The 144,179-nt window shown below is 42.2% G+C and overlaps 1 protein-coding gene and 1 long non-coding RNA gene across 10 annotated transcripts; one reads left to right on the top strand and one right to left on the bottom strand.

The window, feature by feature from the left end:
- Positions 1-40,089: 40,089 nt before the first annotated feature.
- LOC140199164 (uncharacterized) lies at positions 40,090-85,144 on the bottom strand. 3 transcript variants are annotated; one of them, XR_011886363.1, is made up of 7 exons: positions 84,976-85,143; positions 81,031-81,178; positions 63,894-64,044; positions 57,768-57,926; positions 57,447-57,603; positions 55,945-56,101; positions 40,092-40,771 (listed from the first exon to the last, which is right to left on the bottom strand). It is a non-coding gene; the product is annotated as an uncharacterized lncRNA (long non-coding RNA). The 3 variants fall into 3 exon arrangements; XR_011886364.1 differs by lacking the exon at positions 81,031-81,178 and having other exon boundaries at positions 40,090-40,771; positions 84,976-85,144; XR_011886365.1 differs by lacking the exons at positions 81,031-81,178; positions 84,976-85,143 and adding an exon at positions 70,497-70,512 and having other exon boundaries at positions 40,090-40,771.
- cdadc1 (cytidine and dCMP deaminase domain containing 1) lies at positions 85,117-138,422 on the top strand. Of its 7 annotated transcripts, none has more exons than XM_072260783.1 (10): positions 99,560-99,603; positions 111,146-111,184; positions 111,543-111,623; positions 111,857-112,031; positions 112,695-113,264; positions 118,448-118,497; positions 120,575-120,747; positions 122,131-122,320; positions 132,077-132,131; positions 135,466-138,422. In XM_072260783.1, exons 3-10 carry the CDS (start codon positions 111,570-111,572, stop codon positions 136,302-136,304), a joined length of 2,106 nt encoding a protein of 701 aa, XP_072116884.1. In that variant the 5' UTR covers positions 99,560-99,603; positions 111,146-111,184; positions 111,543-111,569; the 3' UTR covers positions 136,305-138,422. The 7 variants fall into 7 exon arrangements, with proteins under 7 accessions (XP_072116880.1, XP_072116879.1, XP_072116885.1 ...); XM_072260780.1 differs by having other exon boundaries at positions 111,854-112,031; XM_072260779.1 differs by lacking the exons at positions 111,146-111,184; positions 111,543-111,623 and adding an exon at positions 85,117-85,359 and having other exon boundaries at positions 99,512-99,603.
- The last annotated feature ends 5,757 nt before the right edge of the window (positions 138,423-144,179 follow it).

The raw sequence follows: 144,179 nt of genomic DNA, 5'->3' as shown, positions 1-144,179 counted from the left end.
GTCATTTTCTAATGGTCCTATATCTACCCTCAACTCTCTTTTACCCCTTATATACTTAAAAAAAGCTTTTAGTATCTTCTTTGATATTAGTCGCCAGCTTCCTTTCATAATCCATCTTTTCTTTCCTAATGACCTTCTTAGTTTCCTTCTGCAAATTTTTAAAAGCTTCCCAATCCTCTATCTTGCCACTAGCTTTGGCTTCCTTGTATGCCGTCTTATTTGCTTTTACTTTGACTCTGACTTCACTTGTCAGCCGTGGTGATGTCCTTCTTCCCTTTGAAAATTTCTTCTTATTTGGAATATATCTGTCTTGCATTTCCCTCATTTTTCGCAGAAACTCCGGCCATTGCTGCTCTGCTGTCCTTCCTGCTAGTGTCCCTTTCCAGTCAACCTTGGCCAGTTCCCCTCTCATGCCATTGTAATTTCCTTTATTCCACTGAAATACCGACACATTGGAATTTAGTTTCTTCTTCTCAAATTTCAAAGTGAACAAAATCATATTGCGATCACTGTTCCCTAAGGGTTCCTTAACCCTAAGCCCTCTTACCACCTCCAGATCATTGCACAACACCCAATCCAGCACAGTTGATCCCCTAGTGGGCTCAACAACAAGCTGTTCTAAAAAGCCATCCCTTAGACATTCTACAAATTCTCTCTCTTGAGGTCCATTACTGGCCTGGTTTTCCCAATCCACTTTCATGTTAAAATCCCCAACGATTATCATGACATTGCCCTTCTGACATGCCTTTTCCATCTCCGGCTCTAAATTGTAATTCACATCCTGGCTGCTGTTTGGAGGCCTGTGTACAACTGCCATTAGGGTCCTTTTACCCTTGCCATTTCTTAACTCAACCCATAGAGACTCTACACCTTCTGATCCTATGTCATCCCTTTCTAATGATTTAATATTGTTTCTTACACACAGGTCCACACCACCCTCTCTGCCTACTAACCTATCTTTCCAATACACCGTATATCTTTGGACGTTCAGCTCCCCATGGCAGCCATCCTTTAGCCAATTTTCAGAGATAGCCACAATGTCATACTTGCCAATCTGTAGCTGAATTTCAAGATCATCCATTTTATTTCTTATGCTGTGTGCATTCAGATATAACACTTCCAGTCCAGTATTTGTTGCTTTCGGTTTTAACTGTACCACACCTCTATTGCCTTGTAAATCATGCCACTGGCTGTGATTATGCCTCATCTCCTGCCCATCCTTTCTATCATCTGTGTTGAACGCTATCTTTGATTTATTTCTGTTTTCCCCTTCCTCAGTCCTATCACTCCGGTTCCCATCCCCCGCCAAATTAATTTAAACCCTCCCTAACAGCTCTATTAAACCTGCCTGCTAGGATATTGGACCCTTTTGGGTTCAGGTGTAACCTGTCCTTTTTGTACAGGTCGTACCTCCCCCAGAAGATACCCCAATGATCCAGGAACCAGAAGCCCTGCCCCCTACACCAGTCTCTCAGCCATGTATTAATATGCCAGATCATGCTATTCTTGCACTCACTAGCATATGACACAGGCAGTCCTGAGATTCCTACCCTGGAGGTCCTGCTTTTCAGCTTCCTACCTAACTTCCTGAATTCTCTCTTCAGGACCTCCTCCCTTTTTCTACCTATGTCATTGGTACCAACGTGTACCAAGACTTCTGGCTGTTCACCCTCTCCCTTCAGAATAGTCTGTACCCGATCCGAGACATCCCATACCCTGGCACCTGGGAGACAACACACCATGCGGGTATCTCTATCAGGCTGACAGAACCTCCTGTCTGTTCCCCTCACTATGGAATCCCCTATGACTAATGCATTCCTCACCACCTTCTCTCCCTTCTGCACCATGGAACCAGGCTCAGTGATCCGATTGCTGTGGTTGTCCTCTGTCAGGTCATCTCCCTCAACAGCGCCCAAAACAAGGTAATGATTACTGAGGGGGATGGTCAGAGGGGAGCTCTCTACTATCTGAGCTCTTCCCTTCGCTTCCCTGACAGTCACCCACTTATCTAACTCCTGCAGCCTCGGGGTGACTAACTCCCTGTAGCTCCTCTCTACCTCCTGCTCACTCTCCCTAATAAGCTGTAGGTCATCAAGCCGCAGCTCCAGATCCCTAACATGGTCTCTCAGGAGCTGCATCTCGGTGCACCTGGCGCAGATGTGGCCATCTGGGAGACTGGAAGATTTCCAGGATTCCCATATCTGACACCCAGAGCAAAGTATTAGCCAAACAGACATGCTTTCTATTCCTCCGAAAAAAAAATGCAAGGGGAAAGAAAACTATGTCCACCTACTCACCTCCCTCGCCGAAGCCCTTTTGTAAGAGATTATGCAAATTAGGAATAATAATGAGACCATATAACCATCAGGAGTATAACACAGTAAGACTCAGAACAGCGTAATGTTGAAAGGACCCGGAGTACCATCACCAGAATGGTTAAGGCAGATAGAGTACTGCTTGTAAAGGAGAAACGATTACAGAAGGATGTACAGGTTGTGATAGATGAAGTAGGCAGGAAGGATCTGAAGGCATAAATGTCAACACTGAGTAATTTACCCAATTGGCCTGTTTCTGTACTGTACGTTTCATGCAACGTACACTCAGTGGCCACTTTATTAGGTACAGGAGCTACTCAATAATGCACTGCCCACCCTGGTGGTGGAAGCGGATACAACAGGGTCTTTTAAGAGCCTCTTAGGTAGGTACATGGAGCTTAGAAAAACAGAGGGCTATGCACTAGGGAAATCCTAGGCAGTTTCTAGAGTAGGTTGCATGGTCAGCACAACATTGTGGGCTGAAGGGCCTGTAATGTGCTGTAGATTTCGATGTTCTATATTCTAATAAAGTGGTCACTGAGTGCATGTTTGTGGTCTTCTGCTGCTGTAGCCCATCCACTTCAAGGTTCAACGTGTTGTGTGTTCAGAGATGTTCTTCAGCACACCACTTTTAAAACATAGAAATACTGTCACCTTCCTGTCAGCTTGAACCAATCTGGCCATTCTCCTCTAAACTCTCTCAGTAACAAGGCATTTTCACCCACAGAACTGCCACTTACTGGACTTTTTTCATTTGTTTCTTCCACCATTTTCTGTAAACTTTCCAGACATTTGTGCATGAAAATCCCAGGAGATCTGAGATATTCCAAATAGCCTGTTTGGTACCTATAATCATTCCACAGTGTAAGTTACTCAGATCACATTTCTGCCCCATTCTGATGTTTGGTTTGAACTTCTTGACCATGTCTGTAGGCTTATATGCATTGAATTGTTGCCACATGATTGGCTGAGTAGATATTTACATTAAAGAGCGGGTGCATCGGTGTATATGATGACGAGGTCACTGGGTGCAATATTTTTGAAATCACTCTGCCGTTATTACCTGGTTTCCAATTATATGACAATTAATTATGCCATCTCCTCTGCTAACATCATCTGGATTGGAATAGACTTTGATTCATTGATTTAATAACATGATCAGGAGGGCAACATTATTTAAAGGTTGATTTCAATGCTCCATGTAGGACGTAATGAAATTAGATGTTGTCCTGTAACCTAATTTTACCATAAACATACTACAAAGTAGCTGTAGTCATTTTCAACTGTAATATGATATTGCCTGAAGAAATTAATGAAGCTTGTAGATATTGCAGATTCATTGATTCGGTAAGTGGGACAGAAGACACTAATTGTGTGTAAGCACGTTAACTATTTATTTATAAGATAAACTGTGAAACACTCAACCCAAACAGCTAAGTCAAACAAGTACTTATCTAACCCCGCTACATTACAGGACCATAAAATTAAACATTCAAGCAACACCCATCAAAGTTGCTGGTGAACACAGCAGGCCAAGCAGCACCTCTAGGAAGAGGTACCCCACCTTCCCTTCGTACCCCATCCGTTATTTATTTATATACACACATTCTTTCTCTCTCTCTCCTTTTTCTCCCTCTGTCCCCCTCACTATACCCCTTGCCCATCCTCTGGGTTTCCCCCCTCCCACTTTTCTTTCTCCCTGGGCCTCCTGTCCCATGATCCTCTCGTATCCCTTTTGCCAATCACCTGTCCAGCTCTTGGCTCCATCCCTCCCCCTCCTGTCTTCTCCTATCATTTTGGATCTCCCCCTCCCCCTCCAACTTTTAGATCCCTTACTCACTCTTCCTTCAGTTCATCTCTCATTAAACATTCAATAACCCTTCGAGTTAAACGCAGTTACTGATATTTGTTTAAACTGAGCACCTGAAGGGGGAGGGAAAAACAAGCACTAAACATACACACTGTGGCGAATACTTGGCTAAAATGTGTGCGCGGGCCTTCCCTGCGGCACAACCCCCACTGTCTACCGTTTCCACAACACCTATCCATGGCAACCCGAGAGGAAGAGCCTGCATGGTTGCTGCGCGCTAGATTTAAACCCAACCAGCACCGTGATGTCATCAGCTGCTCAGAAGTTAGTGAGAAGGGCCTCATTTTTCCTTACGCAGGCTCCCATGGAGGAGTGGGTTTCGACGAGCAGGGAAGTTAAGATACTTACTACAACATGCCACAACACCATGACACTCGACCCGCAGACTAGCATAACCTCCACATATACCCCACTATAGTACACACGAAACAAGATCACAGATCATAAGACACGGGAGCAGAATTAGGCAACTCGGCCTGTCGAGTCTGCTCAGCCATTCTATCATGACTGATCCCAGATCCCACTGAACCCCATACACCTGCTTTCTCTCCATATGGTGCCCTGACCGATCAGAAAACTATTAACTTCCGCCTTAAGTATACACATTGACTTAGCCTCCACTGCAGTCTGTAGCAGAGCATTCCACAGATTCACTACCCTCTGGCTAAAAAAATTCCTCCTTATCTCTGTTCTAAGAGGTCGCTCCTCAATTTTGAGGCTGTACCCACTAGTTCTGGATACCTCCATCATAGGAAACATCCTCTCCACATACACCCTGTCTAGTCATTTCTCCATTCGGTAGGTTTCAATGAAATTCCCCCCCGCCCCACAGTATCCTAAGTTCCAGTGAGTACAGGTCCAAAGCTGTCCAACACTCCTCATATGTTAACCCCTTCATTCTCAGAATCATCATCGTGAACCTCCTCTGGACTCTCTCCAATGACAACACATCCTTTCTGAGATACGGGGCCCAAAACTGTTGACAATACTCCAAGTGCGGCCTGACCAATGTCTTATAAAGCCTCAGCATTAACTCCTTGCTTTTATATTCTACTCCCCTTGAAATGAATGCCAACACGGTATTTGCCTTCTTTACCACAGACTGAACCTGTAAGTTAACTTTCTGAGAACCTTACATGAGGATTCTTAAGTCCCTCTGCACCTCTGATGTTTGAATTTTTTCCCCATTTAGATAATAGTCTGCAATTTTATTCCCTTTACTAAAATACATTATCACAAATTTCCCAACACTGTATTCCATCTGACACTTTTTTGCCCATTCTTCCAACTTGTCAAAGTCCTGCTGCAGTCGCATTGCTTCCTCAGCACTACCTACCCCTCCACCTATCTTCATATCATCCGCAAACTTTGCTACAATGCCATCAATTTCATTATTCAAACCATTGACAAACAATGTGAAAAGTAGTGGTCCTAATACTGACCCCTGAGGAACACCACTAGTCACTGGCAGCCAACCAGAAGAGGCCCTTTTATTCCCACTCGCTGCCTCCTGCCTGTCAGCCATTCTGCTACGCATGCCAGTATCTTTCCTGTAACACCATAGGATTTTATCTTGTTAAGCAGCATCTACAAAAAGATCTTCAAAACGCCTGATACCTCTCCTACACCAGTCTTGGAATGTGGAATCCTGCATAGAAGGTTGAAATAAATGATTGTATAGAATAGGACTGGAAAGGGAAAAACTATAAAGGCCATGATATTTTCTAAATTGAGCCCATATTCTCAGAGTATGCCTGATTACAGGATTAGTAATAAATTTTGGCAAGTGGCAAGACTGAAGTACAAATCCAAGTAAAGCTGGAATAGATAATTTCTTATAAGCATTCAATTCCATTGCCACCCATGTTGGACAAATAGACTGATTTTAAAAGTAGAACCAAAAGATAATATTGTGAATATTGGCTGCCCAATAATATGAATGAAAATTAGGCAACACCAAGCCACCTTCTCTTTTAGGCTTTTGAAGATGAGCTTTATTAAGCCTAGTCTGTTTACCCTTCCATAGGTATGACGAGATAACAGAATCTAAAGAATCAAAAAAAAAATTTAGGAATAAATATTCTTGTTCTTGTTCGTCCATCGTCGACGTCGATGAGGACCTCGACACCATTATTGATGGTGTCGAGACTAGCGCGTGATTTGGATTTAAGTGAGGGAGAGTTGCGCAGCATCAGCCTCACTCTCTCTTCCCAATTCCCATCTGGATCCAGTGGCAAGACAGAGTCTAGACGGCTGGAGATGGGACTAGGCGCAGTGGATGACCAGGACGTCTTCTGTGTCTTGTCCTGCTCTACACGTTCCACGACGCTTGCAGATACCGCCTTCTTGACCGTTGGACCTTCCATTGGTCTCGTCCGCTCAATCCGCCGGAGTCTGTCTTCACATGCTGGTATAGACAACTCCCTTTCTCATCGAGGGTTTGAGACCCGTCGGCTACCCTCACCTGGTTTAGCCGGCTTGTCGAAGCCGTTGCCCGGGGTGTGGCCGCTGTCGCATGTAAACAGCTACGGGGAGCCACAGGTGAGAGCTGAGTGCCAGGTGGGGACCAAAGGTGGACTAACTGCCTTGAAAAGGACGCGACATATTACCCCACCAGAGGTGCTACCCCTCCCTGACACCCCATACACCCCAGGAATAAATATAGGGAAAGATTGAAATAAGTATAAAAATTTAGGAAGAATATACATTTTAATTACATTAATTCGCCCAATTAAAGACATATACAGATGTCACCACTGTGTTAGACTCTGTTTTGTAGAATTTAAAAGATTATTGAAATTCTCATCAAAAAGGCAATTGTAATTCCTTGTTACTATAATACCAAGATAAGTAAAACAATTGTTCACTACTTTAAAAGGGAGATTTTGAAATTCTAATGCTTGATTATATCTTTTTATAGACAATCGGTTTGCGACTTTTGAACAGTTGTCTACAAAGTTTAATTTACTGAATACTCATTTTTTTTTAGATATCTTCAAATTAGACATTTCATTAGCCCTTTAATGCCACAATTTCCTGAACAACCTGATAAAAATGTTGTAGATTTGTTTCTTCAAATGGACCCCTTGGGTAAAGGTTTAATTTCTACTATTCGTGTCAAATTTATGAATCTCAGACGAGCCCCTTGTGATAAAATTAAAACTGCTTGGGAGCATGACTTAGGTTTTCTTTGTCCGACAAGGTTTGGGATTCAATTCTTAAGTCAGTCAATTCAATTTCTTTACGTGCTCGTCATTGTCTTTTGCAGTTTAAAGTTGTCCACAGGGCTCATAGGTCTAAAACCAAATTGGTGATGTTTTATCCTGGTGTGATAATTGGTGAAGTTTTAGTCCCTGGTGTGACAAATGCAAAGGAGGTGAGGCTTTCCTTATTCATATGTATTGGGCCTGTCCTACTTTGGAAAAATTTTGGGAAGATTTTTTTTAACTTTATCTTCTATATTAAATTGTCATTTGGAACCCGATCCTTTGATCGCTCTTTTCAGTATTTCTCCAGACTCTGACGAGCATCTGATCCCGGCTAAACGACGAACATTGTCTTTTGCCTCTCTTTTAGCTAGACATGCAGTACTCCTTAAGTGGAGAGATGTAGTTCCCCCTACCCATGCTCAATGGCTTAGGGATATTATGTCTTGTTTAGATCTTGAAAAGATTTACTATTCACTTTTTAATTTGGACATAAAGTTCCATAAGTTGTGGGAACCTTGAATATTTTCATAATTCTCACCTAGATTGATTGGTGTATTTTTTTTCTTCCCTTGATAATCAGATCCTGCATTTCCAGCTTTCTCTGATTCTTTGATTAGGTAGCAGGCTGCTTTTTTAATTATTCTTCATTTCTCTTTTTAACTACAATATATAGTTCTGGGGTGATAAAAGTTTATCTCAAATGTCCTTTCAAATATTTATACTTATAATATAATGGTTCACTTGGAGTTGGATAGTGGGTGGGTAGGGTGCTTTCCTTTCTAATTTGTCATTTTTAATATGGGTGACTTGCTCATTTGTTAAGATATGTATTATAGCTATTTTTGTCTGTATTGCAATGATCCTTCTATTTATACTATTGATTTTTTTCTTCTACGCTGTAGTTTGTAGAAAATCATAAATAAAATATTTTTTTAAAAAGCAGCATCATGCGTGGCACCCTATCAAATGCCTTCTGAAAATCCAAGTAAACTACCTCTCCTTTTTCCACCCTGCTTGTTACTTTCCCAATGAACTCTAACAGATTTGTCTGGCAAGATTTCCTTTGCAGAAACCATGCTGACTTTGGCTTATTTTATTGTTAGTCTCCAAGTACCCCAAAACCTCATCCTCGATAATAGACTCCAACACTTTCCCAACCACTAGAAAGTGGTTATAACATAATAATACCCAGAATTATCAGCCCAGCAGTTACTACCCAGTTTTACAGTAGTCTTCCAGGTTCCCAATGCCACAAGAGACCACCAAGTTCCCCTAGGCTGTAGTAGCCTGCAGCTGATCTTATTTACTGACTTCTGGATATGGTCTGCTAGGGGAGTAATATTCCCAGACATGTAGGTACAGCACTCCTGACCATTCACAGTACAAGTGCCACCTCTCTCTGTGAGCAGCTGGTATCAGTTCCCAAGACAGCCTAGCCGTGCCATACAGGGGAAAGGCTGTCATTCAGAACCTTTATCCCTCGGTGATATGCCTCTTACTGCACCGGCCCACATGGGCAGGGTGGCTTGTTCAGGCTATTCAGGCAGTGTACGTACGGTACCGTGTACCGCGGATAGTAGCAGCCGCACCATCCCACGGGTAGGTCCAGGCGCCACACGTCCAGTGTAGCAGCTTGTATGATGCACCCTCTGGTAATGATGTTCCAAACTGTAGACCATCTGTTATTAGCAACTAGCAAAACATACATTCTTGAAGTGATGAAATTAAGTGTACTAAGTGTAAATTAAGCAGTCAACACAAGATATGACATCTGTCAACCCCCAACTCCAAACTGACCAAAGCAAAGGACTAACACACAACTTGTTCCCTTCGCTTTTACCCCGTCCCCACTCACGTGTCCAGTTACCATAATAAACGTGGAACACAGAATATAGTGTAGATACACATGGCTCCTAAATCCCAGCCCCCCGCCCACTATAATAATTACAACTACATAACTAACAAAACTTAGGAGACACGAAATCTCAACATTCACACAGATGTCCTCTTTCCGGTAAGCTGACTGTTCTGGATTGTGCTCTTCTGCTGTCAAACCAGGTTCATCTTGACTGCATTCAGGAAAATCTGTCTTGAATCGCCGCTGTCAAAGCTTATCCTAGTGCAAAACTGAAATCCTGTTAATGGCAGCTCTGACTGAGCATAGTGTCTTCCACCATCACAGTATCCTGTCCATAGTCCATGAACAGTCCAACCCAGCATCGTTCTGATTGCACAGGGCCCATCACTGACACTGCGAATCACTTGCAACAGCCCCAATGCTTTAGGCACATTCGTCCCTATAAGCTGCTCATTTTCCGAATCAATTTTCAACAAATGGATTTGCTTCAAGTGAGACAATTCCTGATGATCTTTCTGATGAGAAATATTCCCTCTGTGCGCAGGCATACTTTCCTGCGAATAGATGTTAGGCAGCTCACAGTAGTTTAAACTGTCTAGGCCAGTCACTTCCAATCCTGAAATGACATAACCTTCTCTTGATCCATGGTTGGTAAGAGAATGTATGTTCTTTTTCCTGTCAGGTTGACCTTGTTCATAGGCTCACTGCTGTACTTCATAGATCTAGGAAAGCATTGTCTTATTACTCTTCTTAGACTTCACCTGTACTGGAATTATGAGAAGTTTACAATAATACAATGTTGGAAAGTGTATGGTTATGCACTTTGGCAGAAAAAATAAACGGACAGACTATTATTTAAATGGGGAAAGAATTCAAAGTTCTGAGGTGCAACGGGACTTGGGAGTCCTCGTACAGGATTCCCTTAAAGTTAACCTCCAGGTTGAGTCAGTAGTGAAGAAGATAAATGCAATGTTGGCATTCATTTCTAGAGGAATAGAGTATAGGAGCAGGGATGTGATGTTGAGGCTCTATAAGGCGCTGGTGAGACCTCACCTGGAGTACTGTGGGCAGTTTTGGTCTCCTTATTTAAGAAATGATGTGCTGACGTTGGAGAGGGTACAGAGAAGATTCACTAGAATGATTCCAGGAATGAGAGGGTTAACATATGAGGAACGTTTGTCCGCTCTTGGACTGTATTCCTTGGAGTTTAGAAGAATGAGGGGAGACCTCATAGAAACATTTTGAATGTTAAAAGGCATGGACAGAGTGGATGTGGCAAAGTTGTTTCCCATGATGGGGGAGTCTAGTACGAGAGGGCATGACTTCAGGATTGAAGAGCGCCCTTTCAGAACAGAAATGCGAAGAAATTTTTTTAGTCAGAGGGTGGTGAATCTATGGAATTTGTTGCCATGGGCAGCAGTGGAGGCCAAGTCATTGGGTGTATTTAAGGCAGAGATTGATAGGTATCTGCGTAGCTAGGGCATCAAAGGTTATGGTGAGAAGGCGGTGCAGTGGGACTAAATAGGATTAAATGGATCAGCTCATGATAAAATGGCAGAGCAGACTCGATGGGCCGAATGGCCTACTTCTGCTCCTTTGTCTTATGGTCTTATGATCACCAGCCCCGATAAGGCCATTTGATACCAGGGTGCTACTCACTGCTGTGTCTGATTCTTTCACAGCTTATTTCGAATCCAATCCCTTTTCATTGGTTTTGGGTTCAGTTGTAGCTTCACTTTCCACAGAAGCCACAGTTGTGGCAAAGCTGCATCCTTTAGCCTTAGAGAGAATTTGTGACTTCGTTTTGTTCACCTTTTTGCTTACTGCTGGTGATGTAGTGTCTCCATACATCAGGTGTGTAGGAATCCCCACATGTTTTTCAATAAACTCGATAAGGTCAGTGAAAGTAGCCTCACGATTGTGATTATCTGGTAACTCACAGGCACAGCATCTCCATTTATCTCCAAGCATATAAGGCAACTTCTTTACAACAATCAAGTTATTAATAGGCCTGCAGTTCATGTGTATACTGAATGTCTCCCATTGCATTACAACAGCCTCTAAGAAAAAGACTGTAGTCTTGAAGAGCTTTCATATCCTCTGATTTGATGTGTGGCCAAGAGAGAACCTTTTCCATGTAGACCATGGCAAATCTTCTGCTCATCACTAAAATGTTCCTGTAGATTGTCAATATCTTTCCTCCGGATTGGCTTGCTGGCAACTTTTGACAAGCTCTTTAAGGTAACCTCCAGTGAACTGATTGAGAAAATAGAAGCAGTGGCCACAACCATCAGTCTTACCTTCAATGCTATTCTTGAAATTCCTCATAACGAATGATACTGCAATGGATTGCCATTGAACATTTGAAACTTTTAGGCAGAGATGCAATGTGTTATTGTTATACCAATAAGCTTGCTATTTCCTTTCACATCCTTATGGCCTCCAGCACATTACTTAGACTTCAATCATCTGAAACACAAGTGTCACTATACTGAAAATTAATGTCCTCAAGCACTTTGTGCTATTGGATATGGCATTGGTTCAGAGTGGCTCCTTGGTGCAGGCTGAGAGTGAACATCCCCTTGGGGTCCAAGCTTGTGGCTCATAGACATGAGGAACAGATGTATCCACATTGATACCGAGTATGTTGGATTTTCTCTGTTCCATGTCACACCAGAGGACTGCCCTGCTGGAGCACGTTTAGCATCCACAGCATCTGAAGCCCTTGGCACTTTAACTCTGGCCAACTGTGCTGCAATTTCTTCCTGCAGCTTAAGCTGGTGCTTCCTCCTGCGTAACAGCTCCTTTCCTTTCCACAGCTGTTCTTCCAGCTGCTCCTCTTGCTCTTCCAACTCAATATTTATTGCTGTGTGAATAACGCAGTTAAATTAGCCTCCTTTTTAAAGTGTGCAGAGGAGGTATGAGATGCACGGGATGCTCTGCTAGCAGTAGAAGCTGCTGCACACACGTTAGATGCACTGTACATCATCCTGAAAATTGTCAGCTTTATACATAGCCAAAGCATGTTCTGAGGCACTTTCATTTCCTCCAGCAATCTGACCGTTAACATCGCATGATTGTTTCAGCCATTGTTCAGCCTCTGTATTCGTAAGAGTATCAATATTTGCGTGGCTTTTGGTTTGTTTATCTTGCTCTGAGATAGGCATTAAAAACAATAGCAAGTTATGTTGCTTAGCAACATCTTCACAAAGATTTTTTTAAATCGCCCAAATGAGACTGCAGCTTGCTCTTCTGGTACCAGGCAACTTAAAATAGTGTTAAATCTTTAATGTTAACAATTTTATTGTAGCCCTTTCTGAATTTTGTCATTTCTAGTCGCTAAAGCTTGCCCATAAGCTTAATTTCTCTTTTGGACTTGATTTCAGGGTCACTGCTTCCAGCTTGACTCATGTTGTTTTTCAAGTGCGTGAACTAGACAAAACAATGACATTCACTTTAGATGTCGATAATCAAGTATTTTAGCATTTCAGCAGAACCAAGTGCCCAACTTTTAGGCAAACACAATACAGAGCATACAGCTAGCAGTGACTGTTTCAAGCTGTATTCCAACCTCAAGCACACAGCATGAATCAACAAAAGGTCATTACTTACCTTAGGCTTCTTCAGGCTGTGATGCTTCTAATTTCACAGTCACATCCGAATGTTGATGGTTGTTTGGTATAACTGTTAACAGAATGCAGCGGCTATTCTAACTGCTGCTGCTGGCGACCCCCACAGATTGTTATAGACCATAACACCATAAGATATAGGGGCAGAGTTAGGCCATTTGGCCCATCGAGTCTGTTCTGCCATTTCATCATGGCAGAATCATTTCCCTCTCAGTCTCAAAATCCTGCCTTCTCCCTGTATCCTTTTATGCACTGACTAATCAAGAATCTATCGACCTTTCCCTAAATATACTCAATGACGTGGCCTCCACAGCCACCTGCGGCAATGAATTCCACACACTGCCTGTATAAACCCTGGCCAAATTCATTTAGACCCTCCACACAGCCCTAGTAAACCTGCCCACAAGGATATTGGTCCCCCTCTTCTATATTTGTATGGCACATCCTCCAATTACTCCAATAATGATAGTCCAAAAGTCAAAGGACTATATTTGATCCATTATTAGCAATTAGCAAAATGTACAGACTTGAACTGATGAAATTAAGAGTGCTAAGTGTAAATTAAGTGGTCAACAAAAGATATGATATCCATCAGTACCTAGTTCCAAACTGACCAGAACAAAGCGCAAATACATAACTTATTCCCTTTGCTTTTACCCCCCCCCCATTCATGTGACTGGTAACTATAATACGCATCATTAACATGCAACACAGAATACAATGCAGATAGAAAACAGATGCATAGATCCTACATCCGGTATGTACCATTTAGCATCCAGGGAGTGCTCACCTTCTGTGTCAACGCAGTCATCTCAGACTACTGTTCTCGCTCGCACTCACTATGCCCCATTGACTGGTTGTGTAGTGCTACGCTGATGCCACTCACTTAGCCACTCCCAAGTGGGAGAAGTTGACAGACCGTACAAACAGGGTTATCAATAAAGTACAGCTGAGTATCCTGCTGCTGGCGACCTGGTGTGCTCTGCACTCTCCCTCAATAATGAACACAACATTGTGTGAAAAGTGGTTGATTTTCAATGAATGTGGGCGACAGACCCAGCGAGATCCCCAACAAGAAAGAATTTACAATAAGTCTGTTCTTGTTCACATCTGTCTATGAAAAATATCCAGAGACTTATCAACCTAAACTGCCTATGCTACTTTGCGCCGTGAGGTATGAACTGAGAAGGGGCCAGGTCTGCTAGGCAACACCTTCAAGCTGCACCCAAAAGTAGGTACATTGTAATAATCTGTTGGCCACTACTCCGGGGAACTGTACAGAGAACCAGACACAAATGAGAGGCCAGAGAAGTCAGTCAAACTCTTGTGAAGAGAAAAGAAGACTTTTGTTTCCAAATAAATAAAATAATAAATAAACAAACAAACAACCAGGAAAATGGAGAAAGTACCAGCAGTACCTACATCTATTTACTGTCACATGGGGTGCAGGAACGGACCCAAATGCAAAACATAAACACATCTTGTGAGGTTAACTAAATTGAGTTTATTGCTCATTTCAAGGAGAGCAAAGTAGAAGCCGGAATAGTGTAATGGACAAGGACTCAGATTCTGGACTAAGCTGGGACTAAGGGTCTGGGCCAGGACCCGGAACACTGACTTGGATCCAGGACTCGGAATCACGGACCTTGGAGCCAGGACTCGGAATATGGACCTTGGAGCCAGGACTCGGAATCACAGACCTCGGAGTCAGGACTTGATACTTGAAACCCCCAGAGCCGGGACTTGATACTTGAAACCTTGTAGCCAGGGACTCTTCTTATTCACGGGACAGACTCAGACACAGGACATAAAACACTGAGCCGGGAATCCTCCTTAGACACAGGACGCTGTCGGGACTCTTCTTGACACAGGGTCAGGACCCTTTGAGGGTACAGGGCTGGGACCCCTTTTAGACGTAGGACATGGATACGGAGACCACACAATGATGGACAGTACTATAACTGGGCACATGTGCGCTCCAAGCAGCAGTGAGCTCTTGACTCACCCCGGCAGGTTAACTTTGACTGACCCTCTCTGGCAAGGGAAGGCGGCTTGCTGGCACTTGCTTCGGGAAGAGACTAAGCTTGCTCTGGCAAGAAATTTAGTTGGATCCGGCCAAATGACATTGGCTCGCAGTACCTTCGGTGACTTCGTTAACGCTCTTGTGCCGAATGGCTGAAAGCCAGAGGCTTATAAACTGCCAGTTCAGCTGAGAGTAAATTGCCTCTAATCACCAAGCCCGAGGGGCACGGGAAAACTGGGAGTCAATGGTCCGGATCGTAACACAAAGAAAGTAAATTTAAAGGGAACCCGATCCGGACCATGACACATACATAATAAAGCCCTCTGAGACATTTGATTTCTCTAATTCAGGGGACTCTGAGAGATGGCTCAGATGCTTTGAGAGATTTAGGGTTGCAAGCAGTCTCCCTTAGACTTAAGCATCAAATAAGTACACTGATATACTGCATGGGTGTCAAAGCAGATGATATCATGGGTGGATTAGGACTGACAAATGCTCAGAAAAAGGAGTACGAAACAGTGTAAGAAAAGAATGTTTTACGGAAAAGTGAAATATGATTACATGAGAGGACAAAGTTCAACTCCAGAAAACAGGAGTCAGATGAAAGTGTAAATTACTTTATCACAGCATTGTATGCCCTGTAAGACAACTATGCATGTGGAAATCTGAGAGATCAGCTCATTAGAGACAGAATTGTTGTCAGGTTACTAGACGCCAAATTGTCAGAGAGACTTCAGTTGCAGGCATATCTCACACTAGAGAAAGCTATAACTATAGTCAGGCAGAGTGAAAATGTTCATCAGCACCAGGCAAAGCTCAGGCATGAAAACAATGCTGAGGTAAAAGTAGAAGCTGTACAAACAATAGGATACAAACAAGGTGATCAGAAAGAGGTGACAGTAGAGCTCAGCTCACACAAAACAGACAAGCAAAAACAAAGAGCAGGTAAAATGTCCAACTGCAGGAGATGTGGCAAGTCTCCATTCCACGTCAAAGTGTTCTGTCCAGCAAAAGAAGAGAAATGCCACCAATGCAATAGAGTTGGCCATTATAAAAGCCAATGTCACTCAAAACCAGTTCTTCAGGAGTCAAAGAAGACCATAATTCAAGCAAAGAGAGAGGTTTCCTTTGGGCTCTAGATTCAAATAGACAAGGCTGGTGTACTATGGTTCAGTTGCAAAGTGAGGCAGTGACATTCAAAATGGACACAGAGGCAGATGTCACAGTCATCCCGAATGTCTGTTCACAAAACTGGTGAAGAAAGGGAGGGGAGGAGAAGATGGCGGCGTGACGCAGCGCGTGCAGCCGCTCCAAATGATGTCATATTTGTGAAGTAGGATGCCAGACACAATCCTGATTTGATGGAGACAGACGTGAAGAAGCACGGAGGAACACCTGGAGAAACTTCTGAAATGCCTGCTTCACTGCCGCTGTTACTGTGCGATCGAGAATCTCCGGAGGGGAAGGCCCCAAATCCTTGGCTTTGCCTATTGCCTGTTGCCAGGGCCGGGGTTGAAGTGCTCAGCAGAGATGGTGCTTGGTGTCGGAGGGCTGGTTGGAGGCTCGAAGTTTTCAGACGGACTCTGAGTCAGACTGTGGTCGGGGTGCTTCCAGGATGCTGCATCGGCAAGTTTGCAGCACTGGAAGCTCATGGAAGGGAGTTTCTCCCTTCAACCGTCTGCGTGAGATGATGGGACTTCCGAGAGACTTTGAGACTTTTTTTTACATGCCCATGGTCTGTTCTTCATCAAATTACTGTATAGTGTTGCACTGTTGTAACTATATGTTATAATCATCTGGTTTTTGTCAGTTTTTTCAGTCTTGGTTTGTCTTGTGTTTCTGTGATATCATTCTGGAGGAATAAATTGTATCATTTCTTAATGCATGCATTACTAAATGACAATAAAAGAAGACTGCATGTCCTCATAATCTAATCTAATCTAAGAAAACAGACACTATGCTAAACCCAACAAAGAAAATGCTCATGGGATCAGGGAAGCAAGCTCAGTGTGAAAGGAATGTTGACGACTTCCATCCATAAAAATGAGAAACAGTTAAAAGAGGATGCCTATGTTGTTTGGAATCTCTTTTCACCACTATTTGGACAACATATCATTGAGAAGCTGAACCTTATTGCAAGGTTGGATTCACTAAAGAAGGTTCAGTGGCAGGAGAAATACTCGGAGTTGTTCACAGGCCTGGAGGAGAATGAAAGAAGAGTACTATCTAAACGTGGCATGGAGTGAGGCCCTACTCTCTGACCACAGCGAGGCGTGTACCAGTCCCATTGATAAACAAAGTCAAAGCTGAACTTGAGAGAATGGGGGTGGTTGACACTATAACTGGAGTGAATGGACATACTGACTGGTGTGCGGGCATTGTTCCTGTTCCCAAACCAGGTGGCACAATGAGGATTTACGATGATCTAACAAAATTGAATAATGCAGTGAGGCAGGGGAGCAAAGTTCTTCACCAAACTAGATGCAAACTCAGGGTTCTGGCAGATCTGTTTCGGTTTCGAGTGACAGAAGCTCACAACACTAATCACAACATATGGACACTCCGCCTTCAAGAGACTCCCTTTTGCCGTCTCATCAGCCCCTGAACTCTTTCAGATGAGGATGAACCAAATTTGGGAGGGTCTGGAAGGAATAGTCTTCCACATAAATGATATACTCATCTTTGGAGGCTCAAGTGAGGACTACAACAGCAGAGTGGAAGCTGCCACGGAGAAGCTGAAAGAGGCTGGAATCTCCCTAAACAAAAGGAAATGTGAATTTGTAAAGTTGGAGGTGAAGTTCTTAGACCACCAACTGTCCTCAGAGGGAGTGCAACCAGATTCAGACAAACTGGCAGGGGTTCAAGACATGGAACAACCTTCAAATGTATCAGAGATCAGCAGTTTCCTTGGCATGGTAAACCCGTAGGGTAAGTTCATTCCAGATTTGGCGTGGTTCGCCTACTCATACGCCAACCATCGGAAAGTATTGTAGAATCTCACACTGACCACCACCATGGCCACTACTCTAAGCACCTGCCACTTTGACATTCTGTAATGTGGGGGAGACAAAAACTCACTCCCGCCTGCTTTGTCGCTGGGTATTTAGATGTCATTCCCAGTTGACCCCGGTAACGCTGCCTACTATGTATTCCCTGGTCCGTGCGCCAAACTCTCCCCCCACCCTGGTGGTTGCTGCAGCCAAACCTTCCCCTATCCCTCCTCCAACTCCACCTCCTGTAGCTTCGGAGAGTCCGACACTGCTAAGCACTGGGACAGTGGGGTCCCACTTAGATTTGCTGGCCGGGAGTTCAGGTGGTCCACTGCTGCTGCAGCACACCCAACCGCCCCTGGGGAGGGTGTGAGTGGGGGTCAATGACTTAATCTGTTGCTTCTACAATCCATTCATGTGCCTGATCTGCCCCTTCAACTGCAGGTAGTAGGGAATGTGGAACACCCACAGAATCATCTCCCTCCTAAAACAAATTTAATCCATACCTGTACCCTCCTTTCTTCCGGGTATTCGCAAGTAACTGCAAAATTTAGAACAAACAATTCATTTGCACAGTGGAAAACACATTTTCCAAAGAACAAAGGGAAAGAAAACATGACGGGGTGGGTGCCCCCATACACAGCCACTTAAAGGTTCAGCCCTCTTAAAAGACGAGAACTCCTGTAAATTCACTGGCTGATTACATCAAAAAGATAAATGTCTTTGATTGCACAACAGATAACTGAATGATGTATACTGAACAAATTGAGCAGTATCTTGAAGCAAATTAAATAGCTGATGAAAAACAAATGCCAGTGTTGTAAATGGGTGCAAAAGCATACAGTTTGCTTAGAAATTTAATTGATTCAACCAAACCCACTGAAATGAGGTTTGCTGATATTGTGAATGTATTGCAGGAACATTTAGAACCGAAAACATTTTTGATTACAGAATGCTATAGGTTTCATAAGTGAAATCAAAAGGATGGGGAGTCCATTTTAGCTTATGTGGCTGAATTGAAGAAATTGTCTGATATTCTCCATTCAGTGATGGGCTTTATGGTGCACCGAGAGATTGTTCAGTTTGTGGAACCTTACAAGAAAGTATTCAAACACAGCTCCTAATTGAAGCATGACTCAGATTTAAAAGAGCAGTTGAAATCGCTATGTCAATAGAAACAGCAGCCAGAGATACAATTAAGTTGTAGTCAGAAATGAGGGTGAGTATGAACAAAATTACATCGTCTCAGCAGAAACCTGCCTGTCCAAACAAGTTGTGTTACTGTTGTGCCAGGAGCTCACATACACCATATGGATTTAAAGGCTTGCAGAAAATGCAACCAAGTAGGACACATACAAAGAACAAGCAGGACAGATAAAAAATAAGTAAGACCATAAGATAAAGGAGCAGAATTAGGCCATTTGGCCCATCGAGTTTACTCCAGCATTTCATCATGCCAGACGCATTTCTCTCTCAGCCCCAATATCCTGCCTTCTCCCAGCATCCCTTCATATTCTGATTCATCAAGAACCAATAAACCTCTGCCTTATGTATATATCCAATGACTTGGCCCCCACAGCTGCCCTTGTCAGTGAATTCCACAGATTCACTACACCGGCTAAAGAAATTCCTCCTCATCTCTATTCTATTCTTGTGAGACTTATGCTCCCCCACCATAGGAAACATCCTCTCCACATCCACTCTGTCAAGGCCTTCCAACATTTGACAGGTTTCAATGAGATTCCCCACCCCCACCCCCACCCCCATTCTTCTGAATTCCTCATGTTAGGCCCAGAACCAACAAACGTTCCTCACATGATAAACTTTTCAATCCCAGCATCGTTTTCATGATTCTCCATTGAACCCTTTCCAATGTCAGCGCATACTTTCTTAGGTAAAGGGCCCAAAACTGCTCACAATACTTCAAGTGAGGCCTCACCAGTGCCTTATAAAGCCTCAACATTATATCCTTGCTTTTATATTCTAGTCCTCATGAAATGAATGCTAACATTGCATTTGCCTTCCTTACCACTGACTCAACCTGCAAATTAACCTTTAGGGAATCCTGCACAAGGTGCAATCTTTGCACCTCAGATTTTTGAATTTTCTCTCCATTTAGAAAATGGTCTCTGCTTTTATTTCTTCTACCAAAGTCATGACTATACACTTCTCAACACTGTATCCCATCTGCCATTTCTTTGTCCATTCTCCTAATCTATCTAAGCCATTCTGTAGCTCCTCTGCATCCTCAAAACTACCTGCCCCTCCACCTATCTTTGTATTGTCTGCAAACATGGCCACAAAGCTATCAATTCTGTCATTGAAATCATTGACATATAATGTAAAAAAAAAGTGGTCCCAACACAGACCCTTGTGGAACACCTCTAGTCACCAGCAGCCAACCAGAAAAGGTTGACTTTATTCCCATTCTGCCTCCTGCCAATCGGCCACTGCTTTATCCATGCCACTATCTTTCCAGCAATACCATGGGCTCTTAACTTGTTAAGTTGCCTCATGTGTGGCACCTTGTCAAAAGCCTTCTGAAAATTCAAGTGGACAATATGAACCAATTCTCCTTTGTCTATCCTACTTGTTATTTATTCAAAGAATTTCAATGATTTGTCAAGCAAGATTTTCCTTAAAGGAAACCAGGCTGTCTATGGCCTATTTTATCATGTGCCTCCAAGTACCCTGAAACTACATCCTTAACAATCAACTCTAACACTTTTCTAACCACTGAGGTCGGACTAACCGGCCTATAATTTCCTTTCTTCTGTGTCTCTCCCTTCTTGAAGAGTGGAGTGACATTCACAATTTTCCAGTCCTCCAGAATCATGCTAGAATCCATTGATTTTTGAAAGATCATTACTGTCATTACTAAATCCTTCACAACCTCTTCAGCCTCCTTCAATCCCTTCAGCTTCAGAACCCTGAGGTATAAATCACCTGGTCCAGGTGACTTACTTTACTTTCAGACCTTTGACTTTCCCAAGCACTGTCACAACCATGGATTCGGCAGGGCAGTAGATACGGCAATTGCGCTTGTGAATATGCACAGGTCAGCTAATTATTATTTAATCATCATAACTCCATACTTGTCGTTGTAGTGCTTATCGAGACTTGGAAAGAGCACAGCGACGCTTCGCTGCCTGTTTGCTTCGGCCTTGCCTGAGAAATTGGACTGTCGAGACAACTGATTCTGAAGACTAACTGTATTTGTTTAATATTTAGATGTTCTTTTCAGCCACAGTATAGGCTTCGTTTCCTGTTTGAGAGTTTTAGTTAGTGGCCCTGTTTGGCCTAGCGTTTATTGTTTTATTTTCCCTTTAACACTGTTCACATTAAAGTTTTGTGAACTATCGACCACTTCAGTGTCTCTCATTCCGCATTTGGGCCATATCCGAACCCAGGTGACAAGCACCTTCTCCCAAATAATAGCAACTTCACACACTTTTGCCCACTTCCACAGTGAAAATTGATACAAAATACTTATTCATTTTGTCCACCATTTTCTTGTCTCCCCATTACTACCTCTCCACCATAATTTTCCAGCAGTTTGATATCTACTCTCACCTCTCTTTTAACTTTACATATCTGGAGAACCTTTTCGTATCCACTCTAATATTATTGGCTCGCTTAACTTTGTATTCCATCTTTTCCCTCTTTATGACATTTTTAGTTGCCTCCTGTTCGTTTTTAAAAACTTCCCAATCCTCTAATTTCCCATTAATTTTTGCTGTATTATATGTCCTCTCTTTGGCTTTTACATTGGCTTTGACTTCTCTTGTCAGTCACAGTTGCATCATCCTGTCTTTAGAATACTTCTTCTATGGGATGTATCTATCCTGCATCTTCCAAATCATTCCCATAAATTCCACCCTTTGCTGCTAAGCTGTCATCCCTGCTAGTGTCCCGTTCCAATCAACTTTGGCTAGATCCTCTCTCATGCCTCTGTAATTCCATTTACTCCAATGAAATACTGATACATTTGACTTTAGCTTCTCCTTCTCATATTGCAGGGTGAATTTTATCATATTATGATCATTGGCTCCTAAGGGCTCCTTTACCTTAAGCTCTCAAATCAATTCTGGTCAATTGCTCAATGTCCAATCCAAAATAGCTGATCCCTTTGCCGGCTCAACCATGAGTTGCTCTAAAAAGCCATCTCATAGGCATTCTACAAATTCCCCCTTTTGGGTTTCAGCATCAACCTGATTTTCCCAATCTACCTGCACACTGAAATCATCCATTGCTATTGTTACATTGCCCTTTTGACATGCATTTTCTATTTCCTGCTGTAATTTGTAGAGCGCATCTTTACTACTTTTTGGAGGTCTGTAAATAACTCCCATCAGGGTCTTTTTATCTCGACGCACAATGACTCTACACCTTCCAATCCGATGTCACCTCTTTCTAATGAATTGCCTTCAATTCTTACCAACAGGCCACTCCCTCAGCCTACTTGCCTGACCTTTCAAATCGCTCCCAGCTATAACTTTCTTTCAGCCACGATCAGTGATGCCCACAATGTCACACATGCCAGTCTGTAACTGTTCATCTGCTTTATTCTGTATACTTCATGCTTTCAAATATAACACATTCAGTCCTGTATTCATCACCCTTTTTGGTTTTGGCCTCCTTTTACATTGCAACTCGTCACTGCAATTTTGCCCTATCATCAGCCAGTCCTTGCTAGCAGTCTCACTACACACTGCCCCTGTTTGTAAACCATCTGCTCCATCCTCAGCTCTGTCACTCCGGTTCTCATTCCCCTGCCATATTAGCTTAAACTCTTCCAAACAGCTCTAGCAAACCCGCCCACAAGGATATTGACCCCCCCCCCCCCTTGGGTTCAGGTGTAACCCGTCCCTTTTGTACAGGTTTTACCTTTCCCAGAAGAGATCCCAATGATTCAGAAATCTGAAGCCCTTCTCCCTGTACCAGTTCCTCAACCACACATTCATCGGCCATTTCTTCCTATTCATACTCCACTGGTACACAGCACAGGGAGCATTCCAGAGATTACTACCCTGGCAGACCTCCTTTTTAGCTTTCTACCTAGCTCCCTGAAATCTCTCTTCAGGACCTCCTCACCTTTTTTACCTATGTCATTGATGCCAACATGTACCAAGACTTCTGACTGCTCACCCTCCTTTAGAATGCCATGAACCCAAACTGGGACATCCCTGACCTTGACCCTGGCACCTGGGAGCTAACATACCATCCAGGTGTCTCTGTTGTGCCCACACATTCTCATCTCTATTCTTCTTCACCCATCTTCTCTTCTGAGGCACAGTGCCAGAGACCCGATTGCTGTGGCTTGCCTCACTCCCCCTCCCCAGTAGGTCGTCTCCCTCAACAGTATCCAAAGTGGTGTACTTATTACTGAGGGGAACGGCCACAAGGATTCTCTGCACTAGCTGCCTGTTTCCCTTCCTTCTCCTGACAATCAGCCAGTTAGCTGCCTCCTGCAACCCAGGGGTGACTACCACCTTGTTGCTCCTGTCTGTCTCTTCCTCAGTCTCCCGTATGAGCCGAAGGTCTTCGAACTGCAGCTTGGTGCACCTGGTGCAGATGCAGTTATCTAGGAGACTGGAGACCTCTCAGAATTCCCACATCTCACACTCAGAGCAAAATAGAGCCAACTTACCTGCCTAAGCCTGATGAGCCAAAGCCACTCCAACACTGGCCCACTAACACAATGGCCACTCCACTTGCCCCTGCCTTATTTTTATTTGCCCTTTCTAAGGAATCATGTTCACTGATTGGGCACAGTCCAACTCTTAAAATTGCCATGAAGCACTGCCTTTTTAAAATTTCAGCTGCGGACCAGAATGGTATCACCGCTTTGTCTCGTGCTCACTGATTGGGCACAGTCCAACTCCAGATGGACTGCACAGGGAAGAGAAAACGATAAAAAATCATATTGCAGTTTCAGAAAGAGGACTAATCTGCATGCTGTTGATGGAAAATCTGATAATGATGAGAGTGATACAGGACCCAGAAGCCTTAAGATTTACAGCGTGAAAACTAACAAGAGACAAGCAATATGGCTTAAACCAGAAGTTCATGTTAAATTAATTAAAATGGAATTGGACACTGGCTCTGCTGCTTCAGTTATTACACAAAGTGAGTTTGAATAGCATTTCAAAGATACTAAACTGAAGCCTGCAATATCCAACTCAGAACTTCTACTGGAGAAAAGATAACTCCTGTGGGAATGACATTTGCAACAGCTTATTTCTAGAGTACCATCTGTACCTGCACTCTGGCAGAAAGCTGTGGACCAGGTGCTCCAAGGCTGCCCAGGCATCATGTTACCTGGATGACATCATTTTTGTCAGTGACAAGGAACATCTCCAAAATGTTAAGACACTGTTAAAATGATTAGACGATTGTGGGCTCAGAGTACAATGCGACAAGTGTGAATTCTGTAAACCAAACATCTTTTACTGTGGTTACATCATTGACACACAAGGATTACAAAAGTGTGCTGAGAAAATTCAAGCTGTGGTGGATGACCCAAGATGAAGGGATATGTTACAGCGGCTGTTTTTTTTAGGATTTGTCAGTTACTTTAACAGGTTCCTGCCAAGCTTGGCTGCTATACTCCACTCCTTGAAATCATCACTATAAAAGGCAATGGACAAAGCAGTGTGAGGTGGCTTTCCAAAAGGTGAAGGAAATGGTGACATCAGACACTGTACTCATACTACATATTATGAGCCACATCGATCACTGAAACTTGCCTGTGACACCTTGCCTTATGGTATATATTATGAGTGATGGAAGTGAATGCTTCATAGTCTTTGCATCAAGTTCACACTGCTGCAGAAAAACATTAGGCACAGATCGACAGAGAGGCCTTGAGTCTGGTTTGGGGTGTAAAATGTTTCAACCATTACTGTATGGGACAGCGTTTACCCTCATTACTGATTATCAACCACCAGTATCCATTTTTAATCCACAGAAGGGTGTTCCGTTAACAGCAGCAGCACAAATGCAGAGAGGGGCTCTGTTTCTTGGAGGACACAGTTACAAGATTGAATTCAAGAGGATGACTAATCATGGAAATGCTGATGGATTGTCTTGTTTACCCTTGGAAAAAGGAAACTACCTGAAAAATTGACAAAAGAGGACACTCCTCTTGACATATTCTCCTTAATGCAAATCAAAAGTCTCTGTATTACAGTAGAGATGATCCGAAGGGAAACCAGAAAAGACCCCACACTGTCTTAGATCTACATGGCCACCCAAAACGGCTCAAATGTGTAGCTGAAATTCCAGTTTCCCCATTTGTACCAGCGCCAGGATGAACTTGCCCTTGACGGAGGTTGCCTTATGTGGGATTGAGAGTCGTTGTACCATCCAAGCTGAGAGCTGAAGTGTTGGAGGAGCTACCTGCCGGTTATTTAGACATGGTCAAGGTGAAAGCATTGGCTCCAAGCTTTGTCTGGTGGCCTGGGATAGATCAGCAGATGCAACAGCCTGCCATGCACTGTTCAGGATGCTAACACATCCAGAAGATGCCAAGATCAGTGCCTCTCCATCCCTGGGAAAGGCCTGCATTTGCCCTGGCAGTGGATTTTGCTGGACCATTCATGGACACAAATTTCTTGGTAGTAGTGGATGCAGCTACAAAGTGGCCAGAAGTGTTCCCAGTCGCCTCCATGACAGTCTCACACACTGTTGTGTTGAGAAGGCTCTTTGCAAGGACTGGTGTTCTAGAACATTTTGTCAGTGACAGTGGATCAGAGTTTGCTGTGGAACAGTTTCAGTCATTCCTGCGAGAGAATGGAATAAGACATATTACATCTTCACTGTATCACCCAGCTACAAATGGCTTGGCAAAAAGTTTGTCCACAATCTAAAACACTCTTCACCAACACTGAATCAGAAGCTCACCAGTTTCCTCCTTTTATGTGGCAAACCAACAGCTCACCAGCTATGCTGTTCCTGGGTTGTCCCTTGCACTCATGCTCGGGTCTCCTTAAAGACAATCACAGAACGTGTATGTAGGACAAAGAGCTGACAAAATTGAGGGCTCCTCCATCAAGGAGGTTTGATGTTTCACTCCTGGGCATGCAGTCTTGGTGAAGGACTACTGAGGTGGTCAAAAGAGGATACTTGGAAAGGTTAAGGACAGAACTAGACCACTCTCCTGCCCAGTGGAGATTGCATCTGATGTCGTCTGGAGATGATGAAGGAAGCAGAGTCCATTGTTGGAGAAGAAAGTTGTCCAGAGCTGTCAGAAATACTTCCTGCAGTCCCAGAGTCAACTCCTACAAACACTATGGAGGATATCACCGACCCTGAGGTTGCTTCACAGCCACAAGTCTCACCTGCCAAGCATATATACCTGCAAGTATAGCCTCGAGAGCAATACATTACACGTTTGAGTTCAGGTGTATTCTATGTTGAGTTGAACTTCATAGCTAAGCAGGGAGGAATGCAGTGTTTTCAGTATTTCAGAAATATTTGAGTAATATTGTAAATATATTGTTTGATTAAGCATTCTTTGTTTCTTTTCATATTCATTGTGGGTTATATGTAAGACCACCACATCACATTGAGGGCCTCAATAAAGAAAATCTAAGTAGACAAGTTCCCGGCTCCAATGTTTTTCTTTAAATTAGTTTCTGGAGTTACAAAGCATAACACTATCCCCCAATCCCACCAGTTCCTTGGCAGAGAATTCCCTGACCTCTGTCATCTTGGAGGGGCCTATTGTACTAATCTCCCCATGTTCCTCATCTCTCATGTCCTGTGAGAGTTCGAGGGGCCACTGGACAAACTCCCCCATGCCAGGCATGAAACCATGTGCTCACCAGTCTGGCCTGTACTGTCTCGGGTGTGTAGAGGGAATGGTGATCATCTTGAGGGAGAATCATAGACTCTGCTCTACTCCATCTCTTCCATCTTCACTGTCCTGACAGATATCTCCACCCCCATCCATCTCCCTGCAGCATCAAGGCTCTGACCTAACGGGATCCAGTTGCTAATTAGCCCATTGGGCAGCCTTTAGTTACTGCACCTTCACTAGTCAACAGCCTATCTCCATATGCTTGTCTTCTAGCTCTCTAGCCTGGGTCTGTGCTGGCCGGACAGCATAGTGTGACAACACTGATGCACCACCTCCATCTCCTTCTTGAGACTTACTATTTCCTGCTGTCTCTCAGCAATTATCTCGTGCTGCTGCTTTACGATGGCTGCCAGCAGCCTGAAAACATCACTGCAGCTCCCCTTTCCTCTTGGGGAATCCTGCCTTTTTAAGTGGTGTCCAATTTTTATCCCATGGGAGTCTAACTTGTCTGACCAGTCTATAGGTGTCCCTTGGTCCACCAGTAGGTTGGTGAGACTCTCAAATCCTGCACTGTGGTCAGTCCACCCCAGGACTCAGCATTGCTCACATAGAGGGTTCTTTCTCTTATTCTTCCTTCTAAAGATACCCATCTTCTATTCAATCACTGAATCCTGTCGACTATGCCAAATGTTACAGGAAGCAGATTCGTGGATTCAGTAAGTGGGACAGAAGACGCTGGTTCTGAGTAAGCACGTTAACTATTTATTAACAGGACAAACAGTGAAACGCTCAACCAAACAGCTAAGTCAAACAAGTACTTATCTACCACCCCCAACCCCCACGTTACAAGACCACAACACTAAATGGTCAATACCCCTTCAAGTTAAACTGATATTTGTTTAAACTGAGCACCTGAAGAGGGAGGGCAAAACAGGCACTAAACATACACACTGTGGAAAATACTTGGTTAAAATATCTGCGCGGGCCTTCCCTGCAGCACAACCCCCCCCCCACCCCGGTCCACCGTTTCTGGGACACCTATTGTCTACCTGTTCCACAGCGACCCGAGAGAAAGAACCCACATGGTTGCCAAGCACTCTATTTAAATGGTGTCATCAGCTAAACGGAAGTTAGTGGGAAGGGCTGCAAGGCCCCTTACTTGCCACTCCCCGCCTCCCACGGGAAAGACATTCAATGTGCAAGGACGTTAAGACACTTGCCACAACAGTAGAATAAAAATTATGGAAGTCCATTTACAAAGCAATTTTGAAAATAAATAACCCTGTGCCCATATACACTTGCTGCCTGTGTAGAACCATGAAATGGCTAATTGAAGTCAAATATTTGAGGAGAATTTTAAAAGGCAGCATGGGAGGGAACCAGAAATTGAAAGACCCTGAAAGTGAGTACTCTGGTGATAATATTTTGTGTGTTTTTTTTTCCTGTCTAGGTGGTGAGTTTCATTTGCTCTTGTTCTACTTAATTATGTATATTTTAAGTAGTCAATTAAGATAATATAGGAAAAGCATGGCAGATTGTGTGTCCTAACTGCTGTATATGGGAGTGTCTGGAGGTACAGACATTCATATATAATAATACATACCCACACTTTGAAAAACTTCAGTTTAGGACTGCTTACCTGATGAGCTCACAGTGAGAGGCCGTGAGAAGGCGCTTAGATCATGGAGGTAGTCCTACTCCACAGGATGAGCAGTCCCACTCCACAGAATGGTTGGAAAGTAAAAGCAGCAATTCAGGCACAATGCTGAAAGGGCTTCAGCCTTTTGCTCTTACTCAATAGATAGGAGCTTCTGTCTGCCTTGTGGAGAAAACTACCAGTGGATGAGCAACCCCATCCTGACCATGGACCACCAGTGCAGGTAGCCAATCAGGTGTGGAGGGATGGATTGAAAGGGAGTAGTCAAAGTTAGGTATTGCTTTGCAGGTGTGACCCTGAGTACCAAAGACAGTTGCATACCTAGAGGCTTAATTAATGGCATCTTCTCTACATTGAGGAAGAGTTTAGAGTGGAGAATCTGTACTCATTGTTGATATTGGGTTGATCACATGGGTAGAACTACGAATGAAGTCCTGCTGACAGAACTTCAAACTCAACAAACTCAAAAGTGATAATTGCAGAATAGATACATCCCAAAGAAGAGGTATTCTAATGGGGGGGAGACACAACTGTGGCTGACAAAGAAAGTCAAAGCCAACATAAAAGCAAAAGAGAGGACATATAATAGAGCAAAAATATGAAGGTAAGATAGCCAACAGTAACAAAGAGGGTACCAAATGTTGTTTCAGATATGTGAAGAGTAAAAGAGAGGTGACAGTAGATATTTGGCTGCTGGGAAATGATACTGGAGAGGTAGTAATGGGGGACAAGGAGATGGGGGATGAACTTAATAAATATTTTGCATCAGTCTTCACTGTGGAAGACACTAGCAGTGTGCTGGAAGTTCGAGAGTGTCAGGGGGCAAAAGTGAGTGAGTAAGTCACCTGGACAAATGAACTACACCACAGAGTTCTGAAAGAGGTAACTGAAGAGATTGTGGAGGCATTAGTAAATATCCTTCAAGAATCTCTGGATTCTGGAATGGTTCTGGAGGACTGGAAAGTTACAAACGTCACTCCACTCTTCAAGAAGAGAGGGAGGCAGAAGAAAGGAAATTATAGGCTAGTTAGTCTGACTTCACTGGCTGGGAAGATGTTCGAGTCCATTATTAAGTTTGAGATTTCAGGGCATTCTGAGGAACATGATAAAGTAGTATGGTTTTCTTTAGGGGAAATCTTGCCTGACAAATCTGTTGGAATTCTTTGAAGAAGTAACAAGCAGGATAGACAAAGGGAAATCTGTGGATGTTGTGTACTTGGATTTTCAAAAGGCCTTTGACAAGGTGCCGTATATGTGGCTACTTAAAAATGTAAGAGCCCGTGGTATTACAGGAAAGACACTAGCATGGATAGAAGATTGTCTGACTGGCAGGAGGCAAAGGGTCAGAATAAAGGGGTCCTGTTCTGGTTGGTTGCCAGTGACAAGTGGTGTTCCACAGGGGAGAAGGCAGGAGAATGGTGTTGAGGGAAATGATGAAATGGCGGAGGAGACCTGGTGCGCTGGGTGGCCTAGTTCTGCTCCTTTGTATTATGGTCTTATTTAGGAGGGAGCACACCATCCTGGAGTCCCGTTTACAGTCACAGTATCTCTGGACAGCTGGCTCAGCCGGCACCAATTTCTGTAGGGATTAACTGACTGAAAAGTTAAATGTGTGGTTGGTGAGCAGTGAGTGAAACAGGAGCTGATGCCAATAGCGGGGTAACTGATGGCTGTGCGATTGGGACGTGCTTCATTTGAGCTGCAGTGTCCTGGAAAACCATATACGTAGGGAAATTGACAGGACTTTAAACAAATTGAGGCATTGCTTCAGAATAGACTAAACACTCTGGACAAAACAGATGAATTAATAGTACAGATGGGAATTAGTAGGATTGATCTAATAGTCATTACAACAAAATCAGATATTCTGCAGCGGTTAACTTATTGAAGAGACAGGAGAAATAGAGATGCAAGTGAATGGGTATGATATTAAAAGATGGGAAAAAAAGCAAAACAAGAACCTTATTCAGAACGTAAACACGAGGAAATCTGCAGATGCTGGAAGTTCAAGCAACACACATCAAAGTTGCTGGCGAACGCAGCAGGCCAGGCAGCATCTCTAGGAAGAGGTACAGTCGACTGTACCTCTTCCTAGAGATGCTGCCTGGCCTGCTGCGTTCGCCAGCAACTTTGATGTGTGTTACCTTATTCAGAAAATTACATAGAATTTGACCTGATTGAGCTAAGAAACAACAAAAGGAAGAACAAAGAAAGGATCTCCACTTAACCCGTTCCCAGGATATCGAGGATTTCCTTCCCAGGATATCGAGGTTTTCCTTCCCAGGATATCAAGGTGTCTTCCTTCAAAAAACAGTGTTTCCCTTCTTCTACCATTGATGCTGTCCTCACCCACATCTCCTCCACTTCCCAAACATCTGGGCTCACCCCACCTTCCTGCGCCTTAATAGTGATAGAGTTCCTCTTGTTTTTACCCCATCGGTCTTTGCATCCAACACAAATTCCCCACAACCTACACCATCTCCAAAGGTATCCTACCACCAAATACACATTTACCTTTCCACCCCACTTTCCACAGGGGTCACTCCCTTTGTGATTCCCTTCTCCATTCGTTCCTCCCCACTAATCTCCCTCCTGACACTTATCCCTGCAACCAGCAAAGTGCTACACTTACCTATTCACCTCCTCCCTCACCTCCATTCAGGGCCCCAAACAGCCTTCCAGGTGAGGCAACACTTCATGCACGAATCTGCTGGGGTCATCTATTGTATCTGGTGTTCCCGATGTGGCTCCTCCACATTGGTCAGACCCATCGTAAATTGGGAGACCACTTTGTCGAGCACCTCTGCTCCATCTGCCAAAAGGAGAACTTCCTGATGGCCAAACATTTTGATTGCCATTCCAACATGTGAGTCCGTGACCTCCTCTACTGCCACAATGAGGCCACCTTCAGGTTGGAGGAGCAACACCTTATATTCTGTCTAGTTATCTCCAACTTGATGGCATGAATATTGATTTCTCCTGCCGTTAAAAAAAATGCCTTCTTAAGCTTGCTGAATATGAAATTATCTGTCCCCTAAGAAAGGACTTCATCGTATCCCATATAACCAAATTTGACATACCTTCTGTTGTATTAAATTCAAAAAATAAAGAAATTTGCTCCTTGATAAAACTAACAAAAGTTGGATCTTGTAACAATATGGGATTCAATCTCCACTGTGACATTTTCAAAATATTATCAGAAAGCCTCAAAGTTAATTTCATAGGTGTGTGACCCGACAACGGAAGGACGTCATACGCACAATCGGCAATGGAAGACAGCAATCGTGTATCGAGAAAAAAAAAATCAATTCTTGAATATTTATGATGTACATGTGGAAAAAAAAGAAAAATGTTTATCATTAGGGTGTTTATATCTCCAAATGACAACCAAACCATATTCTAATAGAAAAGAATTAATACAAGTCGCCACTTTATTAGGAAGCAACGGATTGGTTGACAACCTGTCAATCGATGAGTAAAGACAACAATTGAAGTCACTGCCCATAATCAGCTTATATTCATTTAGATTTGGGAGCATGGAAAATAGCTTCTTAAAAAAATTCAGGACTGTCTAGATTAGGTGCATAAACACACACCAAAGCCACCTTTTGACCACATAGCAAACCAGTGACAATTAAATATCTTCCAATCAAATCAGTAACAGTATTAAAATGTACAAAAGGAATTTTAGAGTTAACAAAAATAGATACCCCTCTAATTTTATTTATTGATAAAGAATTATATAAAGGTCCCTTCCAGAATTTAAAAAAGCGATTTTCATCCTGTCTCCGTACATGATTTTCTTGCGTGAAAATAATAACTGCATGAAGTGTTTTTAATTTCTTAAAAATCTTTTTACACTTAATGGGATGATTCATGCCGTTCAAATTCCAAGAAATTATATTAATTTTTTTAGCATCCATGTTTAAGGTTTAATTTAAAATTTTATAAAGAAAGCAAGCGCAAACTAGATCCAAAGGAAAAAAACAGCACTGACTTGACCAGAAGTGACAACATGATTGATACAAGGTATAACTTCTCAGAACTGCCCAGTCAAGAAAAAAAAACACCTTTCCAGTCCTGAAGTAGGGTGTTGGCCCAAAACGTCAACTGTTATTCATTTCCATGGATACAACCACCGCCTGCTGCGTTCCTCCAGAATTGTGTGTGTGTGTTGCAAAGGGAAGAAAACACTGGAATTTATCCATATGCAAAAATAGGGCAAACTATAAATAATAAAATGACATTAGTAGATAACAAGGGTAACATGGTTAATCACTGATTGTGGTGACTTTAATCTAGATCAGCATATCACATTAGGAGTAATGGTGTGGAAGATTAATTTATACTGTGTATAATATGGTTTACTAGATCAGTGTGCAGAGGAATTGAAACAGAAAGTACGGAACACAATGGAAAGTGAAATAGAGATGACATTTCATGTAGGAAACACTTACTCAGAACTGGGTAAGAGGAAAATATGAAAGAGAACAAATTAGTCTCAAGTGTAAAGAGGGTGGAGAAGGGTTTTTCACAGCAAAGGGAGTAGCTCCTAAGATAGGTACAGTATGTCCTACAGTTCCGAATTCTGTAACTTTTATGTTGCTTTGTGTTTCACTCTAGAATTGCTTTAATTTTGTAGTTTTCTTCATGATCGCTCTAATTGCTTCCATTGACTGGATTACCTTGTCTACAACTTACCCCAATGGCCGGTTCCTTAAGGCTGTCATAGCCAGGGGTGGTAGTTGGGTTAAGCTCCCACTACTATTAAATGCTTACAAATGTATGCGTCTCTGATAAGCAGCTCCTGCCCTTCATGTGTGAGTTAGCTACTAAGCCCAGTGGAACTGTTTCTACTGACAGGAGATGGCACAAGAGCCTCAGGACGCGCACCACCAGGTTCAAGTACAGTTACTTCCACTCAACCATCAGGGCCTTCAATAAAAGGGGATAACCACTCTCACTTGCCTCATCATTGAAATGTTTCTACAACTAAAGATCTCACTTTAAGGACTCTTAAACAAGAGAAGATCTGCAGATGCTGGAAATCCAAGCAAAATACACAAAATGCTGGAGGAACTCAGCAGGCCAGGCAGCATCTAGGAAAAGAATATTGTCAACGTTTTGGGCCAGGGCCCTTCAGCAGGAATCAGATGAGTTAATAGTACAGATGGGAACTAGTGGGAAGTAGTAGGATTGATTTAATAACCGTTACAGAGATATGTAATAAAATTAAATATTCTTCAGTTTCCTGCTGAAGGGTATTGGCCTTAAATGTTGATTGTACTCTTTTCCTAGATGCTGCCTGCCTGCTGAGTTCCTCCAGCTTGTGTGTGTTTTAAGGACTCTTGATCTCATTATCTCATGTTCTTGTCATTTTTTGCTTTTTATTTATATTTGCATTTGCAGTTTGCTGTCTTCTACACTCTGGTTTATCTTTCATTGATCCTTTCATAGTTACTATTCTATAGATTTGCTGAGTACGCCCACAAGAAAATGTATCTCCAGATTGTATACAGTGACATATATGTACTTCGACAATATAGATTACTTTGATCTTTGAGAAGAAGCAAAGGCAGGTTACTGGCTCCTTAAAACCAGTTGCTTCAGACAGTTGGGGCTCACCAGCCGTGGTTGGCAGCTCATCCAGGAGAAGGAAAACCCTGATCTCAAACCACCGCTGCCTTGTGAATATACTGTCATGTACCCTGTGACAGGTTAAAGAAGCAGCAGAAATGGAAAACACTTTGGAGTCCAGTATTGCTATTAACTAATGGTATTTATTAGTAACTATTCAATACAAGCGCCGCCCATGAGAACGTCTGGGAGTGGAGAGGACTCAGCCTTACCACCAAGCTGACAGTCTACTGTGCAGTGGTCCTTACCACCCTCCTTTACGCCAGCGAGACCTGGACTATCTACAGCAGACGCGCCAAACAGCTCAACCACTTTCACCTGAGCTGTCTCCGCAGACTCCTCCACATCAGGTGGCAGGACAAAGTCCCCGACATGGAAATCCTGGAACGAGCTGGGCTCTGCAGCATCTACACCCTCCTGCTGAAAGCCCAAGCCAGGTGGGCTGGACATGTGGTCAGAATGCCAGACAGCCGATTGCCTAAGCAGCTGCTGTACAGAGAACTGTGTCAGGGCAAGCGCTCAGTCGGGGGGGCAGAAGAAACATTACAAAGACCGCCTCAAAGCGTCCCTCAAAGGCCTGGGTGTCGACATCAACACGTGGGAGACGCTTGCCCTCGACCGTCCAGCTTGGCGCAGCAAGATCACCACAGGAGCCCGTGCAGCTGAAGTCAGGCGCATCATCGAGGCGCAACGAAAGCGTGCTGTGCGCAAGGCCCAAGCAGCATCAACTGCCACGACAGCACCCACCCACTTGTGTCCCACATGTGAGCGAGCCTTCAGGGCCCGGATTGGCCTCATCAGTCACCTCCGGACCCACAGCCACCAATCTCCCATTTGACTTTGAAGCCATGGTCATCTTCGACTACGAAGGACAAACAACAACAAACAAACATTCAATACAGTAATATAAATGCAGATATATCAAACAGGTTAGCAATGATTTTTTATATATATATATGTGGAAATATATGAAAACCAAACTTCAAGTCTAGGGGTAAATAGATAGTCTTATGATGATGAGTAAAGTTCAGTTCAGTTCGTGGTATTTAGTTGAGTACTGATGGAGAGAGAGAGAGAGGGAGAGATTTGAGTCTTCAGATGAGCTGACAGCGTCGATCTTCCCGTTGTCCTCCGAAGTCCTTTAGAAGACACCGACTGTGACCACAATAAAGAGGAGCATTCTTCTGTGGTGGAATTATCAACCCAGGCGAGGGTTGGACACACCAATAACTCCCCACCGGTCACACCCTTTTCACACTGTGAGAGCCACTGATCAATTCGCCTGATCGATCCTCCAAAACCCAACTTTCCTGTGGGCACAACAAAGCTCATTCAGTGTCCAAAACCATGTGTCTGTTGGTCTAACAGCTGACCTTCTATTTATCTCACCGTGCTGAACACCAATTGTCCATCAAGCAGCTCCTCCCTTCTCTCTCTGTAAGAACTTGACAGCTGCCAGTGTCCTTGCAAAAGTGTAAACAAACTGTGAGCAGTCTTCGCCTCTCTCTCTCCCTTTCTTTCTCTCTTTTTTTAACTAGGTGTCTGTGTTCCACAACTCTCTCTCTCTCTTTTAAAAGCACAGTTCATAGGAGTAATTCAGGACCCCATCACAATATCCATTCATGGGGAAGGCTCCAGAAGTAAATCTTGGGGAAAATCCAGAGCTAGGGGCCCTTGGGCTGACCTACATTGAGTTCAACGCTGACTGGCAACTCTTGCGATGCTGCTGGTGCCAAACTGCATTGGTCTCTGCCATTCCTTTGGGTTGATCAGCTGCCTGGAGACGGGGAATCTGCTACATAGGCACCAGCCTACTCTCCGCATCGCACCGACCTGGCTTGCATGTCACGTAGGCAGCTAGGGTGCAATATCCAGGGTTGGGTCTGACCAACGGAAGGCTCCAGTCCCTATGACAACCTTGGTATCACTGGTAACATCTAGAGCAACACTCATTTAAGTAAGAATGGAAATTCAGTGATGGTGTTTTGCCATTGGGGGCGCACCATTACAAGCTTTTCCAACGTAAACAGCATAAACCAATGAAATAACAGAAATTTGAACAACTTACCAACCATTATCTATTAAAATACTTGAAGATGTTCACCACATTGAATGAGGTGTAACTGGATTTTAAATACCTTATTATTGCAAAAAATACTGCCAAGTCTCCTCTCTGACTCCAAAAAAGAACTTAACCTATTTATCATAACAGTAGAGATTCCCCCTTCTCCAGTATTTAAATTCCTTCACCAGCTCTTTACTTCACACCCTCGCCTTATCCCAGTTTCATCATTCACCTGCCACCTTGTACAAGTATTTCTTCCTCCCCTCCTCCTACCTTCTTACTCTGACTTCTCTTTCTTTCCAGTCCTGATGAAGGGTCGTAGCCTGGGATGTCAACTGTACTCTTTTCCTAGGTGCTGCCTGGCCTGCCGAGTTCCTCCAGCATTTTGTGTGTGTTGCGTGGATGTCCAGCATCTGCAGATTTTCTCGTTTGTGATTGGATTACCACTCTGCGAAGCCTCTTCCAGGGATGCCCACGCTGAAGCAGTTTAAATCTTCCCTTCGAGCCCAGTCCTGCCGAAGGGTTTTGGCCCAAAACATCAACTGTACTTTTTTTCCCTAGATGCTGCCTGGACTGCTGAGTTCCTCCAGCATTTTGTGTGTGTGTGTGTATGTGTGTGTGTGTTTTCTCTTATTTGTGAACTTATTTATGTGGAACCTAATCTCTCAAATCACAACTTCAAATTTTCATTGCATCTAAAATATACACATCTTCTTTTAAAGTATGATCATGGTATATATAAGATTCTACCTTAATCATATATGGGGATTCCAGTCAAATATTAGTGTTTTTTGGATTCTTTGCTACCTGTGATAATTCCTTGATGTGATGAGTAGCTTGATGCCAGAGTCAGATTCATTTTCACTGACATACAGAACATCAAACACTACAGAACAGTACAAACCCTTCAGCCCATGATGTTGTGCCGACCACTTAACCTGCTCCAAGATCAATCTAACCCTTCCCTCCTGCACAGCTCTCCATTCTTCTTTCTACCATGTGCCTGTGTAAGAGTTTCTTATATGTCCCTAATGTATCTGCCTCAACCACCAACTCTGGGAGGGCATTGCACACACCCACCACTCTCCATGTAAAAAAAAGACACGTCTAATGTTCTTCCTGTACTTTCTCCCAATCACCTGAAGATGATGCCTTCTCATATCAGCCATTCCCACCTGAGGAGAAAGGTGTTGCCTGTCCACCATATCAATGTCTCTTATTACCTTCTCCACCTTTATCAAGTCATCTCTCGTTCTAGCACGCTCAGCCTTTCCTCATAAGACATGAGCAGCAGCCCAGCAAGTCTCCTCTGCACCACTCTAGAGCTTCCACGTCCTTCCCATAATGAAGCGACCAAAACTGAACACAATTTTCCAAGTGAGGTCTAATCGGGGTTTTACAGAGCTGTAACATTACCTGTGGCTCTTGAACTCAATTCCCTGACCAATGAAGGCCAACTCACTATACACCTTCTTAACCACCCTATCAACTTGCATGGCTACTTTGCAGTGGACCCCCAGATCCCTCTGTTCTTGTACACTGCTGTGTAATGCTGTAATGTTCATCCTTCCAAAGTGTATTACTTTGCACTTTTCCAGATTGGACTCCATCTACTACTTCTCAGCTCAGCTCTGCATCCTATCAATATCCCATTGTAACCTACGACTGCCTTCTACACTATCCACATCATGACCAACCTTCGCGATGTCTGCAAACTTACTAACCCAGCCCTCCACTTCCTCATCCAAGTGTCTTATTAAAAAAATCACAAAGAGCAGGGGCTTCAGAACAGATCCCGGAAAAGAACCCCAATCACCAACCTGCAGGTAAAATATATGCAGTAACATGGTGTGACGTTTATTGTTTTACTGCAGAGGCACAGTGCAAAAGCATAAAAATCAAATCAAAGTCATCCCACGGGTTACTGGATCTTTGCAGGCAGCCTTCTTTGAACCTGGCAGCCAGCTGAACTGGTTGAACTCTGATTGCTAAATCCAGGCTGATCGACATCAAAAGGTCCTCCCAGTATCTACATTCGTGTTTATGTGTAAAGAAAGTCAAACTGATGTCAAATAGAGCATGTGATTCAACAGTAGAATAAGAAACTGCAATTATAACCAATAAATGGCCAAAGTCAAGGTTACTTACCTTCTTCATAGCCCATGAGAAAACTACAAGGAAGTTAATGAGCAAGTATCATAATCAGTCTCTGAATTAATGTACAAAATGACCCCTGAATCGACAATGTTAGAAACCAAAGGTCCATATTCACCGTTTTGCTCCTAGTGTCATATCTTGCAGTTCTCACTCAGTTCTGACACATTCAAATCCCAGCCCGACCTAATGGTTTTCTTTCCTGCACCAACAGGCCAGTTTCAGTGCTTCTGCTTGTATGAGAGTTATCAAGCAGCATTTAAGGATGGATAACAAATGCTGGTTTTACTAATGATGCCCAGATTCCCAAGGTGAATATAAAAATTAAGTGAAACGCCTGTCTCCAAAAGGAGGAACCCTGTTCCCCTAGGCTGATTCACTGCAATCCTTATCTTTTCAGCACATCTCTAACTTTTGGTAATTTTCCTCCCTCGCTCTTCTCATTTTTCCCATTCCCCACGCTGGTTCCCCTCTTAGCCCTTCTCTCTTCACCTGTCCATCATCTCCCTTCTGTGCCCCTCCTCCTTCCCTTTTTCCCATGGTCCACCCTCCTTTCCCATCAGATTCTTTCTTTTTCAGCCCTTTATCTCTTACACCTCTCAGCTTTTCACTTCATCCCATGCTCCCACCCACCTACCTACCTTCCCCTCACCTAGCTTCACCTTTCACCTATTTTGTACTCCTTCTTCTCCCCCCCCACCTTCTTATTCTGACTCCCCTCCCCTTGTTTTCAACCCAAAATATTAACTACTTATTCCTCTCCATAGATGCTGCCTGACCTGCTGAGTTCCTCCAGCATTTTGTGTGCTTTGCTCTGGATTTCCAGCATCTGCAGAACCCCTTGTGTTTATGAGCTAGTTGAATAGACAATCTGAATTAAACAAATGTCACCTAGCTAATGAATGAGATGAACACAAATAACGCTTTGGTGCCGGCTAACATTTCCCAAGCAAGGCAAAAAAAAATAGCAATAACACTGGTCAACGTTTGGCTTGATGGAGATCCTTGTCATCTCAAAATTTCTGCAACATTTATGATAATCCCTACTATGTCATCCTACTGGAACCATTTGTGTTCAGGTTGTACATCTGATCAAATCTAAATGAAAGGCAAAATATGCTCATAGGGCTGAACAATCCACTTCAATTCCAATACTCCCCTTTATGCAAGAAGTTCTTATTAGAACAGAGTACTGGCAGGTTCTCTCTTAGTATGACCTTAAAGCAAGGCATTAGCCCACTAGGTCCATAATGACTCTCAGTTCCATCTTTCTCTCTTTAATTTGCTGTAGCTCTGCAAATTAACCATATAACCATATAACAATTACAGCACGGAAACAGGCCATCTCGACCCTTCTAGTCCGTGCCGAACTCTTACTTCAGACATGCCCATCAACTCTCTTTTGATCCTTTTAACCATTTACCTACTGTAAGGGGGTAACCTATCAACACAAATTTGGGATGTAGGAGGAAAATGGATCACACTGGGAAATCCATGAAGTTACCTTCCACACAGATAGCACCCAAAGTCAGGATCAAACCCAGGTCCCAGGAACTGTGAGGTGACAGCGCAATAATGCCACCATGCACCACTACACTATCTTTGATATATTTCAGTGCCCAATACATTAAATTACTAATTTGGAAGGTTACCTGAATCAATTTTTTTTTAATCCACTGAATGGCATGGCTCCAGTTCAACTAGTACAGCCAGTCAATTCATATCATCGCAGCCCAGCCATAATATCTGAGCAACAGTAAATCCATCTAGCTCCCTCTAACATAGAGGATCACCCATTGGTTGTTCAAGAATTGTTAATCTCTGATTTAATTGTACAACACTTTTTTTAATCAATTGCTCCACCACCCTGTCCTCCCCCTACAGTCATGCATTTCTGTTTGAAATACATTCATCTGTCTTTCAACTTAAAAGATGGTCACCATCTCTTTATTCATGAGGCTGACAAGAAAAGGACATAGAATGAAAAGGAAGTGTGCTTCATTAATGCAACTTAAACAGTTCATCATTGTGGCAGTGATAGAGTTGCAACATCTCAATTCACTTGATACTTCTTGTGTCAAAATGTACCCTTAATCTTCCAAGACAGAACATTGGCACAATTCATATCAGCAAAATTTCCCGTGCAAAAAGAACTGACATTATTACTTTTGGTTCATATGAAAAAATTCAAAACCAGTTTTACTAGCATGCACTTTTTAAACTGTGCATTTAATTCAATAACATTTTCATCAAACATTCCTCTAGAATCGCACAATTTAGATAAAATTTTTCAGCAAGTTCAGAATATCTTAATGTAAAATGATATATAATAGACAAATCTTCAGTGTAATCTTTTGTTAGAAGACTCCATTAAATCTTTTGCTTTTTTGATCTTTCTAGAAGGAATGGTGATCCTCCTGAGGTTATAAAGAACAAATGGTGTCAGATTTAAACCCAGACTGCAAAGTGCCCTGTGAAACAGCTTTTCCACCAACAGTGCCACTAAGCCTCTCCCGAAGATCTGTCATGATCTGAGTTAGCAGACTGCAGTAGCATTAATTCTGCAAAATAATAAAAAGAATTACATTTGTATATACACGCATATAATATGGAAAATAATTAAGATATTCCAAAATAGCTCAAAAATAAAATGTTGCCCAAAAGATTCCCATGCAGAATACAAGTTTTACCTTTACTTCCTTATTCCATTAGGCTCATTTCATATTTCAACTCCATTTCCAACACTAGACACTATGAGTATTGGAAACTGGAGAAGAGCAGAAAAGGAGACACCAGTGCAGCGTTATGTCAGTGGAAAAACCACTCAGCAGGAGGAAACTTGGAACAAAGTCATCATAAAGTGGATCGTCCTTCCAACTTTCAGTCTAAAAGGGAAACGAGTGTGGCTTGTCTCACCATGAGCAAATACAATATTGGGCAAAAAGGAATCAGGTTAATAATGTTGTTAGTCAAGGATTGTATATCTGGATCCTTCTACTCAACATTTTAATGTCTACCTATTAGCCTGGTTCCTATCTTAAGGGCATAATTCCAATTTAGAGAGTCCAATAGTGGTTCACCAGTTTGATGGCTGGAATGGCAGATTTGTTGTCTAAGAGGTTAAAGAAACTGGGCTTTTTGTCACAGGACAATTATAAAACAACATGCCAAAGATAAAGATATCAGGACAGGTGTCCATAGCTTGGTCAAAGAGGTAGGATTCTACACAAGCCTTGATGACAGGGAAGGAACTCCTGAAAAAGCCCTGGTTGCTTAAGCTACATCTAATATTGGTAACCTTGAATGGATAGAAAAGAACTAGTGTTGGAGGTGGTTACAGAGACAGGAACATCAAGATTGCGGCCATAGAAAGGTTCAACACATGATGAAAATTCAAAAATTGAGATGCATGTAAACTGGGACCAATGTACATCATTTAGCACAAGAGTACAAGGTAGATATTTCTGTGGGTTATAACCGCTAGTAATGCTCTAACTGTGGATAAACAGGAGCTATTTTTTTCTATCATGCTTGTATCTCAGACAGAACATCCATATTAGGGAAAGTTATTAGCTCCTGCTTACTAAAGGTTATCATACAAACTTCTGCATTGTACATGACCTATAAGTAGGATTTAATCAATGATTAATCATTATTAACTTCTACAAGTTGCAGGCAGGTGTTAAAGAACTGTAGTGCGCAAGGGCAGTAAGAATGAGGAGTTCAGAATGACATATTAATAAACACGAGTTTCTGCAGATGCTGAATATCTCTACCAACATACACAAAATGCTGAAAGAAATCTGCAGCTTTGCTGAGCTCCTCCAACATTTTGTGTATAGTGGTATATTTATAAAGCTTACATTAAATATTATTTCCACCTGTGTCAGGACGACTCTGTAGCATAATTCTTTTTTGTGATTCTGCAATTTTCATTGGTTAGTAAATGGACTGAAAATAAATAAACTGCCTACTAAGAGGGCATCTCAAGAGCTAACAAAATGCAAAACCATAACCAATCATATTCAACTAATAAAGTTGATTACCTGGGTTTCACTCTCAGCTTATGCTGCCTGGCCTGCTGAATATTTCTGAAAATCTCTGTTATTAATATTTCAATCTCTCCTTTCACAAATCAGAAGCAGAGGGAACACTTGGCTTTGTTATGATTACAAGATGGCTTTGATTATAGATAGCTCTTTGCAGCATTTCAGCTCTACAGTAGAACTGAAAGGAATTTCACTTACCACTCAGCTAATGTGTGAAGGCAGGCACTGAACCATGTTGGTAAATGCTCTGTATCTTGGCAGCAATTATGTAGTAGATATTCTGTGTTTGTTTCCATTATAACAGAACACAACATTAAGCCAAGTGATGGCTATTGTTTGATAGAGTCTATCCACAAACTACATGCCCGGTGACTTTCATGCAGGTGCCACTGAAATATCCATAGCCTTGATAAAAGGTTTACTGCTGCCTCCCGCAGGCACTGGTTTCCCTCGCCTGTCCTGCCACAGAGAATGACTGCAGTAAGTGGCAGAGCAGTCGTCAAGATACTGCTGGCAGCTTGCAGCAGACTTGTCAATGTGACTATGAACCTTGCCACTAGCCAAGAGGTAAGCAGTTAAATAGCATGAGCATGTGGATTTGGTTAGAGCAAGCTACCCAAACACTTGCTTGCTGCCCGGGGTAACTCCAAGGGTCCATAAGAGTAACAATGACAGTGACTCCATTTCCTTCTTCAACAGCAAGTTTTCTCTTTCCTATTACTGTGCAGGCTCACAAAATGGGCACAATTTTGGTCTTTCCAGGATTAAGCCTATTTTCAACTCTAGCACTGTTTCTCTCAACGTTGAGAAGAAATTTCTAAGCCTCGGTTCAAGGGGTGACTAATTTCTGTTCTGTCACTTTTAAAAAGTGTCATTATGTCTGTTTGATTCTGAACCTGTTTCACTCACTGGCTCATCATGATCATCATTTCTTTAATCTCTCTTGGCATTCTTGTATCCATGTCTAAGCTAACATGAATTATTATGAATTAAGTGCTGGCAAAGAGAATTAGGATAGAGAGGTAATTGATGGTCAACATCAACATGGTAGACCAAAAGGACTACTTATATGTTATATGTCAGTGAAAAGGTGTTTTTTGTTAAAATTGGTACACTTACTTAAGTTAGATTGTCATCATGGCTATTCACAGAATATAAGAGGTTATACAGCATGGATATCAAACTGACAAAGTACCAGGAAACAACGAGTAGTTGTAAAGAAAGGTTGTTTTTTTTTTCAGACTGCAGGGAAATATACAGTGGAATTGCACAGAGCTCAATACAAAGATTACTGGATTAATGACACAGACTCAGACATACAACCCACAGCTCTCAAGACATGGGTAACACAAAACCTGTCATCGTAGTGAACAGTAGTAGGGCAGTAATAGATCTCAAGAAAGGTAGATAGTGAATGGGCAGATAGGTGACAGATGAAATTTGCTGTTAGAACTGCTACATTTTGGGAAAAAGAACGAGAAAAGACATTGTAAACAAAAGTTACAATTCTAAAAGAGACACAGGAACAGAAAGATCTGGAGGTATATGTGGATAGTTCATTGAAAGTGGCAGGGCAGGTTGTGAAAGTTGTTGAAAAGCAGACTGGATTTTATTAATGAAGGTATAGAGCACAAAAGCAAAGGAGTCATGACAAACCTTTAAGAAACATTGGTTTGTTTTGGATGTTTGCAGTTGTTAGGGTGGGGAGATCTAGTAAAGGTATTTTAAATGACGAAGGATAGGGACAGATCATGTGAGATTAGCAGAAGGGATCAAAATCCACAGGAAGTAGAATGGTAATTGCAAAATGATCCAAAAGTGATGTGAAGAAAATCCTTATTAATATACATACTGGTTGAGGTCTAGAGTGGGATTCCAGCGATGGTAGTAGAAGACAAAAAAAAAATCAACTGTAGTGCATAAAATAAGCAGGTTGGACTTTTAAGACTTCAGAGAGTTTAGAAGAATGGGGGATGCATTCAATTAAACTTATAAAATTCTCAGAGGGCTTGGCAGAGGCATCGTTAAATATCTGAAATGAAAAAAAATCACAGGTCTTTGAGAGGCTGTAATGGTGGCACCAGCTGGATTGCTCTGACATAAATTGAGTACAGACTCAATTCCAGACAGTAACCATTCCGTATGAACCTGACATGCCTTGCTTCCCGTAATGTTCAAACAGGTATGAACCTCTGTCTGAAATGTACACAGCAACTAAGCTCCACTTAGATCTTCAGTAAAGAATTTCAAAGTTTCATTAATTTCCGTGTGAATTTCAGTCCTGAATGAGAGACCCTTACTTTTCATCTGTGACTGTGATACCCAATATCATCTGCCAAATCCCTATTGGATTTTATGTTTCATTGAAATCATCCCACATTCTTCCGAACTCGATGAAGTCCAATTCTAACCTGCTCCATTTCTCCTCATACATCAACCACTCCATTAAAGGAATCAATCTCATTATTCTTTACTGCACTCCATCTATCCCAAGTATTTCTCTTCTTTGGTAAGAAGACCTCATTTGTAAACAAAATTCCAGTTGGGCTCTTACCAGGGCTCTACATAATTACTCTCTTACTCAAATCCTCTTCCTAGTTGTTAGCCATATCTACACATCGATTTAATATGATTCATGTATGAAGATACCCACTAATACCTTTCCATCTTTCACCATTTAAAACAAGATGCTGTTTTGTTAGAAGTCATAGTGCATTACCTCATTTTCTCCACGAGATAGTCCATCTGTTATGTCCTCCCCTATTAGCTCAGCTTGGCTTTATACGCCTGAAGCCCCCTACATCCTCAGGACTCACTCTACCATACAGCTTCGAACAATCAGCGAACTTGGAGAAGTAGCATTGTACCAGCGACCTGGGTTCATTTCTCACCACTGTCTGTAAGGAGCTTGTACGTTCTCCCCGTGACCGTGTGGGTTTCCTTCTACAGTATAAAGAGGTACCGGCTGGTAGGGTTAATTGGTCATTGTAAATTGTCCAGAATTAGGCTAGGGTTAAACTTTGTGTGTGGCGGGTGGGGGAGATGGTTGCTAGGCAGCATGGTTCAGAGGGCTGGAAAAGCCTATTCTACACTGTATCTCAAATGAGTTATGCTTGGTGTCCTTGTCCAACTCATTACTAGTAGTTGTGCAAACGTGGCGCCTCAGCATCGTCCGCATTATGACCTCTCAACCCAAAAAAATTACCAATTTATTTTCCATTGGACTTTGGAACATGGGCAAGCATGGTAGAATTGAACCTTGCCACCAACCAACTCGCAAAGATTCCAGAAGATGTATCGGGACTAGTTTCTCAGCAGGTTCTCATCTTATCAAATAACCTTCTTCGAAAGCTGCCTCATGGCATTGGACACTTAAGAAAACTGCGAGAATTGGACTTGGAAGAAAATAAATTTGAATCTCTTCCAAATGAAATTGCTTACCTTAAGGATTTGCAAAAACTGGCCTTAATCAAGAATCAGCTGACTATGCTTCCTAGGGGAATTGGTCACTTAACCACTCTGACTCACCTTGGCTTAGGAGAGAACTTGCTCACTCATTTACCTGAAAAGATTGGTACACTGGAAAATTTGGAGGAATTGTATTTAAATGATAATCTATTTTTTTTTAAAAAACGGTTTCAGTCGAAGCAAGCAGTTGGGAAGAAGGGTGTGAGAAATTAGGTAGAAAAAGTCTCTTTTTTGAAACACTGCTCGGAGAGAAGGGCCTGCACTGCACAGGCGCGTGACGTAGCACCAAGGTTTAAAAACAGACCACCATATACAGCGGCCATCGTTGGAGTGGACTGAGTCAGAGTGGGACGGCTTTGGCTCAACAGGCTTCGGCGAGAACTGGCAGAGGCCAGGGTAGGTTCCGGTAAGTTTTTTTTGTCCAGATTGTTTAGAGTAGAGAAAATGCCAGGCAGGATGTTGGAATGCTCCTCTGCAGGATGTGGGAAGTCAGGGAGCCCTCCGGTGTCCCTGACAACGACACCTGCAAGAAGTGCATCCAGCTGCAGCTCCTAACAAACCGTGTTAGGGAACTGGAGCAGAAGCTGGATGACTTCCGGATCATTCGGGAGAATGAGGAGATTATAGATAGTAGCTACAGGGAGGTAGTTATGCCAAAGGAGCAGAGCACAGGAAATTGGGTCACTGTCAGGCGAGGGAAAAGGAAAGGGCGGGCAGAGCAGGGTTCCCCTGTGGCCATTCACCTCAACAACAAGTATACTGCATTGGATACTGTTGGGGGGATGACTTACCTGGGAAAAGCTGCAGCAGCCAGATCTCTGGCACCGAGTCTGGTTCTGCAGTGCAGAAAGGAGGGTGGAAAAAGAGGAGAGCGGTAGTGATAGGGGACTCAATAGTTAGAGGTACAGATAGGAGGTTCTGTGGTCGTGACAGAGAATCCAGGATGGTTTGTTGCCTCCCAGGTGCCAGGGTCAAGGATGTCTCTGATCGCTAGCATGACATTCTGAAGTGGCAGGGTGATCAGCCAGATGTTGTGGTGCACATCGGTACCAATGACATAGCAAGGAAGAGTGAGGAGGTCCTGGAGAGTGAGTATAGAGAGCTTGGTAGGAAGTTGAAAAGCAGGACCTCGAGGGTGGTAATCTCAGGATTGCTACCTGTGCTACGTGCCAGTGAGGGTAGGAATAGGATGTTCTGGAGGATGAACAAGTGGCTGAGGAACTGGTGTAGGGAGCAGGGTTTCAGATTTCAGGATCATTGGGACCTCTTCTGGGGCAGGTGGGACCTGTACAAGAGAGACGGGTTACACCTGAACTACAAGGGGACCAATATCCTTTCAGGGAGGTTTGTTAGTGCTGCTGGGGAGGCTTTAAACTAGATTTGCAGGGGGATGGGAACCAGAGTGCCAGAGCAGACTGTGAGGCTGGGGTGAAAATAAATGATGTTAAAAGTTCAAGCAAAGTCGCAAATAGAAAGGTTGTGAGTGGTGGTAAAAATCTTCTGAGGTGTATATATTTCAATGCTAGGAGTATTGCGGGGAAGGCGGATGAGCTGAGGGCGTGGATTGACACATGGAATTATGACGTTATAGCAATTAGTGAAACTTGGCTACCGGAGGGGCAGGACTGGCAGCTTAATATTCCAGGGTTCCAATGTTTCAGATGTGATCGAGGCAGAGGAATGAAAGGTGGGGGAGTAGCATTGCTTGTTAGGGAAAATATTACAGCAGTGCTCAGGCAGGACAGATTAGAGGGCTTGTTTACTGAGTCCTTATGGGTGGAGCTGAGAAACAGGAAAGGTATGACCACATTAGTGGGGTTGTATTATAGACCACCCAATAGTCAGCGAGAATTGGAGTAGCAAATCTGCAGAGAGATAGCAGGCAACTGTAGGAAACATAAAGTTGTGGTGGTAGGGGATTTTAATTTTCCATATATAGATTGGGACTCCCATACTGTTAGGGGTCTAGATGGTTTAGAGTTTGTAAAATGTGTTCAGGAAAGTTTTCTAAATCAATATATAGAGGTACCAACTAGAGAGAATGCAATATTAGATCTCCTGTTAGGAAACGAGTTAGGACAAGTGATGGAAGTGTGTGTAGGGGAGCACTTTGGTTCCAGTGATCATAACACCATTAGTTTCAACTTGATCATGGACAAGGATAGATCTGGTCCTAGGGTTGAGGCTCTGAACTGGAAGAAGGCCAAATTTGAAGAAGTGAGAAAGGATCTAAAAAGCATGGATTGGGACAGGTTGTTATCTGGCAAGGATGTGATCGGTAAGTGGGAAGCCTTCAAAGGAGAAATTTTGAGAGTGCAGGGCTTGTATGTTTCTGTCAGGATTAAAGGCAAAGTGAATAGGAATAAGGAACCTTGGTTCTCAAGGGATATTGCAATTCTGATAAAGAAGAAGAGGGAGTTGTATGACATGTATAGGAAACGGAGTAAATAAGGTGCTTGAGGAGTATAAAAAGTGCAAGAAAATACTTAAGAAAGAAATCAGGAGGGCTAAAAGAAGACATGAGGTTGCCTTGGCAGTCAAAGTGAAGGATAATCCAAAGAGCTTTTACAGGTATATTAAGAGCAAAAGGATTGTAAGGGATAAAATTGGTCCTCTTGAAGATCAGAGTGGTTGGCTATGTGCGGAACCAAAAGAAATAGGGGAGATCTTAAATGGGTTTTTTGCATCTGTATTTACTGTCTTGTCTCCCTTTCTCTTCACTATTTACACCTCGGACTTCAACTACTGCACAGAGTCTTGTCATCTTCAGAAGTTTTCGGATGACTCTGCCATAGTTGGATGCATCAGCAAGGGAGATGAGGTTGAGTACAGGGCTACTGTAGGAAACTTTGTCACATGGTGTGAGCAGAATTATCTGCAGCTTAATGTGAAAAAGACTAAGGAGCTGGTGGTAGACCTGAGGAGAGCTAAGGTACCGGTGACCCCTGTTTCCATCCAGGGGGTCAGTGTGGACATGGTGGAGGATTACAAATACCTGGGGATACAAATTGACAATAAACTGGACTGGTCAAAGAACACTGAGGCTGTCTACAAGAAGGGTCAGAGCCGTTTCTACTTCCTGAGGAGACTGAGACCTTTAACATCTGCCGGACGATGCTGAGGATGTTCTACGAGTCTGTGATGGCCAGTGCTATCATGTTTGCTGTTGTGTGCTGGGGCAGCAGGCTGAGGGTAGCAGACACCAACAGAATCAACAAACTTATTCGTAAGGCCGGTGATGTTGTGGGGATGGAACTGGACTCTCTCACGGTGGTGTCTGAAAAGAGGATGCTGTCTAAGTTGCATGCCATCTTGGTCAATGTCTCTCATCCACTACATAATGTACTGGGTGGGCACAGAAGTACACTCAGCCAGAGACTCATTCCTCCAAAATGCAGCACAGAGCGTCAGAGGAAGTCATTCCTGCCTGTGGCCATCAAACTTTACAACTCCTCCCTTGGAGGGTCAGACACCTTGTGCCGATAGGCTGGCCCTGAACTTATTTCATAATTTACATATTACTATTTAACTATTTATGGTTATATGACTAATTATTATTTATGGTGCAACTGTAACGAAAACAATTTCCCCCTGGGATCAATAAAGTATGACTATGACTATGACTAAGGAAACTGGCATGAAGGCTATGGAATTAAGGGAAACAAGTAGTGAGATCATGGAAACTGTACAGGTTGAAAAGAAGGAGGTGCTTGCTATCTTGAGGCAAATTAAAGTGGATAAATCCCCAGGACCTGACAGGGTATTCCCTCGGACCTTGAAGGAGACTAGTGTTGAAATTGCAGGGGCCCTGGCAGATATATTTAAAATGTCGGTGTCTACGGGTGAGGTGCCGGAGGATTGGAGAATGGCTCATGTTGCTCCGTTGTTTAAAAAAGGATCGATAAATAATCTGGGAAATTATAAGCCGGTGAGTTTGACGTCGGTAGTGGGTAAGTTATTGGAGGGAGTACCAAGAGACAGAACCTACAAGCATTTGGATAGACAGGGACTTATTAGGGAGAGTCAACATGGCTTTGTGTGTGGTAGGTCATGTTTGACCAATCTACTGGAGTTTTTCGAGGAGGTTACCAGGAAAGTGGATGAAGGGAAGGCAGTGGATGTTGTCTACATGGACTTCAGTAAGGCCTTTGACAAGGTCCCGCATGGGAGGTTAGTTAGGAAAATTCAGTTGCTAGGTATACATGGAGAGGTGGTAAATTGGATTAGACATTGGCTCAATGGAAGAAGCCAAAGAGTGGTAGTAGAGAATTGCTTCTCAGAGTGGAGGCCCGTGACTAGTGGTGTGCCACAGGGATCAGTGCTGGGTCCATTGTTATTTGTCATCTATATCAATTAGATGATAATGTGGTAAATTAGATCAGCAAATTTGCTGATAATACGAAGATTGGAGGTGTAGTGGACGGTGAGGAAGGTTTTCAGAGCCTGCAGAGGGACTTGGACCAGCTGGAAAAATGGGCTGAAAAATGGCAGATGGAGTTTAATACAGACAAGTGTGAGGTATTGCACTTTGGAAGGTCAAACCAAGGTAGAACATACAGGGTTAATGGTAAGGCACTGAGGAGTGCAGTAGAACAGAGGGATCTGGGAATACAGATACAAAATTCCCTAAAAGTGGCATCACAGGTAGATAGAGTCGTAAAGAGAGCTTTTGGTACATTGGCCTTTATTAATCAAAGTATTGAGTATAAGAGCTGGAATGTTATGATGAGGTTGTATAAGGCATTGGTGAGGCCGAATCTGGAGTATTGTGTTCAGTTTTGGTCACCAAATTATAGGAAGGATATTAAGGTTGAAAGAGTGCAGAGAAGGTTTACAAGGATTTTGCCGGGACTTGAGAAACTCAGTTACAGAGAAAGGTTGAATAGGTTAGGACTTTATTCCCTGGAGCGTAGAAGAATGAGGGGAGATTTGATAGAGGTATATAAAATTATGATGGGTATAGATAGAGTGAATGCAAGCAGGCTTTTTCCACTGAGGCAAGGGGAGAAAAAAAACAGACAACATGGGTTAAGGGTGAGGGGGGAAAAGTTTAAAGGGAGCATTAGAGGGGGCTTCTTCACACAGAGAGTGGTGGGAGTATGGAATGAGCTGCCAGATGAGGTGGTAAATGCGGGTTCTTTTTTAACATTTAAGAATAAATTGGACAGATACATGGATGGGAGGTTATGGAGGGATATGGTCCGTGTGCAGGTCAGTGGGACTAGGCAGAAAATAGTTCGGCACCGCCACGAAGGGCCAAAAGGTCTGTTTCTGTGCTGTAGTTTTTATATGGTTTCTATTTTTCTGTTCCTACTTCCCATTTCTCTCCATTAACAATGATCAACCTATATTATCTTAGCGAACAGAGTGGCGGACACCTCTGCTGAAGTCTGGAGGAAAACACACAGAGAATGCAGAGGGGGATCACAAAGGCTAGGAACGAGACAACAGAGACTTATGGAGAAGAGGAGTTCAGTGGGTAATAAAATGGATGAGTTCACGGTGCTAGCCAGGTGTCAGAGAACATTTCGGGAGTGCAGTGTTATGTGTTTCACTGGAACAGGGCTGCACGAGGACATACCCGATGTCCATGGATGGCTTCCAGACCATTCGGGCTGACGGGAAGTGCACCGAAAGCGGTAAGCGTAAAGGAGTTGGGGGCTTGCTGTTCTAGTTAACAACGGATGGTGCAATCCTGGTCATATTACGATCGAGGAACGTGTTTGTAGACCGGATATTTGCTGTTGGACTCCGGCCATATTCCACCGAGATACAACACTGGGCGTCATGGAAGGTTGTTCCTGCCTGTGGCCATTGAACTTTGCAGCTCCTCCCGTGGAGGGTCAGACACCCTGAGCCAATAGGCTGGTCCTGGACTTATTTCCATCTGGCATTTGCATATTGTTTGATTGTTTGCGGTTTTTGTATTGCTATATTTATGCTCTATTCTTGGTTGGTGCGGCTGCAACAAAACCCCATTTCCCTCGGGATCAATAAAGTATATCTATCTATCTCACCCTAGAGCAGGGGTTCCTAACCAGAGGTTCACAGACACCTTGCTTAATGGTATTGGCCCAAGGCATAAAAAACGTTGGGAACCCCTGCCCTAGAGTGATGCTTGAACTGTATTTAACAACCACCAGCATGTTGCCTTATCAAAGGAATTCGGAAAGAATATACCATATCCACTAATTTCTGTGATTTGATCTTCTCCACAAGTTATAATCATAAGAAGCACAGATATTTATCTTTCATAAATCCATACTGACTTCCTAATTTTAGCACTGTTTTACAAGTGATGGCTTCTAGGATTTTCCTACTACTGATATTAGGCAATTTGGTTGCTAATATATACTCAGTGGGCACTTTATTAGCTACACCTGTGCACCTGCTCATTAATGCAGATATATAATCAGCCAATTATGTGACAGCAACTCAATGCATGAAAGCATGCAGACATGGTCAAGAGGTTCAGTTGTTGTTCAGACCACACATCAGGATGGGGAAGGAATGTGATACAAATGAGTTTGACAGTGGAATGATCGTTGGGACCAGACGGGATGGTTTGAGTATCTCAGAAACTGCCCATCTCCTGGGATTTTCACACACAACAGACTTGTAAGGGTTTTCAGCAAATGATGCAAAAAGCAGAAAACATCCAGTGAGCAGGAGTTCTGTGGGCAAAACCACCTTGCTAATGAGAGAGATCTGAAGAGAATCACCAGACTGATTCGAGCTGACAGGGGGGTGACAGTAACTCAAATAACCATGTGTTACAACATTGGTGTGCAGAAGAGTATCTCTGAAAGCACAACACATCGAACCTTGAAGTGGGTGGGCTACTCTACTTCTTTCATAGAAATCCAGAACTTGTCTGGGGGCAGGTCAGTAAATCTCATCTTGATTGCATGATCAGACTGCATCTCACAAACTTCCTCTTCTCTCAAAATCAAGTTCTCAGGCTAAGCAGAAGATTCAAAGAAAGGGTCCCTCACCCAGTCATACACGTGTTGAAAGGGAGGACAAATACTGTTCGATTTTGCTCTGCAGTTCTTCCAGGTGGTTTTCAATAAGACTTGAGACTTTCTCATATCCTTCCTCACTCTCAAGCCCAAGCAGCAGTGGAAACATTTCAAGATTTCCTTTTGCAGCATGATTTTTCCAAAGATTCAGTTTGCTTTTAAATCCAAGATTCTTGTCGCTTGAAATCAAAACATTTTCTCCAGTGTCATGGCCCGGCTGGAAATTTGTCATCTTGCTATTACCTCCTTAATTGGGCCTTTATCCCCTCATCTGATTTCCAATCATTCCCAGTTCCACTAATTACAGCACACCTGGTTCCCATTAGCAAACATACGATAAAACTCAGGCAGCACAGCCATGCCTTGCCAGTTTGTTGGTCAACTCTAGTGTGAGTAAACCTTGTTTCCTGATTCCTTGGGACTGTCAGTTCTAAGCTCTGCATCATTTTCTGGATACTCTACGTAAACCATGTCTCTGTGTAAGGACTCTCCTAGATACCAGTTCCCCATTTGCGGCAGTGCTACCGACTCACAACTCTGCCTCTGCGCCTGTGTCCTGCACTTGGGTTTGTCCTCAGCCTCTTCCTTGCAACATCCAGAGCCTTACAGAGACTTGGTTCAACTGGTTCATATGATAAAAAATGTTTGTTAAGTAGGCCTACTATTTTCTTGAAAGTACTCCTACAATTCAGCTTTCAGCTCAAACACCTTGTTGAGAACTCTTCCTCTGCTGAGGCAACAGATTTCTGTAAGTAGCAGGAGATTTGTGTGCTCTTTGTCCAGGTGTTCACACAGTTTTTTAAACATTCTCAAGTGGTCTTATATCTACTAAATAACTTGCGTCCCAAATACTTTTTACTGACTGTGACTTTATTTTCAAAAGCTTTATTCTGTTTGTTTTGAGATTCCTGTAGTCATTTAAAATAATCAGCACTTTTATGCGTCATATGTCTGTGATTTGTAGTTACGTGTCTTTTCAATCTTGCTGAAGCCATTGCTATATGTGTAAGTTGTTTGCCACAGACTAGGCACATTGGAATAGGACAACTTGGATCACCAGTCCATGTAAAACCCATCGAGAAGTAGCTTTCACTGTAATGATATGTGCCGGCTGATCACTTTAGTCCCACTCACTGCTTTTGTCTCCAGGGGGACCTAAAAGTGGCTGGTGGAATTCTGGGGCAACAGGAGCACTGGATCTCTGCTGTGGGTCCTAAGTCTTCGAATCGCGGTGGGCGGTCAGTCACTGGTGTTTATGCGCACCCAGCTGGTGGCTGTCTGGCTCAGGACCCTGCAGAGATACCTGTATACCGACCACCCTCTCAGATGGCATGTGGCAGCGATGCACTTTCCCCGACGGGGACACGGCCTACAAGAGGGCACGCAGCTTCCAGCGGACATCAGCCGTGCCGCTCTGAGGGAACTGCCTCGCTTTTACCGAGAGCTGTTGGGGGTACGAGGTCTAGTCTCGTCCAGACAGGGTGCTCTAGCTGCTAGGGGGACTGGTCCCCATCCTATCACGGTGGGTGTCGCTGCACCACCACCTGATCAGCCAGAAGTCCTCATTGGGCTCAGGCCTCAGGAGACCACGCGGGAGAGGGTCCCGCATAATGCGAGTCATCTCGCAGGGATGCCCACTGTGTCCTTCCGTGACACTCCAAAGCGTTTCTCGTATGGGCTGCTCCTGCACATCTTTCACTTCTGTGCCTTCGTCTGCCGACCAGGCTCACCTTGGCTATCTGTTTACGAAGGAGGTGCCCGGTGGAAATCTCTTTATGCAGGGATCCTTCCCCTGTACATTGGGGACCCGGTCTGGAAGGTGTTGCATAAGACAGTACCGTGCAACAGGCCAGCCTATCGTCCTCTCCTCTGTGCAGTACAGCGCTCAACAATTATCAATGGCCTCCCCTATCTCGCGTCAAAAACTGAGAAGGACTCAACCAAACAAACACTGTGCACTGCCGTACGGGACTGACAGACCGCTAACGAAATTGCAGATAGGGCTGCTTGGTCACTATCCGCCGTTCCAAGCACTAGCATCACGTGTTGGGCAAAGTTCAAAAACCGATGGTTAATTTTTTTAAGTCATAATCTCTTGCGGAACCCCGGTTGTGAAACCCTGTTCCAGGGTGTGTTCATTTAAGTTATATGATCCACCCAAATTGTAAATATACCTTTCTTATAAAGAAACACAATATATTTTCATTTTCATTTCCACATAGTAACTAGTAATAGTCTGAAGTACAAAGAGCAGATATTGCGTATATCCTTTAAATAACAAACATGAATCAACATGAAATAATGTGACCTTACTTACTGCAAGATGTTAGAGATACATGGCAACATAGTGCTTTTTATTGGTGTTGGCTTATCCCAAAATGTTGCACAGCTACCTGGATTACTTTTGAAGTTGTCAATTTGCACCTAGCAAGTTTCAAAGTAAATTAATTGGCCTCGCTGAGGAATGTTTGACAGCACATCCCTCCTCGACATCTGTAACAACCACATGGAGATGCTGCCTCAAGACCATATGAATTTATCAAATAGCCCTGACCATCCAGGCCAGGACATCTTCTCACAGATACAATCAGACAGGCCACACTACCAGGTTCTAGAGCAGCCACTGTACTTCCCTTCAACATACGGTTTTTGAAACAACAGGCATAACCCTAACCAATGCTTCTGTATAGCAACACCGTGACCACTTCAATCACTTTGCACCACGATGGACTGTTTTTTGTACTAATTATATTCTTTCTTGTAAAAACTGTGTATCATTTGTTTTCTCGTGAATGCTGCTTCTCTGATGCTACGTGCCTGTGATGTTGCTGCAAGTAAGATTTTCATGGCACCAGTGCATTTATGTACATATGCTTATAACAATAAACTCAACTTTGATTTTGAGCTAGGATAATCAAAAGCTTTGCTTTTCTTCAAAATTTTACTATGTGACTTAACAAGGGCCCCCCCCCACTGTGTCAGTCTACCCTAAATTATCCTCGAAATAGCTTGATGAACAACCATCCAACTCATTAAAACACTCCAATCAGCATGTTCAGAGCATGTTCCTTTGATACATCCCAAAATAATTATGATGTACTAAACTTGAATAGGCTTTACACAAATAACACAAGTTTGGAAAAGTTAAACTTGATTACAATAAACTTATAGGACTGGGAACTCTTTACTCCTCACCTGTTTTTCTCCAAACTTGATGAAGGGTCTCAGCCCGAAGCGCCGACTGTATATTCTTTTCCATAGGTGATGCCTGGCCATAGGTATTGAATGGCCATAATAATTGTATTCAGGGTAGACTCTGCTTGAAGTTCCAAAATGCAACTCAGCTCCAGTCCTGAAAATACCCATATTAGGTTAAAGTGGCAATCTTTCCACAACTTACCTTTCCATTCAGCAGTCTGAGTTGCAAATTCTTGCCCAATAAAGACTGCAAACTCACATCGCATTTCCTGGAAATATTCTTGTTTAACTCTTGCTTCTTTCTCTAAAAATACTGCCTGACCAGTTGAATATTTCCAGCATTTTCTGTTTTTGGTTCATACTTCCAGCATCTACAAACTTTTAAATGTTCATCTCACACTGGGCCATTCCCACCAGAAGCAATCACCCTATAAAGGCATCCGTTAGTCTTGCAAGACCATGGATCTGCGCCTGGAAAGTCTTCACTCCCTAGGGCACAGGCCTGGACAAGGTTGTATGGAAGACCAGCAGTTGCCCATGCTGCAAGTCTCCCCTCTCCACAACACCAATGTTGTCCAAGGGAAGGGCATTAGGACCCATACAGCTTGGCACCAGTGTTGTCGCAGAGCAATGTGTGATTAAGTGCCTTGCTCAAGGACACAACACATTGCCTCGGCTGGGGCTCGAACTCACGACCTTCAGGTCGCTAGTCCAATGCCTTAACCACTTGGCTAGGCTAAAGCAAGATTCAGTTAATTCACATGGTCAGCCAGTGCTAATGCAAACATTAGTCATTTAACCACACATGTACCTGAAAAAAAGAGGCCATAGTTAAGCCACTGTTTCATTTCACTATTGTAACACTTGTGTAGTGCTGGTCTTATCTCGTGTGAGTGATCGTTGCATTCATTATGAGAAAAATCAAATTACATAGTACTACACTAGGTGCTGGTAGGTCATCAGAAGCTCTAGGTATTCGAAGGAGGCACTGAATAGAAAACACACACGTCTGGAGGTAAGTTCTGTTTATAAAACAAAATATTTACATGAGTAAGAACAATTCCAAATTCCAACATTCTGTTTAGGTTCCAAATCTCAAATATCAAACAAAAACCAAATTCCTTGGTAGCTGGAATCAATGAGTTTCATTTGAATAACCTTTGCTACTCCAATTTCTCTAACAAATTAGATCTAGTATTATCCCCAATTTAAAGGTTTACAGACTAACCTTTCTTTTTTATTTATCCCTAATTAGAAACTAATTGAATTCCTATTCTTAAGTGTCATGATTAACTTCAGTTTCATTTCCAATCTGTATGTCTATAAATTCAAATTCAAAATTTATATCCATACAGCTTAACTCCTTTCACAATAATTCTCCAAAATCACAACTTTTAGACAAAGTAAACCTTGTTCAGTAACTTATCAAAGTCAATAATCATTTCTTTCAGAAAATCAAATCCAGATCATTCGAATGAAAATAAACTTCTACATCTCACCTTATTAAATCCTCTACGTCATCAAACATTTCGTTCCTGCACTGGTTCTTAATCTTGGGTGGCTTGCCATTTTGTTTCTTGGTTCGTTGGATGCAATAGTTGATCATCCATGAAAGGTCGATTCACAATATTTACGCAAAAAAAAAAACTGATATGTCTACAACAGGATTACAATCCATAAATTTTTATACACATTCTATTTTCTATTTCAAAATAACTCAAAATCAAATTGTCATTTCCAAACATTTCTCAGTTCAACATTACTGAACATAATTTAACACACAAATTTATACACGCGGAACTGTAAAAGTTTTAACTCACCAAATCTTTAGTGTGATTTAACAGAACTAATTGCCAACTACATAGTAGAAATCTTGGACACTCATCTCTGCCGATATTGTATAGTTACAGCTGCTGCCTGTTAAAGCCGTAGATTCATAGATCTTTCATCGCCGTTGTTTCTCCTCCAGGGGTTTCACCCTGAGGGTTTCAAGTAAGTAGGATAGAGATATTTACTACTGATTCCACTTTTAACAGTCTATAACTTTAGTTTATCATAGTTTGTTGCATTTTTCTCAATTTCCCATGCCTACATCAACTATGCCTCGTTCTCGCATAGTTTTCCCCCAAATTTTCTTTTTTTAAAAAAATCAGTAAACTTCATTTTCATCCCTCTACAGATGGAGTTTTCTGACATTATATCTTTGGGTTTAATTTATGCGAGTCCCTTTGCATGCAGCTACAGGTTTCATTGTAATGGGTTTGGAGTGTTGTTCATTTGTGAAATCTGGAAGAGACCCTACAATAGCTGATCTCAGAGCTTGGAAAGGGGACTGAACTATTGTCACTAAAGGGTTTCCCAGCTCAGGATATGTTAGAGTTCTAACTTTTTCCTGTGTCTAGAAGACCTGAGTTCAGGCCCTTCTTTGTGAGAATTTTCATTTGTCATGTCTTTTCTAGTCAACACTTCAAGTATCTCTTTCTTGTCGAATCTCAGACTCATTTGGGATTGACAAAGTTTCCAGACTTCTTTCATCAGATAGGATACACTGATTATGCATTTCCTCATTTGTTGTTCCTTCCACTGCGTTTTCTTCAGGACTGACAGATAAGTTACTTTCTACAGTGGATTCCTCTACATCAGGTAAGTAACTTGCACTTCTTTGGGATTCCAGTACTGGGTCTGCAACTGGAGTGGTTATAAATGGCTGGTTTGGGCTTGGGCTGGAGCCCACAAGTTTCTCGGCTCTTAGAAGGGCCATCTATAATGTCAAGTCTTGGTCTGAGGTAATAAACCTCATCCTCGTCCTCTTCTGAGTCCATTGGATTTTCTTCCTCTTCAATCAACTGTTCATTCTTCGTACTCCTGCGAGTTGTGTACTCGCGAACAGGGACAGGAAAAAGTTGTTCATTGTTTTCAGAAGGAAGAAATCCACAAGGGAGCAGTAGATCCCTATGTGATGTTCGTATGGTCCCAAACTGGTTCTCAGGACGTACCTTGTGGACAGGCAGATCACCAGCCTGGCTCACCACTACATAGACTATTTCTTCCCATTTATCGGCAAGTTTATTTTTACCTCATAGGCGTACATTCCTCACTCTCGGTCCTTACACTAGGCATACACTCGGTCTCCTTCTTTCAACTTTGAAGGTGTCACATTTGTCATATCTGGTCTTGTTTTGGTCTGCCATTTTCTGTGAGTTCCCTGTTGCTATCTTGAAGCTTTTCTCAAGATGAGATTTCAAATATTGTACATACTGAGAGTGTGATGTGATAGTCTGAAAGCTAAGTCAACTGGGAGTCTGGGTTGCCGTTGGAACATCAACTCATACGGACTAAAGTCAGTCGTCTCGTTCCTAGACAGATAGATAGATAGATAAATATACTTTATTGATCCCAAGGGAAATTGAGTTTCGTTACAGCCGCACCAACCAAGAACAGAGCATAAATATAGCAATACAAAAGCCACAAACAATCAAACAACAAAATGCAAACTATGCCAGATGGAAATAAGTCCAGGACCAGTCTATTGGCTCAGGGTGTCTGACCCTCCACGGGAGGAGCTGCAAATTCGATGGCCACAGGCAGGAACGACCTCCTGTGCCGCCCAGTGTTGTATCTCAGTGGAATACGGCCAAAGTCCGACAGTAAAAAGTTCAATATCCGGTCTACAAACATGTTCCTCGATCGTAATATGACCCGGATTGCACCATCCGTTGTTAACCAGAACAGTAAGCACCCGACTCCTTTACGCTTACCGCTCTCAGTGCACTTCCGGTCAGCCCGAACGGTCTGGAAGCGGTCCATGGAGAAGTTTTGATCAGGTATGTCCTCGTGCAGCCCCGTTCCAGTGAAACACATAACATTGCACTCCCGAAATGTTCTGACGCCTGGCTAGCACCGTGAACTCGTCCACTTTGTTACCCACCGAACTCTTCTTCTCCATAAGTCTCTGTTGTCTTGACCCGGTCCTCTTTCCTCGACTTTGTGATCCCCCTATGCATTCTCTGTGTGTTTTCCTCCAGATTTCAGCAGGGGTGTCCACTGCTCTGCTCGCTAAACCGGCCGGCATTAGCGCAAGCAGCTGGTCCCTGGAATGAACAATGCAACCATGCTTCTGTCCTGCGTGTTGGGATGTAACTATTTCCAGCGCTAAAAACCCAAGTAAAACTCTCTCTACCAGCATGTTAGAGAGGGTGCACCTTCAATGTGTTACCGTGAAAAAAAAAATACAAAAAATAACATAAGTTAAAAAGTAAAAAGAAAAATCCGATCGGAACGGCTGTAACAGGCTGCATGCCCGACTGGCGCATGCGCACTAAATACAATTATAAGCATGGACCAGGAATTTCACAAATTCTCACCAGCAACTTTCATCTTTCATCTCTAGGGTTCCTCTGGGTTGATATGGTGTAGTTCTGACTTCTTGAATTCCAGCTATCTCACAGAGTTCTTTAATCAAGTGGGATTCGAAATCAGGCTCTCTGTCACCATGTAGGCGCTCAGGATAACCATAATGCAAGATGAAATGCTCCCATGGGCACATCGCAACTGTCTTGGCTTTTTGGTTAGGTGTAGGAATAGCCAAAGCATATTTAGTGAAATGATCAGTTATTACTAACACAGCTTTTGTGTTACTTTGATGGGGTTCTAATGTAAGAAAGTCCTTGCAGACCAGCTGCAAGGTCGAATAGTCACAATATTCACTAACAGAGCAGCTTTCTCAGGCAAGGTCTTTCTTCTTATGCATCAACCGCGTGTTTTAATCTTGTGTTCTACATCAAGAGCCATCTTGGGCCAATAGAATTAGCTTCTGACTAAATCCAGGGTACGATCAATACCCAGATGGCCAAAATCATCGTGAAGACTCCTAAGTACCTCAGATTGAAACTTTTCAGGTAAAACAAGCTGGTATGTTGTTTTATCTCTGGTTAATCTTTTTCTGTAGAGAATTCCATCTTTTAGCTCTGGGCGATCTCATTCTCTGAGAAGGCAGGGTAGCCTGGGGATTGCATTTCTCACTGAAGGGGATGGTTTTTCTCCAGTTTCCATCTGTTTGATGACTTCCCTAGTACAAGGATCTGCTAACTGGGAGTCTGTAATCTCAGCATCAGAGAGATGAGAAACGACTGGTAATCCCCGACACTGATCTTCTTGTGCATAACTGTCAGGACTAGCACTTGAATGCGTCATTAAGGATCGAACATATGCAGCAGGTTCTGTTTGCTGGAAAAGATGACTCCCAAATGCAGCTTGCACAACATCAGTGCACACTTCAACCACATCGCCCGAGTTCACCAGATGACTTTCAGTAAACTTCAAGATGTGTTCACACTCTTTCTGGGACTTTATTTCACCAGTTAAGATCTTGGAGCTTTTGAGACAAGCTTTGCTAACATCAGTCCCCATTTGTCCCGCAACAGGAACTGCTTCCGGTTTAAGATGAGGCTTGGGAGTACCATGACATGACTCCCACTCATTCTGTCTCTTCTCAAGCTGTCTTCTCTTTTCTGCTACTAATACCATACTGGGTTCATAGCAGCAAGAGCTGGCTATGTGCGCATCTTTACGTTTAAAGCAATACCAAGGTTTCGGTTTTACACTTGGCTGCTCGTGAGTGTTTGTGGATTATTGTTTATTCTTTGTGTCAGCCTGTCCTTTTAATGGCTTATCACTTGCTGTCTTAGAGCTCACTTTTACCTTCTGCTGTTTCGTAGCTTGTAGAGTAGCTAGTTGACTTTGAAACTCAGCAATCTGTTTAGTCAGTTGAGAAGTAACTGAAATTAGCTGTGCTACGTCATCTTCTTTACAGGCACCTGTGGTTTGCGACTGCATAACGGCATGTGGTTTGGCTGTTCCTACATGCTGCTTCATGTGTGCGGTTCTGGAAACATGCTCGTCTTCCTCGGAGTGTAGAAATGAATAGCTCAGTAAACAATGGTGGGTTTTGTTTTTTCTGTTCCATTTGCAGCTTTAACATTGGGGAGTGGTCCCAACATCCCCTACAAAACTGCTTTAAGAGGTGCTTGTTAGCATCAGTTTCAGCAATTCCGCCTCACCTTACAGTCAGTGTCAACGCTACTTGTACTCTCTGTAGGTAGACAGAGGGTTCTATATCGTGTTCATGAAAAAAAGTAAAGGCGTCCGTTAGTCTTGCGAGACCATGGATCTGCGCCTGGAAAGTCTTCACTCTCCAGGGCGCAGGCCTGGGCAAGGTTGTATGGAAGACTGGTAGTTGCCCATGCTGCAAGCCTCCCCCCTCCACGACACCAATGTTGTCCAAGGGAAGGGCAAGGGCCAATACAGATTGGCTCCAGTGTTGTCGCAGAGCGTTGTGTGGTTAAGTGCCTTGCTCAAGGACACAACACTCTGCCTCGGCTGGGGCTTGAATTCACGACCTTCAGGTCAGTAGTCGAATGCCTTAACCACTTGGCCATGTGCCCACGTGTTCATGAATTTGGCAAATAATTCATCACCATCTTCCATGATAGCAAAAGCTGAATCTACGAATTCTATGTAAATAGCAGGTGAAGCTCCAGGGCTTATCAACTTGACGATGTCAGAAGCTGGCGGAAGAATTCTTTCACATAATTTCTGTGTTCAGTGGAGGTTAGACACACTTGGGTCTTGCAAGAGCAGTTCAATACAGGGATTGAGTTATTCTGCATAGTAACCAGAGCTGTTTCTAGCTGGTTAGTTTCAGAGTAGAATCCTCTGAATTGAAGCGTTGTTGTCTTGTTACATACATCTTCAGCAGTTTGAACAGTGACTGGTTCCCTACTCTCGATGATAAGGGTTTCACTGATTTCGGTTAACATCTCTCTCAGGATTATATCACAGTTTTTCCCACTGCGCTTCACTAAAGTTTTCAACTCACCAAGGTAACAGTGAGTGGTGTCTTTTCCAACTTTCTGAGTGTAAACACTGGCTAAAGTAACTATATGATAGGAAACTTTTTGGTCACTGCTTTCCTGTTGAGTGTAGAGTGGCAAAGGCTAGAGATCTTGCATTGCAGAGCCAAAATTGTTCTCTATTATGAAGGACTTGGGAGATTCTGCACCAGGGTCAGTTAGAGGAATAACTCTGGCAACTGAACAATATTCTTTCAGAAAGTCCAGTATTTCCTCATCTAGTTCTGTTCCTGTTATGCCATTGACTAAAACAGCATTTGGGATTTTGACACCCTTTTCCTCTATGACTTCCATTCTCGTTCACTGTAGGTCTTAACCGAACAAGTGAGTTTGAACATTAAGATTCTTCTAGTGTTTTGTATACTAATCGGTGTGTTATGGTTATCTAATATACTGCCTTCTGGCTGGCTCGCCAAATGTTATGTAACAGCTGTGTAGTGCTGGTCTTATCTTGTGTGAGTGATTGCTACACACTTTATGAGAAAAATCAAATTACATAGTACTACACTAGGTGCTGGTAGGTCATCAGAAGCTCTAGTTATTGGAAGGAGGCAGTGAATAGAAAACACACAGGCCTGGAGGTAAGTTTTGTTTATAAAACAAAACAATATTTACAAAATATTTACAAGAGTAAGAACAATTCCAAATTCGAACATTCTGCTTAGGTTCCAAATCTCAAATATCAAATGAAAACCAAATTCTTTGGTAGTTAGAATCATTTGAATATCCTTTGTTACTCCAATTTCTCTAACAAATTAGATCCAGTGTTATGTCCAATTTAAAGGTTTGCAGACTAACCTTTCATTTTTATTTATCCCTTGTTGGTCAGAACCTAATTGAATTCCTATTCTGAAGTGTTATGGTTAACTTCAGTTTCATACATGTACACAACATAACTCCTTTCATGACAATTCTTCAACATCACAACTTTTAAACAAAGTAAATTTTGTTCAGTAGCTTATCAAAGTCAATAATCATTTCTTTCAGAAAATCAAATCCAGATCCTTTGAATGAAAATAAATTTATACAACCAACCATATTAAATCCTCTACATCATTAAACATTTCATTCCTGCGCTGGTTCTTCAATCTTGGGTGGCACGCCATCTTGTTCCTTGTTTCGTTGGATGAAATAGTTGATCATCCATGAAAAGTCGATTCACAAACTTATACAAAAAAAACCTGACCTGTGTACAACAGGATTACAATCCGTAAGTTTTTATACATGTTCTATTTTCTACTTCAAAATAACTCAATATTACATTGTCATTTCCAAACATTTCTCAGTTACAACACTACTGAATATAATTTAACACACAAATTTATACACTCAGAACAGTAAAAGTTTTAACTCACCAAATGCCTTGGTGTGATTTAACAGAACTAACCCCCAGTTACACGACAGAGATCTTGTGTGCTCTTCTCTGTCGCTATTATCTTGTTATAGCTGTAGCTTCAATAGGTCTTTTATCACTATCATCTCTCCTCCAGGGGATTCACCCTGAGGTTTTCAAGTAAGTCTTGCAATAAAGTGACGTTCATTTTACTTGCTGCGGAAGATTTCAGTGATCATTTTAGTAGCAGTGCATATTCCACCTTATGTCAATGTCAAACAGACTCTAGTTTTCCCAGACCAAAAGCTGCAGGTAAACTGTGGCATTTAAGTCTGGTGACCCAGGTCATTACAAGAAAACTAGGTATGACTTGCGGAGGGCTATTTCAAGAGTGAAGAAACAATTCAGAGTGAGGTTGGAGGTGACATTGGAAGCCTGTTAACTCTGGCGGGTTTGCAGGATTTTGCAGGTTTGCAGGGTTTTCTACAAAGTGAAACCCAACAGCATGAATGGCAGCGATGCTTCACTACCAGATGAGCTCAACGCCATCTATGCCCACTTTGAAAGGGAGAATCTAACTACAGCCGTGGAGATCCCTGAGCACCAGGTGACATTGTGATCTCTGTCTCGGGGTATATGTCAGGCTGTCTTTCAGGAGGATGAACCCTCAAAAGGCAGCAGGCCCCAACGGAGTACCTGGTAAGGCTCCGAAAACTTGTGCCAACCTACTGGCGGGAATATTCAAGGACATTTTCAACCTCTCACTGCTACGGTCGGAAGTTCCCACCTGCTTCAAAAGGGCAACAATTATACCAGTGCCCAGAAGAGCAGGGTGAGCTGCCTTAATGACTATCATCCAGTAGCATTCACATCTTTCCCTCTGCCTTCCAATTCCTAAATGGACACTGAACCCATGAACGCTTCTTCACTTTTTTAATTTCATATTATTTGTTTTTGCACTGCCTTTAATTTAACTATTTAATATACACTTATACTTACTGTAATGATTTACTGATTTACTTATTTATTTTCTATATGATCATGTACTGCCTTGTACTGCTGCCACTAAGTTACAAATTTCACAACATATTCGGGTGATATTAAACCTGATTCTGGTTCTGATATATGAATTCCATGCCCAAAAAGCAGAGGCAGGTTATCCTTCAGCCAGTACCTTAACTCTTCGCTCTCCAAATTAATTCTACCACCTACAAGCTGGAAGCCAGAAGTGTGTTGGAGACCCACTGCATTTCTCTACAGGTAAAGACAGAAACCAAAATGTTGACTAATGTTTTGAGTTGCATTTATTTCAATGCAAAGTGTATTGTCGGTAAAGCAGATGAACTTAGAGCATGGACAAACACGGGGATTAAGATGTTGTAGTCATTAGTAAGACTCGGATGTGGGAGGGGCAGGACTGGCAACTCAATGTTCCAGAGTTCAGTTGTTTTTAATGATAGAGGGGGAGTCGTAAAAGTGGGGGGGGCTGGTATTACTCATAAGGGAAAGAGTCACTGCAGTGCTCAAAGAGGACTTTCTGGAGGGCTCGTATACTGAGGCAATATGAGTGGAACTGAGCAACAAGCAAGGGATGACCACGTTAATGGTGTATATTATACGCCTCCCAACTAGTCAGTGGGATCTAGGGTAGCCAATTTGTAGAGTGATAGCACACAGTTGCAAGAAAAATACAATTGTGAGAGTAGGTGATTTTGACTATATTTATTTATTTAATGAAATATCAGCTGTACTCTTTTCTATAGATGCTGCCTGGCCTGCTGAGTTCCTCCAGCACTTTGTGTGTTGCTCGGGTTTCCAGCATCTGCAGATGTTCCCTTGTTCATAGTGATCCCAAGCTGATTGGGCGCAATACCACATTTCCTTTTAGGGAATGAGACAGGATAGGTGACGTAAGTGTGTGTGTACAGGGGAATACTTTGGGTCAGTTAGTTTCAACATAATTATGCAGAAGGATAGGACTGACCCTTGGGGTGAGATTCTAAATTGGAGGAAGACCGATAAGGATGGCGCTATGGTCGCATAGCGATTAGCGCGATGCTATTACAGCTCGTTGCGTCAGAGTTCAATTCCAGCATCCTCTGTACCTCCTCCCTGTGGAATGTGTGAGTTTCCTCTGGGACCTCCAGTTTCCTCCCAAAGTCCAAAGACGCAGAAGAGTTCTGACATGTGTGAATTGGCATCGGTTGTTTTCTGGCAAAGATATACTTGGTAAGTGGGAGGCCTTTAAAAGTGAAATATTGAGAGTACAGAACTTATATGCTCCTGCTAGGCTAAGAGGGTTAGGAACTTTGGCTTTCGACAGATATTGTGGCCCTTGTTAAGAAGAAGGCGCATATTAGGTATAGGCAGTTAGGAAGGGAGGGAGGCAAAAGACAAGAAATTATCCGCCAGTTAGCCTGACTTAAGTGGTTGGCAGGATGTTAAAGTTCATTATTAAGGATCAGGATTCGGGATACTTGCAGACATATGATAAAATAGGCCAAAGTCAGCTTCCTTAAGGGAAACTCTTGCTTGACAAATCTGTTGGAATTCTTTGAGGAAATAACAAGCAGGATAGACAAAGGAGAATCAGCGGATGTTGTGTACTTGGATTTTCAGAAGGCCTTTGACAAACCACAACACATGAGACTGAGGAACAAGATAAGAACCTATAGTATTACAGAAAAGGTAGTAGCACGGACAGAGGATTGGCTGATTGGCAGAAGATAAAGAGTTTTCTGGTTGGCCGCCGGTCACCAGTGGTGCTTGCAGAGGTTGGTGTTGGGACTGTTACTTTTCACATTATATGTTAATGATCTGGATGACCAAATTGTGGCCAGGTGCACGGACGACGAGGGGATATTTAAAGTGGAGGTTCATAGGTTCTTGATTAGTAAGAGTATCAAAGATTACAGGAAGAAGGCAGGAGAATAGCATTGAGAGGGAAAATTAATCACCAATGATCAAAAGGTGGAGCAGACTCGATAGGCGAAAGAAGTGGGTGCAGAGGTGATAAAAGGCAGGGTGTCTGCAGGACTTGGACAGATTAGAAGAATGGCCAAAGAAGTGACCGATGGAACACAGTATAGGGAAGTGTATGGTCATGCAGTTTGATAGAAGGAATATAGACATTATCTATTTTATAAATGGAGAGGAAATTCAGAAATCTGAGGTGCAAAGGGATATGAGATTATTAGTGCAGGGTTCCCTAAAGATTAACTTGCATGTTGAGTCGGTAGTAAGGAAGGCAAATGCAATATTAGCATTCATTTCAAGAGGACTAGAACATAAAAGCAAGGCTATACTGTAATGCCAAAGCTTTATAAGGCATTGGCCAGACCACATTTAGAGTACTGTGAGCAGTTTTCGGCCCCACATTTAAAAAACGATGTGCTGACATTGGAGAGGGTCCAGAGGAGATTCACAAGAATGGTCCTGAGAATGAAAGGGTCAATGTATAAGGAGAATTTGATGCTTTGGGCCTGTACTCATTGGAGTTTAGAAGAATGGGGGGGTGGGGGAATCTCACTGAAACATACTGAATATTGAAAGGCCTAGATAGAGTGAACATTGAGAGGATGTTCCTAATAGTGGGAGAGTCTAGGGCCAGCTTCAGAATTGATGAAAGTCCCTTTAGAACAGAGATAACGAGGAATTTCTTTAGCCAGAGGGGGATGAATCTGTGGAATTCATTGCCACCCTGAAAGCTGCTGAGGCCAAGTCACAGGGTATATTTAAAGTGGAGGTTCATAGGTTCTTGATTAGTAAGAGCATCAAAGATTACAGGAAGAAGGCAGGAGAATAGCATTGAGAGGGAAAATTAATCACCAATGATCAAAAGGTGGAGCAGACGCAATAGGTCAAATAGCATGATTCAGCTCCAATGTCTTATGGTCTTATACATGAGGGGCTTGCAGAATATAAGGAATGCATTAGAACAATTAGAGAGAGATTAGGAGGGCTGAAATAGAGCATGAGGTTGCTCTGGAAGACAGGGTAAATGAGAGTCCCAACAGCCTCTATAGATATATTAAGAGCAAGATGATAGCAAGGGACAGGATTGGTTCTCTTGAAGATCAGCATTTCATCTATGCATGGAACCTAAAGGGATGATGGAGAACCTTAACATTTTTTTGCATCTGTATTTACTCAGGAGACAGATACAGGGTCCAAAGAACTGAAGCAAAAGGCTAGTGAGTTAATAGACTGTTTCCAGATTAAAGAAGAGGAGGTGTTTGCTGTTGTATGGATCTATTTCTTTCAGAGCACCATATGGTGATCTGTTGTCTGCGCATGCACTGTTGTCTACACATGCACATTGTGTTCTCCTTCCCCCTCCCTCTCCCCTCTCCCTCTTCTCTCTCCCTCTCCCCTCCCTCTTCCTCTCCTTCTCTTGTTAGTACATCAGTTAAAGCCACCTCTCGTGTACATACTTTAATTTCATTAATATGTAGTTGTGCACAGGCACAACAAATTAGTGACAAGTATGAACCTGAATATCAGAGACTATCACCAACTGCACCGACAGGTATGGGACGAAACAGCGAGAGAGAATGCTGTCATAGACGTTAACAAACGCATGAATACAGCACGGTAACAGTGAAACACGCCGAATTTAAAGTGAAAATAACGTGAAGTGGCTTCAGTCAAAAAGTTGTCAAACTTGATAGCACTAATGAAGGCTGGGTGTCTTACATCAAAGGGGTGGAACTGTATTGTAATGTGAACAACACTGAGAAGCAAAAGAAAGTCCCAATACTTCATAATTTAACGGGTGCAAGGACGTAGTCTCTTATGCAACTTAGTAACCCCTGCAAAGCCAGCAAGCAAGATATCCAACAAAATTGTTACAATTTTACAAAATCACTTGAGCCCTAAACCACTGGTAATAGCTGAGAGATTTAGAATTTACAAAAGGAACCAGTCAACAGATGAAAGCCATTCTGAATACATTGCAGAACTGTGCAAACATCCCCAGTACTGTGACTTTAGAGATGAACTTTCTGATGTATTAAGGGACAGCTTGTGTGTGGAGTTAAAACACTCAAACGAGGCTACTATCAGAAACAGACCTAACCATAGAATGGGTATTGGCCATTGCAATATCGTTAGAGACTGCAGCAAAGGATGCAGAACTACAGAAAAAGTTAGAATGTGAAACACACAAAATATCCCTGAATGGTGCAAAAAGCCAAAAATGTTATTGATGTGGCAAATCCTCCCTTGATGCAAATGACTGTTGGTTCAAAGAAAAAGTCTACAGAAAGTGTCACAGACAAGGTTGCATAGAGAGAATGTGCAAGGCAGACAAAAAGCACAACCGAATGAAAAGTCTCAAACACAAAAGTAAGTAAATGCATAAAGTTACCAAAAGTAAAACAGAATCAGGCAACATAGAGTCTAACAAAGGTGAACTGTCATGCCTAGAACTACATAGTATAACTGAAGCAGATCACAAAATCATTTGGATCACAATAGATGTGTCTGGTGTAAAACTGAAAATGGAGTTAGTTACAGGGCCAGCTTTGTCCATAGTTCCAGAGGCTGACTGCAACAGACTGTTTTCTAAGATATCACCAGAGAAGTCCTCAGTGACTTACACAGAATTACAAAGACTTACACAGGTGAAAAGACCCTAACCCAAACCCAAAGGCAAACTGTAAGTAAATGTGATATATAGAGGCCAAACAGAACAGTTAGAGTTTTATGTATTGAAAAGTGGAGACCAGCACTTTGCTGAGGTGAATGGTTGAGAAAAATCCAGCTAGACAGGCACTCAATCAAAGCTCTCAGTGTGGCATGAACAGGCAACAGCAGCCCAACTGGTAGCACTAACCAGACTGGCACAGCTGCTTAACGCTAATCAGAAGGTGTTTGAAAAAGGGATTGGTAAACTCAAAGGCATGAAGGCCAGAATTGAATTGAATGAAGCATCAACACCAAGATTCCACAAAGCGCTTCCAGTGCCTTACACACTATGTCCTAAAGTGCATGCTGAAGAGGGGTCTGGAATTCTCACCTAAGTTGAATGGAGCGATTGGGCCACAGTCATTGTCCCGGTGATCAAGGAAGGGAAGGCCAGAGCTATTCGCATACGTGGGGATTTTAAGGTGAGCACCAACCCGGTGCTGCGTACTGTGCAGTATCCCCTGCCACAAATAGAAGACATTTTTGCATCTTTGGCAGGCAGGGAGAGGTTTTCAAAGATTGACTTGTCATAAGCCTTTTTGCAAATGGAGATTGAGGAATCAAGCAGGAAGTTCCTCACAATCAACACTCACAAGGGACTGTTCCAGTATAATCACCTTGTCTTTGGTGTCCCATCAGCTCCAGCAATTTGGCAAAGAGCAATGGACCAAGTGCTCCAAGATACCCCAGGAACACAATGTTACCTTGATGACATCATCGTGACTAGCAAGAATGATGAGGAGCACCTCCAGGACCTTGGTAAAGTGCTTATCAGGTTGAGTGAGTGTGGTCTGTATGCAAAGAGAGGGAATTGTGAATTTTTCAAGAATGAAATCTCCTACTGCTGACATGTCACTCACAAGCATAGCTTACATAAGTCATAAGAGAAGACTGAAGCAGTGCTACAGGCACCCAAACCAGAAAATGTGTCACAACTCAGGTCATACTTGGGCCTCGTAAACTACTACCGCTGGTTTCTCCCAAACATTGCTCCAATACTGCATCCATTGAAATCACTATTACAGACAGGAGCAAAGTGGGAATGGTCAGAAAGATGTTTCAAGGAAACAAAGAAACTAATAACATACAATGAACTGCTCACCCATTATGAACCATCCCTGCCCATCAGACTGGCGTGCAATGTGTCCCCTTATGGCACTGGACATTATAAAAGGTGGATCTGAATGCCCAATTTGTTTGCTTCAAGATCCCTAACAAGCACAGAACACAACTACGCACAGATCAACAAAGAGGCCCTTAGTCTAGTATGGAGAATAAAGAAGTTCCACCACAACCTCTAGGGACAAAAGTTTATGCTAGTGACAAATTCACCAGCCCTTTGTGTCCATTTTCAAACCCAGAAAGGGAATCCTAGTGATGACTGCTACCCAGTTACAATGTTGGACACTGTCCTAGGAGTCCACTCTTATGACATAGAGTTCAAGGGTACCAAACAACACAGCAACACGGATGGCTTGTCACGTCTTCCACTGTTGGCAACCGACGAAGAAAAGTCTTCATACTGTGACCAGCAGAAGTGTTCCACACCACATTGGTGGACCAGTTGCCAGTAACAAATTCCAAAATACAAATGGAAACAAGGGATTATCAAAACCCACTGAAGTCACAATGCAGAGATGCCAGCTCACGGTAACCCTATGTTTCCAGAGTTCTCAGTGAGACGAGACAAACTGTCTGTATAGCAAAGAATGCTGATGTGTGGATCTTGTGATCCCTCTAAACTGCACACCAGAGTGTTAGAGAATCTGCATGAAGGACAATTGGGTACTGTCAAGATGAAGGGTCTCACCTGGAACTACGTGTGGTAGCCAGGAAGAGATACATAGATTGAAGACCATGGCCAAAAGCTGTTCGGGATGCCAACAAGTTCATAATGCACCTGCACAGGTATCATTACACCCATGGGAATGGCTGTCGCACCATGGCAGAGAGCACATATTGACTTTGCTGGGCCGTTCATGGACTCAATGTTCCCGATTGCTCTGTATGCTCATTTGAAGTGGCTGGAGTCAACCACCTCAGTAAAGACTCTCTCCGCTCTGACAACTATCTTTGTGGGTGACAATAGACCACAATATACGTCAGAAGGATCCAGTCTGTTCATGAAGAAAAACGGCATCAGATGTTTCAAGTCAGCTCCTCACCACCCAGCAATGAATGTGTTAGCTGAAAGGTTTATACAAACCTTCAAGAAGCCCATCCAAGCGATGGACAAGGTGGACAACTTCCTTTTTGTGTATCGGAATTCTGTTCACGTGATGACAAATCAAACACCTGCAATGCTGTTCATGAACAGGAATCTGAGATCTTGTATAGACCTCCTGAAACCAGATCTACAGAGGGTAGTACAGAATAAACAGTTCAGCCAGTTGCCAAGTGAAGCAGGAAGGAGCTTCGAGATTCGACAGGACGTTCTAGCGCGTGATTACTGAGAAGACAAGTGAGCACCCAGTAGGATAGCTACAAGAACTGGACCACTGATATACACAGTGGATGTTGGAGATCAGACATGGAGACGTCATGTGGACCAGATACTGGATACTCAACCTAAAGAACACACCTGAGTCGACTGTGTTACGTACCCCATAACTGGGTTGCCAAACCAGCAGAAATGGAACACTCGTTGGAGTCTGGATTACTGGGAACTAATAAAGTTTTCTTAAAGAATCAAATAATACAGTACTCTAATTGTAAGGATATAAATGTAACAGGTTAGCAATGATAATGCACACCTATACACAGAACTAGGGTAATAGGAATCAACCAAGCTCTATCGCAGTCTAGGGGTAAAATGATCAGTCTTACAGTGACGCAGAGTTCATTTCAGCTTAGTGCAGTTTGCAGTAATTGCTGTTGTACCGTTGGAGAGAGAGAGAGAGGGCGGGGTGCAATTTGGTTCAGGCAGACCTTTGATGTCTTCGCAGTTGGTTTCGGGCAGACCCTTTTTGATGTCTTCCATCCCGCTGTGGTCACCGACTGTGACCCCTCCGTTCCGGATACAATCGTTCTTCCGCGGTGAACCCCGCACCCAGGCAAGGGTGGACACACACACCAGGTTCCCACCGATCATACTTTTACACCCTGTGAGCCTATGGTCGGTTCCCACGAACCAGACCTCCAAACTCTCACCACTTGTGGGGGCACACAGCTCTTTCCAGGGTCTCGTTGTCTCATGGTCTCGTGATCTCATGCCTTAGTGAACCTGCTCTTTTTATCCCCCTGCTGGGGTATCGCCTGTCCATCAAACTTCAAACAGTTCAGGTTCAAAGCAACCGGTCTGTCAATATTCTGATTGTGTTTCTTTTCCGTTAATCCCTCTCTCCTCTCTTATTAGCATTTTGAATGTTTCCCCATTGTCTCTCTTATCTCTCTCATTAGCATCAATTGTCCGATAGCTTGGTTTGGCGTCACAACTGCATCCAACAATAAGGGCACATTACAGTCACCAGGCTTACCTCTCAGTGATGATGTCACTGACACCAACATGACACCGGAAACTGAGGACGTTGTCTTAGACAAGACACCTACCAAACCTGATGCCACTCCATAGGTCCAGAAGCACTATCCTGAAAGAAACAGAGTGCCACCCAAAAGACTGAACCTTCAGAACTGTGAGGTTGTTATGGACTATTATTGTGAAAACATGTTTATGTGGAATGTGGGTTACAAAAGGGAAATTGGATGTTTTGTACATATAGTTTTATGGTGCATTAATCTAAAGGGAAGGAGGTATAATGTATGGATCTATTTCTTTTCGAGCAATGACCCCACCCCCAAACACTGTGTATTGATCTGTTGTCTGCACATGCACATTGTTCCCTCTCTCTACTACAATGTGAATACACCAGTTAAAGCCATCTCCCACATTCGTGCTTTTATATAATTGATATATAGTTGCGCACAAGCACAACAGCAGTAATGAGGCAAATTAGGGTGGATAGATTCCCCAGGGGCTGTCAAGGTGTTCCCTCGGACCATTCGAGAGGCTAGTGCAGAAACTACAGGAGCCCTGGAGGAGTTATTTAAAACATCCTTAACCGCAGGTGAGGTGCCGGAGGACTGGAGAATAGCAAATGTAGTTCCATTGTTCAAGAAAGGCTCTCAGAGTAAGGGAATAGGAAATTATGAGCCAGTAAACCTGACGTCAATCATGGGTAAGTTATTGGAAGGTATTCTAAGGGACAGAACATACAATTATTTGGATAGATAGGGCCTGATTAGGGATAGTCCACATGGATTTGTGCATGATAGGTTATGTTTAATCAATCTTATAGACTTTTTGAGGAGGTTACAGGGAAGGTTGATGAAGGAAAGGCAGTTGACTTCTTCATGGACTTTAGCAAGGCCTTTGATAAAGTTTCACATGGAAGACTAGCCCACTTGGCATTCAGAATGAAGTAATAAATTGGATTTGACAATAGCTGAGCAGAAGACAGAAAGCAGTAGTAGATGGTTGTCTCTCTGATTAGAGGCCTGTGACTATCACTGTGCCGCAGGGATCGATGCTGGATCTGTCGTTGTTTATCATCTACACTTTGTGGCCAATCTATTAGGTACCTCCTGTACCTAATAAAGTGGCCAGTGAATGTAAGTTCATGGTCTTCTCCTGCTGTAGCCCATTCATTTCAAATTACAATATGCTGTGCATTCAGAGATGTTCTCATGCACACCACTGTTGTAACACATGGTTATTTGAGTTACTCTTGGCTTCCTGTCAGCTTGAACCGGTCTGGCCATTCTCCTCTGACCCCTCTCATTAACAAGGCACTTTCACCCACAGAACTGCCACTCACTGGATTTTTTTTTTGTTTTTATGCATGATGCTCTGTAAACTCTAGAGATTGTTGTGCATGTAAGCCCCAAGAGATCAGTAGTTTCTGAGATACTCAAACCACTCCATCTGGTACCAACAATCATTCCATGTTCAAAGTCACTTAGATCACATTTCTTCCCCCATTCTGATGTTTGGTCTAAACAACAAATGAGCCTTGTCTGAGTGGATGTTTGCATTCAGATGCTGCCACATGATAGGCTGATTAGATATTTGTATTAGCGAGCAGGTGTGTCTAGTAAAATAGCCACTGAGTTTAGATGATAATGTAGTAAGGTTGATCAGCAAATCTACAGGTGACACTAAGACTGGGGATGTGGTGGACAGTGAGGAAGGTGATCAATGCTTGAAGTGTGATCTGGACCAGCTGGAGAAATGGCAGATGGAATTTAATGCAGATAAGTGTGCATTGCTCTTTGGAAGGAGTTACACGGTGAACGGTAGGGCACTGAGCTGGGCAATAGAAAAATGGATCTGGGAATACAGATCTATAATTCCTCAGAAGTGGTATCACAGGCAGGTAGGGTCATAAAGAGAGCTTTTGGCACATTGGCCTTCATGAATCAGAGCACTGAGTGCAGGACTGTTATGTTGAAATTGTATAAGTTGATGAGGCTGAATTTGGAGTATCATGTGCAGTCTAGTCACCTGTCTACAGGAGAGATATCAATAAGTCATCATCAGCAGCAGCATTATGTGTCGTGTCATATGACTTGGGTGATCATGGTCTTATCCATGACCATGATTGTTCTTGGTAAATTCTTCTACAGAAGTGGTTTGCCATTGCCTCCTTCTGGGCAGTGTCTTTACAAGATGGATGACCCCAGGCATTATCAATAGTCTTCAAAGGTTGTCTGCCTGGCATCAGCGGTCACATAATCAGGACTTGTGATATGCACCAGCTGCTCATACAGCCATCTTCCATAGCTTCACGTGACACTGATCAGTGGGGCTGAGCACGTGCTACACCTTGCCCAAGGGTGACCTGCAGGATAGAAGAGAGAAGGAGTGCCTTGCACCTCCTTTGGTAGAGAAGCAACTCCACCCCGCCACCTTTGCAAGAGTGCACAGAAAATTTACAAAGATGTTCAGCAACACACACAAAATGCTGGAGGAACTCAGCAGGCCAGGCAGCATCTATGGAAAAGAGTACAGTCAACGTTTTGGGCCGAAACCCTTTGGCAGGACATACAAGGATGTTACCAGTATTTGGGGACATGAGTTATAGGGAAAGGTTGAATAGGTTAGGATTTTATTTCTTGAAGCATAAGAGAATGAAGGGAGATCTTATAAAGGTGTATACAACTCTGAGGGTTTTGGATAGGGTAAATACATGCAGGGGTTTTCTCCCAATGAAGGGGGAGACTGGAACTAAAGGTCCTAGATTTAGTGTGAAAGGGGAAATACAGTGGATTCCAGTTAATTGGGCCATTGGTTAAATGGGGCGGCCGCTTATTTGGGATAACTCTCAAAGAACAAAAACAAATTGGGAAAGTAGCCAGGATTCACTTCCTTTGAGACACTATGCCGCTTAATTGGGGCAGCAGACAATCAGTCACATGCACTTACGTGGCCATTAGGCACTACACCATGCTTAGAGTGAACAGTTGTGTGTGCTTGTGTTACGTTATCTATTTGGGCCAACGAACGCCCATTCAAAAAACTGTCACTTTTGATCACTTTGCTTTTTTAATTTTGACTTTAAAATTTTTGAGACCCTTGCCATGAAAAGATTGGACACTAGGCAAAAAAAATTACCCGAATGGACCAAATTGAAAGCTATCCACCTAACGCCACTCGTCAGCTGGCGGAAATAACTTTAGTGCCAAAATCTACAATTGCATGCTGGATATATCAGCAAGATAAACTGCAAGAAGAATAGGCAATACATGAGGGACAAGGAACATCCCAAAAACAAAAAACATGAAGGTGAGGATCCAGATGTCAAAGAGGCCCTCAATCAAAGGTTTTCCATTGTAATGGGATGATGTATGCGTGTCAGTGGACCAATGTTTTAAAAAACAAGTCAGAGAAGCTAGCTAAGAAGCTGGGTCACAAAGATTTTAAAGCAAGAGCTGGTTGGTTGTCTTGATGGAAATGTCAGCACTATATTAAATGAAATATACAGTGAGAAAGATAGTGCTGATGCTGTAAGTACAGTAACACGGAGATCTACAAAAGTCCCTGACTTGCTTCAAAAATTTTGGGCAGATGATATCTACAATGCCAACAAAGCAGGCCTTTGTTATCGTGCCAGGCCAGATGGCTCCCTTTGATACAAACACGCAACACTATCAGATTCAAAGAAAGCAATAAATCGCATAACTGCATCGTGTTGTTCAAGTATGTCAGGAACAGATAAAAAGAATTTGTTAGTTTTTGAGAAAAGCGTTAAACCTCGACAGTTTAATGGGCTAAGAATGGATAGTTTACCAAGCAAGTACTACGCCAGTGTACACACGATGAATTCCTCCATCAGTATCCATTATGAACTGATAGTTTTGAAATACTGTAGTAATATTGGTAATGTTCTAATTTGTTCCGTATTTCATTTAAATACATAATTTGTTACACAGTTAAATGGTAGTTTGTCTTTACCATACCTTTTTAACTATTTTCATGAAACTTTGGATAATTGGGGCAGCCACTAAATTGGGCCAAAATATCCTGGTCCTCATGTGTCCAAATTAATTAGAATCCACTGTATTTAAGGGGAACTTGAGGGAAGGCTTCTTCACTCACAAGATGGTGTGAAAGCGGAATGATCTGCCAGCAAAATTGGTGAATGCAGGTTCAAATGCAAGATTTCAGATAAATTTGGATAAGTACGTGGATGAGAAGGTATGGAGATTGGGGTCTAGGTGCAGGTAGGTGGAGCTAGGCAGAAAAACAGGTTGGTACAAGACCTTTTTCCGCATCGTTACACTATCTTCGAAGTGACAGTTTGCTAAGTCTATACAGGCAAGGATATGCTTTTTTTTAAGCCAGGGCTTTTTCCTTGCCGCTCTTCCATAAGTAACCTTTTGTGCAAAGCCTTAAAGATTGTGGAGCCAAGAACTTCATTTCTAGTTGCAGTCACTGACTTCTGCAGCTCGCTCAGAGTGACTGTTGGAGCTACAGTAGCCTCTCTACCAAGTGCAATTCTTCTCCGGCGACTAAGTTTCGAGTGACAGCCTGAACTAGGCAGAGTGGCTATGGTCTGATATTTTTTCCACTTTTTCACGATGGACTGCACTGAGCTCCAAGGTATGTTAAGTGTCTTTGAGATCATCTTGTACCCTTCCCCAGATTTGTGCTTCTCTATTATCATTTCCCTGACTTGTCTTGAATGCTCTTTTGCTTTCATTTTGGTTTGGTCTATTGAAAGTCTGCAATACTGTTGGACCTTACAGAGGGAGGGGGTATTTATTCTTAAGAATTCATTGAAAATAGGCGATCCTCCAATTTTCTACATCAACAAATTGGGAGAGTTGGTGAGGTAGTACTGTATATTGCACCTGAGGAAAGTTAACATAGTAATTACAAAGGGGATCAACGCTTCTTCAGCCTCACAATTTTGGTTTTTAATTTTTAATTAATTGTTGACAAGTTTTGGAATTTTTCTTTTGATTTGACATGATGCATCATGTTTTCCAGATTAGCTAAAAATTCTACTTCAATATATTTTAAATTTAGAAAATGAGACAATAAAACGTGAAAACAGTTGTAGGGGCTGAATACTTCTTCAAGGCTGTGTGTTTTTATTTACTCAATCCTTAAAATAATTAACAATTTAATGATTTGATTAATACTTTTAAAGTAACTGTTTCTGAACGTCAGACTTGCATAAAAATTCAGATTCTCATCAAGCCATAGAAGAGTACCTCACAGGAACACACCCTCCAACCCACACGATGCCAATTTAAACTAATCCTGTGTGCACACAGTTTATATTCCTCTATTTCCTGTCTACTTATGTGTCTGTAAAAATACTTCTTAAAAGTTGCTACTGTATCTGCTTCCAGCTTTTTCCCTTGTAATGTATTTCCATGAAGCTATTACTCTCTGTGGGAAAAAAACTTGCCTTTTAAACCTTTAAACAGTTCTCCTCTCAAGTTATACCTGCTGGTATTCAACATTTCCACCTGAGGAAAAAGACCCTAAATATATCTCTTATAATTTTATATCAGCCCCAACACCCCAGAAGAAACAATTGAGGTTTGTCTAATCGCTCGTAGACCTAATATGCCCCAATCAAGGTAACATCCTGGTGAACTACTTCTGCACCCTCTCTAAAGCCTCCTGTAATGCAGTGACAAGAACTCCACGTAATGCTTCAAAAATGTATGGAAGTTTTATACAGCTGCAACATGGTTCCCTGACTTCTATACTCAGCGCTCTGACCAATGAATGCAAGTATGCCGTATGCCTTTTTATTCTCCTATCTACTTGTGTTATCACTTTCGGGGAGCTGTGGACTTGCAAACCCAAGATCTCTCAATGTTCATCCCAAGATCAATGCTTCTAAAGCTTTTGCCATTTACCTTATATTTTCTTCTTATGTTTGAACTCCCAAAGTGCAACACCTAATTAAATTAAACTCAATCTGCCATTTCTCTGCCCAAATTTCTAACTGATCTATATCCTGATAGATCCTCTGAAAATTGTCCTCCCTATCCACCAATCTGCCAACATTTGTGTTATTGGCAAACTTCTATTCAGTCCACCTACATTTTTGTTCAAATCATTTAGGCACATCACAAACAAATAAAGGTCCCTGTGGATCACAAACCTCCAATCAGAATAACGCCCCTCCGTCGATACACTGTTTCTTCTATGGCCAAGCCAATTTTCAATTCAATCTACCACATTACATTGGACCCTGTGTGCCTTAATCTTTTGCATCAGACTACTATGAGGGATGTTGCCAAATAATTTATTAAAGTTCAGTTGGTTTAATAAGCCGCCAAAGATTCCTTTCAGTATTTCTGTGAACAGGCCTGCTTCTTGACACATGAAGCATCTTAAACGAAGAGAGCCAGAAAGACTTCTGAAACATGGTTTTTATACGGGTAAATATAGACTGATGAGACCAATGAGCAGTGAGCACAATGGTTCATTACACCTAGGAAATTCTGGGCCAATGTGTGGTACCTCAAAATGACAGGCATGCAACAAATAGCACTCGTTATCATTGGGAAACCAGAATTACCTTGAGTTACTGTGTTTCTCTGTATGCTGCTCTCTGCAAAGAAAATCAGACAAATTCTGCTTCTCTTAACTGGAGATCATCTGTGACCTAATACAACAATTTGCTGTAAACTTGGAAATGCAGAGGTTTTCTGCTCCAATGTGCAACAGCCTAATAAACGTCAAAAGTCATCAAGACCTCAACCGCAAATAGTGAAAGAGTTCTGGCCCTGTTCTGCAGCCAATGGTACATTGCAGTAGGAATGCCTTACTGAAGTGAGTTGCCTCCTGCATTGCATGGAGGAAAATTGGTAAGCAATTGCTTGTAACGGTCTCCAACTTCAATAAGAGCATGCAGACCAGGGTAACATTCCCCAATTCTCACTGTCATACTGTATCGGGGGGGGGGGGGGATTAGCACCCAAAACACCCATGTATGGAATTAGTCGGAATTTGTCTCTTCAAGTGAAGGCAGGCATTCCCTGTTTCTACAATAATCCTATAGACATCACAAACTTCAATGAAACACCAAACAAAAATTACTGTACAAAGCAATCAACCTGCACGTTTCTGATGATTTCACTTCAGCCAGTGCTGCCTTTTTCCTGTTAAATGCTGGATTCTCCAAATAAAGCACCAAATAATTAGGAGGGCTATGGAATGACGGTCCTTTTCATAAGGGGTACAAGTATAAAAGTGGGAATGCTTTGACACAACCTTACAGGGAATTAATTGTAGTTTCCATTTCTATATTTTAATATAATAATTTCTATATTTTAAATGCATACCAACATCGAAGACTGTCAAGAAGACACAGAAGGGTTGATGCCTGGTATGAAAGAGTTAACATTTGAAGCAAGGTTGAGGGTGCTGTCATTGAAGTTTAGAAGGCTGAGATTTAATCTTACTGAACAATGTAAGATGGGGTACTTACAATTTGAATGTTAAGAAAATATTTTCCCTAAAACTAAAACAGCATCACACATTGCCATCCCTCCCAACCCGACGCCAACATATTGAGCTGAGGATACACACGCCTCTCTCCCAAACTGCTCCAGGCAGTACAATTCTGCAGCCAATGGCTTTTGGCAGCGAGCGTCATTACAGACAAGACTGGCGGGATCACCCACCCTCTGGTCGCTAGCCACCGCTGGCTCTGCTAGCTAGTTTGCACACCCGCCCCGGATGTACGGCGGGCGGTGTCGTCTCCCGGGCCGCACCCCGCCGCCCCTGGTCCTCCACTTCTTCCCAAGCCGTTCTCCTGGCTATGTACAGCCTCTGCACAGAAAACGAGAATTTCAAAACTGTCACCATTGTTTGTGTGTGAGATACTGCAGCACTGTATTTTTCCACTCGTTATGCTAACAACCATCACGCAAATTACAAAACCGGTCTCCACGCAAATTATGCACTAGTAGGGGCAGTGAATTCCATGTAGATTTACTACCGACAAAGGTTATGTTGTGTAAATGTGTCACGGAACCTAACGCGTTAAAAGTAAGTTTTACGATTTGTAAATCCAAAACATGAAACTAATTCAAAGGAACCAAGGAGCCGGGAATGCGAGTTTCTACTTTAAGCGAGGCGCGCACATATCACCCCCCCACCCGTAGCATCGTGACAAATGCAATTCCCGTATTTTCACATATAACATTAATGAATTATTTAAACAAACAAGAATGCTTAATCAAACAAAATGTTCACAAAATTACTCAAATTCTACTCAACTATTTAATACACAACACTACTCCCTGCTTAGCTATAAACTCCCAATAGAAAATGTTTCTCAACTATACACACAGTATCACAAACAAGAGAAAATCTGCAGATGCTGGAAATCCGAGTAACACACAAAATGCTGGAGGAACTCAGCAATGAATTGTTTTCACAACCAATGGACTTATTTTCAAGGACTCTTCATTTCATGTTCTGAATGTTTATCAGTTATTTATTATTATTTCTTCTTTTTGTATTTGCAGTTTGTCTTCTGCACTCTGATGATGGTGTCAGTACCAGGGTGCTCAAAGCCTGTGCCCCTCAGCTATGTGGAGTACTTCGCTGTGTCTTCAACCTGAGCCTGAGGCTCCAGAGGGTTCCTGTATTGTGCAAGACGTCCTGCCTCGTCCCTGTGCCGAAGACGCTGTGCCCCAGCGGCCTCAATGACTACAGACCGGTGGCATTGACTTCCCACATCATGAAGACCCTGGAGAGACTTGTTCTGGAGCTGCTCCGGCCTATGGTCAGGCCACGCTTAGATTCCCTCCAGTTCGTCTACCAGCCCCGACTAGGAGTTGAGGAAGCCATGGTCTACCTGCTGAACCGTGTCTACGACCACCTGGACAAGCCAGCGAGAACTGTGAGGGTCATGTTCTTTGACTTCTCCAGTGCGTTCAACACCATCCACCCTGCTCTGCTGGGGGAGAAGCTGACAGCGATGCAGGTGGATGCTTCCCTGGTATCATGGATTCTTGATTACCTGACTGGCAGACCACAGTACGTGTGCTTGCAACGCTGTGTGTCCGACAGAGTGATCAGCAGCACTGGGGCTCCACAGGGGACTGTCTTGCCTCTCTTTCTCTTCACCATTTACACCTCGGACTTCAACTACTGCACAGAGTCTTGTCATCTTCAGAAGTTTTCGGATGACTCTGCCATAGTTGGATGCATCAGCAAGGGAGATGAGGTTGAGTACAGGGCTACAGTAGGAAACGTTGTCACATGGTGTGAGCAGAATTATCTGCAGCTTAATGTGAAAAAGACTAAGGAGCTGGTGGTAGACCTGAGGAGAGCTAAGGTACCGGTGACCCCTGTTTCCATCCAGGGGGTCAGTGTGGACATGGTGGAGGATTACAAATACCTGGCGATACGAATTGACAATAAACTGGACTGGTCTAAGAACACTGAGGCTGTCTACAAGAAGGATCAGAGCCGTCTCTATTTCCCGAGGAGACTGAGGTCCTTTAATATCTGCCAGACGATGCTGAGGATGTTCTACGAGTCTGTGGTGGCCAGTGCTATCATGTTTGCTGTTGTGTGCTGGGGTAGCAGACACCAACAGAATCAACAAACTCATCCGTAAGGCCAGTGATGTTGTGGGGATGGAACTGGACTCTCCCACGGTGGTGTCTGAAAAGAGGATGCTGTCTAAGTTGCATGCCATCTTGGTCAATGTCTCCCATCCACTACATAATGTACTTGGTGGGCACAGGAGTACATTCAGCCAGAGACTCATTCCTCCGAGATGCAGCACAGAGCATCATAGGAAGTCATTCCTGCCTGTGGCCATCAAACTTTACAACTCCTCCCTTGGAGGTTCAGACACACTGAGCCAATAGGCTGGTCCTGGACTTATTTCATAATTTACTGGCATAATCTACATATTACTATTTAACTATTTATTACTATTTTCTATTACTATTCTATTACTATTTATTATTTCTTTGGCTATTACTATTACTATTTATTATTTATGGTGCAACTATAACGAAAACCAATTTCCCCCGGGATCAATAAAGTATTACTATGACTATGATTGATGCCATAGTTAGGTGGTCTTTCATTGGTTCTGTTATTGTTATTATTCTGTAGATTTATTGAGTATGCCTGCAAGAAAATGAATCTCAGGGTTCTATATGGTGACATATATGTACTTTGATCATAAAATTTACTTTGAACTTTGGAAAGATACTTAACCCTACGGCTAGCACGTTGTTTATGACCGAAGATTTTACTGTAACCAGTGCTCTCATTCACTTACTGATAACACTTGGAGTACGTTGTATTATCACAAGATGGATTTTCCGAGATGAAGAATCTCAAGTGCATGGGATGGATCATCTATCTTCACTTTTAGCTGAAGCCTTCAACAACATATTTTACTCTCAAGCTGGTTATCTTCTATCCCTGAGAACCAGGATGCTCATGGTGCTTTCCCTCCAGTAAGCTGCTTCATGTCCACTACCTTCCACAATCAGATTTAACAGGAGAGTTTTTATCCAATCCACTGACTGTGTATTGCCTAACGCCTGTTTTTATTTAAATCAGGGAAATGCTCAATGCTACCTCCGTGCTTTTTACATTCCTCATCGAGGTTCAGTTAATGATTGCCATTATTGTGCTGGAGTTCCAATACCTATGTTCCGTTAAAAACAAACTGCTGCCTGGTCAACTTTCAGGTCGAGACTCTGCATCTGTAGTCTCGTATGTCCCATGTTCAGTTTTTAAGTTAATAAATCCATCCCAATTGAGACAGGGGTATTACCATTAAACCTAATGAAATATAACCGCTTAAAGATGTGGTCCCCATGAAAACTGAGTGACATATGACGTATTTGTTACCCTCTCTCCGCCCACCTGCCCCACTCCACTGCCTTTCACCTTTTTGCCCGCACTCACTCTTTATCTTTTGCCACAAACTCCATCTGTGTTCTCCCTCTGCTTTAACCTTGATTTCTGGATATACCCCATCTCCCATTATGTGCTTTGCTCTCCTGATGTGCCTGCCCCACCCCGCATATCAACCTAATCATAGCATTATACAGCATGGCAACAACCCTTCAACCCAAATCGCCTATGCCAATCAAGGTGCCCACCTGTGCTCATCCCATGTGTCCGTGTTTGACTTGCAAACCTTCCCTATTCACGACTTATCCAAATGTCTCTTGCATGTTGGCTCCATGGCTTCCTCTTGTGCCAAGATGAGGCCACCCTCAGGTTGGAGGAGTAACACCTTATATTCCGTCTGGGTAGCCTCCAACCTGATGGCATGAACATCGACTTCTCTAACTTCCGCTAATGCCCCACCTCCCCCTCGTACCCCATCTGTTACTTATTTTTATGCACACATTCTTTCTCTCACTCTCCTTTTTCTCCCTCTGTCCCTCTGAATATACCCCTTGCCCATCCTCTGGGTTCCCCCCCCCCTTGTCTTTCTCCCTGGGCCTCCTGTCCCATGATCCTCTCATATCCCTTTTGCCTATCACCTGTCCAGCTCTTGGCTCCATCCCTCCCCCTCCTGTCTTCTCCTATCATTTTGGATCTCCCCCTCCCCTCCAACTTTCAAATCCCTTACTCACTCTTCCTTCAGTTAGTCCTGACGAAGGGTCTCGGCCTGAAACGTCGACTGTACCTCTTCCTACAGATGCTGCTTGGCCTGCTGCGTTCACCAGCAACTCCGAAGCGTCGGCAGTCCCTTTCGTTGCCTGTGATGATGTCATGACGCAGGGGTGGCGCTCTGACGCTTTTGGTTGTCAAGGTCCGTTTCGACCCGGCGCTATGACTTGTCCGCGCTGTTGCTCCGCTGCCTCCGACGGGTCGGTACGAGCCACTCAGCGCCGCAGGTGAGGCCATGTTTCGCTCTCGGCGGCTTCTGGAGATGAAGGACCCGCGGGAACCGGCGCGCACGAAGGAGGCCGGAGAGCGGCAGGAGAGAGGAGTACAAACCGAGTGCAACCCCAGAGGTGAGGCCAGCTGCCGAGACTTGACCTCCACAGGGCTTCGTATGTTAGATTTGGCGAATTTAGTTGGCTTGTAAATCACTGATATGATTAACGTCTACTGGAATGCCTTATTAACCTTGATCAGTCCCTGAATTATTTATCTGGAATAACCTGGGGTATGGGAAAAGTGTAATATTAGAATCACTTCTGTTGTCTGACATCTAGCCCTCCAGTTAAATATTGGGAAGGCAGCACCGTTGTCATGAGACAATCACCTATGTTCTCTGTTCACCTCACTGCTAATTCCCCTCCCTGTTGACAGATTGAACAGAAATGTTCTGTCTCCCTGTTCCATTAGATTATTAATTGCACACGCATTCCCAATCAGATAAAAATTGGTTCAGATGTGATGATTGAAATCTTGATCAAAGAAGGGACATTAGGGATAGGGTGACGAAGTAAAGAATTATCCTTGGTATGTACTAAACATAATATAATCATGTATGTATGCTGACTTTCCTGAAACTTAGTTCCATTCACATATGCTGGCAATTATGTGCTAAAATGTCATCGTGCTGGGAAGTTACAATAGTTTTATGCAGGGAGGCATCTTTTAATGCGAAGGAAAGATTTTTAAATTAAGAGAACTTTGGAAGATTATAATTATAACTGTTGGGGAAATGGAGAGAGGGTGATTTTGCATGATAAAGAATTAAGGGAAATCGGACATAAAAAGCAGAACCAGGTCTTTCAAGAGTAATTAAGAATGACTTGCATGTAGCGCTAGGAGAAATTTAGATTTCTTCCTCCATAAGCAGCAATGATGACAGGCCAAATTTTAGTTTTAAATTCAAAAAGAAAAGATCTATGATAACCAAGGTGTTTTTGAGTGTGTAGAAAGTTATGTTTTTCATTACATATCTTAACTAAGGGGGATAAATAGCCCTCTAGTATAATTGTGTTCTATTCAGTTTCCCTTATGAAATTTATTAAATCATCCTCAACCTTCTAAATTTAGCAAGCTATTTGACCTACCTAAAATATATTTCAAATTCCAGTTTTGGCTATTTACACCATTGTAAAGCATCTCCAGTTTAGAACATAGAAGAGTATAACACTGCACGGGCACATTGGCCCACGATGTGCTGTCTGTGTACACCTACTTGAAGATTAGTCCATTCTTTCCCTCCTACTCAGCGCATAACTCTCCATTTTTTTTCTTTCTTAGTGTTAAAAGGTCTTGTTAATACTATGGGCAGAGGTAACTTTTGATAATTCTATTCATTGGTACTTAATTTAGCAACTACTTTAAAGGCAATTTGTAGAAGGATTTAATGTCAATCTTTATGTTAATATATCCCTTTGGAGTCCAATTATCATCAAAAGAAACCTATGCAGCACCCCTGAATCCATAACAAAAATGGCAGAAGCAGACCAGATAGAAAAGAGGTGTAGGCAGTCTACTCTGGAGTATCTGAAATGTGGATTTAGAAGTAACTAACAGCAGTGAATATGTCTGTTGTGTGGAAAAAGTGTTTTTTTTCACAAATGAGGCAATGAAACTGTCCACGCTCCTTGAACACTTGAAGAAAATACACTCTGATAAAGCGAACAAGAAACTGGCTTATTTTCAGTCACTTCATGAAAGCTTTCAGAAACATGGAACACTTCAAAACGTGTTTTCCAGCACTTCACAGCAGTAATGGTTTGCATGATTCATACGACATTTCATTGCTCAATGCTAAATCTGGAAAGCCCCATACAGTTGGAGAAAAACTGACTTTGTAGCGGTAGGGGGGTACTGAGTATGGTTCTACATGAGTTACCAGGCTAAATAATTTAAAGTGATTCTGGTCAGAATCACTTCAAAGATGAATAGGTGAAATGTTTGATAATGTGAAAGACAGATTGTGCAATATACCAGGACAACAAAATTTGCTCTGCATTTCGACAAGTCAACTTTGCCACGCAATGATTATTTGCTTCTTGGTTATGTTTACTTCATAAAAGACAAAACAGTGAGTTAAGAGCTGTTATTTGCAAGGGGACTAGAAACAGATGTGAAGGGGGAGTCAATGTTTTGGGTAGTTGAACAATTTTTGAAAGAGAAGGACATTCTGCTCACCAACATTCTTTCTTATGCAACAGAGGGGGTACATTAATGACATTGTTACCATGGGAGTTATTACTTTCTTGAAAAAAGCTGTACCTAACATATTTAACATTCACTGTGTAATTCACAGACAAAGTGTTATCGCAAAAAACCTAAATAATCGGCTTCACACATGATTATCGCAGCAGTAAATGCAATCAAGACCCATGCTGTCAATTCTTGACTATTTTGAAAGCTTTGTATTGAGAATGATGACCAGCTTGGACACTTGCTGTTACACACAGAAGTCACATGGCTCTCAAAAGGAGATGCTTTTATGAGTTTTTTAAAAATGTGATTTGAAGGCTCACATGCTTCAATCAGTTATCAACTCAAGAATATTAGAAATGACATTTCGTTATTTGACAGAAGTATTTGCAAAGTTTAATGAAACCACTGTGGAAAAAGGTCAAGGAGTTCTTTATTGACTTTCCAATATCATATCTAGTGGAATGCAGTTTCAGTGCAGTCACCCAACATCTTTCAAAGCAACAAAACAGACTGGAAATTACTGAACATAGGAATCTGAGGCTCCTTCAGAGTGACATTCAGACTGAGAGAAGCTGATATCACTGCACCAAGCCCAACCATCTCAATGAAAAGTTAAAAGTAATGAAGTAAAACGACTACAAATGTATGTGCTAAAATTGTTGATGAAAAGAGTTTTTATGGTAATTAAATAAAGAAATAATTTTATTTGTAGCTTTAATTAGATTAGAATAATTTTTGCAATTATTTGTCACTGCTTTGGATTTGCAGTTCCTATTTTCTTTCACTGTGCATCATAAATTAATATTTTTTATGGGTTTTATGTAAAGGGAGGGGTGCTGGAGATGTGGTCTGGGATTCAAGGGGGCGGTAGTCAAAACTTTTTTGGAAACCACTCCTTTAGAGCAGCAGCAACTGGGGTTTCCATTCCTGCCACTGTCTGTAATGAGTTTGTATGATTTCCCCGTGACAACGTGGGATTCCTGTGGGTGCTTCAGTTTCCTTCCACACATACGTGCAAGTAAGGGTTATTAAGTTGTTGGCATGTTATATGCTATTTGTGGACGCAAACAACATATTTTACTGTATATTTCAATGTAGAGGTGATAAATAAAGCCAATTTTTTAAATCTTCAAGACGCTTGCCAGGCTGACATACCTTGTACTAGGGATCATAGTCTCAAAGTAAGGGAGTGCCATTTAAATTTGAAATAAGGAGGAAGTACATTGAGAGAGTAGTGAATCATTGGAATTCTCTATCACAGAGGGCTGAGTCATGATTTGCCTTCAAAACAAAGGCAAAAAGATTTTTGTATGTTAAGAGACACCAGTGATTATGGGGATAGTGAAGAAAATGATAAGGTATATCAGCCATGGTCTTAGAACACAATAGTACAGCATGAGAATAGGGTCTTTGGCCCACAATATTGGCCTAATTAATTAAATTAGTAGTCAAATGCCAACTAAACTAATACCTTCTGCCTATATGTGTCCAGATCTTTCCATTTCCTGCACATTCATCTGCCTATCTAAGAGTTTCTTGAACACCTCCATCATATTTGCCTTTCAAGAGGGTGAACCCTCACAAAGCATCAGGCCCTGGTGGTAAATCTGTTGGGACTCCAAAAACCTGTGCCAGCCAACTGGCGGGAATGTTCAAGGGCATGTTCAATCTCACTGCTGCAACCTGCATCAAAAGGGTGACAGTCGTACCAGTGCTCGAGAAGAGCAGGGTGAGCTGCCTCAATGACTTAATTGCCCAGTGGGACTCACATCTACTGACTTGAAGCACTTAAGAGAGGTTGGTCCTGTCTAAACAAGGACCCGGACCCACTGCAATTTGCCTATTGCTACAATAGGTCTACAGCAAATGCAATCTCAATGACTCACCACTTGGCTTTGGATCACCTGGACCATAGCAATACTTATGTCAGGCTGTTGTTTATTGATTGCAGCTCAGCATTCAACACAACCATGCCCTCAGTTCTAATCAAGAAGCTCCAAAACCTGGGCCCCTGTAGCTCCCTCTGCAACTGGATTTTTGACTTCTCACCAGGAGGCTACAGTCTGTACGGATCGGAAATAACTTCTCTTTGCTGACAATTAACACTGGCGCACTTCAAGAATGCATGCTTAGCCCACTGCTCTATTTTCTCTACACCCAAGTGTGGGTAGGGAGAGCTCAAACGCCATCTATAAAATTGCTGATGGCACAGCTATTGCTGGCAGAATTTCAGATGGTGACGAGGAGATGTACAGGAGTGAGAGAGATCAGTGGTTGAGTGGTGTCGCAGCAACAACCTTGGACTCAGCGTCAGTAAGACCAGGGAATTGATTGTGGACTTCAGGAAGGGGAAGTCAAGGGAGCACACACCCTCATAGAGGGATCAGCAGTGGAAAGAGTGAGCAGTTTCAAGTTCCTGGATGTCAACATTTCTGAGGATCTATCCTGGGCCCAACACATTGATGCAATTACAAAGAGGGCACTACAGTGGCTGTATTTCTTAAGGACTTTGAGGAGAATTGTTATGTCACCAAAGACACCTGAAATTTCTATAGATGTACTGTAGAAACCATTCTAACTGGTTGCATCACCATCTGGTATGGAGAGGACACTGCACAGGATCAAAAAAAAAAGCAGAAAGTTGTGAAGTCAGCCAACTCCATCTTGGGCATTAGCATCCCAGTGGGACACCTTCAAAAGGCAGTGCCTCAAAATATGGCCTCTTATCGTTAGGCATCCATCGTTAAGCACCCCATCACTCAGGACATGCCCTCTTCTCATTGCTACAATCAAGAAGGAGGTACAGGTGCTTGAAGACACACACTCAACATTTCAGAAGTAGTTTCTTTCCATCCACCTTCAGATTTCACGATGGATTCATGAACACTACCTCAATATTTTTCCTGTCTTTTTGCATCGCTTATTTAATTTTTTAATATATACTTATTGTAATTTACAATTGTTATTATGTATTGCAATGTACTACCGCAAAACATCAAGTTTCATGACATATGCCAGTGATATTAAACACGATTCTGGTTTATTCCTGTCCCTGTCTCAATCAAGTCTCTGTTATGGCCACAACATTATAGCTCCATGTATTGATCCTTGCTCTACGTTTACTCCTTGCATTAAAATACACACACTTCAACCTGTCCATTCTATTGTTTCTATTATCTTGCTCCTGCCTGTTCTTACTGTTCATGGCAGCTACTTTTCTCTGAATCCCTCCACTTTCTCACCTGGTGCTATGGTTCCCATCCCACTGTTAAATCAGTTTACATTCTCCAAGTAGCATTATGGATCTCCCACCAGTTAGGGTTTACCCAGTCTCTCTTGTACAGGCCACTCCTAGCCCAGAAGACGTCCCCATGATCCAAAAACCTGAAACTCTGCCCTTTGCACCAATTCTTCTGCCACTCATTCATCTGCCCGTCTTTTTATTCCTGTCCTGCTTTTCAGCTTCTTTCCTGACCTCTTATGCCACTGCACAGGACCCCTTCCTCCTTTGTACCCATGCTATTGGTGCTAGTGTACACCACAGCCTCTAGCTGCTCACCCTCCCACTTGAGGATGTTCTGCAGCTGCTCTGAGACCTCCTCAGCCCTAGCACCCAGCAGGTAACACATTATCTCTTGCGAGCCAACAGAATCTCCTGTCCGTACCCCTAACAAGTCTCTTTGTCACTGTGGTTCTGCTTGACTTTACCTTTCCCTACTGAACCTCAGAGCCAGCTACAGCGTCTCTGATCTGGCTGCTGTTGCTGTGCCCTGAAAGGTCATCTCCCCAGCCACACCAGCAGTTTTACAAAGTGGTATACAGTACTTGTTGCTGAGGGAAATAGCCACGGGGGATCTACTTCCCTCTTCCGGCTGGTCACACATCTATCTAAAGCCTGTACCTTGGCTGTGACCTTCTCTGTGAAAGTCTCATCTGTGAAACCCTCTGCTTCCCTGATGATCCCGATACCACCAGATCCAGCTCGAGGTCTTTGACCCAATCTGTCAGGAGCTACGTATGGGTGCACTTCCCATTGATGTAGCTATCAGGGAGACCCTGAGGATCCCTGCCTTCCCACATCTTGCAGACGAAGGAGCATATCATTGCCCTTACTACCATCCTGTGTAGACTGAATCAAGGACCAATTGAATAGAAGGGTAGATCTTGGGAGCCGTATGGTTTACTCCTATGTCTTGCATTCTTATGATCAGATGGGAACACAGAGTTATCCTTTCTAAATGTAAACAAATAATTTCCAATATAAATGCATACATTGAACCCCATTTTCAAAGATCAAAATAAATTTATTATCAAAGTATGTGTATATCACCATATGCTACCTTAATATTAATTTTCTTGCAGGCATTCACGGTAGAAACGAGAAATACAATAGAAGCAATGGACAATTACACACAAAGACTGGCAATCAATGTACAAAAGAAGACAAATAGTGAAAATTATGCAATACTGTGCAAAAGTCCAAGGCACATGTTTTAAAAAAAATTGCAAAGCAAAGATGCTTTAAAAAATAATAAAATAAAAAGTTGGTAAATATCAAAAAAATTACTATAAAGAGCACTAAACCATTTTTAAAAAACTGTATAAAATCAATATTTGGCGTGACCACCCTTTGCCTTTAAATCCGCATCATGTTCTCTGAGAGACACTGTCATGTAGTTTTATTAGAAAATTAGCTGGTAGGTTGTTCTAAGCAACTTGGAGAATTGCCACAGTTCTTCTGCAGACTTTAGTTGTCTTGCTTGCTTCTGTCTCTCCAGGTAATCCCAGCCAGTCTCAATGAAGTTGAGATCAGGGCTGTGTAGAGGCCATACCATCTGTTGCGGAACTCCCTATTCTTTTTGCTGAAGGTAGTTCTTTATGACTTTGCCTGAGTGCTTGGGGTCATGTCCTGCCGCAGAATGAAGTTGAGACCAGTCAGACTCCTTCCTGATGATATTGCATGATGGATGAGAACCTGCTTTTACTTCTCAGCATTGAGGATTCCATTAATTCTGACTAGATAACCAACTTAACTTGCAGAAATGCAGCCCCGAACCTGCAGGTAGCCTCCGCCGTGCTTCACTGTTGGCTGCAGACACTCATCCACATAGCACTCTCCAGCTCTTCTACCAACAAACTGCTTTCTGTATGATCCAAACATTTCAAATATTGACTCATCAGTTCAGAGCACTTGCTGCCATTGTTCAGCACCCCAGTCATTGTGTTTTTGTGTGTAGGTGAGTCTGTTGGCTTTGTTTCCACTTCAGAGGAATGGCATTTTGGCAGCAACTCTTCTATCAAGACCACTTCTGACAGGACTTCTCCGGACTGTAGAGGGGTGTACTTGGGATCCAGTGGTTTCTGGGAGTTCAGAGCTGATAGCAGTGCTAGACTTCTGATTTATAAGGAATGTCATTTTGATGTAACTCTCATCTGTTGCACTCAGTTGAGGATATTTTGGTCCTCAAACTTGTCCACTTTTGTAGGCTTTTCTGTTCATAGGCATTGGTGTTTCAGTTCACAACTTCATGGGAAGTGCCTCCTGGAGGTCCTTTTGAATGACACATTCATTTGACTACTACATCAATAATACAGTATTTTTAAATCATTCAGTCAGATTAACTAAGTGCAAACTTTGCTGACTCTCTGCATAGCTTACACTGTCAGTCATTCTAATCTCCAATTTATTGACGTTAGGTTAAATATTCTTTGTGTTGTTCACATCAGCAATAGAGATTATCACCAAATATTTATTGTGCAAGCCAGTGGAGAAAATGCAGACAAATAAAAAGAAAGGGCTAGCGTGTAACTGCCATTACAAAGAAGGAATGGCAGCGCCTCTACTTTCTTAGAAGATTGCAAAGATGTGGCATGTCATCTAAAACTTTGACAAGCTTCTGTAGATGCACGGTGGAGAATACCCTGACTGGCTGAATCACGGCTTGGTATGGAAACACCATAAGACCATAAGACAAAGGAGCAGAAGTAGGCTATTCGGCCCATCGAGTCTGCTCCGCCATTTTATCATGAGCTGATCTATTTTATCCTATTTAGTCCCACTGCCCCGCCTTCTCACCATAACCTTTGATGCCCTGGCTACTCAGATACCTATCAATCTCTGCCTTAAATACACCCAATGACTTGGCCTCCACTGCTGCCCGTGGCAACAAATTCCATAGATTCACCACCCTCTGACTAAAAAAATATCTTGGCATTTCTGTTCTGAAAGGGCGCCAATGCCCTTGAATGGAAAAGCTTACAATAAGTGTGGATACAGCCCAGTCCATCACAGATAAAGCCCTCCCTACCATTGAGCACATTTGCAAGGAGCGCTGTTGTAGGAAAGCAGCATCCAGCATGAAGGATTCCCCACCATCCAGGCCATGCTCTCTTCTTACTACTGCCGTCAGGAAGAACTACAGGAGCCTTGGGTCTTACATCACCAGGTTCAGAAACAGTTATTACTCCTTAACCAACAGGATCTTGAACCAAAGGGGATAATGTCAATCAACCTAACACCGAATTGATTCCATAACCTAAGGTCTCACTTTTAAGGATTCTACAATTCATGTTCTCGATATTTATTGCTTGATTGTTTATTTATTTGTAATTGTAGTTTGTTGTCCTTTTCACATTGGTTGTTTGCCTGTCTCTGCTTTGTGTGTTTTTTCATTGATTTTATTGTGTTTTCCCCCTATTTACTGTGAATGCCCACAAGAAAATGAATCTCAGGGTTGTATATGGTGACATACTGCATGCACTTTGATAATAAATTTACTTTGAGCTTCGCATGACAAGAACAAAGGTGGAAATTGTGATTATAGAAAACGAACATCCAACTGAGTTTCTGGAGTATCTTCACCTCATTACCACCTCTGTAAGAATGCTTATCTCATGCCATCTAGAAACACAGAAAATCTACAGCACATTACTGGCCCTTCGGCCCACAATGTTGTTCCAACCATGTAACCTACTTTGGAAGCTGCCTAATATTTCCCTACTGCAAAGCCCTCTATTTTTTTAAGATTCATGTACCTATCCAAGAGTCTCTTAAAAGACCCTATTGTATCTGCGTCTTCCACCTTTGCTGGCAGTGCATTCCACACACCCATCGCTCTCTGTGTGGAAAATCTTACCTCTGACATCCCTCTTGTTCCTACTTCCAAGCACCGTAAAACTATGCACCCTCATGTTAGCCATTTCAGCCCTGGGAGAAAGCTTCTGGCTATCCACACGATCAATGCTTCTCATCATCTTATACACCTCTATCAGGGTCACCTCTCATCCTCCATCATTCTAAGAAGAAAAGGCCAAGTTCACTCAACCTATTCTCATAAGGCATGCTCCCCAATCCAGGCAACATCCTTGTAAATCTCCTCTGCACTTTCTCTCAATAGCATCCACATCCTTCCTGTAATCCTGGTCATATTAAGATCAAGGAATATGTTCGTAGCCCGGATATTGAACTTTTTGCTGTTGGACTCCAGCCATATTCCACCGAGATGCAACACTGGGCATCATGGGAGGTTGTTCCTGCCTGTGGCCATCGAACTTTGCTGCTCTTCCCGTGGAGGGTCAGACACCCTGAGCCAATAGGCGGATCCTGGACTTATTTCCATCTGGCATAGTTTGCATTTTGTTGTTTGATTGTTTGTGGTTTTGTATTGCTATATTTATGCTCTGTTCTTGGTTGGTGCAGCTGTAACGAAACCCAATTTCCCTCGGGATCTATAAAGTATGTCTGTCTATCTATCTATCTGTCTATCTATCTAATGATGTGACCAGAACTGAACACAGTACTCCAAGTAGGGTCTAAAAGGTCTTGTACAGCTGTAAGATTACCTCATGGCTCTTGTACTCAATCCCACGGTTGATGAAGGCCAACACCACCATATGCCACCTTAACAATACTGTCAACCTGCGCAGCAGCTTTGAGAGTCCTGTGGACATGGACACCAAGATCTTGCTGATCCTCCACACTGCCAAGAGTCTGACCATTAATATTATATTCTGTCTTCAAATTTGACCTACCAAAATGAACCACTTCACACTTAGCTGGGTTGAAATCCATCTGCCACTTCTCGGCCCAGTTCTGCATCCTATCGATGTCCCACTGTAACCTCTGACAACCCTGCAGACTATCCACAACGCCTCCCAACTTTTGTATCGTCAGCAAACTTACTAACCCACCCTTCTACTTCCTCATCCAAGTCATTTATAAAAATCAGAAAGAGGAGGGGTCCCAGAACAGATCCCTGCAGAACATCACTGGTCACGGACCTCCATGCTGAATACGAACCATCTACAACCACCCTTTGCCTTTTGTGGGCAAGCCAATTCTGGATCAACAAAGCAAGGTCTCCTTGGATCCCATGCGTCACTACTTTCTCAATGAGCCTCACATGGGGAACCTTATCAAATGCCTTAATGAAATCCATATATACTACATCCACTGCTCTACCTTCATCAATGTGTTTTATTACATCTTCAAAGAATTCAATCAGGTTCGTAAGGCATGACATGCCCTTGACAAAGCCATACTGACTATCCCTAATCAGGTTATGTCTCTGCAAATGCTCATAAATCCTGCCTCTCAGGATCTTCAACAACTTGCCCACCATTGAAGTAAGACTTACTGGTCTATAATTTCCTGGGTTATCCCTACTCCCTTTCTTGAACAAGGGAACAACGTTTGGAACCTTCCAATTCTCTGGTACTTCTCCTGTCCCTATTGATGATGCAAAGATCATCGCCAGAGGCTCAGCAATCTCTTCCCTCGCTTCCCACAGTAGCCTGGGGTATATCTCGTCCGGTCCCGGCGACTTATCTAACTTAATACCTTTCAAAAGCTCCAACACATCCTCTTTCTTACTGTCTATACACTCAAGCGTTTCAGTCCATTTTAAGTTATCCCAACAATTGCCAAGTTCCTTTTCACTGGTGAATACTGAAACAAAGTATTCATTAAGTACCTCCGCTACTTCCTCAGGTTCGCGCACGTTTCCACTCTTACTTCTGATTGGTACTATTCTCACACGGCTCATCCTCTTGTGCTTCACGTACATGTAGAATGCCTTGGGGTTTTCCTTAATCCTACTCGCCAAGGCCTTCTCATGGCCTCTTCTAGCTCTCCTATTTTCAATCTTGAGCTCCTTCCTGGCACCCTTGTAATTTTCTAGAGCTCCAACAATACCCAGTTTCTTGAACCTTTTGTAAGCTTTATTTCTCTTCTTGATTAGATTTTCTACATCTTTTGTACACCATGGTTCTTTTACCCTACCATCCTTTCCCTGCTTCAATGGAACATACACCATGCAAACGTTCCCTGAACATTTACCACATTTCTGCCATGCACTTCCCTGAGAACATCTACTTCCAATTTATGTTCCCAAATTCCTTTCTTTATTAATCTTTTTATTGATTTAGAAACAGCATATGTACACAAGAGGAGAGTTATCTCAAATATATATATCAATAACAATACAAACAGGAAGTGAAATAGACATTATCAAAATCACATGTAGTATTAAGCAAATATGTAATATATAATAAAAAAGTAAGACAACTAATTCTCCTCTTATCAACTCATAGAGAAGAAAAACTTTAAATTTTTAAAATGGGAAGGGAAAAAACCCCACTACACTATAAGAAAAAAAAGGAGACTTGGGCAGTCCATTCTGAGGATACGACTTTCTGATCAAACCTAAAACTTCAAAAAGAAATAATTGGATGAGTAATAAATCAAATCAAATGAAAATATTGAATAAAAGGTCGCCAGATTTGCTCAAATTTAAAGGATGTATCAAATGTCCGACTTCTTATTTTCTCTAAACTTAAACAGGACATAATGGAGGAAAGCCAATAAAAGACAGTAGGTGGATTAGAATCCTTCCACTTCAATAAAATGGCTCTCCTAGCCAATAAAGTTGAAAAGGCTATCATACGTTGAGCGGAAACAGAAATATTTCCTGCTTCTGATGGGATAATCCCAAAGATTGCCGTAAGTAAATTACAATCCAGAAAAGTTGGGATATTTTCCAAAATGCAATAAAAACAAAAATCGGTGATATGTTAATTCACGTGAACCTTTATTTAACTGACAAAAGTACAAAGAAAAGGTTTTCAATAGTTTTACTGACCAACTTAATTGTATTTTGTAAACATACACAAATTTAGAAACCTCCCTCCCAGGATACTGGTTCCCCTCCAGTTGAAGTGCAATCCATCCCACTTGTACAGGTCACCCCTTCTCAGAAAAAGTTCCAATGTTCCAAGAACTTGAAACCCTGCCCCTTGCACCATCTCCTCAGCCACTCATTCATCTGCACTATCTTCCTGTTCTGACCTTCACTAGCTCGGGCACTGGGAGTAATGTGGAGATTACCACCTTGGATGTCCTACTCTTCAGCTTCCTTCCTAACTCCCTAAACTTACTGCGCAGGACCTCTACCCCTCTCCTGCCTGTCATTGGTACCAACATGTACTACGACCTACGGCTGCTCACCCTCCCCTTCAAGAGTATTCTGCAACCGCTCAGAGAGATCCTGGACCCTAGCACCTGGGAGGCAACACACCATCCTGAAGTCTCTTTCACTGCCACATAATCTCCTATCTATCCCCCTAACTATTGAGTCCCCTATGACTATTGCTCCGCCTGACTTTACCCTTCCCTCCTGAGGCTCAGAGCTGACTACATTGGTATTGGTTTGGCTGCTGCTGCCTTGCCCAGGGAGGTCATCTCCCACAGCAATATCCAAAGGGGTATACCTGTTGCTGAGAGGAATGGCCACAGGGAGACCCTGCACTGACTTCCTTCTCCCTTTGCCTCTCTTGGTGTTTGCCCATCTACTCCCTGAATTCTGCACTCTGGGTGTAACCACCTGCTCAAAAGTCATATCTATCAATTGCTCTGCCTCCTGGATGATCCTAAGTTCATCCAACTGCAGCTCCAGCTCCTTAATGCAGTCTTTCATGAGCTGCAGTTGGCAGCACTTCCCACAGATGTAGTCATCAGGGAGTCTATTAGGTTCCATAAATTCCCACATCCTACAGGAGGAGTATTCCACTGTCATATCTACCATCCAGCCTGAACTGTACAATGGACAACTAAGACCAAATTCTCTAACGTGTTTCTTTGGCCTCAATCTCTTCTCCTTGAAGCCTCTTGAGTCAAGGCCTGACACTCCTACTCTCACCATTGGCCCACTCCCGACAATGGCCGCCCCACTTGTCCTTTCTGTACTTTTATTTAATTCGCAGTGTTCTCCTTCCAACACTGATTGGACCTTTGGAATGCCCGAACACCCTCAAAGCTCTCCTTCTATACTAGCTTTGCCGACCTGCAAGTAAACTCTTCAAGGTGCTCTGCTCCCGACACTGATTGGACCTCTGGTGGCAAACGCTTCTCCATTCTTTTATCTTTATATCCAATGTGCTATTGGCCAGCCTCCCATCTTCCGCTGTCTGTAAAGCACATCCAGAACTGGCACTTACATTTTAACTTGCAGTATCCTTTTCACTCATTATTTCTGCATCCGCTGACCCACATTAGTCACCAGCTCTCCCATTATGACATTAAATTTCTAGTCCTTATGTCTGTCCATTTGTATTTTTCTAATTACTGTAGTCATTTTCAACCTTGTCACTTTATTCCATTTTACAACTATGTCCCCTCTTAACACCACTATGTCCCCTCTTAATAGCACATTTTCAATGTCTAAGCTCTTTTCTTCAATTCCCTTTTTAAACTCCTTTTCTCTATTGTCTTGTGAGAACTTTAGGCTTTCATCTTTGACTTACCGTTATTTTCTGCTTCATCATTTTTGATTGATTTCATCCCTAAAAAGCTGTCTGCTGTTTTTTTTTTCAGAACTAAAAGTTCTTGCTATTACCATAGACAAATGCAACTTTTGATAAATTTATTCATTAGTACTGCCTTTGGCACTGAATTTAGTAACTGCTTTATAGACAACTTACACAGCAATTTAATGTAATAACATGCAATTTATTAATGGTATCTTTATTTCGTAGGGTTGAGTCCTAGGCTTTCAGAAGTAAACCTTTTCACTCTTCTGAGTCTGTGGATGGAACTTTTTCCAAATGACAAGCAAAAGCCAACTCAGGTATGGTATTTACCCAACGGTTATAATTGAATTGAATCAACTTTATTTCTTACATCCTTCAGAGACACGAGGAGTAAAAATCTTTACGTTACATCTCCATCTGAATGTGCAATGTATAAATTATAGTAACTTGTAATAAATAGTATGTAGAGTAAGATATACAACAGAACAGTCAATATAGCTTAGAAATACAATTGTGTTAGCGTGATCATTCTGTTGGCCTGGTGGAAGAAACTGTCCTGGAGCCTGTTGGTCCTGACTTTAATGCTATGGTACCATTTCCCAGATGGTAGCAACTGGAACAGTTTGTGGTTGGGATGACTCAGGTCATCCCAATGATACTTCGAGCCCTTTTTACGCACCTTTCACTGTAAATGTCCTGAATAATGGGAAGTTCACATCCACAGATGCGCTGGGCTGTCTGCACCACTCTCTGCAGAGTCCTGCAATTGAGGGAAGTACAGTTCCCATACCAGGCAGTGATACAGCCAGTTAGGATGCTCTCAGTTGTGCCCCTGCAGAAAGTCCTTAGGATTTGGAGACTCATGCCAAACTTCTTCAACTGTCTGAGGTGAAAGGAGCGCTGTTGTGCTTTTTTTTTTAACCACACAGCCGGTATGTACAGACCATGTAAGGTCCTATACCGAGGAACTTGAAGCTGTTCACCCTCTCAACCTCAGATCCATTGATGTCAATAGGGACGAGCCTGTCTTTGTTTCTCCTGTAGTCCACAACCAGTTCCTTTGTTTTTTGTGACATTGAGGGAGAGGTTGTTTTCTTGACACCACTGTGTCAGGGTGATGACTTCTTTTCTGTAGGCTACCTGGTTATTATTTGAGATGAGGCCAATTAATGTATCGTCTGCAAATTTAATTAACAGATTGGAGCAGTGGTTGGCGACACAGTCATGGGTGTACAGGGAGTAAAGGAAGGGGCTTAGGTCACAACTCTGGGGGGCTGCTGTGTTGAGGGACAGAGGTGATGGAGCCCTCTCATACCACCTGCTGGTGATCTGACAGGAAGTACAGGATCCAGCTGCGCAAGGCAGGGTTAAGGCCGAGGTCTCTGAGTTTCTTATCAAGCTTGGAGAGAATTATACTGTTGAATGCTGAACTGTAGTCCAAGAACAGCATTCTCACATAAGCATCCCTCCTCTCCAGGTGTGTAAGGTGGTGTGTAGAGCTGTGGCTATTGCACCATCTGTTGATCAGTTATGTTGGTAGGCAAATTGTAGGGGTCCAGTGTGGGTGGTAGCGTGCTGCAGAGGTAGTCCTTGACCAGCCTGTCAAAGCATTTGTTTATTATTGACGTGAGTGCGTCAGGACGCCAGTCATTCAGACATGTTACCTTGGTCTTTTTAGGTACAGGGACAATGGTGGATGTTTTGAAACAGGAGAGCACTCTACACTGGGAGAGGGAGAGATTAAAAATGTTTGAAAACACACCAGCCAGTTGTGCTGCGCACACACAGAGTACTTGCCCTGGGATGCCGTCCAGTCTCGCAGCCTTGTGGCTGCCCACTCATTAGGAGCACCTGTGTACTTCAGCCTCAGAGATGACCAAGGTGCAGGTTGTATCGGCAGCTCTCCTCAGGGACTCAGTGTTGGCGACGTTGAACCGAGTGTTTTAAAAAAAAAAAAGCTCATCTGGGAGAGAGGCAATGATGTTGGCAGCACCACTGTGTTTACCTTTGAAACCTACGATGGTGTGCAGACCTTGCCATTAGCTGCATGTGTTGTTGGTGGAGAGTTGTGTCTGGATCTTGTCTCTATATCGTCGTTTCACTGCCTTGATGATTTTGCGTAGAACGTAGGTGCATTTCTTGAGTTCCTGGTGGTTACTGACGGCGAATGCTCTGTCTCGTGCGGTGAGTGCAGCACACACGCAACTGTTGATCCGGAGTTTCTGGTTTGGATAGATCCTGACTGATGCACTTCGGGATGAAGCTCATGACCCCCTCCATGAACTCGGAGACATCCTCATCATGAAAGACATTCCAGTAGATGTCATCAAAGCAATCCTGTAGTATGGAGACTGATTGGTCAGACCAATAGTGGGGTTTTAACTTATTAACCTAGTAATTTTTAGTAATTAGTAATTTTTCCTCTTTACATCCTAATTGTATTCAAAATGAGTATAGAGAGTGAAGCTGTTCCAATTGGCAGAAAAAATGGAATTAAGGTGAATAGTAAAAGAGTGATTAAGCACAGAGATTTGGCAGATGCTGGAAATCCAGAGTAACACACTCAAAATGCCAGAGGAACTCAGCAGGTCAAGTAACATCTATGGAAAGGAATAAAAAGTCAACATTTTGGGCGAGGACCTTCATCAGGACGGGAAAGGACAAGGGAAGAAACCAGAATAAGAATGTGGGGGAGGGAGAGGAGTACATGCTAGAGGGTGATAGGTGAAGCCAGGTGAGTGGGAAGTTAGGTGGGTAGGGGAGGGGAGATGAAGTAAGAAGCTGGGAAGTGATAGATGGGAAAAGTAAAAAAGGAATCTGATAGGAATAGAGAGCGGGCCACGGGAGAATAGGAGGAAAGAGGGGCACCAGAGGGAGGTGATAAACAGGTGAGAAGAGCAGAAGGCTTAAGAGGGAATCCAGAATGGGGAATGGAACAAGAGAGGAGGGAGGGGGAGATATTGATGGAAATTAGAGAAATCAGTGTTCATGTCATCAGCTTGGAGGTTACTCAGACAGAACATGAGATGTTGCTCTTACAACCTAAGAGTGGCAGTAGAGGAGGCCATGGACCAACATGTCAGAATGGAATTGAGGATTGAAATTTAAATGGCTGGCCACTGGGAAATCCTGTTTGTTGTGGACAGAGTAAAGGGAGTCAAAAAGCAGTACTCCAATCTATGTCGAGCCTCACCGATGTGGAGGAGGCCAGAGCAGGTGCACCAAAAACAGTAGATGACCACAACAGATTCACAGGTGAAGTGTTGCCTCACCTGGAAGGACGTCTTGCCGGTGAGGGACGAAGTCAATGGGTAGATGTAGTACTTGTTCTGCTTGCAGGGAGATCAGTTGGGCAAATGATTAGACAAAGGTATCAGAGAGGGAGTAATCCCTGTGGAAAGTGAAGAGTGGGAGAAGGTAAAGATGTGTTTGGTGATAGAGTTCCTTGAAGATGGTGTAAGTTGTGGAGAATAATGTGCTGGATGCGGTGGCTCATGGGGTGGTAGGTAAGAACAAGAGAAACTATCCCTGTTAAGGCAGCAGGAAGATGGGATGAGGGCAGATGCCTGGGAAATGGAGGAGATGTGGGTGAGGAAGGGTAAGGAGGAGGACTTCTCTGATGTTTTGGAAAAGAAAGCATCCTGGGAGCAGATGCGGCAGAAGTGGAGGAACAGAGAAAAGGGAATGGCACTTTTACAGGGTGGGAAGAAGGATTGTCAAAATAGCTCTGAGAGATGGAGACAGAGTGATCGAGAAAAGGGAGAGAGGTATCAGAAATGGACCAAGTGAATTTACAGGCGGGGTGAAAGTTGAAGGCAAAGTTGATGAAATTGACAAGCTCAGCATGGGTTCATGAAGCAGCATCAATGCAGTTGTCAATATAGCGGAGAAAGAATTGGGGAGAGTTGCCAGTGAAGGCTTGGAATATTGACTGTTCCATGTAGCCAGCGAAGAGGCAGGCATTGCTGGGGCTCATCGGGGTGCCCTGGCTACACTTTGGGTTGGAAAAAGTGGGAGGAGCCAAAAGAGAAATTTTTGAGTATGAGAACCAGTTCTGCTAGTGGCAGGAGGGTGGTGGTGGAGGGGAGCTGGTTAGGTCTGTTGTCTAGAAAGAACCTGAGCGCTTTAAGGCCCTCTTGATAGAGGATTGACGTGTATAGGAACTAGATATACACAGTGAAAATGGGGTGATCAGGACCAGGGAAGTTTTTGAAGTGATCGAGAGCATGTGAAGTGCTACGAATATAGGTGGGAAGAGACTGATCCATGGGGATAAAAAGGAGTTGAGATAGGAATTCAGTGCAGCAGGAGCAGGCAGAAACAATGGGCCTACCCAGAGAGTCAGATTATTGGGTTTTGAGCAGGAGGCAGAAACGAACAAGATAAGAGAATCATGAGGTTGGTGGCTTTGGATGGGAGATCTCCAGGGTTGATACGGTTGGTGATGGTGTAGGAAACAATGTTCTGATGGTCTTGAGTTGGTTCCTCTTTAATGGGAAAGTCAAAAAAGACTGAGAGTTACCACTTGGTTTCAGCAAGGTGGAGGACAGTCTAAAACACTACATCAGCAGCCTCCCCCAACTTGTCTGCAGGTTGGATGGTAAGGTTGAGATTGATGCAGGGAGAGTGAAGGGCAGTGCGTTCAGCAGGGGTAAGGTTTGAATAGGAGAGAAGAGTGCTGAAGCTGAGTCAGTTGACATGTTCTTTTTTACATATTGAGTGATTAGGATCTTGTCAAACTGTGAAGGGCTGTAATAGTTGATTCACTAGTAGAATTCAAAAGTAAGCAGGATATTTTTTATACCTCTAATGCCTCTCTGTGTCCTATGCTCTAGGGGAAAAAAAGAAGCCTTGCCTATCTATTCTCTCCTTACAACTCATGCTCTCTAGACTCAGTAACATCCTTCCAAAACCTGGGCAACCAAAACTGCATACAATACTCCAGATGTGATTTTACCAATATCTTTTACAGTTGTAACATGACCTTCCAACTTTGTACTCAATGCCCTAATCAATGAAGATAATCTTCCCAAACACTTTCCCACCCTGTATACCTTCACCCACTTCCCCAGTTGATCTGTGTGATCTTAAATAATCTTCGCTGTTAACTATACCACAGGTTTTGGTATCATTCACAATCTTACTAACCATGCTGTTGCCAATTCAATACAGCACACGGTAAATACATACCAGGCAATAACTTTGCCTAACAACTGTAGTTCTTTATTCATCCAATTGATTTAAGCAACTCAAAGATTCATCATGCAGCTTCAAACAATTATTTAACTCTTTACTCTCACAATTCAATAAATACTAGCACAATGTTTTAGTGTACTTTCACAACTTCCAAAACCCACTACTTGCATTCAGATATTACCCACTCTTGACATGCACTAACCTTCTGAACCAGCCTACCATGTTGGACCTTGTCAAAGGCCTTGCTAAAGCCATGTAGACATTATCTACTGCCCTGCTCTTGTCATACACTTGGTCACTTCTTCAAGAAATCACAAATTCATTAGACATATTTTCTCTAGTCATTCCATATGTAGGTAGATCCTGTATCTTAGAATAGGCTGCAGTGACTTTACCACCACATAGATCACTGGCCTGTAGTTCCTTGTCCTTGCAGCCCTTCTTAAATAAAGCTAAAGTATTAACCACCCTACAGTCTTTTGATATCTCACCCACGACTAACAGTGATAAAATATTTCTGCTAGGACCCCAGCAAATCCTTTCCTGGCTTCCCACAGAATATCCTAGAATACACTTAGTTAGGCCTGAGGGACTTATCCACTTTAATGTGCTTTAAGTTCTCGCAATGCACTGATTTCAATGAGAGTTTAAGGTCATGAGTGGGGTGCTGAGTGAGCTGCCTTTTTCTGGCTGGTGTTCAGTTTTTTTTTAGTGCTGCTGGAATTGCACTCATCCAGCCAAGTTCATTGTATCCAATCACAGTCCTAACTTGTGTCACGTAAATGGTAATTCCCTGGGGAGCTGGGAGGTCCGTCATCCAATGCTGCATTACCTAGCTTCTGACCTGCTCTTGCAGTCACAATAATTATATGAATGGAGCAGTGAAACTTGGGGGTCGTAACAGCATGGAAGCAAGCCTTTTGGCCGAACTCATGCATTCTGACTCTGTTGCTCAGCTGTCAGTGTTTGGTCCCTAGCAGTCCAAACCTCTTCTATCCACGTACTCACTTAGATGACTTTTAAGTGTTAACATGGCTGCCTCATCCACTTTTTCGGCAGCTTATTCCAAACAAAAAAGAACACCCTTTGTGTGAAGAAACTTCCTCTGATGTGCTTTTAAATCTCTTGCTTTTGATCTTAAACTTACATATGCCCTCTTATTTTTAGCACAAACCCCCTTGGGGGAAAAACTCTGTTTCACCCAGACTGTGCCCCTTCTAATATTGTATACCTTTATCAGGTCATCCCTCAGTCTCCTGTGTTCCAGGGAATAAAATCCTAGTCTTGTAATTTAGACCCCCAAATCCAGGAAATTGCAACTGACCCATTTCTAGTCTGTTCCAGTTTCTTCCAAGGCATTCATAATTTCAATCATACTTTCACAAGTTCTTCTTCCAAGTAAAAGGTGTGTGTTAATAGGAGAGCTCTAATACCCATTTTATGCCAATTACTGTATTCTGCATTGCCCAGCTATCATAATTAAACAGGAAGAGTCGTAGGGTATATTTATGGATTGCTGTAATTGTGAATGAAACATTCTAGAGTTGTTTTAAGTTTTGCAGTATGCTAAGAGACAGTTTCCAGAATTGCAGTAAGGCACTGGATGTTGCTAGTGTTATGGTAAACAGAAGTTGTAATTTGGAACTTGTTAAGTGAGAAACCTTGTGGAAAAATGGCCTATATTCACTGATTCTTGTTGGAAAAATTTTGGTCATGTTCTCATTGATAAGTTTCACAAATTCTGATAACAATTTTCATATCATTCTTGTGTTATAGATGGTATAGAATAATTTTATGTACTCTTAAGGTCACACTAAATAGAATATTATTGATTACATATGTATTGTTATTGATCCTTGCATTTGGAGGTATTTGGCGAGAGAAACACGTCAAACACATCAGTCATTTAAGAAAATTGAAAGAAAATGGGAAACTACAGGCCAGTTTGTAAGAAAATTCTGGAATCTATTATGAAGAAAAGAGTAACAATACTTGTCTACCACAATAAATATAGTTTTATGGAACAAAAGTATGGAACAAGCTGATGACCACTTGCATATGAGATAAAAAGAGAGCCAATGGATGTAGCAAATTTCAGTTTATAAAGGTCAGTGAGGTACCCCCCCTAAAAGATTACTGCACAAGAATTTTAACACCACAACCCAGAAAAAGAGCTCTGTGTATTCCTGCGACTAAGTATATGGGTCAGGTACACTGTCAGAGCTGTGGGGTAAGGAGTGAGGTGTCAGGAACAGTACGGGTGTGTGGACAAAGCTAGGGCCAGGGGAGCAGCCAGGACTAGCAGCTGTGATCAGGGTAGGATTTAGGGCCAAGTGTGCGTCCAGACCCAGGGTCAGGTGAGGCTGATCAGAGTCAGATGTGTGGTAAGATGTGTAGGTGGAGTTGTTCAGGAATGGTGTCAGGCGTGTAGTGAGAAGTAGTGCTGTCAACATGGGCCCAGTGCATGAAAGCAGACATGTACAGATTGGGTTCAGAGCCAGGTGTGCAGTCGGAATTGGGTGTAGAAATGAGAGCCAGGTGCAAGGTCAGAGTTGGGTTCAGGAGTATGGGTCAGGTGTATACCTGGCACTGGGAAACGGGTAGATGCAAAGCTGGAAACATGCTTAAATTGGTGCCAGGTGTAGACCCAGAGTGGATTGGACCAGGAGCACAGCAAGGGTCAGGTCTGGGAACGTGTGTAGTGGGGATCAAGGATGGGTAGGAAGTGAGAAGAATAGTAATGGTCTGTGCCTGAAGAAAACAAAATTTTTTATTCATATACACACATATTTATGCATTTTTCTTACTTGGAAAATATTATTCCTTTATGTTTATTTTAATGCTTTATATTTATTTTTGTTGCTTACATTTGTACTTTTCAGGTTCCTTGTTAATTTGTTGAATTGCAGTTAATTCCAGTTAATTGGACCATCGGTTAATCAGGGCAGCCATTTATTTGGGACAGCTCTTAAAGAACAAAAACAAATCGAGAAAATAGTCATGATTTCCTTTGTTTATTTGGGGCACTATGATGCTTAATTAGGGCAGGCAACTGGTGCCAAGCATTTTTTAACTAGCACCACTTGTATGCATGTTTGTGATCATTAGACACTCTACTGTGCTTAGACTGACTAGTTTTTAAATAGTGTCACTCATGTGTTTGTGTTTTTTTTTAATTGATTTCTGTCACTGATGGTTGACGAGAAATAAACAGACAATTCAGAATTGTTTTGCTCACTGCAGTTTCAAGCATTCATGCGCGGAGATGCCAGAAATGGCTGGGAGTGAAAATGAAACTATTTCACTACTTCAAGAAGTTAGGAACTATGAAGAATTTGAAGGTATCAGCAATCATTTTGAATGTTACAATTAAGATGAATATTTGGAGGATGCAATAATTGAAAGCACTGTTTGAAGGCAGACCACTATGTACCAGGTGTCTGCACTGATTTTGTTCATTTACATCATTGTACTCCTCCGTCGATAACTATTAGGAACTAATACACAGTTTTATGGTACTGTAGTAGTTTCAGTGGTGTCCTAATTTATTCTGCATTTCATTTAAATACACAATTTATTACTCAGTTAAATGGTGGCTTTGTCTTTTTTCATACCTTTTTAACTATTTCCATGATACGGCAACTGGGGAGGAAAGACTCACAAACCAATGTGCATCTTCCAAGAGGAAGAAACCCTACAAGCTGTGGACAGATTTACAGAAACATACCCCCAGGGGTGCCCAGGAGGGAGAGTAAGATGAACACCCTGCCAGGATGGACCTAAGAATGTCAACCTTTGTAAACGGATATCAATTACAAGTCAGAGATGCATTTGCGGCAAGGTCTGTAAGAACCTGTTTGGCCTAAAAACACATCGGGCCAAGATGAAAATGCCTGGATCAGGAGAGAGCCACACAACGTCTAGGACTCACTCCTGAAGAAACCCAACTTGGAGTCACCCCACGGTACCCAGAATCTCCCAAGTCCCAGAAACTCACACTCCAGGCTGAGTAGCAGATCACCAGATGCGTCAAGAGCTCCAATATCTGACTAAACAGTACAGGGGAATGAGTGAAAAGGAGAAACCACCACTTGCCAAGCTCAGTAAAATCTTCAGAAGTAAGTTTATGCAGACCATAATGGCATGGAAGACGGGGGAAAAAGCCAGGAAATGAGCTGCCTTTATTGTGAACCCCTAAGGATTCACCAAGCAGCTGTTGAGACAGAAGTATTTCAGGCACCTCACGTACTCCAAACAAGAGATGGATCTACACCTTCAAAACTCCATCAGCGACTCAGTGAGCAGAAGATAGGACACCACAGCGTCCTCGTAAATCCTCCTCCTCCTGCAATTGAGTTCAATGGCAAGATGTGACCCATGGACCATTGCTGCTGGGGCACAAGTCAGGGCCTGATCAATCCTAGCTGGGTTGCCTGGGCGTGGGTATCTGATATTGAAAAACTTAAAACACCCAATGACCCCCAGATTACATCACTGAAGCTGTGTCCCAGCAAATCCTAGGATGTATCTCAGCATCATGAAACTTAAACTAATTAGGGAAGCCGTTTAGTTTGGCCAAACTATACTGGTCCCTATGTGTCGCAATTAGTCAGAGTCCACTGTATGCATAAAACTTTATCCAAAGGCCATTTTCAGCCTTGTTGTTTACATTTTTAACCTGCAGTGTTGACCTTTGTTTTGCATTTTAATGGAATTGTAATTTGTACACTTCATCCTGTATTCAGTGAAAATTCAATGTGTCATCAAGCTTTTTTGTTTTGACTCCTATTGTTGGCATAATCTCTGACCATTAAATTGTATTTCACGTTTAACATAAAATCTTTGAATCGAACAGAGCCCTTCACTGAAGTGAGGTTTTCTCTTTTGTTTTCCTGTGATTCCTTCTGAATGGTTTCTCTATAGTGATACCTGCAGTTGGATTAGTATGTTACAGAGTAATTTCATAACATTGGTTCAGCAATGTTGCATGTTTATTTTTATCTGCATTGGAGCATTTAAGATTGTTACCATGGAAGAATTTGACATTACAGTCTCTTATAAAACAAAAGAAAGCGTAAAACTGCGTCCACACTAGACCGGATAAATCCGTAACCGAAGCTTTTTCTCTTCATTTTGACCGTCCGCCCACATTGAAACGGTGATTTCCTCCCCCGAAAATGGAGCTTTTCAGAAACGCTCTCCAGAGTGAATAAAGCTGAAAACGCCTAATATCCGGCATAGTGTGTACTGGGTAACCGGCTATTTTTAAAACTGCTGTCATGACGTGCTGGAACAAATGGTAGCGGCAGCGCTGCATTTCATTGTTTTCTTGAACACAACCTCCAACACCACAACAATATCTGACAATAGATGTGTAGCAGCCTAATGTAACATTGTATGGAAATACAACACTGATGCAGACATGTTTTGTACATTTAACAAGGTGCTTTATTAATGTATTGCTTGTGCATTCAATTGATGCAATTGTCACTTTTGCCCAGTAACTTGTTTTATTGCACATGTTAAATACAGCAAAATAATACACAAAGACATGGCAAAATTAAAAGCAAACAAATGCGGTAACAGCAAATTTTACTTTTGCCTAGTAATGAGCCTTATTGCATTTAGTTGTAGCTGTCGTCCCTTTCATCGGTGAAGAGACCATGGCTGTAGGAAATGTTTCTGGACAAATGCGCACCAAGTCTTTCGTTTGGCAATTTCCTTTTAAGTTTTTCTAGTCTGTAACTGGACAAATGCACACCAAGTATACTGTTTCCTCTTCACTTGTTTTCTGTGTGTCCTGCGCATGCCCAGTAGGAGAAGATTCGCCCAAATATCCGTTTTAATGTGGACAGAGTTTTTTTTAAAAACGCCTAGTGTGGACGCCTATCGTTTTTACGCGAAACTGGCGTTTTCAAAATTATCTGATCTAGTGTGGACGTAGCCTAAGATGCTTATAAATCTATATAAAGTTGTGGCAAACTAACTTTACTGTTTTATCTGTACCACCTATCAGGTGTTGATTTAATGTCGTCTGATTGTCAACAGCTTTTTCTCAGAAAGGCAAACATTCCCGTTGTTTTGTATAGTAATGTAACCAAGGGATAAGACTAAGGTTTGGGTAGAAAATTTATGTACAAATCTTGCCTGCCTGATTGCTTAGTCCATATGTCAAAAAGTTAAAGTCTTTGTTTACCCCAAGGGTTTTGATAAGTTGGGTGATTTGAGACGGTAGCAAGTTCCAATGGTATCGACCTTTCGAAGGAAGGAGAAACTTGGTGGCTACAAACAGAAGCTTTGACTGATGCAAAGTTGTTTTTTTTTTAAAAAAGCAGTTGGAATTTTTAGAAATGCAATATTATGGAGCAGCTTGATGTCAATATGAAAGTCACTCAGTGACTTTAGTGAGCAAAGGAGATCCACGAATTGCAGATTGTACAGTTTGTTTGACAAAATGTATTTTATGAAAAGAGCATATCATATCAACATTAACTTCCTTTTAACAGCTTGCAATATTTCCACATTAGTTCTTCATTATACCTGCCACAGAAAATTGTCTAATACATAGGTGAAAGTATCCTTTCAATGTTATAATTTTTAGCAAAATCAACAAATTTCACAATCTATGTTGGTGATATTAAAGCTGATTCTGATCATTTTTAGTAACTGTTTATCTACTCAAGTGGCCCAGAGAACAAACAGGTAAGTGTGGAACTTAATTCCTCCAATTGTGAATTATTGCTCTTCTTGTTAACCTAATGAAATTTCATTTCAAATGATACTTTGTTAACCTTTATCTCTTTGCTTTTGTCTCTAATTTTTGGTAGAGGGCACCTGGTTTTTGTATCTGCGGTATTTGCTTGCATTAATGATAACCTCATGAAGTTACTAGTGAGCCTTAGCTAAGATTATGCTATAGAATGTTAGACCATTTCCTGGTTCTTGGGATCTTGAATGTTTTTCACTATTTATCAGCTCATACTTAAAACACTGTTGAAATCTTCATTGTCTGAGTAACAAATGAAACAAAATGTTGTTCAATCATAGCTTGTATCCCTAGGGAAAATCCCTATTAAAACTGCTGAGGATGGTTCAACCATGGAAAACTGTGAGGAATTCCTTCAAAACTGCATCCTTCCAGGCAAGTGGAAAGAATTGCAGCATAATCCAGATTTATGCCTTGTAGATGGTGTGGTTGTTGAGGGTCAGACTTCATCCACTTATTATGGTATACCCTGTCGCCCTCCAGCAGTAATACTTGTGTCACTTACAGGACTGGTTCTTTTTTTTTGTTGATTTCTAGATGCTAGCTATTTACAGCTTTTCATATGAATAGAAAATTGTTTTACCCTGAATATTGCTCACCTTTAGCAGAGAAGAAATGGCCTTGTTGTTGTGCACAGTTCAAAAATTATTGGGCTACACTGTTCAAGCATGGATCTGCATGTCGGACAAATTGCTGTTATTAAACATGGATCCAGACTGAAGGAATGTGATCTCTACTTCTCAAGGAAGCCATGCTCAACCTGCTTAAAGATGGTTTTAAATGGTAAGTGTGATCAAAAAGCATTTTTCATTGAGCCAAAATTTGCTGTTAGCAGCATTGTGTACTCTTATTCCTAAATTCCAAATAAACCATATTCCTGGAGGCATCTGGACAATCATTATTTGCTTTGTAGAGTCTGTTGATACAACACAGCTCACCAGAAGTATCTTCTGTGCTGTAGTGGGGTCAATTGGGATGGCTAAAATAAGTATAGTCACAATAAAAATAGTGGTGAAATTTTGAAGGTAGTTAAACCACACCTTTTGATTTAACAGAATTTATAAATTTGTGAAACTTATACTTCAATGTTCAGAAACCCAATGATATTCAGAACCAATTGCAAGCTTAGAAAAAATATTAAAGAACTGTTAAACAAGCTTTTAAAGCAAAACTAAAAATATCAATAACATTTAAAATATTTCTATTAACTTCTAATGATGAAAGTCAAACAGCTAGTCCATTCATTAAAATTAATGACAAAGCACTCCTGTTTCAGTTTATTTGTGGGTTTCTCACCATAAGTAATGAATGTATAAAGTTTCTGAAGAAAAAAGCACTACAGGAAAAGAGCATGGAGGTGGGACTAAATGGCTAACTCTTCCAAACAAAACAAATCTAGTACTTGTTTTTAATTTCAGTTGATTTCTTTTTAATATTTAATTTTAGCTGGAGTCAGCCGAATTTCATATTGGCCTGGAGATCCAGAAATAAGTCTGGCTGAGAACAAGGTTATGAATAGTTGCTACTCAGATGCAAAGTTAGATGCTAAGGCTGTGGAAAGACTCAAGTCCAATAGTCGAGCTCGTGTCTGCACCTTGCTTCAACCTCTGGCTTACAATATGCTTCAATACATAGAAGAAACTTCAAGAAAGTGTGAGTTTTTCCAAAGCATGAATGCCAAGGACTCTGATTTTAAACACAGGGACAGTTTTACTGAATGCAGAAGAAATAGATTGCGGGAATTTGAGAAATTATTCTTGATTGCTGATAGTAACACCCACAAAGAAATCTTAAAGACTGTTGGCTTAGAGAATGTGTGTGATGATGTTCATTTTATTAATTTGAGGCATAAAATGGAGGAGCTTGTTTATCTGTTAGCAACCATCGACTGTAGCGTTCCAATGTCTGGAATATTTATTTCTGATGATAGTGCATCCGAAGAGCACACAAACAATGACTTTCAGAATTTTGCAAGGCACTGCATGGTTCAAGCCAGGTTATTGGCATATCGGACAGGTGAGAAAATCGGTGTAGTTTTCATACTTTCATCATCAAGTTTGTTGTAATAGTACAAAATAATCGTGATCTATATTTACTAATAGAGAAGAGTTTTGTAAACGACCTTTTATGACAATTCAAAATGCTATTGAGGTGTAATCATTGTTGTAGCATAGTTATTCTGGAAGACATTTGCCATGGACTTCATAAAAGCCTTCAATTCCATCAACCGAGGGTTTATGGAAGATCCTCCTGAAAATCAGACATCTGTGTGCACTAATCATCCTGCAAGTAGAAGTGTTAAAAAATTTCTTCGGATTTTTAATTGACTATTGACAAAGCATCAGGTTTTACAAATAAATAGATAATGTCAGCTTTATCTCTACTTGCTTGTTGTCCCCTTTGAAAGCAAGTGGGATTATTGTAGATAGGTAAAGTGTTTGGCATGCACGTGATGGAACTAAAGCCCATTTCTGTGCTGTCCAACTCCGACACTTTGTTGTCAGGCTTTGTTAGCCATAATTTATACTATTCACTTATTTCGAACGCCAAATCACTCATATTTAGCCAGCATCAATTCTGATAACCTTGCTACAGTTAGCCTACATTTCCCTGACCAGGCTAAAAATAGTTTTTCTTTTTCTACTGAAATCCACAATGATGTTCCAACCTGTATACACTTCAATACAAATGTTACAGATGGAAATAGCTGTATGACGTGCTTTCGCTTTTGCTTTATCCATCTTCTGAATCTCCCAGAGCTTCATCCATGCATGATTGCCCTCCTGAAAACCCAAATTTCTCCTATTTATCACATTTCACGTTAACTAAGTGCATCACCTCCATATTAATGCTGATTTATAAGTGCAAGTTGGAGGATTAATTAATTATCAAATGCAATTTGTAGCACTGATTTTTCAACAGGTTTCACATATTTTAAGATGATAGGATATGACAAATGGTTACTGGAATCATATTGTAAAAGATCAGGAGTTGGTCCAAATGGGAATTGATTGTTTATCCAGAGATCTTTCTGATTTGTATTTAGAACATAGACTGTTACAGCATAGTACAGGCTCTTCAACCCACCATATTGTGCCGACCTCTTAGCTTACTCTAAGATCAATCTAATCCTTCCATCCTACATGGCCTTTCATTTTTCTATCATCCATGTGCCTATCTAATAGTTTTTAAAATGTCCCCAATGTACCTGCCTCTGCCATGTACTTACCATTCTCTATGTAAAAAGAAAACTTGCCTCTGACATCTCCCCTGCACTTTCCTCTACCTTTAAAATTATGCCATCTTGTTATGAAACCCATTTTTACCAGGCGTCTCTAGAGATGTGGCTGGTTAGCCCCTCACTAACAGCCACTGGACTCAGCAGTGAGGAAATCACCTTTCTCAAACTCCATACATCAAGGGTCAGTATGACTTGGGGCCCACCAAAGCAGGGAAGTTGGGATGTCCCAACCACCCAAACCCCAATTTTTGCGAATACTGTGTAAATACTACCCCCAGGCAATTAGCTGTCAGCAAGAAATAACAGATTGTACACTGCACAGAATTATAAAGTAAGTATATTTACAAATATCAGCTAGTAGGAAAAAGAAAAGGAAAAAAAAATAAAATAAAAAGGGCCCATTATAGTTAACCCAGTCTACATAAGTTGGAGCATATCTTGAAGTTGTCTTTAACTGACTAGCTGGACCCACGGTCTGCCTGAAAGCACACACCACCTTCCGAATGTCGCTCGAATTCCACCTCAAACAAACGGGCTCTCCCACAGGAGTATTGGTCCTTCCTCCTTGGAGCCGTTCATCTCAACAAAGCACCTTGTGCAACAGGGGTGGCATCATCAGCCACCTTCCCTCCTGTCTTCTCCCAGTTCCCCCCAAAAAGACTTTGACCCACACCAGCATCCATCACAAAAACCTCTCGCCCAACGTGCTGTAGAACCTTCAAAAAGTAATCTCCATTTCTCTCCTTGCATGCTCCCATGAGCCTTCTCACAACGAAAGTATTTCTTCCCTCCAGGATGGAAGCTCTGCCCTTTTCAACCAGATCTGGGCAGACTAGCACTGGTGTGTCAATAGTCTCAGTTACTCCAACATCTACTTTCGAAAACTTCAGTTTCAATGACAAGTAACCTAGGTATGGGTACTCATCAGTACTAAGCCCCTGAAACTCAAGGGCACTGAGTGGCTTCAATGGTAAATGCATCAAATGCCAGTTGTAAAATGATCTATAAAGCAAAGTAACTTGAGAACCTGTGTCAAGTGTGGCTCTCGCATAAACACTTTCAATCCGTATGGCTACATCAGAGCTTGGTTCCACTAAACCTTAAGGAATGGAGTTTTGCACTTTAGTATTTCCCTTGATACACTGATAGGAATGTATTCTCTCCAAAACGTCAGTCCATTCCTCTACTGGGTCTCTCTGTAGTTTTACCTTTTTTTGATTTGATTAACCACTGATTTACTTTCTGAAGATTTTCCTGTCCTTCACACTCCCACTTGAAACGTCCATCTTCTCCACAGTTGTAACAGAAAATACCGGCCACTTCCCTGACTGAAGGACCTCAATCAGTAGCAACCCAGCTTGGTATGTCCCACCAGCGGATCCAGCTTCCTGCCAGCCTTGTCGTGCTTGGTAGCAACACTAACTGATATCATCCAAAATACCTTGGCTATCAGATCTTTCATGACATCCTGCAAAACCCTGGCTTATGTGGCATCAGGGGTCGCTTAGCAGCAGAGGCTACTAACAAGGACTTCACCCTGCAGACAAAGGCCTCCCGCTCCTCCATCGCATTTTTCTCCTCTCTAAATTCTCTGAGTAACTCAGTAAAAGATGGGGGAGGGTGCATCTTGCGGGTCATTCGAATACGTAGAGCAATCATGTCATGTGACAATGTGCCCTTCACAACTTGCTCCTCAAGCAATTTCTCTCAGACAGTTGAATGCCCCCTTCGTGGCACAAACAGTGCAGCATCTTCTCCAAGCTGAAAATGTAGGCAGACAACTTCTCTCCTTCCTCCTGAAATATGTGCCTAAGTTTCATCCTAAGATCGACTGCACTTCCTGCAGTGCCAAAAGCATCTTCCAGAGCTTGCAGGTAAATTAGCTGATGTAGCTAATGGATTTTCTGCCTTGAGGAACCTCATTATATCAGCCACTGGACCCTTTAAGATGTCTACTCAGCCCAAGTTTCATATTCTTCTTCCTCTTGGGTGTGGGCTTGACCCCAAAGAACACTCCCAGTCTACAACAAATTTGGCTCTCCGCAGGTATAATTTTGCATTTATCAACCAGTGATGCAATAGCCAAAATGAGTTCAGAATATAAATCAACCATCCTTCCCCTCACTCCACAGAAACGAGAGCAACTTGTCTTTAAAGTCTCCGCCGTCTGCTACAGGAAACTCAACTTCTAACTCGGCACCTTCACCTACACTCCCCTTTTCTCTAAAAGTTTGGCTGGACCATGGCCCCACCTCTTCAGGTACACCAATTGTACGAGGCAGCTCCACTCCCATCACGCCATTGCTAATCTGAACTAAAATGACATCTTTGCCTGCCGTTTGGTCAAACTGCCATTTCATGATTGTAACTTTCCCTAATACTGGAACTGAACTTAAAACTGATATCAGCAATTCATCTGGGCTGCAGATATCCGCCCCGCTCAGAACCCAAGCATTAGTTATGAGTAATCTCTTTGAATCACACCAAAGCTTAATCTTGGAGGCGTCCATCATCTATTCTTGGTTGGTGCAACTGTAACGAAACCCAATTTCCCTTGGGATCAATAAAGTATGTCTATCTGTCTATCTATCTATCTATCTATCTATCTATCACATATCTTAATCACATTCCCAGACAATAGTTTAACACAGGCTTAAACACACAAACCACCTAATCAATTCTTAGAGCAACTACACAGTATTCAGCGAATCAAATCACAGACAGTCACCCCCACAATGAAACCTCTTTTTAACAGGCGTCTCTAGAGATGCAACTCGCTAACGGACACTGCAATGAGAAAGCCACCTTTCTCAAACTCCATATGACTAGGGTCAGTGTGACCACCCGAATCCCAATCTCTGTGAATACTCCGTAAATGCTGCCCCCCTGCAATTAGCAATCAACAAGAAATAACAGGCCATACACTGCACACAATTATAAAGTATGTTTACAAGTGCCAGTTAGTAGGAAGGAGAAAAATAAAAAGGGTCCATTACAGTTAACCCAGTCCAAATGTGCACATAAAATGAGTTCATCTTGAAGTTGTCTTCAACTCGTGTGCTGGATCCACCGTCTGCCTGAAAGCACATACCACCTTCCAAATGTCGTTCGAAATCCACCTCGAACAAATGGACTCCCCCACGGGAGTATTGGTCCTTCCTCCTTGAAGCTATTTATCAGCACTTTGTGCAACAGGGATGGCATCATCAGTCATCTTCCCTCCTGTCTTCTTCCAGCTCCCTCCAAAAAGACCTTGACCCACATGGTGTCCGTCACAAAAACCTCTCCGCCCAACATTCTCTAGAACCTTCTCCCAATTCCACCATCCTGATTGGCTGACACAACATTCCTAAGTTGAACAGCATAGCCTCTTTAGCTCAAACCCAAACATGTAAAAGTAGAACAGACTACTCTTACAGAACTGCTATAATGAAATACCTACAGCGTAGCAGTAAAAATCTTAACTAGGGTGTTACATGTATTAGTCATTCTCTGGCCATTCACTCAAACTGTGCCTTGTGTAATGTTGTACACATTTATCTAGTCACCTCTCATGCTCCTTTGCTCCAAAGAGAAAAGCCCTAGCTCACTCAACCTATCCTCATAAGACATGCTGTCAGATCCAGGTGGCATCCTGGTAAATCACCTCAGCACCTTCTCTAAAGCTTCCACATTCTTCCTATAATGAGTCAACCAGAACTGAACACAGTGTTCCAAATGAGATTTTTCATTTGAGAAAATTATCATGATTTTTCTTGCTATAAACACATTTAATGTGCATTCTTTTATCTATGATTTGATATATAAGATTTTTAATGGTAAATATTATGCTCTTTACAATAATTTTAACATTACTATATTGCTCTGGTATCCAAGAATTTGTCTGAATGAACCGTAGCAGAATAGTTTAAGGTAACTTTTTTTTACACTCAACTTTTCCTGAATTAATATATTTCAGAGGATCAAAAGATTGGTGTTGGGGCAGTGATCTGGGCAGAAGGAAAGTCAGTAAGTTTTAGCTTCTTGTTTTGTGCTTTTGAAAATAAAATGTTCTGTAATTTTCTGCCCGAGTCATTTGCTTTATTATTTGGTTGTGATTGTCATTATTTCTTTTGATGAGAGCCGTCTGTCAGAAATACAAAATAATAATCATGATTTTTTTCCCTAATTTTTGGGCACTCTGTAGGTTACTCTTTTAAACTGATGCCTATGCATGAGATTTTGTCAGAAAATCAAGACAAATTTGCTTTAAATTTTCCTGTTTTACCTCAACCAATTGCATCATGTTTGACACACCCTCCAGCATCCCTATGAATCAGCACAGATAGAGAAAAAGGGAAGAGAATTGTGCCCATTGCAATTTCATTACGTCAAAGCCTACTTGAAAAATTTCAGACTATTAGATTATGTAATTGTGAAACTGGAAACCTATTAAGTAAAACTGATGAGTAAAACATTAACAGCTTTTATTTTTTATTTAGTGAGATACAGTGCAGAATAGGCCCTTCCAGCCCTTCAATCTGCACTGCTCAGTAGCCGCCGATTTAACCCAAAACTAACCATAGGACAATTTACAATGATCAAATAACCTACCAACTGGTACATCTTTGGACTGTGAGAGGAGACCCATGCAGTCAGGGGGAAAGCATATAAACTCCTTACAGACAACGCCGAGAATTAAACTGGGGTCACTGGTACTGTAAAGTGTTGTGCTAACCACTATGCCACTGTGCTGCCTGAGGAGTTTATAATTGAATTCCTTCAATAGTATTATTTGTTCCCACTAGTTTATTGTCATCTTATTATTTATTCCCACCCAGTAGGAAATGCACCAAGAGTTTGATTTCATTCATTATATCTTTTCTAAATAAGAGGTAGTAACTGCCTTATTGGAAGTCAGTAGGAAGAAAGAAGGGCATATTTATTCAAAGTCCCTCATGATCTTGGAACACCTCAAAGCACTTTTACAGTCACCTAAAATCATTTTGAAATATGAGCACTATAATAATGTAGGAAATATAAAAGCCATAAAGCCCCCTTTTCAGAGTTGAGGTAATTTGTTTTGGTGATGTTGGTAGAGAACATTAGGGAGAATTCCCTCCTCTTGTACTATAGTTATTGCATTATAGTGGTAGATATTGTATAATACACTTTGGTATACTCTCTCACAGGCTGCCAGTGAACTATGCCCCGTAAAGTAATTTATTTAATGATAATTAGGTTTTCCTTCAATATTTTGCCTAAGATTGTGGTTAGCACAAATAGTATTTCAAAAATTTCCTTTTATTTGTATCTAACAACCTGTTCTAGCAAGTGTGGTCACCATGTCACTTCAGCTTGGTCTAGATTTTTGGAAGACCATTTACATCTCTAGTCTGTAAAGGCCATATCAGCATAATTTTCTTATCTTGTCTAACACACTTTATTTAGCAGGCTTTGTGGTTTGGCTTTGACCGTTGAACTAAAATAAGGCATCATTGCATATAAGTTAACTCTAAGTCAACTCTAAGTCATTAATCATCCTATGCTTCCCATTAAGTTTCAAGCAGATGAAACCCTACTTAGTGTTATGTCTAAGAATGATTTTGAGTGGGCAAACATTATGAATGTCTGCAGTAAAAACTAACTTCTTTGTTGGAAATTGTTCCAAAGAACACAATGAGTGGTTCTATACATTTCTAGCTGGTACACTCACATGCTTTAAAACAGAATGTATCATAAAGGTAAGTGACATAAAATGCCTGTCCTATTCAGGATATCACCCTGAATTTAGTCAAAATTTATTTGTCATGACTGATCAGACCGGACAGTGGCCACATGATTACTGATGAATGTTTGCAACACACACAAAATGCTGGAGGAACTCAGCATGCCAGGCAGCATCTATGGAAAAGAGTAAACAAACAGTCAACATTTCAAGCTGCGACCCTTCATCGGTCCCTTTGCATAAATGTTGCCTGGCCTGCTGAGGTACTTCAGCATTTTGCATGTGTTGCTTGGATTTCCAACATCTGCAGATTTTTCTCTTGTCACCAATTAATGTTTTCTCGTTTCTCACCAACTAATTGATTTTTCTTTATTATAGAGTAATTGTGATGCAACAGGAGCAAGGTATCTGATTGGATGTGGTTATAATGCCTATCCAACAGGGTCAGAATATGCAGACTTCCCTCAGATGGATGAAAAGCAGCAGAAAGACAGAGAAGCCAGGAAGTTTCGGTACATTGTACATGCTGAACAAAATGCTTTAACTTTCCGGTAAGCATTCAAATTACTTTAATTCAACTTACACTTTGACAACTTTGACCATCTTTGACTATTTGTATAAAAAGAAGAAAAACAGTGTCCTTCACACCTCAAGATATCCCAAAGTGCTTCACACCAAATTAAGTGCTTTTCAGAAGTATCTTCATATTTTGCAGAACAGAGGATGACTTGATTCCACTCTGATTTCAAAGATTGGAAAAGCCAATGTGGGAATCACAAACATTTTCACAGTTAGTTTGTAAGGTGGTGTATTCCTTTGAGTGTTTATGCTGGGTTTCTATGTGTATTTAATGCATGGATATGACATTCTCAGTACTGTTCCAAATGATTCTTCTCTATTTTAAGCAGTCATGAGCCAGGATTCCCAAGGGTTAGTAGATTGTTGCATTACTTCAAGGATGCTTTTAGCATTTAATTGAATATTACCCTCTCTCTGCCTAGTAATCTCTTTCAGAAAGTGTAATCACGCTAGGAATAGCAATAATGAATTTGGCCACAGTTAGATCCTACAACCAGCTGATGTCAACGTTTAGCAGATTATCAAGTTATAGATTGGCTGTTTCATTCATAAGTGATCACTTATTAAGGTGACACTTCACCTGAGAGTCTGTCGGAGTCACCTACTATACCAGGTGTTCCCAGTGTGGCCTCTTCAACATCAGTGAGACCTGATTTTGATTGGTGGACTGCTTCATTGAGCACCTTCGCTCCTTCTGCCATAAAAGGCAGGATTTCCTGGAGGCTACCCATTTCAATTGGCTTCCCATTCCAGCATGTCAGTCCATGGCCTCCTCTACTGCAACAGTTAGGCCACACTCAGGTTGGAGGAGCAGCACCTCATATTCCTTCTGGATAGCTTCCAACCTGAAGCCATGAACATCAATTTCTCCCCCTTCTCTCTTTTTCCATTTCCCATTCTGGTTCCCCTCTTACCCCTTCTCTTCTCACCTGCTCATTGCCTTCCTCTGGTGCCCCTCTTCCTTCCTATTCTTCCATAGTCCATAGTCCTCCTCTATCAGATCCCTGCTTCTGCAGCCATTTATCTCTTCCCACCTATCACCTCCCAGATTCTTGCTTCATTTTCCCCTTCTCCACCTAACCATTTCTTCCTCACCTGGTTAAGCTTATCACCTGTCATCTGGTCCTTCTTCACCTCTCCCCTCCTTATTCTGGCTTCTTCCCCCTTCCTTTCCATCCTGATAAAGGGTCTTGGCCCGAAACAGCATCAGTTTATTCCTCTCCCTAGATCTGCTTGACCTGCTGAGTTCCTCCAGCACTTTTGTGTGTGTGTGTGTGTTAGTTGCACAAGACTTCCAGCGTCTGCAGGATCTCTCTTGTATTTATTAGTAATTGTTCTATGTGTTTCTTTTGCAGATGTCAGGATATTAAAGAAGATGAGAAAACCATGATATTTGTTACCAAATGCCCATGTGATGAATGTATACCCTTAATAAATAGTGCTGGTATCAAACAGATATATACAGGTGACCTTGATGCTGGGAAAGTAAAAGCTGATATATCCTATCAGAAATTCTCTGGTCTACAAGGAGTGAAGAAGTTTACGGTAAGTGCCACATTACAAATTATAAGTGCTCAAGAAAAATGCAGGATGAGGAGGTCAATCACTCCTTGTATTACTAAAGTATTAACTCAGATTGATTCTGGTATCCAAACATTATATGATAAAACAAGATGTTGCCTAGCCTTCACGTTAGTAGCTGAGATTCTAAGGGAGCATTGCATACTGGGCTAATGAGATTGCAAGATTTGAATCTTTTGATTTTCTGGGATGAACGTTTTTGGAACTTCTGGAAGGTGCCAATTTCCATATTTTATGCACACAAACGATTCCCAACTTCATCAGTTACTCTTTGCTGGGATATGGCCCACAGTGCTTCAATGTTAAAATCCTTATAGAGTCTAGATTTAGAGTGTAAGCTTATTGCATTGTTACTGTTTGTGCTTCAATCTGCCTGCTTAATCCATGTTAGTTTAGTGCATTCCTTTCAATAGAGAAGTATGGATACAAGGGACCCGTTTTTCAGGTAACTTGTATCTTTCTGAATCAATTGAATGTACTTAATTGTTTTTAATTGATTATAGATTTTATTATGTGTTTTAGGAAATATAAGTTGTTCCTTAGTTTATGGATGTTTCTGAATGTCATGATACTGAGATGTTCACTGTTCTTGATGGGTTTGACCATTGTCTAAGGCCAGAACCAGACTTAATGATTGTTCATATTTTATTCAGCTGCTTCAGTTTTTTGAAAACAAACCATCTGGAAGTAAAAAATGTCACTTTCAAGGATAGTAGCAATCAGATTGTTTTAAATTCAGTTGGTTTATTAATGTCCCTTTATGGGACAAAACCTACAATCCATTCTTGCTGCAGTCAACATGTGAAAGCAATCACACAACAATAAGCTGGACACTCTGAACTAGCCTTCTGAATCAGTGTTAAATCTAGTGTTAAAGCATCGATATGCCTATTTCAGGATGAGGTAAATATACAGGATTGTGAAACAAGCTAACAGGTCTCGATTGAGGACAGATCCAGTCTCCACTCCAGATAGTTATTAGATTTATAGCTTCAGATTTCAAAGTTGTAGGTTTATTTCCCTTTTAACATACTATGTAGGCTGAGGTATTTTTGCAGTATTGAGGGAGTGTAACACTGTTGCTTATCCTAATGTTTTGTATAGATCTAATAAGATCTCCCTCTCATATTCTATGCTGTGGCAAATATCGCATATGCTTTCTGATTCCCACTGCCTACTTCTCTGCTACAAATACCTTTGTTTCACTACACTTGTTGTTATCCTATCTTTGAACACATATTGTCTACTGATTTGTCCTCTCCAAATGCATTATCTGACACTTTTCCATAACGAAATCCATTAACCATTTTTATGTCTAGTGATATATGAAGCCCAGAACTTGATTCCTCAAAACTACTGACAATTTTGATATATTTGTCAAATTTCTTAATCATTGCTTCTACTTTTAGGGTAAGTTATTTTCATATCTTGAGAAACAAGGAACCCCACTGCACATAGCCCTATTATCACAAACAGTAATAATCATTCCCTTTTGGTTTATTCCAATGAGACCATTTTTGAATAAATGACTTTTAATTTCTTGATCAGCTTCCCATTGGTGAACTTGCCAAATGATTTACGGGAAGTGTGCTCCCTTCACAGATATTTCTTGTTAACACTTTCAAAGAAAATTCAGTCAGGTTAGTCAGCTGGCCATTCCGCATGAATGTGATTGATTAACCAATGTCTTATGCCATCTCCCGGAAATTGTTCCAATAATTTTTGACTGCTGATGTTGTGATTGGCCTCTAGCTGCACAATCCTTTCCTTGTTTAAATAAATACTACTTTTGCTGTATTCCAGTCTTCTGCCACCATAATGTAGCCAAAAAACTTGGAATGTAATGGCATCTATGCCGTTCCCCCCCATACTTCCATTAACTGTCTGAAATATAATATAGCTTGATGATCATCTACTTAAAGTGGGACTCTTTAATATTCCATGTTGGTTCATTAATTCCAAAATTTCATATTCTTCATTAATATCAATGGCTACATCAGTGTTTTCCAGTGAAGTCAAACACAAACTGTTGAATTAGAAATATATACAGTATGTCTTCTACCTGAACACTTGGAATTCAGTGTAAGCTGTAACAGGATCCTCTATTATTTGTTGTTCAATTTTGATGTTTTTATAAAATAAACTTAAGGTTTTCGGTGACCTTACTTTCATATCTCTTTGCTTCCTTGATGTCATTATTTCCTTTTCAGCTTTCATCCCTGAAGCTCCTATACTGGCATATGCTTTCAGCTTTTATCATTTATGGATGTGTAGATTTTTCTTTTAGCTTCCAGATTTCTTTTATCTAGAATATATTTCCTCAATGTTCCTCTACCCTTTGCCTATTGGTGAAACCATTATAGTGAGCCCCGCCTCAGTGATAGGGGAATTATTAGAGAAAATCCTAAAGAATAGGATTTCTGTACATTGTAAAGGCAAGGACTGATTGTGGGTGGTCAGGATGGCTTTGTATGGAAGAAATCCTGCCTCACTAATATGAATGAGTTTCTTTGAGGAGGTAACTAGGAAGATTGATGAAGGAATGGTGGTAGACATTATCCATGTACTTTTGACAAAACATTTGACAAAGTCCCACATAGCACACTCATCCAGAAGTCAACACACGTGGCAAAGTAAGCTGGCAAATTTGATCCAAGATTATCCTGGCGATAAGCTGGATGGTGAGAGGATAGTGGTGGAAGGATGCTTTCAAGTTCAAGTTTATTCTCATAGGTGTACTTGTCATCAGAATTAGCTTTATGCAGCACATTACAAAAATAACACATAAATGAATATAAAATTTAATTCATGTAAATTACATGAAAAAACATAATGACATCCTTGTAAGTTGGGGGAGAGAAATAAGAAATCATCTTATTAAGAAATGGTCCAAGGTAATCTTGGAGTTTTACAAGACAGTTCAAGAACATAACGGCAGTGGGGAAGAAGCTGTTCTCGAACTGAGGTGCAGGTCTTCAGGCTTCTGTTCTTTTATTCCTGTTATTCCTTTTTGTTAGTAATTTTATGTCTTTGCACGGTACTACTACTGCTGCAAAACAACAAATTTCATGTCACTGAACTCAGTGATAATAAATCTGATTTTGATTCCTACCTAATTGAAGCAGCAAGAAGAGGGTGTTGCCTGGGTTGTGGGAGTCCTTACTGCTGAATGTTGCCTTTCTGAAATGTTTCCTCATTCTGAATGGTGAGAAGAGCTGAACCTGTGATGGAACCAGCTGAGTCCACCACTCTCTGTATCCTCTTGTACTCCTGTGCAGTGGAGTTTGTTTTTACTTCAAAATATACTTTATTCAAAAATAAAATTATATAAATAAATCATTCAATAACTTTCCATCCTTTACATACGTTTTCATTATAGTCAGTACATATCCATACTTACGGCCACCCATGTGGTGCTGTGTTGTTTCACCTTCCCACACCATTGTTGAGGGGTAAACTCCCTGCCCCCGACCCCTCCCACACCCGCGGGTGAGGAAACCTAAACCGTGTCCTTCCCCACCGGGCCCTTGCGTTGGCTGCACCAGGTTTCAGTGCGTCCCTCAGCACATACTCCTGCAGCCGAGAATGTGCCAGTCGGCAGCATTCTCCCACGGACATCTCCATGTGCTGGTAGATCATCAAGTTTCGGGCCGACCAAAGAGCGTCTTTCACCGAGTTGATGATCTGCCAGCAGCACCGGATGTTGGTCTCCATGTGCGTCCCCAGGAACAGCTGGTAGATCAGAGAGTCCTGTGTTACGCATCTGCTGGGATGAAACGTGGCACTAGCCTGTCCATCCTCCTCCACACCCTCTCTGCGAACTGACAGTGTGTGAAGAGGTGGGTCACAGACTCCTCCTCACTGCAGTCCTCCCGTGGGCAGCGGGGTGCGGAGACGACGTTCCGGGCGTACAGGAGGGCTCTGACTGGGAGGGGCCCTTTCACCGCCCAGTGCAATGGAATTTTTTTTTATATTTCAAAATATACTTTATTCAAAAATAAATATATACAATAAACCATTCAATAACTTTCCATCCTTTACATACGTTTCCATTATAGTCAGTACATATCCGTATTTATAACCATCCACGTGGCACTCCAGTAGTTCAGCTTACCATATCATTGTTGAGGGGTATACTCCCCGCCCCCGACCCCCGACCCCTCCCACGGGTGGAGAAACCTATACTGTGGTCCTTCCCCACCGGGCCCTTGCGGTGGCTGCACCGAGTTTCAGTGCGTCCCTCAGCACATACTCCTGCAGCCGAGAATGTGCCAGTCGGCAGCATTCTCCCACGGACATCTCCATGTGCTGGTAGATCATCAAGTTTCGGGCCGACCAAAGAGCGTCTTTCACCGAGTTGATGATCTGCCAGCAGCACCGGATGTTGGTCTCCGTGTGCGTCCTCGGGAACAGCCCGTAGATCAGAGAGTCCTCTGTTACGCAGCTGCTGGGGATAAAACGTGACACTAGCCCGTCCATTCTCCTCCACACCCTCTTTGCGAACTGGCAGTGTGCAAAGAGGTGGGTCACAGACTCCTCCTCACTGCAGTCCTCCCGTGGGCAATGGGGTGTGGAGACGACGTTCCGGGTGTACAGGAGGGCTCTGACAGGGAGGGCCCCTCTCACTGCCAGCCAGGCGAGGTCTTGGTGCCTGTTGGTGAGATCTGGCAATGAGGCATTTTGCCAGATGAACTGGACGGTCTGCTCAGGGAACCACCCCACTGTGTCCATCACGTCCTTCTCCTGCAGTGCCTGCAGGACATTACGTGCCATCCACTGCCTGATGGCCCTGTGGTCAAAGGCATTCTCCTGGAAGAACTTTGCTACGTTGGACAGGTATGCCGGCAACGACCAGCTGACTGGGGCGTTGTGCAGGAGTGGGGCCAGACCCATCCTTCGTAGCCAGGGCAACAGGTAAAACCTGGGCACATAGTGGTACTTGGTGCCCTCATACCTGGGTTCTACACACAACCTGATGCAGCCACATACGAAGCTGGCCATCAGGGTGAGGGCGACATTGGGGACATTCTTGACCCCGTTGTCCAGGGACTTGTGCATGACGGTCCGTCTCACCCGCTCCATCTTGGATCCCCAGACGAACCTGAAGACAGCTCGGGTGATTTCCGAGCTGTAGGAGCGGGGGACGGGCCAGACCTGCGCCAAGTACAGCAGCCCTGAGAGCACCTCACACCTAATGACCAGGTTCTTGCCCATTATCGACAGGGAGCGCCCTCCCCACAGACCTAGTTTCTGTTTCACCTTGGCAGTCCGCTCCTGCCAGTTCTTGTTGCACACCTCAGCCCCTCCGAACCAGATCCTCAACACCCTCACGTGGTCAGACCTGATGGTGAAGGGGACACTGGATCGGTCGGGCCAGTTGCCGAAGAGCATGGCTTCGTTCTTCGTGCGGTTGATCCTGGCCCCCGACGCTAGCTCGAACTGTTCGCAGATGCCAATCAACCTGCGAACTGACTCGGATCAGAGCAGAAGACGGTGACGTCGTCCATGTACAGGGAGGTTTTCACTTGGGTCCCTCCACTGCCTGGCAGCGTCACCCCTCTTATGCCCTCACCCCTCCTGATGGCTTCCGCAAAGGGTTCTATGCAGCAGACAAACAAGACAGGGGAGAGGGGACAGCCCTGCCTGACTCCAGACCTGATGGGGAAGCTGTCTGTTTCCCACCCGTTGACCTGGACTGCACTACGGATGTCTGTGTAGAGCAGTCTAATCCAATTCCGGATTCCCTCCCCAAATCCCATTTTGGAGAACACATCCGCCATGTACGTGTGCGATATTCTGTCGAAGGCTTTCTCCTGGTCCAAGCTGACCAGGCAGGCGTTCTCCCCCCTGTCCTGCACGTAGGCGATGGTGTCCCTCAGCAGCGCGAGGCTGTCTGAGATCTTCCTGCCCGGTACAGCACAGGTTTGGTCATACCATACCAGATGGTGATACGACCAGTCAGAAGACTTTCCACAGTACACGTTTGTCAGAGTGTTCAAATACATGCAGAATCTCCTTAAACTTATAAGGAAGTAGATACACTGACTTTTGATTGGACCTTTGCGACCACTGGTGTGCTACTTGGATCAGTGCTGGGACTCTTGTATTTTGTGATTGTGTATTGACAACTTGGACATGAATTTAGGAGGTGTTGGATCCCTGTTTAATTTCTGATCTTTGGTGTTCTTCCAGGAGTCAAGATGGAGAGCTGTCTTAATTCCAAGATTTCAGTTTATTTTAGAGTACAGACAAACATAAAAATACTAAGCAAACTAAATCAAGAGCTGAGAAACAGTGCTCGGAGAGGAATTAATGATAAAGGGTGTAAGGTGACACTTCTGAAAAATCTATCACTTTTCATGATAGGATAAAAGAATTTCCTTAGATAGGAATGAATTAATTAATAAGCTACAAAATTAAAACACTGACATCACATGTGTAATGTGCTAATACCTAGCCAGTGAAAAATGAGAAAGGTGATAAACCGTTAGTTTAGCTGGTGAGTGTGAAAAATACATGGGTTTGTTTAAAAAGTACAAATCTTATAAAAGGTATTATTAAAAAAAAGTGGTTTTCAACGAAGGCATGATTAGGAAGAAGCATAGTCAACGTTTTAGCTCGAGACCCTTTGTCAGGACTAATGGAAAAAGAGATAGTAAGAGGTTTGAGAGGGGGAGGGGGAGACGCGAAATGATAGGAGAAGACAGGAGGGGGAGGGATGGAGCCAAGAGCTGGACAGGTGATTGGCAAAAGGGATACAGGGCTGGAGAAGGGGGAGTGTCATGGGATGGAAGGCCTTGGAAGAAAGAAAGGGGGAGGGGAGCACCAGAGGAAGATGGAGAACAGGCAAGGAGTTATTGTGAGAGGGAAAGAGAAAAAAAAAATAATAAATAATAAATTGGGGATGGGATAAGAAGGGGAGGAGGGGCGTTAATGGAAGTTAGAGAAATCAATGTTCATGCCATCAGGTTGGAGGCTACCCAGATGGAATATAAGGTGTTGTTCGTCCAACCTTAGTGTGGCTTCATCTCAACAGTAGAGGAGGCTGTGGATTGACATATCGGAATGAGAATGGCACATGGAATTAAAATGTGTAGCCACTGGGAGATCCTGCTTCCTCTGGCAGACAGAGTGTAGGTGTTCAGCGAAGCGGTCTCCTAATCTGCATCGGGTCTCACCAATATATAGAAGGCCACACCGGGAGCACCAGATACAGTATATCACACCAGCTGGAGAAGGGGGAGTATCATGGGACGGAAGGCGTTGGAAGAAATGGAGAAGGAGAACTGCCAATCAACTTCCCAGCTCTTGGCTTTGTCCCTCCCCCTCCTGTCTTCTCCTATCATTTTGGTTCTCCCCCTCCCCCTCCCACATTCAAATCTCTTACTAGCTGTTCTTTCAGTTAGTCCTGACGAAGGGTCTCGGCCGGAAATGTCAACTGTACCTCTTCCTATAGATGCTGCCTGGCCTGCTGCGTTCCTCCAGCATTTTGTGTGTGTGTTGCTTGAATTTTCAGCATCTGCAGATTTTCTCGTGTTTGTGTTTTTAAAGGCATGATTAGTAAGTTTTTGAATGACATGAAAGTTGTTGGAGTTGTGGATAGTGGAAAAACATTGTGCAAGGCCACAGAATAGATCAGATGTAGAACTGGGCAGAGCATTGGCAGATGGAATTTAATCCCAACAAGTGTGAAGAATTGCATTTTGTTAAGACCAGTAGGTGTGGAACATGTACAGTAAATGTAAGGCACTAGGGAATGTGATAAACAAAGACACCTTTGGATTCAAAGCGATAGTTCCCTGAGGCAGATACAATAGGGTATTTTAAGAGACTCCTGAATAGGTACATGGAGCTTAGAAAAATAGAGGACTGTGGGTAACCCTAAGTAATTTCTAAGGAAGGGACATGTTCAGCACAGCTTTGTGGGCTGAAGGGCCTGTATTGAGCTGTAGGTTTTCTATGTTTCTATGAAATTGGCATACTGGGTCAATAGGATGGTGAAGAAGGTATATGACATGCTTGCCTTGTCAGGGCCTGGAATATAAATGTTGGAAAGTTATGTTGCAACCATACAAAACACTTGTTAAGCCACACTTGGAGTATCGTATGCATTTCTAATTGCCATATTATAGGAAAATGTGAGAGGAGACATGTCAGAATTCACCTGGGTTGGAAGACTTTAGTTTTAGGCAGAGTTGTATGGGATGTATTTGTTTTCCCAGGAGTGAAGGTGTCTAATAGAGGTATAAAAAATCATGAGAGGCAGAGTATAGATATTCAGAATCTTTTTTTCACATGGAGACAAGAGGGCATATATTGCCTCTCCAGGTCCTATATATTGTGTAATATATAGGCAACCTCTGCATTATGGAGGTTATATTCCTAGAAAACGATATGTATTGCAACTTTCTGAAATATGATAATGTGTCATCCGTGCATACATCAGGAAATTAGTTTAAAAAGAAATCATGTTTATTTATTTACTTTGTCTCATAAAATATTCTCTATCTCACATATTTGGTAGTGACATAAGAATTCTGAAAGGCTAATTTCTATTATCCTTACAGGGTGTCACCTGTAATAACTTTAAATTTTAGACTCCTAGAAAGAAATTCTGTGCTTTGTTGATGTTTTGATTGTGTAGTTGATTAGGAGTAAACTGTTGGTAATAAGATGGATTGGATTTGCCCTACTTTTTGTGAGCTGGATATATTGGACGATTTTCCAGTTGCTGTTTAGATGCCAATGTTGTAACTATACTGGAAGAGCCAGAGTGGAGCCACAGTCTGTCTGATACTAGTCAGTACAATAACTCATAACCACAGTCAGTGTACTCAGCCATTTCTAGCTGTACATGAAGCGAATTAAATCGGCTGACAGTTGGCTTCTGTGAGGTTGGAGATTTTAGGAGGAAACTGTGGACTTCCGACTGAACATGGCTATAAATGTTTCAGTCTTGCTTTTCACTTTCATACTGGGCCCCATTATTGTTGTATTTTTGTTAATGATGTTGGACTTGTCACTGAACACTCAAACAAATTTCTGCAGGTATGTACTGTTGAAAATATCCTGACTGGTTACATCGTGGTCTAATACAGCAAGTTGAATGCACAGGAGCGTGAGAAGCTGCAAAGAGTAGTGGACTCTGCCCAATACATCCTGGCCAGGGCACATCACTTCCCACCATTGGTAGCACCTACAGGAAGTGCTGCCTCCAGAAGGCAACACCTATCATCAATAATCCACACCACGTGGGCTGTGCCATCTTTCCACAGCTACCACCAGGCAGGAGGTAGGAGCCTGAGCTCCCACACAACCAGTTCAAATACAACTACTTCCCCTTCAACCATTCAGTTCTTGGACCAACCAGCAAACCCCTCATCACTGCAGTTTCACAACACCATGACCACTTTGATCACTTCTTAAAAATTCTAATTGTTTTCTTTATGGTAAAAATTGTATACAATATGTTTTTCTTGCGAATTCTGTTTCTATGATGCTATGAGCCTGTGATGCTGATGACAGTTTTATGTTGCACCAGTCCATACATGTATTTGTACATATGACAATAAACTTGCCAATATTTGCAGAGGCAACCTCAGTGCTAGTTTTTGAGGTAAAATGTATGAACGAATGATAGATTCATCGTAAGATTTATTAGAGGAGACTCATTAAAAATCTTGATTCTTCATGTATATAAAACTTCTGTTCTTTTTCCAGTGGCAGAAAAATCCAGCCCACAGTATTTTAGAATCAGGTGTCCAAACTGTTCACAGTGAGTACCTGTTTATTGATAAATGCTTCAACCTCTACACACTGGATAGTGTAGACTGTCATAATTTAGGGGAGTGCCTTGTAATGTCAACATAATAATTGTGAATCATGTGCTTTATCTAAGGATACTTTTATATTGCTTCTAATAACCATTTGCAGGAAGGTTATCAAGCTAACTTCAGTACATGATTCTCCCTGCTTCAGAATACTTAACAGGTTTTTTAAAAAAAAATGTTTCAGATTCCCTGTCTATTTACAGTAATTTATAAATAGGCAGGAAATCGCCAAACCTGAGATAAAGGAGAGAGCGCAAGGGCTAGCCTTTGGTCTGGGTTAGTAAACGACACACTTCCTCTGTTTGTCCGTCTTGTTGTTGATTTAAAGGGAATAGCTTTCTTTTAAGTATCCTATTGAACTTCAATAGCAGAGGGTCCCAGACCACATCCCCAGTGCCCCTTCTCCCTATCCGGCCATTACATAAAAACTATAAAGAATTTTGATTTACAATACACAGTGAAAGAAAATAGGAACTGCAAATTCAAAGCAGTGACAAATAATGACAAAAGTATTCAAATCTATTTAAAGTTCCAAATAAAATTATTTCTTTGTTTAATTACATAAAAACAATTTTCATCCACAATTTTAGAGCATACATTAGTAGCCCAACTATTCACTACTTCATTGCTTTTCACCTCTCAATGAGATGGGTGGGCTTGGTGCAGTGAGATCAGCTTCTCAACATCAGACTGAATGTCACTCAGGAGTCTCAGATCCCCACGTTCAGTAATTTACAGTCTGTTTCGTTACTTTGAAAGAAGTTAGGCAACTGCCGTGAAACTGTGCTCCACTGTAAAACTGCACTCAGAACCTCCCTTACTGTTGGCAGAATCAATTCTTCTCCAATTGTATGGGGCTTTCGAGATTTAGTGATGGATGAGCATTGAAATATTGTATGAAGCACACAGGCCATCACTGTTTTGTTGAGAAGCGCTGGCAAATATGTTTTGAAGTGTTTTACGTTTCTGAAAGTTTTCACAAAATGACTGAAAATAAGGCAAGTTCTTGTTTGCTTTATCAGAGTGTATTCTGTTCAAATGTTCAAGGAGTCTGGATGGTTTCATTGCTTTATTTGGAAAAAAAGTCTTTTCATACAACAGACACATTGGCTGCTGTTGGTTGCTTAGTGCTGGTATAAATCCATATTTCAGATACTCCACACTATACGGTACACTTTTTCATTTGGTTTGCTTCTGTCATTCTCTTTAAGGATTAATGACAACAGTCAATAACCTACCACCCCATGAGCCTCTGCATCCAACACATCATTCTCTGCAGCTGTTCTTATCTCAGTTCCTTTGTCTCCATCACGTCTATTCCCAGGATGAGTCTCTCCTTTCCAGGACGTCAGAGATGTCCTCTTTCTTCGAAGAATGGGGTTTCCCTTCCTCCAACATTGATGCTCTCACCCGCATCTCCTCCATATCCCGGACATCCGCATTCATCTCATCTATCCCTGTTAAGGTGGCGGGAAGAGTTCCTTTTGTCCTCACCTACCACCTCATTGGCCTCTGCATCCAACACAGCATTCTCCGCGAGTTCTGCCAGCTTCAGTGGTATCTTACCACTAGATACATCCTTACTTCCCAAACTCTCCACTTTCTGCAGGTCGCTTCCTCCATGATTCCCTTGTCCATTCATCCCTCCCCACTAATCTCCCTCCTGGCACGTATCCCTGCAAGTGAGAGAAATGCTATACCTCCCTCATCTCCATTCAGGTCCCCAAACAGCCCTTCCAGGTGAGGCAACACTTCACCTGCGAATCTTTTAGGATCATCTATTTTATCTGCTCCTCCCGATGCAGCCTCCTCTACATTGGTGAGACGCGATGTAGACTAGAGGATCACTTTGTCAAGCAGCTCCGCTTCATCTGCCAAAAGTGGAACTTCCTGGTGGCCAACCATTTTAATTCCTTTCTCCATTCCCATTCCGACATATGGATCCATGGTTTCCTCTTCTGCTATGATGAGGCCACTGTCCAGTGGAGGAGCAACATCTTATCTTATGCCTAGGTAACCCCCAACCTAAGCATTGATTTCTCCTTCCGGTAATATTTTTTCTTTTCCCCTCCCCCTTCCCTCTTCTTCTATTCCCCACTCTGGCCTCTTATCCCTTCTCCTCACCTGCCTATCATTGCCCCCACTGCTGCTGCTCCTTCCCTTTCCACCATGGTCCACTCTCCTCTCAGATTACTACTTCTCTAGCCCTTTAGCTTTCCCACCCATCTAATTTCACCTGTCACCTAGCTTGTCCTCCTTCCCCTTCCTCCACATTTTCATTCTGTCCACTTCTCCCTTCCTTTCCCATCTTGATGAAGAGCCTCTGCCTGAAACGTCAACTGTTTATTCCTTTTCATATATGTTGCCTGACTTGTTGAGTTCCTCTAGCATTTTGTGTGTGTGTTGACAACAGTCAATCACATTTTGTTTAAGTCCAGCAAGTGCTATGATCAATAAAGGAGAAAGTTATGACATCATCATAGCTCAGGCAAAACCTGACTCTCTGTCTGAAGGGACATAAAGTGGAGCAGTGATACTTCAGTTGGGTCCTGGGGTACAGGGAAAAGAAAGAGCATACAAAAAGGGGCAGGTTCTGAACTTAACCCCATTGAACTTCATACCCTAATTCACAGGAAGTGCATCACCACATGATTAGAATATGGGAATCAACAGTGAACAGGGCTGTGCCCATAAATAACATAATTTCTTCAGTTCAGATTTCTCTTGATACAGAAGAACAACTACAAAAGTGTCACATTGCTTTCCAACAGCTATAACACACTTCGAGTAAAGAATAAGAGAACGGTAGGTTAGCAAGGGATGAGGTGATCACATGATCATCCTAATCATTTATGAGGCACTAGCAATCAAATGCTTATTAGAAATAATTCATTTCTTAAATTAAGCCTGTAATCCATCAAATGGCCCCTTGCTACCGAGAATCCCCCCCATTACCCCCTTACCTTTATTGCCCCCCCTTAGAAACTGCCACCTCCCCCGGCGGGGGGGGGGGGGGATGATGTCACCCAGTTTGGGAACAACTGCTCTATAGCATAGAAAACTGAGGTGTTGTCTCTTATGCACATGGGAAATTGCATTGTTAGTTGTTATCTATTACAGGATGGACAGGGTGCATCTCTTGAACAGGATGTGCTGCCTGTAAGAAGCTTCAGGCTCCAAGACAGAATTGACCCACTCCTGTATGTTGTGGGGTAATTCTACAGACATATCTGGTTGTTTCCATCATGCTGACTGTATGTTTTTATGTTCTCTCAACAGTGAAAAGTGAACCAACCAAGCCGCCCATATTCGAGAGCAGCGTTGCCTCAAAAATTGTAAATGCATGCACAATGAGATCAAGCTGTGAACCAGAGCTGCATTGCAAGCCCTCGGTACAGGGACACTCTCCAAGTATAGAGGATCCCCATTCTCCCTTGGCCAAAGGTGACCTGAAGAGGCCTCTGATAGCTGTTCAGCCAGAGCCCCAAATTGACGAGCTATTAAACTTGGAGCTCAGCGAACCTGCTTTCAAACGGAGGGTGGTGGAACATCAGTGCTACCTGCAGAGTCTCGTGACCTCATTAGCTACTGTAATGAATGATGTGGTCTGTGGGATGGAAAAGATCAAGTCAGGTCTGAATACTTCCATGTCTGATGTCCACAGTGTACTAGACCATCATCTGAGTGCATTGCAGTCCAGCAGAGAGTCAGTGTCATCTCAGACAGCTTCCACACAGGGTCTGAGCTGCATTGGGGCAGCACTTCAGACAGCCCTCAGTGCCGCTTTATCTGACATGAGTTCTAAAGTGCAAGAAGGTCTACAAATAGGATTTGAAAGCCTTGGAGAAAAAGTACAGTCAGCTATAAGGACAGGATTTGCTGATTTGGTAAAGGAACATGCCTCTGCTCACCAATGCCTATGTAGAAGCCAGGGTGGAGAAATCCCATTCAACAGAGGGGTCAATAGCCCTTCACAGGAGGAGGGAATTCTTAACAGTGGCCTGTCTCTTTCATCATCCCATCCCAGTCAGCTTTCGTCTGGTTCCTTGCTGGAAAGCAGTAGTCCCTCTATGGTGATGCTAGCACCTGGAGGCAGGAATCTAGAGAAACTGCAATAAGGAGGGAAGTAAAGATTTCTGATACACAAGGAATAACTAGGATACCTGAGAACACTATTGAATTAAATAAAATAGACATGAGGCGCCTGGAATATAATTCTGCAGAAGAAAGTGATCTTAACCATATTGTTGTGTGACATTAACCACAAACCAGTTAATCAAACTGTATTCTATTTATAGTATAACAATGATTAAGCTAATATAATGATCCTTTTATATTACAGTAGCTTTCCTAGAAGATTCTAGGGTGACTACTTGCTGTATCATCTCCAACCTCTATCAAAAATCAAACTACTGTTGGAACTCAGTGGGTCAGGCAGCATCTGTGGACATAGAGGGATGAGACTGCAGTTCTGATGCCTGTGTTCTCCAGTAGATTGTTTCTCCCTCCTTATTACATCATCTGCAATCACTTGTATCTATGATCTTCATCAGTTCTGTTGTAGCTGTGGAACCCAGCGAGTCCTTACTCCACACATTTTCACAATTTCCTAGTCTAATTAGCACATTCAGATTTTTACATTTACTCTGTCCCTCAGTACAATTCTTCACAATGATCACATCTGACCACAAGATGCAAGTACTTACTTCAATACTTTAGGGTTAGCTACTTCACCTTTGCAGAACTTCCATATGTCTACATATCCTGGTAAATCTATGTAGCGTTCAAGCAAAACCATCTCTTTCTATGTTTTATTCAGTTAAGGAACAACAGCAGTATTGACACATGGAATTTCCAACTGTGACCGATTTTAATTATGGCTTAAAAGTAGTCTCTGAAGTCCCTAGTATGCTGTGGCTGTGCTTGACGATTTAGCCATGGAAGGCTATGGACCTTATGCAGGTAACTGGCTTGAGTGTAGCTGAGTATGACAGTTGGTGCCAACATAGATATAGGTCCTTCAGTGCATCATGCTTTATGATCTCATGACTCTGAAACAACTGAATAAACTTAGTGAACAGACTGGACCACTTCTCTTGAGAAAAAGAGACTGAAAGGTGATCTTACAGGTTTTGACAAAATGCTTCTACATGAGATGAGAGTGGCAGAATGTAACAAAGGACATTGTTATTGGATGGGTGCCCAAGATTCCATTGGGGAATTTAGAAGAAATTTCATTACACAAGTGTGGTGATGATGTGGAACTTTTACCTGAAGAGAGTAGTCGAGGTGAATATTATACAGTGGATGCATTTAAGAGGTGCCTGGACAAGCACGTGACCGAGAAAGGAAATGACAGATGCACTAATAGATCTAGATGAGGAAAAATGGGTAGCAATTTTGCCAGCATGTTCTTATTGGATTGAATTCCCTGTTCTGTTGCATATATTCTCTATTTTTAAAAATCTTTTAATAGTGCATTGTATCACAACTTCAAATTAGACTTATATTTTTTGCAAATGGTGATCCAATTAAAAGGTACTTAAATTTATAAGGGATCTAGAAAACTATCTCCTCTGGTAAGGGAGTTTAAATTTATATTTAAAAAAATAAAGCACTTCTTCACACAACCCCAGAAGTTACCTTGCTTCTCTAAAAAGCTGAACTTATCAATTAAAATTGATTTTTATTAAGCTAAAGCGAGTAAAGTATATAGAACCAAGAACTTAGATGGAGTTGAGGTACAGATTAGCCATGAACTCATACATTTTCTGTGATTATAAGGTTATTAGCAGTTTCACTGCATGAGCTGCAAATTGATTCATATCAAAATACTAAGCCTTTCTCGGCAGATCTGTTTCCATCATCTAAATCCAAAGTGATAAATCCAAATCATCAAACTGTTGTTTTTGTAGGACTGTGGCTTATCTTTGTAACAACTCCTGAATCTGTTTAATGTTTCTTAAATTCTTTTAATTTCCTTGTCGTGCTCTGCAGCACAGAACCTCAAGCATGCATGATGCTTTACTAAAACTTATTTTGTCAGCTGTGATACATTAAAAAAAATCAGAGTGCACTTTTTATGTTACCAAGTAATTTTGCATGATATTGCACAATGGGGAGAGGAATCAACACTTGAAGAGTTTGTTTCCAAAGAATATGATAATATATCTTAAAATAACAGATGCTACTACTAAGACTTTTAAAATAAATGAATAAAATGGAGAATTTAAATTAAAACACCTACACTGTGTTTGATTGTGCATGATTGAATACTTGCACTCACAAAAAAAACAATACATTCAGTGGTTCATTGATGACAGCAAAGACAAAAACAAACAGCTACGTAGCCAAGTTACGGTAAATTGCATCAGGGATTTTCATTAAGTATCAGTAGTGGATTATTTGAAAGAGGACATCATAAACAATACAAGAACTATTACTGGGAAATACTTCCAGTGAGTCTGTGCTGATGAAGTTGGAATTTAGAAGTAATATATTTAACCAAGTTTTTGGATTTAATAGAATTGACCAATTCACGTACAGAGATGTCCTACCCAAAATTCACTGTCCAGTTTCATTTATTGCATGTGAACCAAACCTATTAGTTCAAGTTTTTTTTTAAAAAATAACAGCCAGTTTGCAAGTAGACTTTGGATAGAGAAAACCTCCAGAAATCTGAGCCAAATATGTTTTGCTCGTCAGCCCTGACTGTAGAAAGAGAATTTATAGTTAAGAGCAACAAGGCAGAATATCCATTTCCGATTTCAAGATCATTTATTTATCACATGTACATTGAAACATACAGTGAAATATTTTGTTTACATTAACCACCAACAAAAGGATGCTTTGGGGGCAGCCCACAAATGTTGCCACACATTCTGAAACCAAAAAGCATGACCATAATGTTCAGCAGAACAGTACAAACAACAATAACAGCAAAACAAGCCCCTTACCTCCCTGTCACCCACCCAAACAGACAGGCCAGCAACCCCAGGATGGGCCTCCAGCAGACCTGAGGACTTGTGGACATCATGCCTCTTTGGGGACTGACTTGGGTAAAATGACAGAGAAACCGTGAAATGCCTTGAGGTGGTGAAACATTTTCTTTGGGCCTTTAAATACCATTCTTTCCATAATACAGCAATCAATGTCAAAAATTTTAGTTCTCAGACCAAGCCATTAGAGGGAGCAACTGCAGCAGCAACATTCCTTTGCATATACAGAAATATATTGAAACTCCTAGAACAGAATGTACAAATACAGTAGGTATGTACACACATTTCATGCGAAGGTGCTTACCTTTTGTGATTGTTTAAGAATTCTGTTTATTATTTTTTAAATGTGGGTATTGCAATCCCAGCATTTATTCCTTCATTGCTCTTGATTCACTCCTTTATTATGATGGGATATAATTCTACTTCTATCGATAATCTACAGCACAGTGTGGTACTTCAATGTGGGCTGCTGTGTTGGCTCTCAATCCACCCATTTACTATAACTGCACTGTGATGAAACACTTACCATAAGAAGTGCATTGCATTGTGACCATTCTAACAATACTGACATGGGCATATAGATCTAGATATAAATTGGAAGACAAGGTCAAATGATGTTTTCATTTGTGTCAACTCTCTCAGCACCTGGCTCATGTGTAATCCCTCAACAGTTCGATGTGGTGCCTCTGAGTAACTCAAGTGACGATGCTTTCATCCATACAGAACACCTTCTTTGCCTTTAGTGTTCCTTATGCCTATTGCAATGGTGCTTAATCGAGTGTATTAATTCATTCCTTATCTGAAAGTGATAATGAAGTTGGATACCAATAGATTATCTTACCTGTTGGCTTTGGAATTGATTCTAAGGCTCTGTACTTAATTAGGAGTTTGAGGACATTTGCTATGTCACCAAACACTTGCAAATTTCCATAGATGAGTGGTGGAAAGCATACTGACTGGTTGCACATGGCCTGATATAGAGACTTCAATGCACAGTATTGCTACAGGCTGTAGAAGGTTGTAAACTCAGCCAGTTCCATTGTAGGCTTTTTCTCAGTTGCACAGGAAGCCTCATGCAGGTCGGGAAGCAAGATATTTTTTTAAAAAGGAGCCTTTGCAGAATTTTGACTTCTTTTGGTGGCACAGTCACAATTCATTAGCAAGGTCACATAAAAATAAGGCAGGGCCAAGCAAATCGGCCATTGTATGAGTGGGCCAGTAAATTGCTTCTTCATTCTTTATTATTCATCCTTTAGTACATAGTTAGAGCAGTGAGGATAGCTCCAGAGGCTGTGTTGTGTTCTTTGTGTGAGATGTGGGAATTCGGGGAGACCTCCAGCCTCCCGGATAACCACATTTGCACCAGGTGCATTGAGCTGCAGTCCTTCAGAGAACGTGTTAAGGAAATGGAGCTGCAGCTCAGTGACCTTCCGCTCATATGGGAAAATGAGGAGGTGATACAAGAAGGTAATCATCCCTAAGTAGCAGGAGGCAAGAAAATAGGTGACTGTCAGGAGAGGGAAGGGAAAAGGACAGCCAGTACAGAGTACCCCTGCGGCCATTCCCCTCAATAATATGTATACCGTTTTGGATACTATTGAAGGGGATGACCTACTGCGGGGAGCCACAGCGACCGGTTCTCTGGCACTGAGGCTCAGAAGGGAAGGATGGAGAAGAGGACTGCAGTAATGATAAAGGATTCCATAGAGGAACGGACACGAGGTTCTATGGAGATGATAAAGTCAACGGATGGTATGTTGCCTCCCAGGTGCCAGGGTCAGGGATGTTTCGGATCGTGTCCACTGCATTCTAAAAGGGGGAGGAAGAGCAGCCAGAAGTCTTGGTACATAATGGCACCAATGACATAGGAAGGAAAAGTGGGGAGGTGCTGAAGAGACAATTCAGGGAACTGGGTAGAAAACTGAAAAGCAAGACCTCCAGGGTAGCAATCTCTGGATTGCTGCCTGTGCCATGTATCAGTGAGGGTTAGGATAGGATGATTTGGCAGATGAATGAATGCATGGTTGAAAAACTTGTACAGGAGGCAGGGTTTTAGATTTCTGGATCATTGGGATCTCTTCTGGGAAAGGTATAACCTGTACGAAAGGGACGGGTTACATCTGAACCCAAGGTGGACCAACGTCCTTGAGGGTGGATTTGCTACAGCTGTTGGTGAAGGTTTTGGCAAGGGGATGGGAACCGAAGTGATAGAACTGTTGATGTATAAGCAGAAACAGTTGTAGTGAGACTGTCAAGAAGGGACAGGCAGGTGATGGGGCAAAATTGCAATCAGTGACATGAGTAGCAGTGTAAAAGGAGTTCAAAATTGAAAATGGTGATGAAGACAGGACTGAAAGTGTTATATTTGAATGCACACAGCATACAGAATAAAGTAGATGATCTCGTAGCACAGTTAGAGATTGGCAGGTATGACATTGTGGGTATTGCTAAGTCGTGACTGAAAGAAGATTATAGTTGGGAGCATTACATCAAGGATACACATTGTATTGAAAGGACAAACAGATAGGCAGAGGGACTGGAGTGGCTCTGTTGGTAAAAAGTGGAATCAAATCCTTAGAAAGAGGTGACATAAGATCGGAAAATATAGAATCATTGTGGGGAGAGTTAAGAAACTGCAAGTGTTTAAAAAAAAGTAACCCTGATGGAATTACGTACAGGGCTCTGACAGTAGCCAGGATGTGGACTACAAATTACAATGGGAGATAGAAAATACATGTCAAAAGGGCAATGTTATGATAGTCATGGATGATTTCAATATGCAGGTAAATTGGGAAAATCAGGTTGGTGCTGGATCCCAAGAGAGAGATTTTGTAGAATGCCTACAAGATTTTTTTTTTAAGCGCAGCTTGTGGTTGAGTCCACTTACAGGATCTGCTATTCTGGATTGGGTGTTTTGTAATGGACCGGATTTGATTAGTGAGCTTAAGGTAAAGGAACCTTTAGGAGACAGTGATCATAATATGATAGAATTCACCCTGTAATTTGAGAAAGAGAAGCTAAAGTCAGATGTATCAATATTACATTGGAGTCAGGAGAATTACTGAGGCGTGACAGAGGAGCTAGTTAAAGTTGATTGGAAGGGGACGCTAGCAGGGATATTGGCAGAGGGACAATGCCTGGAGTTTCTGGGAGTAATTTGGAAGGTGCAGGACAGATGCATCCCAAAGAAGAAGTCGTTTTCTAAAGGCAGGATGATGCAACTGTGGCTGACAAGGGAAAACTAAGCCATCATAAAAGTAAAAGAGCAAAAATATGTGAGAAGTTAAAGAATTCGGAAAATTCTAAAAACCAACTGAAGCTGACTAAAAAAGCCACAATGGGGAAAAGATGCAATATGAAGGTAAGATAGCCAACACTATCAAAGAGGATACCAGAAGTTTTTCAGATATATAAAGAGTACAAGAGAGGCAAAAGTAGATCATGGACCACTGGACAGGTGGTAATGGACAAGGAAATAGAGGATTAACTGAATAAGTATTTTGTATCTGTCATCACTATGGAAGACATTAGCAGTATGCCAGAGTGTCGGGGGCAGAAGTTGCTATTACTAGAGAGAAGGTACTTGGGAAACTAAAAAGTCTGAAGGTAGATAAGTCACTTGGACCAAATTAACTACACCACAGGGTTCTGAAAGAGGTAACTGAAGATTATGGAGGCATTAGTAATGATCCTTCAAGCATTACTAGATTCTGGAATGGTTCTGGGGGACAGGAAAAGTTGCAAATGTCACTCCAGTCTTCAAGAAGTGAGGGAGGCAGAAGAAAGGATAGGCCAGTTAGCTTGACTTCAGTGGTTGGGAAGATGTTGGAGCTGATTGTTAAGGATGTGATTTCAGGGTACTTGGATGTACATGATAAAATAACCTGTAGTCAGCATAGTTTTCACAAAATGGAAAGTGAAGATACTTTTCAAACATTGACAGATGGGGTCATGTTAGTGTGCAAAGGTTTCATGGTGTCTTTGCACAGAATATGGGAGGATTTAAGTACACAGGTAAAGATGTCTTGCTTTGATGAGACCACACCTGGAATACTGTGTAGTTCTGGAGATCTCACCTGAAAGAGGATATACTTCCCTTAGAGTAGGGGTTCCCAACCTGGGATCCACGGACCCCTCAGTTAATGGTAGGGGCTCATGGCATAAATGAAGATGGGAAGCCCTGCCCTAGAGAGAGTGAAGCCTCATCCATACTCAGTACAGGATGCATTCAAAGAGATTGAGCAGACTAGGCGCTTTCTCTGGAACACAATGAAAGGAGATCTCATTAAAATATACAACATTCTTCAGGCTTGAATAGGTTGGATGCAAGGAGCATATTCCTCCCCTCGCCCCCAGATAAGGAATTTAGGAACCATGATCCCTAAGAATGTGGGGCATGCCATAAGGGATGGAGATGAGAATATTTGTTATACCCAGAGGGTGGTAAATGTTCAGAATGCTCTAAGCTGAGAGTTGGGGAAGCTTAGTCATCAATTCATTACTGAGATCGATATCCCCCTAACACTTGAGGAACTGAGAAATAGAGACTTCTGCAAGAAAATGGTAATAAGGCAGGAGATCAACCATGACCTTATTAAATGGGGGAGCTGGATCAAGAACCTTCTTCTGCTCCAATACAGGTCACCATCAACAGCAGTTATGTTCATGGCTTATAGGTATTAGGACAAAGTGTAGAGATGATATAGGTCAGGTCAGAATGGTCAAAGGGTCAATAGGAGTTAAATATGGAATAAATCTGCACCAGTATGGGTTAGGTGTAACGTGTACTTGTGAATGAATAATTAGATAGAAATTTATTCAGCTTGGGTTGGTAGAGTATCACTTCTCCAGCTCAGTTTTCTACAGATGAACCCCTTCTATCTGAAAGCAGTAATAGGTGCTCTAAATGAAATTGTATAAGACACTTCTTTTAATGGTGCGTAATTTTGTGTTTTCACAATTAGATTTGGAATCGGGTTTATTATCACTAACATG

The sequence above is a fragment of the Mobula birostris genome, chromosome 6 (genome assembly GCF_030028105.1).
Source record: "Mobula birostris isolate sMobBir1 chromosome 6, sMobBir1.hap1, whole genome shotgun sequence".
NCBI lineage: Eukaryota > Metazoa > Chordata > Chondrichthyes > Myliobatiformes > Myliobatidae > Mobula > Mobula birostris.
The sequence above is the reverse complement of the archived record's forward strand: the minus strand, read 5'-3'. Positions and strand labels throughout refer to the sequence as shown.

What these genes read in the sequence shown, in the direction of transcription:
- cdadc1 (XM_072260778.1), top strand. Translation starts at nt 85,248, where the DNA reads ATGTTTCGCTCTCGGCGGCTTCTGGAGATGAAGGACCCGCGGGAACCG. An exon ending in ACAAGCAAAAGCCAACTCAG is followed by an intron (nt 99,604 to 111,853) that starts GTATGGTATTTA and finishes GCTCACCTTTAG; the next exon opens with CAGAGAAGAAATGGCCTTGT. An exon ending in AGGTGTCCAAACTGTTCACA is followed by an intron (nt 132,132 to 135,465) that starts GTGAGTACCTGT and finishes TTCTCTCAACAG; the next exon opens with TGAAAAGTGAACCAACCAAG.